Raw genomic sequence first — 142,223 nt, 5'->3', positions numbered from 1 at the left:
TGGATGTGTCCACGTTGCGCTTTGGGGCGTTTCCTGTCGCGGGCGCTAGGCCTACCCACACAAGTGAGGTATCTTTTTTATCGGGAGACTTGGGGGAATGCTGGGTGGAAGGAAATTTGTGGCTCCTCTCAGATTCCAGCACTTTCTGCCACAGAAATGTGAGGAACATGTGTTTTTTTAGCCAAATTTTGAGATTTGAAAAGGATTCTGGTTAACAGAACCTGGTCCGAGCCCCACAAGTCACCCCATCTTGGATTCCCCTAGGTCTCTAGTTTTCAGAAATGCACATGTTTGGTAGGTTTCCCTAGGTGCCGGCGGAGCTAGAGGCCAAAATCTACAGGTAGGCACTTCGCAAAAATCACCTCTATTTTCTTTCAAAAAATTGGATGTGTCCACGTTGTGCTTTGGGGCGTTTCCTGTCGCGGGCGCTAGGCCTACCCACACAAGTGAGGTATCATTTTTATCGGGAGACTTGGGGGAACGCTGGGTGGGAGGAAATTTGTGGCTCCTCTCAGATTCCAGAACTTTCTGCCACAGAAATGTGAGGAACATGTGTTTTTTTTAGCCAAATTTTGAGGTTTGCAAAGGATTCTGGGTAACAGAACCTGGTCCGAGCCCCAGAAGTCACCCCATCTTGGATTCCCCTAGGTCTCTAGTTTTCAGAAATGCACAGGTTTGGCAGGTTTCTCTAGGTGCCGGCTGAGCTAGAGGCCAAAATCTACAGGTAGGCACTTCGCAAAATTCACCTTTATTTTCTTTCAAAAAATTGGATGTGTCCACGTTGCGCTTTGGGGCGTTTCCTGTCGCGGGCGCTAGGCCTACCCACACAAGTGAGGTATCATTTTTATCGGGAGACTTGGGGGAACGCTGGGTGGAAGGAAATTTGTGGCTCCTCTCAGATTCCAGAACTTTCTGCCACAGAAATGTGAGGAACATGTGTTTTTTTAGCCAAATTTTGAGGTTTGCAAAGGATTCTGGGTAACAGAACCTGGTCCGAGCCCCACAAGTCACCCCATCTTGGATTCCCCTAGGTCTCTAGTTTTCAGAAATGCACAGGTTTGGTAGGTTTCCCTAGGTGCCGGCTGAGCTAGAGGCCAAAATCTACAGGTAGGCACTTCGCAAAATTCTCCTTTATTTTCTTTCAAAAAATTGGATGTGTCCACGTTGCGCTTTGGGGCATTTCCTGTCGCGGGCGCTAGGCCTACCCACACATGTGAGGTATCATTTTTATCGGGAGACTTGGGGGAATGCTGGGTGGAAGGAAATTTGTGGCTCCTCTCAGATTCCAGAACTTTCTGCCACAGAAATGTGAGGAACATGTGTTTTTATAGCCAAATTTTGAGGTTTGCAAAGGATTCTGGGTAACAGAACCTGGTCCGAGCCCCACAGGTCCCCCCATCTTGGATTCCCCTAGGTCTCTAGTTTTCAGAAATGCACAGGTTTGGTAGGTTTCCCTAGGTGCCGGCTGAGCTAGACGCCAAAATCTACAGGTAGGCACTTTGCAAAAAACACCTCTGTTTTCTTTAAAAAAATTGGATGTGTCCACGTTGCGCTTTGGGGCGTTTCCTGTCGCGGGCGCTAGGCCTACCCACACAAGTGAGGTATCATTTTTATCGGGAGACTTGGGGGAACGCTGGGTGGAAGGAAATTTGTGGCTCCTCTCAGATTCCAGAACTTTCTGCCACAGAAATGTGAGGAACATGTGTTTTTTTAGCCAAATTTTGAGGTTTGCAAAGGATTCTGGGTAACAGAACCTGGTCCGAGCCCCACAAGTCACCCCATCTTGGATTCCCCTAGGTCTCTAGTTTTCAGAAATGCACAGGTTTGGTAGGTTTCCCTAGGTGCCGGCTGAGCTAGAGGCCAAAATCTACAGGTAGGCACTTCGCAAAATTCACATTTATTTTCTTTCAAAAAATTGGATGTGTCCACGTTGCGCTTTGGGGCGTTTCCTGTCGCGGGCGCTAGGCCTACCCACACAAGTGAGGTATCATTTTTATCGGGAGACTTGGGGGAACGCTGGGTGGAAGGAAATTTGTGGCTCCTCTCAGATTCCAGAACTTTCTGCCACAGAAATGTGAGGAACATGTGTTTTTTTAGCCAAATTTTGAGGTTTGCAAAGGATTCTGGGTAACAGAACCTAGTCCGAGCCCCACAAGTCACCCCATCTTGGATTCCCCTAGGTCTCTAGTTTTCAGAAATGCACAGGTTTGGTAGGTTTCCCTAGGTGCCAGCTGAGCTAGAGGCCAAAATCTACAGGTAGGCACTTCGCAAAAATCACCTCTATTTTCTTTCAAAAAATTGGATGTGTCCACGTTGCGCTTTGGGGCGTTTCCTGTCGCGGGCGCTAGGCCTACCCACACAAGTGAGGTATCATTTTTATCGGGAGACTTGGGGGAATGCTGGGTGGAAGGAAATTTGTGGCTCCTCTCAGATTCCAGCACTTTCTGCCACAGAAATGTGAGGAACATGTGTTTTTTTAGCCAAATTATGAGATTTGAAAAGGATTCTGGTTAACAGAACCTGGTCCGAGCCCCACAAGTCACCCCATCTTGGATTCCACTAGGTCTCTAGTTTTCAGAAATGCACAGGTTTGGTAGGTTTCCCTAGGTGCCGGCGGAGCTAGAGGCCAAAATCTACAGGTAGGCACTTCGCAAAAATCACCTCTATTTTCTTTCAAAAAATTGGATGTGTCCACGTTGTGCTTTGGGGCGTTTCCTGTCGCGGGCGCTAGGCCTACCCACACAAGTGAGGTATCATTTTTATCGGGAGACTTGGGGGAACGCTGGGTGGGAGGAAATTTGTGGCTCCTCTCAGATTCCAGAACTTTCTGCCACAGAAATGTGAGGAACATGTGTTTTTTTTAGCCAAATTTTGAGGTTTGCAAAGGATTCTGGGTAACAGAACCTGGTCCGAGCCCCAGAAGTCACCCCATCTTGGATTCCCCTAGGTCTCTAGTTTTCAGAAATGCACAGGTTTGGCAGGTTTCTCTAGGTGCCGGCTGAGCTAGAGGCCAAAATCTACAGGTAGGCACTTCGCAAAATTCACCTTTATTTTCTTTAAAAAAATTGGATGTGTCCACGTTGCGCTTTGGGGCGTTTCCTGTCGCGGGCGCTAGGCCTACCCACACAAGTGAGGTATCATTTTTATCGGGAGACTTGGGGGAATGCTGGGTGGAATGAAATTTGTGGCTCCTCTCAGATTCCAGAACTTTCTGCCACAGAAATGTGAGGAACATGTGTTTTTTTAGCCAAATTTTGAGATTTGAAAAGGATTCTGGGTAACAGAACCTGGTCCGAGCCCCACAAGTCACCCCATCATGGATTCCCCTAGGTCTCTAGTTTTCAGAAATGCACAGGTTTGGTGGGTTTCCCTAAGTGCCGGCTGAGCTAGAGGCTAAAATCTACAGGTAGGCACTTTGCAAAAAACACCTCTGTTTTCTTTCAAAAAATTGGATGTGTCCACGTTGCGCTTTGGGGCGTTTCCTGTCGCGGGCGTTAGGCCTACCCACACAAGTGAGGTGTCATTTTTATCGGGAGACTTGGGGGAACGCTGGGTGGAAGGAAATTTGTGGCTCCTCTCAGATTCCAGAACTTTCTGCCACAGAAATATGAGGAACATGTGTTTTTTTAGCCAAATTTTGAGGTTTGCAAAGGATTCTGGTTAACAGAACCTGGTCCGAGCCCCACAAGTCACCCCATCTTGGATTCCCCTAGGTCTCTAGTTTTCAGAAATGCACAGGTTTGGTAGGTTTCCCTAGGTGCCGGCTGAGCTAGAAGCCAAAATCTACAGGTAGGCACTTTGCAAAAAACACCTCTGTTTTCTTTCAAAAAATTGGATGTGTCCACGTTGCGCTTTGGGGCGTTTCCTGTCACGGGCGCTAGGCCTACCCACACAAGTGAGGTATCATTTTTATCGGGAGACTTGGGGGAACGCTGGGTAGAAGGAAATTTGTGGCTCCTCTCAGATTCCAGAACTTTCTGCCACAGAAATGTGAGGAACATGTGTTTTGTTAGCCAAATTTTGAGGTTTGCAAAGGATTCTGGGTAACAGAACCTGGTCCGAGCCCCACAAGTCACCCCATCTTGGATTCCCCTAGGTCTCTAGTTTTCAGAAATGCACAGGTTTGGTAGGTTTCCCTAGGTGCCGGCTGAGCTAGAGGCCAAAATCTACAGGTAGGTACTTCGCAAAATTCACCTTTATTTTCTTTCAAAAAATTGGATGTGTCCACGTTGCGCTTTGGGGCATTTCCTGTCGCGGGCGCTAGGCCTACCCACACATGTGAGGTATCATTTTTATCGGGAGACTTGGGGGAATGCTGGGTGGAAGGAAATTTGTGGCTCCTCTCAGATTCCAGAACTTTCTGCCACAGAAATGTGAGGAACATGTGTTTTTTTAGCCAAATTTTGAGATTTGAAAAGGATTCTGGGTAACAGAACCTGGTCCGAGCCCCACAAGTCACCCCATCATGGATTCCCCTAGGTCTCTAGTTTTCAGAAATGCACAGGTTTGGTAGGTTTCCCTAGGTGCCGGCTGAGCTAGAGGCCAAAATCTACAGGTAGGCACTTTGCAAAAATCACCTCTATTTTCTTTCAAAAAATTGGATGTGTCCACGTTGTGCTTTGGGGCGTTTCCTGTCGCGGGCGCTAGGCCTACCCACACAAGTGAGGTATCATTTTTATCGGGAGACTTGGGGGAACGCTGGGTGGGAGGAAATTTGTGGCTCCTCTCAGATTCCAGAACTTTCAGCCACAGAAATGTGAGGAACATGTGTTTTTTTAGCCAAATTTTGAGGTTTGCAAAGGATTCTGGGTAACAGAACCTGGTCCGAGCCCCACAGGTCCCCCCATCTTGGATTCCCCTAGGTCTCTAGTTTTCAGAAATGCACAGGTTTGGTAGGTTTCCCTAGGTGCCGGCTGAGCTAGACGCCAAAATCTACAGGTAGGCACTTTGCAAAAAACACCTCTGTTTTCTTTCAAAAAATTGGATGTGTCCACGTTGCGCTTTGGGGCGTTTCCTGTCGCGGGCGCTAGGCCTACCCACACAAGTGAGGTATCATTTTTATCGGGAGACTTGGGGGAATGCTGGGTGGAAGGAAATTTGTGGCTCCTCTCAGATTCCAGCACTTTCTGCCACAGAAATGTGAGGAACATGTGTTTTTTTAGCCAAATTTTGAGATTTGAAAAGGCTTCTGTGTAACAGAACCTGGTCCGAGCCCCACAAGTCACCCCATCATGGATTCCCCTAGGTCTCTAGTTTTCAGAAATGCACAGGTTTGGTAGGTTTCCCTAGGTGCCGGCTGAGCTAGATGCCAAAATCTACAGGTAGGCACTTTGCAAAAAACACTTCTGTTTTCTTTCAAAAAATTGGATGTGTCCACGTTGCGCTTTGGGGCGTTTCCTGTCGCGGGCGCTAGGCCTACCCACACAAGTGAGGTATCATTTTTATCGGGAGACTTGGGGGAACGCTGGGTGGAAGGAAATTTGTGGCTCCTCTCAGATTCCAGAACTTTCTGCCACAGAAATGTGAGGAACATGTGTTTTTTTAGCCAAATTTTGAGGTTTGCAAAGGATTCTGGTTAACAGAACCTGGTCCGAGCCCCACAAGTCACCCCATCTTGGATTCCCCTAGGTCTCTAGTTTTCAGAAATGCACAGGTTTGGTAGGTTTCCCTAGGTGCCGGCGGAGCTAGAGGCCAAAATCTACAGGTAGGCACTTCGCAAAAATCACCTCTATTTTCTTTCAAAAAATTGGATGTGTCCACGTTGTGCTTTGGGGCGTTTCCTGTCGCGGGCGCTAGGCCTACCCACACAAGTGAGGTATCATTTTTATCGGGAGACTTGGGGGAACGCTGGGTGGAAGGAAATTTGTGGCTTCTCTCAGATTCCAGAACTTTCTGCCACAGAAATGTGAGGAACATGTGTTTTTTTAGCCAAATTTTGAGATTTGAAAAGGATTCTGGGTAACAGAACCTGGTCCGAGCCCCACAAGTCACCCCATCATAGATTCCCCTAGGTCTCTAGTTTTCAGAAATGCACAGGTTTGGTAGGTTTCCCTAAGTGCCGGCTGAGCTAGAGGCCAAAATCTACAGGTAGGCACTTTGCAAAAAACACCTCTGTTTTCTTTCAAAAAATTGGATGTGTCCACGTTGCGCTTTGGGGCGTTTCCTGTCGCGGGCGCTAGGCCTACCCACACAAATGAGGTATCATTTTTATCGGGAGACTTGGGGGAACGCTGGGTGGAAGGAAATTTGTGGCTCCTCTCAGATTCCAGAACTTTCTGCCACAGAAATATGAGGAACATGTGTTTTTTTAGCCAAATTTTGAGGTTTGCAAAGGATTCTGGTTAACAGGACCTGGTCAGAGCCCCACAAGTCACCCCATCTTGGATTCCCCTAGGTCTCTAGTTTTCAGAAATGCACAGGTTTGGTAGGTTTCCCTAGGTGCCGGCTGAGCTAGAGGCCAAAATCTACAGGTAGGCACTTCGCAAAAATCACCTCTATTTTCTTTCAAAAAATTGGATGTGTCCACGTTGTGCTTTGGGGCGTTTCCTGTCGCGGGCGCTAGGCCTCCCCACACAAGTGAGGTATCATTTTTATCGGGAGACTTGGGGGAACGCTGGGTGGGAGGAAATTTGTGGCTCCTCTCAGATTCCAGAACTTTCTGCCACAGAAATGTGAGGAACATGTGTTTTTTTAGCCAAATTTTGAGGTTTGCAAAGGATTCTGGGTAACAGAACCTGGTCCGAGCCCCACAGGTCCCCCCATCTTGGATTCCCCTAGGTCCCTAATTTTCAGAAATGCACAGGTTTGGTAGGTTTCCCTAGGTGCCGGCTGAGCTAGACGCCAAAATCTACAGGTAGGCACTTTGCAAAAAACACCTCTGTTTTATTTGAAAAAATTGGATGTGTCCACGTTGCGCTTTGGGGCGTTTCCTGTCGCGGGCGCTAGGCCTACCCACACAAATGAGGTATCATTTTTATCGGGAGACTTGGGGGAACGCTGGGTGGAAGGAAATTTGTGGCTCCTCTCAGATTCCAGAACTTTCTGCCACAGAAATATGAGGAACATGTGTTTTTTTAGCCAAATTTTGAGGTTTGCAAAGGATTCTGGTTAACAGGACCTGGTCAGAGCCCCACAAGTCACCCCATCTTGGATTCCCCTAGGTCTCTAGTTTTCAGAAATGCACAGGTTTGGTAGGTTTCCCTAGGTGCCGGCTGAGCTAGAGGCCAAAATCTACAGGTAGGCACTTCGCAAAAATCACCTCTATTTTCTTTCAAAAAATTGGATGTGTCCACGTTGTGCTTTGGGGCGTTTCCTGTCACGGGCGCTAGGCCTACCCACACAAGTGAGGTATCATTTTTATCGGGAGACTTGGGGGAACGCTGGGTGGGAGGAAATTTGTGGCTCCTCTCAGATTCCAGAACTTTCTGCCACAGAAATGTGAGGAACATGTGTTTTTTTAGCCAAATTTTGAGGTTTGCAAAGGATTCTGGGTAACAGAACCTGGTCCGAGCCCCACAGGTCCCCCCATCTTGGATTCCCCTAGGTCCCTAGTTTTCAGAAATGCACAGGTTTGGTAGGTTTCCCTAGGTGCCGGCTGAGCTAGACGCCAAAATCTACAGGTAGGCACTTTGCAAAAAACACCTCTGTTTTATTTCAAAAAATTGGATGTGTCCACGTTGCGCTTTGGGGCGTTTCCTGTCGCGGGCGCTAGGCCTACCCACACAAGTGAGGTATCATTTTTATCGGGAGACTTGGGGGAACGCTGGGTGGAAGGAAATTTGTGGCTCCTCTCAGATTCCAGAACTTTCTGCCACAGAAATGTGAGGAACATGTGTTTTTTTAGCCAAATTTTGAGGTTTGCAAAGGATTCTGGGTAACAGAACCTGGTCCGAGCCCCACAAGTCACCCCATCTTGGATTCCCCTAGGTCTCTAGTTTTCAGAAATGCACAGGTTTGGTAGGTTTCCCTAGGTGCCGGCTGAGCTAGAGGCCAAAATCTACAGGTAGGCACTTCGCAAAATTCACCTTTATTTTCTTTCAAAAAATTGGATGTGTCCACGTTGCGCTTTGGGGCGTTTCCTGTCGCGGGCGCTAGGCCTACCCACACAAGTGAGGTATCATTTTTATCGGGAGACTTGGGGGAACGCTGGGTGGAAGGAAATTTGTGGCTCCTCTCAGATTCCAGAACTTTCTGCCACAGAAATGTGAGGAACATGTGTTTTTTTAGCCAAATTTTGAGGTTTGCAAAGGATTCTGGGTAACAGAACCTAGTCCGAGCCCCACAAGTCACCCCATCTTGGATTCCCCTAGGTCTCTAGTTTTCAGAAATGCACAGGTTTGGTAGGTTTCCCTAGGTGCCAGCTGAGCTAGAGGCCAAAATCTACAGGTAGGCACTTCGCAAAAATCACCTCTATTTTCTTTCAAAAAATTGGATGTGTCCACGTTGCGCTTTGGGGCGTTTCCTGTCGCGGGCGCTAGGCCTACCCACACAAGTGAGGTATCATTTTTATCGGGAGACTTGGGGGAATGCTGGGTGGAAGGAAATTTGTGGCTCCTCTCAGATTCCAGCACTTTCTGCCACAGAAATGTGAGGAACATGTGTTTTTTTAGCCAAATTTTGAGATTTGAAAAGGATTCTGGTTAACAGAACCTGGTCCGAGCCCCACAAGTCACCCCATCTTGGATTCCCCTAGGTCTCTAGTTTTCAGAAATGCACAGGTTTGGTAGGTTTCCCTAGGTGCCGGCGGAGCTAGAGGCCAAAATCTACAGGTAGGCACTTCGCAAAAATCACCTCTATTTTCTTTCAAAAAATTGGATGTGTCCACGTTGTGCTTTGGGGCATTTCCTGTCGCGGGCGCTAGGCCTACCCACACAAGTGAGGTATCATTTTTATCGGGAGACTTGGGGGAACGCTGGGTGGGAGGAAATTTGTGTCTCCTCTCAGATTCCAGAACTTTCTGCCACAGAAATGTGAGGAACATGTGTTTTTTTTAGCCAAATTTTGAGGTTTGCAAAGGATTCTGGGTAACAGAACCTGGTCCGAGCCCCAGAAGTCACCCCATCTTGGATTCCCCTAGGTCTCTAGTTTTCAGAAATGCACAGGTTTGGCAGGTTTCTCTAGGTGCCGGCTGAGCTAGAGGCCAAAATCTACAGGTAGGCACTTCGCAAAATTCACCTTTATTTTCTTTCAAAAAATTGGATGTGTCCACGTTGCGCTTTGGGGCGTTTCCTGTCGCGGGCGCTAGGCCTACCCACACAAGTGAGGTATCATTTTTATCGGGAGACTTGGGGGAATGCTGGGTGGAAGGAAATTTGTGGCTCCTCTCAGATTCCAGAACTTTCTGCCACAGAAATGTGAGGAACATGTGTTTTTTTAGCCAAATTTTGAGATTTGAAAAGGATTCTGGGTAACAGAACCTGGTCCGAGCCCCACAAGTCACCCCATCATGGATTCCCCTAGGTCTCTAGTTTTCAGAAATGCACAGGTTTGGTGGGTTTCCCTAAGTGCCGGCTGAGCTAGAGGCCAAAATCTACAGGTAGGCACTTTGCAAAAAACACCTCTGTTTTCTTTCAAAAAATTGGATGTGTCCACGTTGCGCTTTGGGGCGTTTCCTGTCGCGGGCGCTAGGCCTACCCACACAAGTGAGGTGTCATTTTTATCGGGAGACTTGGGGGAACGCTGGGTGGAAGGAAATTTGTGGCTCCTCTCAGATTCCAGAACTTTCTGCCACAGAAATATGAGGAACATGTGTTTTTTTAGCCAAATTTTGAGGTTTGCAAAGGATTCTGGTTAACAGAACCTGGTCCGAGCCCCACAAGTCACCCCATCTTGGATTCCCCTAGGTCTCTAGTTTTCAGAAATGCACAGGTTTGGTAGGTTTCCCTAGGTGCCGGCTGAGCTAGAAGCCAAAATCTACAGGTAGGCACTTTGCAAAAAACACCTCTGTTTTCTTTCAAAAAATTGGATGTGTCCACGTTGCGCTTTGGGGCGTTTCCTGTCGCGGGCGCTAGGCCTACCCACACAAGTGAGGTATCATTTTTATCGGGAGACTTGGGGGAACGCTGGGTGGAAGGAAATTTGTGGCTCCTCTCAGATTCCAGAACTTTCTGCCACAGAAATGTGAGGAACATGTGTTTTTTTAGCCAAATTTTGAGGTTTGCAAAGGATTCTGGGTAACAGAACCTGGTCCGAGCCCCACAAGTCACCCCATCTTGGATTCCCCTAGGTCTCTAGTTTTCAGAAATGCACAGGTTTGGTAGGTTTCCCTAGGTGCCGGCTGAGCTAGAGGCCAAAATCTACAGGTAGGCACTTCGCAAAATTCACCTTTATTTTCTTTCAAAAAATTGGATGTGTCCACGTTGCGCTTTGGGGCATTTCCTGTCGCGGGCGCTAGGCCTACCCACACATGTGAGGTATCATTTTTATCGGGAGACTTGGGGGAATGCTGGGTGGAAGGAAATTTGTGGCTCCTCTCAGATTCCAGAACTTTCTGCCACAGAAATGTGAGGAACATGTGTTTTTTTAGCCAAATTTTGAGATTTGAAAAGGATTCTGGGTAACAGAACCTGGTCCGAGCCCCACAAGTCACCCCATCATGGATTCCCCTAGGTCTCTAGTTTTCAGAAATGCACAGGTTTGGTAGGTTTCCCTAGGTGCCGGCTGAGCTAGAGGCCAAAATCTACAGGTAGGCACTTTGCAAAAATCCCCTCTATTTTCTTTCAAAAAATTGGATGTGTCCACGTTGTGCTTTGGGGCGTTTCCTGTCGCGGGCGCTAGGCCTACCCACACAAGTGAGGTATCATTTTTATCGGGAGACTTGGGGGAACGCTGGGTGGGAGGAAATTTGTGGCTCCTCTCAGATTCCAGAACTTTCAGCCACAGAAATGTGAGGAACGTGTGTTTTTTTAGCCAAATTTTGAGGTTTGCAAAGGATTCTGGGTAACAGAACCTGGTCCGAGCCCCACAGGTCCCCCCATCTTGGATTCCCCTAGGTCTCTAGTTTTCAGAAATGCACAGGTTTGGTAGGTTTCCCTAGGTGCCGGCTGAGCTAGACGCCAAAATCTACAGGTAGGCACTTTGCAAAAAACACCTCTGTTTTCTTTCAAAAAATTGGATGTGTCCACGTTGCGCTTTGGGGCGTTTCCTGTCGCGGGCGCTAGGCCTACCCACACAAGTGAGGTATCATTTTTATCGGGAGACTTGGGGGAATGCTGGGTGGAAGGAAATTTGTGGCTCCTCTCAGATTCCAGCACTTTCTGCCACAGAAATGTGAGGAACATGTGTTTTTTTAGCCAAATTTTGAGATTTGAAAAGGCTTCTGTGTAACAGAACCTGGTCCGAGCCCCACAAGTCACCCCATCATGGATTCCCCTAGGTCTCTAGTTTTCAGAAATGCACAGGTTTGGTAGGTTTCCCTAGGTGCCGGCTGAGCTAGATGCCAAAATCTACAGGTAGGCACTTTGCAAAAAACACTTCTGTTTTCTTTCAAAAAATTGGATGTGTCCACGTTGCGCTTTGGGGCGTTTCCTGTCGCGGGCGCTAGGCCTACCCACACAAGTGAGGTATCATTTTTATCGGGAGACTTGGGGGAACGCTGGGTGGGAGGAAATTTGTGGCTCCTCTCAGATTCCAGAACTTTCTGCCACAGAAATGTGAGGAACATGTGTTTTTACAGCCAAATTTTGAGGTTTGCAAAGGATTCTGGGTAACAGAACCTGGTCCGAGCCCCACAGGTCCCCCCATCTTGGATTCCCCTAGGTCTCTAGTTTTCAGAAATGCACAGGTTTGGTAGGTTTCCCTAGGTGCCGGCTGAGCTAGACGCCAAAATCTACAGGTAGGCACTTTGCAAAAAACACTTCTGTTTTCTTTCAAAAAATTGGATGTGTCCACGTTGCGCTTTGGGGCGTTTCCTGTCGCGGGCGCTAGGCCTACCCACACAAGTGAGGTATCATTTTTATCGGGAGACTTGGGGGAACGCTGGGTGGAAGGAAATTTGTGGCTCCTCTCAGATTCCAGAACTTTCTGCCACAGAAATGTGAGGAACATGTGTTTTTTTAGCCAAATTTTGAGGTTTGCAAAGGATTCTGGGTAACAGAACCTGGTCCGAGCCCCACAAGTCACCCCATCTTGGATTCACCTAGGTCTCTAGTTTTCAGAAATGCACAGGTTTGGTAGGTTTCCCTAGGTGCCGGCTGAGCTAGAGGCCAAAATCTACAGGTAGGCACTTCGCAAAATTCACCTTTATTTTCTTTCAAAAAATTGGATGTGTCCACGTTGCGCTTTGGGGCGTTTCCTGTCGCGGGCGCTAGGCCTACCCACACAAGTGAGGTATCATTTTTATCGGGAGACTTGGGGGAACGCTGGGTGGAAGGAAATTTGTGGCTCCTCTCAGATTCCAGAACTTTCTGCCACAGAAATGTGAGGAACATGTGTTTTTTTAGCCAAATTTTGAGGTTTGCAAAGGATTCTGGGTAACAGAACCTAGCCCGAGCCCCACAAGTCACCCCATCTTGGATTCCCCTAGGTCTCTAGTTTTCAGAAATGCACAGGTTTGGTAGGTTTCCCTAGGTGCCAGCTGAGCTAGAGGCCAAAATCTACAGGTAGGCACTTCGCAAAAATCACCTCTATTTTCTTTACAAAAATTGGATGTGTCCACGTTGCGCTTTGGGGCGTTTCCTGTCGCGGGCGCTAGGCCTACCCACACAAGTGAGGTATCATTTTTATCGGGAGACTTGGGGGAATGCTGGGTGGAAGGAAATTTGTGGCTCCTCTCAGATTCCAGCACTTTCTGCCACAGAAATGTGAGGAACATGTGTTTTTTTAGCCAAATTTTGAGATTTGAAAAGGATTCTGGTTAACAGAACCTGGTCCGAGCCCCACAAGTCACCCCATCTTGGATTCCCCTAGGTCTCTAGTTTTCAGAAATGCACAGGTTTGGTAGGTTTCCCTAGGTGCCGGCGGAGCTAGAGGCCAAAATCTACAGGTAGGCACTTTGCAAAAATCACCTCTATTTTCTTTCAAAAAATTGGATGTGTCCACGTTGTGCTTTGGGGCGTTTCCTGTCGCGGGCGCTAGGCCTACCCACACAAGTGAGGTATCATTTTTATCGGGAGACTTGGGGGAACGCTGGGTGGGAGGAAATTTGTGGCTCCTCTCAGATTCCAGAACTTTCTGCCACAGAAATGTGAGGAACATGTGTTTTTTTTAGCCAAATTTTGAGGTTTGCAAAGGATTCTGGGTAACAGAACCTGGTCGGAGCCCCACAAGTCACCCCATCATGGATTCCCCTAGGTCTCTAGTTTTCAGAAATGCACAGGTTTGGTGGGTTTCCCTAAGTGCCGGCTGAGCTAGAGGCCAAAATCTACAGGTAGGCACTTTGCAAAAAACACCTCTGTTTTCTTTCAAAAAATTGGATGTGTCCACGTTGCGCTTTGGGGCGTTTCCTGTCGCGGGCGTTAGGCCTACCCACACAAGTGAGGTGTCATTTTTATCGGGAGACTTGGGGGAACGCTGGGTGGAAGGAAATTTGTGGCTCCTCTCAGATTCCAGAACTTTCTGCCACAGAAATATGAGGAACATGTGTTTTTTTAGCCAAATTTTGAGGTTTGCAAAGGATTCTGGTTAACAGAACCTGGTCCGAGCCCCACAAGTCACCCCATCTTGGATTCCCCTAGGTCTCTAGTTTTCAGAAATGCACAGGTTTGGTAGGTTTCCCTAGGTGCCGGCTGAGCTAGAAGCCAAAATCTACAGGTAGGCACTTTGCAAAAAACACCTCTGTTTTCTTTCAAAAAATTGGATGTGTCCACGTTGCGCTTTGGGGCGTTTCCTGTCGCGGGCGCTAGGCCTACCCACACAAGTGAGGTATCATTTTTATCGGGAGACTTGGGGGAACGCTGGGTAGAAGGAAATTTGTGGCTCCTCTCAGATTCCAGAACTTTCTGCCACAGAAATGTGAGGAACATGTGTTTTGTTAGCCAAATTTTGAGGTTTGCAAAGGATTCTGGGTAACAGAACCTGGTCCGAGCCCCACAAGTCACCCCATCTTGGATTCCCCTAGGTCTCTAGTTTTCAGAAATGCACAGGTTTGGTAGGTTTCCCTAGGTGCCGGCTGAGCTAGAGGCCAAAATCTACAGGTAGGCACTTCGCAATATTCACCTTTATTTTCTTTCAAAAAATTGGATGTGTCCACGTTGCGCTTTGGGGCATTTCCTGTCGCGGGCGCTAGGCCTACCCACACATGTGAGGTATCATTTTTATCGGGAGACTTGGGGGAATGCTGGGTGGAAGGAAATTTGTGGCTCCTCTCAGATTCCAGAACTTTCTGCCACAGAAATGTGAGGAACATGTGTTTTTTTAGCCAAATTTTGAGATTTGAAAAGGATTCTGGGTAACAGAACCTGGTCGGAGCCCCACAAGTCACCCCATCATGGATTCCCCTAGGTCTCTAGTTTTCAGAAATGCACAGGTTTGGTAGGTTTCCCTAGGTGCCGGCTGAGCTAGAGGCCAAAATCTACAGGTAGGCACTTTGCAAAAATCACCTCTATTTTCTTTCAAAAAATTGGATGTGTCCACGTTGTGCTTTGGGGCGTTTCCTGTCGCGGGCGCTAGGCCTACCCACACAAGTGAGGTATCATTTTTATCGGGAGACTTGGGGGAACGCTGGGTGGGAGGAAATTTGTGGCTCCTCTCAGATTCCAGAACTTTCAGCCACAGAAATGTGAGGAACATGTGTTTTTTTAGCCAAATTTTGAGGTTTGCAAAGGATTCTGGGTAACAGAACCTGGTCCGAGCCCCACAGGTCCCCCCATCTTGGATTCCCCTAGGTCTCTAGTTTTCAGAAATGCACAGGTTTGGTAGGTTTCCCTAGGTGCCGGCTGAGCTAGACGCCAAAATCTACAGGTAGGCACTTTGCAAAAAACACCTCTGTTTTCTTTCAAAAAATTGGATGTGTCCACGTTGCGCTTTGGGGCGTTTCCTGTCGCGGGCGCTAGGCCTACCCACACAAGTGAGGTATCATTTTTATCGGGAGACTTGGGGGAATGCTGGGTGGAAGGAAATTTGTGGCTCCTCTCAGATTCCAGCACTTTCTGCCACAGAAATGTGAGGAACATGTGTTTTTTTAGCCAAATTTTGAGATTTGAAAAGGCTTCTGTGTAACAGAACCTGGTCCGAGCCCCACAAGTCACCCCATCATGGATTCCCCTAGGTCTCTAGTTTTCAGAAATGCACAGGTTTGGTAGGTTTCCCTAGGTGCCGGCTGAGCTAGATGCCAAAATCTACAGGTAGGCACTTTGCAAAAAACACTTCTGTTTTCTTTCAAAAAATTGGATGTGTCCACGTTGCGCTTTGGGGCGTTTCCTGTCACGGGCGCTAGGCCTACCCACACAAGTGAGGTATCATTTTTATCGGGAGACTTGGGGGAACGCTGGGCGGAAGGAAATTTGTGGCTCCTCTCAGATTCCAGAACTTTCTGCCACAGAAATGTGAGGAACATGTGTTTTTTTAGCCAAATTTTGAGGTTTGCAAAGGATTCTGGTTAACAGAACCTGGTCCGAGCCCCACTAGTCACCCCATCTTGGATTCCCCTAGGTCTCTAGTTTTCAGAAATGCACAGGTTTGGTAGGTTTCCCTAGGTGCCGGCTGAGCTAGAGGCCAAAATCTACAGGTAGGCACTTCGCAAAAATCACCTCTATTTTCTTTCAAAAAATTGGATGTGTCCACGTTGTGCTTTGGGGCGTTTCCTGTCGCGGGCGCTAGGCCTACCCACACAAGTGAGGTATCATTTTTATCGGGAGACTTGGGGGAACGCTGGGTGGAAGGAAATTTGTGGCTTCTCTCAGATTCCAGAACTTTCTGCCACAGAAATGTGAGGAACATGTGTTTTTTTAGCCAAATTTTGAGATTTGAAAAGGATTCTGGGTAACAGAACCTGGTCCGAGCCCCACAAGTCACCCCATCATAGATTCCCCTAGGTCTCTAGTTTTCAGAAATGCACAGGTTTGGTAGGTTTCCCTAAGTGCCGGCTGAGCTAGAGGCCAAAATCTACAGGTAGGCACTTTGCAAAAAACACCTCTGTTTTCTTTCAAAAAATTGGATGTGTCCACGTTGCGCTTTGGGGCGTTTCCTGTCGCGGGCGCTAGGCCTACCCACACAAATGAGGTATCATTTTTATCGGGAGACTTGGGGGAACGCTGGGTGGAAGGAAATTTGTGGCTCCTCTCAGATTCCAGAACTTTCTGCCACAGAAATATGAGGAACATGTGTTTTTTAAGCCAAATTTTGAGGTTTGCAAAGGATTCTGGTTAACAGGACCTGGTCAGAGCCCCACAAGTCACCCCATCTTGGATTCCCCTAGGTCTCTAGTTTTCAGAAATGCACAGGTTTGGTAGGTTTCCCTAGGTGCCGGCTGAGCTAGAGGCCAAAATCTACAGGTAGGCACTTCGCAAAAATCACCTCTATTTTCTTTCAAAAAATTGGATGTGTCCACGTTGTGCTTTGGGGCGTTTCCTGTCGCGGGCGCCAGGCCTACCCACACAAGTGAGGTATCATTTTTATCGGGAGACTTGGGGGAACGCTGGGTGGGAGGAAATTTGTGGCTCCTCTCAGATTCCAGAACTTTCTGCCACAGAAATGTGAGGAACATGTGTTTTTTTAGCCAAATTTTGAGGTTTGCAAAGGATTCTGGGTAACAGAACCTGGTCCGAGCCCCACAGGTCCCCCCATCTTGGATTCCCCTAGGTCTCTAGTTTTCAGAAATGCACAGGTTTGGTAGGTTTCCCTAGGTGCCGGCTGAGCTAGACGCCAAAATCTACAGGTAGGCACTTTGCAAAAAACACCTCTGTTTTCTTTCAAAAAATTGGATGTGTCCACGTTGCGCTTTGGGGCGTTTCCTGTCGCGGGCGCTAGGCCTACCCACACAAGTGAGGTATCATTTTTATCGGGAGACTTGGGGGAACGCTGGGTGGAAGGAAATTTGTGGCTCCTCTCAGATTCCAGAACTTTCTGCCACAGAAATGTGAGGAACATGTGTTTTTTTAGCCAAATTTTGAGGTTTGCAAAGGATTCTGGGTAACAGAACCTGGTCCGAGCCCCACAAGTCACCCCATCTTGGATTCCCCTAGGTCTCTAGTTTTCAGAAATGCACAGGTTTGGTAGGTTTCCCTAGGTGCCGGCTGAGCTAGAGGCCAAAATCTACAGGTAGGCACTTCGCAAAATTCACCTTTATTTTCTTTCAAAAAATTGGATGTGTCCACGTTGCGCTTTGGGGCGTTTCCTGTCGCGGGCGCTAGGCCTACCCACACAAGTGAGGTATCATTTTTATCGGGAGACTTGGGGGAACGCTGGGTGGAAGGAAATTTGTGGCTCCTCTCAGATTCCAGAACTTTCTGCCACAGAAATGTGAGGAACATGTGTTTTTTTAGCCAAATTTTGAGGTTTGCAAAGGATTCTGGTTAACAGAACCTGGTCCGAGCCCCACAAGTCACCCCATCTTGGATTCCCCTAGGTCTCTAGTTTTCAGAAATGCACAGGTTTGGTAGGTTTCCCTAGGTGCCGGCGGAGCTAGAGGCCAAAATCTACAGGTAGGCACTTCGCAAAAATCACCTCTATTTTCTTTCAAAAAATTGGATGTGTCCACGTTGTGCTTTGGGGCGTTTCCTGTCGCGGGCGCTAGGCCTACCCACACAAGTGAGGTATCATTTTTATCGGGAGACTTGGGGGAACGCTGGGTGGAAGGAAATTTGTGGCTTCTCTCAGATTCCAGAACTTTCTGCCACAGAAATGTGAGGAACATGTGTTTTTTTAGCCAAATTTTGAGATTTGAAAAGGATTCTGGGTAACAGAACCTGGTCCGAGCCCCACAAGTCACCCCATCATAGATTCCCCTAGGTCTCTAGTTTTCAGAAATGCACAGGTTTGGTAGGTTTCCCTAAGTGCCGGCTGAGCTAGAGGCCAAAATCTACAGGTAGGCACTTTGCAAAAAACACCTCTGTTTTCTTTCAAAAAATTGGATGTGTCCACGTTGCGCTTTGGGGCGTTTCCTGTCGCGGGCGCTAGGCCTACCCACACAAATGAGGTATCATTTTTATCGGGAGACTTGGGGGAACGCTGGGTGGAAGGAAATTTGTGGCTCCTCTCAGATTCCAGAACTTTCTGCCACAGAAATATGAGGAACATGTGTTTTTTTAGCCAAATTTTGAGGTTTGCAAAGGATTCTGGTTAACAGGACCTGGTCAGAGCCCCACAAGTCACCCCATCTTGGATTCCCCTAGGTCTCTAGTTTTCAGAAATGCACAGGTTTGGTAGGTTTCCCTAGGTGCCGGCTGAGCTAGAGGCCAAAATCTACAGGTAGGCACTTCGCAAAAATCACCTCTATTTTCTTTCAAAAAATTGGATGTGTCCACGTTGTGCTTTGGGGCGTTTCCTGTCGCGGGCGCTAGGCCTACCCACACAAGTGAGGTATCATTTTTATCGGGAGACTTGGGGGAACGCTGGGTGGGAGGAAATTTGTGGCTCCTCTCAGATTCCAGAACTTTCTGCCACAGAAATGTGAGGAACATGTGTTTTTTTAGCCAAATTTTGAGGTTTGCAAAGGATTCTGGGTAACAGAACCTGGTCCGAGCCCCACAGGTCCCCCCATCTTGGATTCCCCTAGGTCCCTAATTTTCAGAAATGCACAGGTTTGGTAGGTTTCCCTAGGTGCCGGCTGAGCTAGACGCCAAAATCTACAGGTAGGCACTTTGCAAAAAACACCTCTGTTTTATTTGAAAAAATTGGATGTGTCCACGTTGCGCTTTGGGGCGTTTCCTGTCGCGGGCGCTAGGCCTACCCACACAAATGAGGTATCATTTTTATCGGGAGACTTGGGGGAACGCTGGGTGGAAGGAAATTTGTGGCTCCTCTCAGATTCCAGAACTTTCTGCCACAGAAATATGAGGAACATGTGTTTTTTTAGCCAAATTTTGAGGTTTGCAAAGGATTCTGGTTAACAGGACCTGGTCAGAGCCCCACAAGTCACCCCATCTTGGATTCCCCTAGGTCTCTAGTTTTCAGAAATGCACAGGTTTGGTAGGTTTCCCTAGGTGCCGGCTGAGCTAGAGGCCAAAATCTACAGGTAGGCACTTCGCAAAAATCACCTCTATTTTCTTTCAAAAAATTGGATGTGTCCACGTTGTGCTTTGGGGCGTTTCCTGTCACGGGCGCTAGGCCTACCCACACAAGTGAGGTATCATTTTTATCGGGAGACTTGGGGGAACGCTGGGTGGGAGGAAATTTGTGGCTCCTCTCAGATTCCAGAACTTTCTGCCACAGAAATGTGAGGAACATGTGTTTTTTTAGCCAAATTTTGAGGTTTGCAAAGGATTCTGGGTAACAGAACCTGGTCCGAGCCCCACAGGTCCCCCCATCTTGGATTCCCCTAGGTCCCTAGTTTTCAGAAATGCACAGGTTTGGTAGGTTTCCCTAGGTGCCGGCTGAGCTAGACGCCAAAATCTACAGGTAGGCACTTTGCAAAAAACACCTCTGTTTTATTTCAAAAAATTGGATGTGTCCACGTTGCGCTTTGGGGCGTTTCCTGTCGCGGGCGCTAGGCCTACCCACACAAGTGAGGTATCATTTTTATCGGGAGACTTGGGGGAACGCTGGGTGGAAGGAAATTTGTGGCTCCTCTCAGATTCCAGAACTTTCTGCCACAGAAATGTGAGGAACATGTGTTTTTTTAGCCAAATTTTGAGGTTTGCAAAGGATTCTGGGTAACAGAACCTGGTCCGAGCCCCACAAGTCACCCCATCTTGGATTCCCCTAGGTCTCTAGTTTTCAGAAATGCACAGGTTTGGTAGGTTTCCCTAGGTGCCGGCTGAGCTAGAGGCCAAAATCTACAGGTAGGCACTTCGCAAAATTCACCTTTATTTTCTTTCAAAAAATTGGATGTGTCCACGTTGCGCTTTGGGGCGTTTCCTGTCGCGGGCGCTAGGCCTACCCACACAAGTGAGGTATCATTTTTATCGGGAGACTTGGGGGAACGCTGGGTGGAAGGAAATTTGTGGCTCCTCTCAGATTCCAGAACTTTCTGCCACAGAAATGTGAGGAACATGTGTTTTTTTAGCCAAATTTTGAGGTTTGCAAAGGATTCTGGGTAACAGAACCTAGTCCGAGCCCCACAAGTCACCCCATCTTGGATTCCCCTAGGTCTCTAGTTTTCAGAAATGCACAGGTTTGGTAGGTTTCCCTAGGTGCCAGCTGAGCTAGAGGCCAAAATCTACAGGTAGGCACTTCGCAAAAATCACCTCTATTTTCTTTCAAAAAATTGGATGTGTCCACGTTGCGCTTTGGGGCGTTTCCTGTCGCGGGCGCTAGGCCTACCCACACAAGTGAGGTATCATTTTTATCGGGAGACTTGGGGGAATGCTGGGTGGAAGGAAATTTGTGGCTCCTCTCAGATTCCAGCACTTTCTGCCACAGAAATGTGAGGAACATGTGTTTTTTTAGCCAAATTTTGAGATTTGAAAAGGATTCTGGTTAACAGAACCTGGTCCGAGCCCCACAAGTCACCCCATCTTGGATTCCCCTAGGTCTCTAGTTTTCAGAAATGCACAGGTTTGGTAGGTTTCCCTAGGTGCCGGCGGAGCTAGAGGCCAAAATCTACAGGTAGGCACTTCGCAAAAATCACCTCTATTTTCTTTCAAAAAATTGGATGTGTCCACGTTGTGCTTTGGGGCATTTCCTGTCGCGGGCGCTAGGCCTACCCACACAAGTGAGGTATCATTTTTATCGGGAGACTTGGGGGAACGCTGGGTGGGAGGAAATTTGTGTCTCCTCTCAGATTCCAGAACTTTCTGCCACAGAAATGTGAGGAACATGTGTTTTTTTTAGCCAAATTTTGAGGTTTGCAAAGGATTCTGGGTAACAGAACCTGGTCCGAGCCCCAGAAGTCACCCCATCTTGGATTCCCCTAGGTCTCTAGTTTTCAGAAATGCACAGGTTTGGCAGGTTTCTCTAGGTGCCGGCTGAGCTAGAGGCCAAAATCTACAGGTAGGCACTTCGCAAAATTCACCTTTATTTTCTTTCAAAAAATTGGATGTGTCCACGTTGCGCTTTGGGGCGTTTCCTGTCGCGGGCGCTAGGCCTACCCACACAAGTGAGGTATCATTTTTATCGGGAGACTTGGGGGAATGCTGGGTGGAAGGAAATTTGTGGCTCCTCTCAGATTCCAGAACTTTCTGCCACAGAAATGTGAGGAACATGTGTTTTTTTAGCCAAATTTTGAGATTTGAAAAGGATTCTGGGTAACAGAACCTGGTCCGAGCCCCACAAGTCACCCCATCATGGATTCCCCTAGGTCTCTAGTTTTCAGAAATGCACAGGTTTGGTGGGTTTCCCTAAGTGCCGGCTGAGCTAGAGGCCAAAATCTACAGGTAGGCACTTTGCAAAAAACACCTCTGTTTTCTTTCAAAAAATTGGATGTGTCCACGTTGCGCTTTGGGGCGTTTCCTGTCGCGGGCGCTAGGCCTACCCACACAAGTGAGGTGTCATTTTTATCGGGAGACTTGGGGGAACGCTGGGTGGAAGGAAATTTGTGGCTCCTCTCAGATTCCAGAACTTTCTGCCACAGAAATATGAGGAACATGTGTTTTTTTAGCCAAATTTTGAGGTTTGCAAAGGATTCTGGTTAACAGAACCTGGTCCGAGCCCCACAAGTCACCCCATCTTGGATTCCCCTAGGTCTCTAGTTTTCAGAAATGCACAGGTTTGGTAGGTTTCCCTAGGTGCCGGCTGAGCTAGAAGCCAAAATCTACAGGTAGGCACTTTGCAAAAAACACCTCTGTTTTCTTTCAAAAAATTGGATGTGTCCACGTTGCGCTTTGGGGCGTTTCCTGTCGCGGGCGCTAGGCCTACCCACACAAGTGAGGTATCATTTTTATCGGGAGACTTGGGGGAACGCTGGGTGGAAGGAAATTTGTGGCTCCTCTCAGATTCCAGAACTTTCTGCCACAGAAATGTGAGGAACATGTGTTTTTTTAGCCAAATTTTGAGGTTTGCAAAGGATTCTGGGTAACAGAACCTGGTCCGAGCCCCACAAGTCACCCCATCTTGGATTCCCCTAGGTCTCTAGTTTTCAGAAATGCACAGGTTTGGTAGGTTTCCCTAGGTGCCGGCTGAGCTAGAGGCCAAAATCTACAGGTAGGCACTTCGCAAAATTCACCTTTATTTTCTTTCAAAAAATTGGATGTGTCCACGTTGCGCTTTGGGGCATTTCCTGTCGCGGGCGCTAGGCCTACCCACACATGTGAGGTATCATTTTTATCGGGAGACTTGGGGGAATGCTGGGTGGAAGGAAATTTGTGGCTCCTCTCAGATTCCAGAACTTTCTGCCACAGAAATGTGAGGAACATGTGTTTTTTTAGCCAAATTTTGAGATTTGAAAAGGATTCTGGGTAACAGAACCTGGTCCGAGCCCCACAAGTCACCCCATCATGGATTCCCCTAGGTCTCTAGTTTTCAGAAATGCACAGGTTTGGTAGGTTTCCCTAGGTGCCGGCTGAGCTAGAGGCCAAAATCTACAGGTAGGCACTTTGCAAAAATCCCCTCTATTTTCTTTCAAAAAATTGGATGTGTCCACGTTGTGCTTTGGGGCGTTTCCTGTCGCGGGCGCTAGGCCTACCCACACAAGTGAGGTATCATTTTTATCGGGAGACTTGGGGGAACGCTGGGTGGGAGGAAATTTGTGGCTCCTCTCAGATTCCAGAACTTTCAGCCACAGAAATGTGAGGAACGTGTGTTTTTTTAGCCAAATTTTGAGGTTTGCAAAGGATTCTGGGTAACAGAACCTGGTCCGAGCCCCACAGGTCCCCCCATCTTGGATTCCCCTAGGTCTCTAGTTTTCAGAAATGCACAGGTTTGGTAGGTTTCCCTAGGTGCCGGCTGAGCTAGACGCCAAAATCTACAGGTAGGCACTTTGCAAAAAACACCTCTGTTTTCTTTCAAAAAATTGGATGTGTCCACGTTGCGCTTTGGGGCGTTTCCTGTCGCGGGCGCTAGGCCTACCCACACAAGTGAGGTATCATTTTTATCGGGAGACTTGGGGGAATGCTGGGTGGAAGGAAATTTGTGGCTCCTCTCAGATTCCAGCACTTTCTGCCACAGAAATGTGAGGAACATGTGTTTTTTTAGCCAAATTTTGAGATTTGAAAAGGCTTCTGTGTAACAGAACCTGGTCCGAGCCCCACAAGTCACCCCATCATGGATTCCCCTAGGTCTCTAGTTTTCAGAAATGCACAGGTTTGGTAGGTTTCCCTAGGTGCCGGCTGAGCTAGATGCCAAAATCTACAGGTAGGCACTTTGCAAAAAACACTTCTGTTTTCTTTCAAAAAATTGGATGTGTCCACGTTGCGCTTTGGGGCGTTTCCTGTCGCGGGCGCTAGGCCTACCCACACAAGTGAGGTATCATTTTTATCGGGAGACTTGGGGGAACGCTGGGTGGGAGGAAATTTGTGGCTCCTCTCAGATTCCAGAACTTTCTGCCACAGAAATGTGAGGAACATGTGTTTTTATAGCCAAATTTTGAGGTTTGCAAAGGATTCTGGGTAACAGAACCTGGTCCGAGCCCCACAGGTCCCCCCATCTTGGATTCCCCTAGGTCTCTAGTTTTCAGAAATGCACAGGTTTGGTAGGTTTCCCTAGGTGCCGGCTGAGCTAGACGCCAAAATCTACAGGTAGGCACTTTGCAAAAAACACTTCTGTTTTCTTTCAAAAAATTGGATGTGTCCACGTTGCGCTTTGGGGCGTTTCCTGTCGCGGGCGCTAGGCCTACCCACACAAGTGAGGTATCATTTTTATCGGGAGACTTGGGGGAACGCTGGGTGGAAGGAAATTTGTGGCTCCTCTCAGATTCCAGAACTTTCTGCCACAGAAATGTGAGGAACATGTGTTTTTTTAGCCAAATTTTGAGGTTTGCAAAGGATTCTGGGTAACAGAACCTGGTCCGAGCCCCACAAGTCACCCCATCTTGGATTCACCTAGGTCTCTAGTTTTCAGAAATGCACAGGTTTGGTAGGTTTCCCTAGGTGCCGGCTGAGCTAGAGGCCAAAATCTACAGGTAGGCACTTCGCAAAATTCACCTTTATTTTCTTTCAAAAAATTGGATGTGTCCACGTTGCGCTTTGGGGCGTTTCCTGTCGCGGGCGCTAGGCCTACCCACACAAGTGAGGTATCATTTTTATCGGGAGACTTGGGGGAACGCTGGGTGGAAGGAAATTTGTGGCTCCTCTCAGATTCCAGAACTTTCTGCCACAGAAATGTGAGGAACATGTGTTTTTTTAGCCAAATTTTGAGGTTTGCAAAGGATTCTGGGTAACAGAACCTAGCCCGAGCCCCACAAGTCACCCCATCTTGGATTCCCCTAGGTCTCTAGTTTTCAGAAATGCACAGGTTTGGTAGGTTTCCCTAGGTGCCAGCTGAGCTAGAGGCCAAAATCTACAGGTAGGCACTTCGCAAAAATCACCTCTATTTTCTTTACAAAAATTGGATGTGTCCACGTTGCGCTTTGGGGCGTTTCCTGTCGCGGGCGCTAGGCCTACCCACACAAGTGAGGTATCATTTTTATCGGGAGACTTGGGGGAATGCTGGGTGGAAGGAAATTTGTGGCTCCTCTCAGATTCCAGCACTTTCTGCCACAGAAATGTGAGGAACATGTGTTTTTTTAGCCAAATTTTGAGATTTGAAAAGGATTCTGGTTAACAGAACCTGGTCCGAGCCCCACAAGTCACCCCATCTTGGATTCCCCTAGGTCTCTAGTTTTCAGAAATGCACAGGTTTGGTAGGTTTCCCTAGGTGCCGGCGGAGCTAGAGGCCAAAATCTACAGGTAGGCACTTTGCAAAAATCACCTCTATTTTCTTTCAAAAAATTGGATGTGTCCACGTTGTGCTTTGGGGCGTTTCCTGTCGCGGGCGCTAGGCCTACCCACACAAGTGAGGTATCATTTTTATCGGGAGACTTGGGGGAACGCTGGGTGGGAGGAAATTTGTGGCTCCTCTCAGATTCCAGAACTTTCTGCCACAGAAATGTGAGGAACATGTGTTTTTTTTAGCCAAATTTTGAGGTTTGCAAAGGATTCTGGGTAACAGAACCTGGTCGGAGCCCCACAAGTCACCCCATCATGGATTCCCCTAGGTCTCTAGTTTTCAGAAATGCACAGGTTTGGTGGGTTTCCCTAAGTGCCGGCTGAGCTAGAGGCCAAAATCTACAGGTAGGCACTTTGCAAAAAACACCTCTGTTTTCTTTCAAAAAATTGGATGTGTCCACGTTGCGCTTTGGGGCGTTTCCTGTCGCGGGCGTTAGGCCTACCCACACAAGTGAGGTGTCATTTTTATCGGGAGACTTGGGGGAACGCTGGGTGGAAGGAAATTTGTGGCTCCTCTCAGATTCCAGAACTTTCTGCCACAGAAATATGAGGAACATGTGTTTTTTTAGCCAAATTTTGAGGTTTGCAAAGGATTCTGGTTAACAGAACCTGGTCCGAGCCCCACAAGTCACCCCATCTTGGATTCCCCTAGGTCTCTAGTTTTCAGAAATGCACAGGTTTGGTAGGTTTCCCTAGGTGCCGGCTGAGCTAGAAGCCAAAATCTACAGGTAGGCACTTTGCAAAAAACACCTCTGTTTTCTTTCAAAAAATTGGATGTGTCCACGTTGCGCTTTGGGGCGTTTCCTGTCGCGGGCGCTAGGCCTACCCACACAAGTGAGGTATCATTTTTATCGGGAGACTTGGGGGAACGCTGGGTAGAAGGAAATTTGTGGCTCCTCTCAGATTCCAGAACTTTCTGCCACAGAAATGTGAGGAACATGTGTTTTGTTAGCCAAATTTTGAGGTTTGCAAAGGATTCTGGGTAACAGAACCTGGTCCGAGCCCCACAAGTCACCCCATCTTGGATTCCCCTAGGTCTCTAGTTTTCAGAAATGCACAGGTTTGGTAGGTTTCCCTAGGTGCCGGCTGAGCTAGAGGCCAAAATCTACAGGTAGGCACTTCGCAATATTCACCTTTATTTTCTTTCAAAAAATTGGATGTGTCCACGTTGCGCTTTGGGGCATTTCCTGTCGCGGGCGCTAGGCCTACCCACACATGTGAGGTATCATTTTTATCGGGAGACTTGGGGGAATGCTGGGTGGAAGGAAATTTGTGGCTCCTCTCAGATTCCAGAACTTTCTGCCACAGAAATGTGAGGAACATGTGTTTTTTTAGCCAAATTTTGAGATTTGAAAAGGATTCTGGGTAACAGAACCTGGTCGGAGCCCCACAAGTCACCCCATCATGGATTCCCCTAGGTCTCTAGTTTTCAGAAATGCACAGGTTTGGTAGGTTTCCCTAGGTGCCGGCTGAGCTAGAGGCCAAAATCTACAGGTAGGCACTTTGCAAAAATCACCTCTATTTTCTTTCAAAAAATTGGATGTGTCCACGTTGTGCTTTGGGGCGTTTCCTGTCGCGGGCGCTAGGCCTACCCACACAAGTGAGGTATCATTTTTATCGGGAGACTTGGGGGAACGCTGGGTGGGAGGAAATTTGTGGCTCCTCTCAGATTCCAGAACTTTCAGCCACAGAAATGTGAGGAACATGTGTTTTTTTAGCCAAATTTTGAGGTTTGCAAAGGATTCTGGGTAACAGAACCTGGTCCGAGCCCCACAGGTCCCCCCATCTTGGATTCCCCTAGGTCTCTAGTTTTCAGAAATGCACAGGTTTGGTAGGTTTCCCTAGGTGCCGGCTGAGCTAGACGCCAAAATCTACAGGTAGGCACTTTGCAAAAAACACCTCTGTTTTCTTTCAAAAAATTGGATGTGTCCACGTTGCGCTTTGGGGCGTTTCCTGTCGCGGGCGCTAGGCCTACCCACACAAGTGAGGTATCATTTTTATCGGGAGACTTGGGGGAATGCTGGGTGGAAGGAAATTTGTGGCTCCTCTCAGATTCCAGCACTTTCTGCCACAGAAATGTGAGGAACATGTGTTTTTTTAGCCAAATTTTGAGATTTGAAAAGGCTTCTGTGTAACAGAACCTGGTCCGAGCCCCACAAGTCACCCCATCATGGATTCCCCTAGGTCTCTAGTTTTCAGAAATGCACAGGTTTGGTAGGTTTCCCTAGGTGCCGGCTGAGCTAGATGCCAAAATCTACAGGTAGGCACTTTGCAAAAAACACTTCTGTTTTCTTTCAAAAAATTGGATGTGTCCACGTTGCGCTTTGGGGCGTTTCCTGTCACGGGCGCTAGGCCTACCCACACAAGTGAGGTATCATTTTTATCGGGAGACTTGGGGGAACGCTGGGCGGAAGGAAATTTGTGGCTCCTCTCAGATTCCAGAACTTTCTGCCACAGAAATGTGAGGAACATGTGTTTTTTTAGCCAAATTTTGAGGTTTGCAAAGGATTCTGGTTAACAGAACCTGGTCCGAGCCCCACTAGTCACCCCATCTTGGATTCCCCTAGGTCTCTAGTTTTCAGAAATGCACAGGTTTGGTAGGTTTCCCTAGGTGCCGGCGGAGCTAGAGGCCAAAATCTACAGGTAGGCACTTCGCAAAAATCACCTCTATTTTCTTTCAAAAAATTGGATGTGTCCACGTTGTGCTTTGGGGCGTTTCCTGTCGCGGGCGCTAGGCCTACCCACACAAGTGAGGTATCATTTTTATCGGGAGACTTGGGGGAACGCTGGGTGGAAGGAAATTTGTGGCTTCTCTCAGATTCCAGAACTTTCTGCCACAGAAATGTGAGGAACATGTGTTTTTTTAGCCAAATTTTGAGATTTGAAAAGGATTCTGGGTAACAGAACCTGGTCCGAGCCCCACAAGTCACCCCATCATAGATTCCCCTAGGTCTCTAGTTTTCAGAAATGCACAGGTTTGGTAGGTTTCCCTAAGTGCCGGCTGAGCTAGAGGCCAAAATCTACAGGTAGGCACTTTGCAAAAAACACCTCTGTTTTCTTTCAAAAAATTGGATGTGTCCACGTTGCGCTTTGGGGCGTTTCCTGTCGCGGGCGCTAGGCCTACCCACACAAATGAGGTATCATTTTTATCGGGAGACTTGGGGGAACGCTGGGTGGAAGGAAATTTGTGGCTCCTCTCAGATTCCAGAACTTTCTGCCACAGAAATATGAGGAACATGTGTTTTTTAAGCCAAATTTTGAGGTTTGCAAAGGATTCTGGTTAACAGGACCTGGTCAGAGCCCCACAAGTCACCCCATCTTGGATTCCCCTAGGTCTCTAGTTTTCAGAAATGCACAGGTTTGGTAGGTTTCCCTAGGTGCCGGCTGAGCTAGAGGCCAAAATCTACAGGTAGGCACTTCGCAAAAATCACCTCTATTTTCTTTCAAAAAATTGGATGTGTCCACGTTGTGCTTTGGGGCGTTTCCTGTCGCGGGCGCCAGGCCTACCCACACAAGTGAGGTATCATTTTTATCGGGAGACTTGGGGGAACGCTGGGTGGGAGGAAATTTGTGGCTCCTCTCAGATTCCAGAACTTTCTGCCACAGAAATGTGAGGAACATGTGTTTTTTTAGCCAAATTTTGAGGTTTGCAAAGGATTCTGGGTAACAGAACCTGGTCCGAGCCCCACAGGTCCCCCCATCTTGGATTCCCCTAGGTCTCTAGTTTTCAGAAATGCACAGGTTTGGTAGGTTTCCCTAGGTGCCGGCTGAGCTAGACGCCAAAATCTACAGGTAGGCACTTTGCAAAAAACACCTCTGTTTTCTTTCAAAAAATTGGATGTGTCCACGTTGCGCTTTGGGGCGTTTCCTGTCGCGGGCGCTAGGCCTACCCACACAAGTGAGGTATCATTTTTATCGGGAGACTTGGGGGAACGCTGGGTGGAAGGAAATTTGTGGCTCCTCTCAGATTCCAGAACTTTGTGCCACAGAAATGTGAGGAACGTGTTTTTTTAGCCAAATTTTGAGGTTTGCAAAGGATTCTGGGTAACAGAACCTGGTCCGAGCCCCACAAGTCACCCCATCTTGGATTCCCCTAGGTCTCTAGTTTTCAGAAATGCACAGGTTTGGTAGGTTTCCCTAGGTGCCGGCTGAGCTAGAGGCCAAAATCTACAGGTAGGCACTTCGCAAAATTCACCTTTATTTTCTTTAAAAAAATTGGATGTGTCCACGTTGCGCTTTGGGGCGTTTCCTGTCGCGGGCGCTAGGCCTACCCACACAAGTGAGGTATCATTTTTATCGGGAGACTTGGGGGAACGCTGGGTGGAAGGAAATTTGTGGCTCCTCTCAGATTCCAGAACTTTCAGCCACAGAAATGTGAGGAACATGTGTTTTTTTAGCCAAATTTTGAGGTTTGCAAAGGATTCTGGGTAACACAACCTAGTCCGAGCCCCACAAGTCACCCCATCTTGGATTCCCCTAGGTCTCTAGTTTTCAGAAATGCACAGGTTTGGTAGGTTTCCCTAGGTGCCAGCTGAGCTAGAGGCCAAAATCTACAGGTAGGCACTTCGCAAAAATCACCTCTATTTTCTTTCAAAAAATTGGATGTGTCCACGTTGCGCTTTGGGGCGTTTCCTGTCGCGGGCGCTAGGCCTACCCACACAAGTGAGGTATCATTTTTATCGAGAGACTTGGGGGAATGCTGGGTGGAAGGAAATTTGTGGCTCCTCTCAGATTCCAGCACTTTCTGCCACAGAAATGTGAGGAACATGTGTTTTTTTAGCCAAATTTTGAGATTTGGAAAGGATTCTGGTTAACAGAACCTGGTCCGAGCCCCACAAGTCACCCCATCTTGGATTCCCCTAGGTCTCTAGTTTTCAGAAATGCACAGGTTTGGTAGGTTTCCCTAGGTGCCGGCGGAGCTAGAGGCCAAAATCTACAGGTAGGCACTTCGCAAAAATCACCTCTATTTTCTTTCAAAAAATTGGATGTGTCCACGTTGTGCTTTGGGGCGTTTCCTGTCGCGGGCGCTAGGCCTACCCACACAAGTGAGGTATCATTTTTATCGGGAGACTTGGGGGAACGCTGGGTGGGAGGAAATTTGTGGCTCCTCTCAGATTCCAGAACTTTCTGCCACAGAAATGTGAGGAACATGTGTTTTTTTTAGCCAAATTTTGAGGTTTGCAAAGGATTCTGGGTAACAGAACCTGGTCCGAGCCCCAGAAGTCACCCCATCTTGGATTCCCCTAGGTCTCTAGTTTTCAGAAATGCACAGGTTTGGCAGGTTTCTCTAGGTGCCGGCTGAGCTAGAGGCCAAAATCTACAGGTAGGCACTTCGCAAAATTCACCTTTATTTTCTTTCAAAAAATTGGATGTGTCCACGTTGCGCTTTGGGGCGTTTCCTGTCGCGGGCGCTAGGCCTACCCACACAAGTGAGGTATCATTTTTATCGGGAGACTTGGGGGAATGCTGGGTGGAAGGAAATTTGTGGCTCCTCTCAGATTCCAGAACTTTCTGCCACAGAAATGTGAGGAACATGTGTTTTTTTAGCCAAATTTTGAGATTTGAAAAGGATTCTGGGTAACAGAACCTGGTCCGAGCCCCACAAGTCACCCCATCATGGATTCCCCTAGGTCTCTAGTTTTCAGAAATGCACAGGTTTGGTGGGTTTCCCTAAGTGCCGGCTGAGCTAGAGGCCAAAATCTACAGGTAGGCACTTTGCAAAAAACACCTCTGTTTTCTTTCAAAAAATTGGATGTGTCCACGTTGCGCTTTGGGGCGTTTCCTGTCGCGGGCGTTAGGCCTACCCACACAAGTGAGGTGTCATTTTTATCGGGAGACTTGGGGGAACGCTGGGTGGAAGGAAATTTGTGGCTCCTCTCAGATTCCAGAACTTTCTGCCACAGAAATATGATGAACATGTGTTTTTTTAGCCAAATTTTGAGGTTTGCAAAGGATTCTGGTTAACAGAACCTGGTCCGAGCCCCACAAGTCACCCCATCTTGGATTCCCCTAGGTCTCTAGTTTTCAGAAATGCACAGGTTTGGTAGGTTTCCCTAGGTGCCGGCTGAGCTAGAAGCCAAAATCTACAGGTAGGCACTTTGCAAAAAACACCTCTGTTTTCTTTAAAAAAATTGGATGTGTCCACGTTGCGCTTTGGGGCGTTTCCTGTCGCGGGCGCTAGGCCTACCCACACAAGTGAGGTATCATTTTTATCGGGAGACTTGGGGGAACGCTGGGTAGAAGGAAATTTGTGGCTCCTCTCAGATTCCAGAACTTTCTGCCACAGAAATGTGAGGAACATGTGTTTTGTTAGCCAAATTTTGAGGTTTGCAAAGGATTCTGGGTAACAGAACCTGGTCCGAGCCCCACAAGACACCCCATCTTGGATTCCCCTAGGTCTCTAGTTTTCAGAAATGCACAGGTTTGGTAGGTTTCCCTAGGTGCCGGCTGAGCTAGAGGCCAAAATCTACAGGTAGGCACTTCGCAAAATTCACCTCTATTTTCTTTCAAAAAATTGGATGTGTCCACGTTGCGCTTTGGGGCATTTCCTGTCGCGGGCGCTAGGCCTACCCACACAAGTGAGGTATCATTTTTATCGGGAGACTTGGGGGAACGCTGGGTGGGAGGAAATTTGTGGCTCCTCTCAGATTCCAGAACTTTCAGCCACAGAAATGTGAGGAACATGTGTTTTTTTAGCCAAATTTTGAGGTTTGCAAAGGATTCTGGGTAACAGAACCTGGTCCGAGCCCCACAGGTCCCCCCATCTTGGATTCCCCTAGGTCTCTAGTTTTCAGAAATGCACAGGTTTGGTAGGTTTCCCTAGGTGCCGGCTGAGCTAGACGCCAAAATCTACAGGTAGGCACTTTGCAAAAAACACCTCTGTTTTCTTTCAAAAAATTGGATGTGTCCACGTTGCGCTTTGGGGCGTTTCCTGTCGCGGGCGCTAGGCCTACCCACACAAGTGAGGTATCATTTTTATCGGGAGACTTGGGGGAATGCTGGGTGGAAGGAAATTTGTGGCTCCTCTCAGATTCCAGCACTTTCTGCCACAGAAATGTGAGGAACATGTGTTTTTTTAGCCAAATTTTGAGATTTGAAAAGGCTTCTGTGTAACAGAACCTGGTCCGAGCCCCACAAGTCACCCCATCATGGATTCCCCTAGGTCTCTAGTTTTCAGAAATGCACAGGTTTGGTAGGTTTCCCTAGGTGCCGGCTGAGCTAGATGCCAAAATCTACAGGTAGGCACTTTGCAAAAAACACTTCTGTTTTCTTTCAAAAAATTGGATGTGTCCACGTTGCGCTTTGGGGCGTTTCCTGTCGCGGGCGCTAGGCCTACCCACACAAGTGAGGTATCATTTTTATCGGGAGACTTGGGGGAACGCTGGGTGGAAGGAAATTTGTGGCTCCTCTCAGATTCCAGAACTTTCTGCCACAGAAATGTGAGGAACATGTGTTTTTTTAGCCAAATTTTGAGGTTTGCAAAGGATTCTGGGTAACAGAACCTGGTCCGAGCCCCACAGGTCCCCCCATCTTGGATTCCCCTAGGTCTCTAGTTTTCAGAAATGCACAGGTTTGGTAGGTTTCCCTAGGTGCCGGCTGAGCTAGACGCCAAAATCTACAGGTAGGCACTTTGCAAAAAACACCTCTGTTTTCTTTAAAAAAATTGGATGTGTCCACGTTGCGCTTTGGGGCGTTTCCTGTCGCGGGCGCTAGGCCTACCCACACAAGTGAGGTATCATTTTTATCGGGAGACTTGGGGGAATGCTGGGTGGAAGGAAATTTGTGGCTCCTCTCAGATTCCAGCACTTTCTGCCACAGAAATGTGAGGAACATGTGTTTTTTTAGCCAAATTTTGAGATTTGAAAAGGCTTCTGTGTAACAGAACCTGGTCCGAGCCCCACAAGTCACCCCATCATGGATTCCCCTAGGTCTCTAGTTTTCAGAAATGCACAGGTTTGGTAGGTTTCCCTAGGTGCCGGCTGAGCTAGATGCCAAAATCTACAGGTAGGCACTTTGCAAAAAACACTTCTGCTTTCTTTCAAAAAATGGGATGTGTCCACGTTGCGCTTTGGGGCGTTTCCTGTCGCGGGCGCTAGGCCTACCCACACAAGTGAGGTATCATTTTTATCGGGAGACTTGGGGGAACGCTGGGTGGAAGGAAATTTGTGGCTCCTCTCAGATTCCAGAACTTTCTGCCACAGAAATATGAGGAACATGTGTTTTTTTAGCCAAATTTTGAGGTTTGCAAAGGATTCTGGTTAACAGGACCTGGTCAGAGCCCCACAAGTCACCCCATCTTGGATTCCCCTAGGTCTCTAGTTTTCAGAAATGCACAGGTTTGGTAGGTTTCCCTAGGTGCCGGCTGAGCTAGAGGCCAAAATCTACAGGTAGGCACTTCGCAAAAATCACCTCTATTTTCTTTCAAAAAATTGGATGTGTCCACGTTGTGCTTTGGGGCGTTTCCTGTCGCGGCGCCAGGCCTACCCACACAAGTGAGGTATCATTTTTATCGGGAGACTTGGGGGAACGCTGGGTGGGAGGAAATTTGTGGCTCCTCTCAGATTCCAGAACTTTCTGCCACAGAAATGTGAGGAACATGTGTTTTTTTAGCCAAATTTTGAGGTTTGCAAAGGATTCTGGGTAACAGAACCTGGTCCGAGCCCCACAGGTCCCCCCATCTTGGATTCCCCTAGGTCTCTAGTTTTCAGAAATGCACAGGTTTGGTAGGTTTCCCTAGGTGCCGGCTGAGCTAGACGCCAAAATCTACAGGTAGGCACTTTGCAAAAAACACCTCTGTTTTCTTTCAAAAAATTGGATGTGTCCACGTTGCGCTTTGGGGCGTTTCCTGTCGCGGGCGCTAGGCCTACCCACACAAGTGAGGTATCATTTTTATCGGGAGACTTGGGGGAACGCTGGGTGGAAGGAAATTTGTGGCTCCTCTCAGATTCCAGAACTTTGTGCCACAGAAATGTGAGGAACGTGTTTTTTTAGCCAAATTTTGAGGTTTGCAAAGGATTCTGGGTAACAGAACCTGGTCCGAGCCCCACAAGTCACCCCATCTTGGATTCCCCTAGGTCTCTAGTTTTCAGAAATGCACAGGTTTGGTAGGTTTCCCTAGGTGCCGGCTGAGCTAGAGGCCAAAATCTACAGGTAGACACTTCGCAAAATTCACCTTTATTTTCTTTAAAAAAATTGGATGTGTCCACGTTGCGCTTTGGGGCGTTTTCTGTCGCGGGCGCTAGGCCTACCCACACAAGTGAGGTATCATTTTTATCGGGAGACTTGGGGGAACGCTGGGTGGAAGGAAATTTGTGGCTCCTCTCAGATTCCAGAACTTTCTGCCACAGAAATGTGAGGAACATGTGTTTTTTTAGCCAAATTTTGAGGTTTGCAAAGGATTCTGGGTAACACAACCTAGTCCGAGCCCCACAAGTCACCCCATCTTGGATTCCCCTAGGTCTCTAGTTTTCAGAAATGCACAGGTTTGGTAGGTTTCCCTAGGTGCCAGCTGAGCTAGAGGCCAAAATCTACAGGTAGGCACTTCGCAAAAATCACCTCTATTTTCTTTCAAAAAATTGCATGTGTCCACGTTGCGCTTTGGGGCGTTTCCTGTCGCGGGCGCTAGGCCTACCCACACAAGTGAGGTATCATTTTTATCGAGAGACTTGGGGGAATGCTGGGTGGAAGGAAATTTGTGGCTCCTCTCAGATTCCAGCACTTTCTGCCACAGAAATGTGAGGAACATGTGTTTTTTTAGCCAAATTTTGAGATTTGGAAAGGATTCTGGTTAACAGAACCTGGTCCGAGCCCCACAAGTCACCCCATCTTGGATTCCCCTAGGTCTCTAGTTTTCAGAAATGCACAGGTTTGGTAGGTTTCCCTAGGTGCCGGCGGAGCTAGAGGCCAAAATCTACAGGTAGGCACTTCGCAAAAATCACCTCTATTTTCTTTCAAAAAATTGGATGTGTCCACGTTGTGCTTTGGGGCGTTTCCTGTCGCGGGCGCTAGGCCTACCCACACAAGTGAGGTATCATTTTTATCGGGAGACTTGGGGGAACGCTGGGTGGGAGGAAATTTGTGGCTCCTCTCAGATTCCAGAACTTTCTGCCACAGAAATGTGAGGAACATGTGTTATTTTTAGCCAAATTTTGAGGTTTGCAAAGGATTCTGGGTAACAGAACCTGGTCCGAGCCCCAGAAGTCACCCCATCTTGGATTCCCCTAGGTCTCTAGTTTTCAGAAATGCACAGGTTTGGCAGGTTTCTCTAGGTGCCGGCTGAGCTAGAGGCCAAAATCTACAGGTAGGCACTTCACAAAATTCATCTTTATTTTCTTTCAAAAAATTGGATGTGTCCACGTTGCGCTTTGGGGCGTTTCCTGTCGCGGGCGCTAGGCCTACCCACACAAGTGAGGTATCATTTTTATCGGGAGACTTGGGGGAATGCTGGGTGGAAGGAAATTTGTGGCTCCTCTCAGATTCCAGAACTTTCTGCCACAGAAATGTGAGGAACATGTGTTTTTTTAGCCAAATTTTGAGATTTGAAAAGGATTCTGGGTAACAGAACCTGGTCCGAGCCCCACAAGTCACCCCATCATGGATTCCCCTAGGTCTCTAGTTTTCAGAAATGCACAGGTTTGGTGGGTTTCCCTAAGTGCCGGCTGAGCTAGAGGCCAAAATCTACAGGTAGGCACTTTGCAAAAAACACCTCTGTTTTCTTTCAAAAAATTGGATGTGTCCACGTTGCGCTTTGGGGCGTTTCCTGTCGCGGGCGTTAGGCCTACCCACACAAGTGAGGTGTCATTTTTATCGGGAGACTTGGGGGAACGCTGGGTGGAAGGAAATTTGTGGCTCCTCTCAGATTCCAGAACTTTCTGCCACAGAAATATGAGGAACATGTGTTTTTTTAGCCAAATTTTGAGGTTTGCAAAGGATTCTGGTTAACAGAACCTGGTCCGAGCCCCACAAGTCACCCCATCTTGGATTCCCCTAGGTCTCTAGTTTTCAGAAATGCACAGGTTTGGTAGGTTTCCCTAGGTGCCGGCTGAGCTAGAAGCCAAAATCTACAGGTAGGCACTTTGCAAAAAACACCTCTGTTTTCTTTCAAAAAATTGGATGTGTCCACGTTGCGCTTTGGGGCGTTTCCTGTCGCGGGCGCTAGGCCTACCCACACAAGTGAGGTATCATTTTTATCGGGAGACTTGGGGGAACGCTGGGTAGAAGGAAATTTGTGGCTCCTCTCAGATTCCAGAACTTTCTGCCACAGAAATGTGAGGAACATGTGTTTTGTTAGCCAAATTTTGAGGTTTGCAAAGGATTCTGGGTAACAGAACCTGGTCCGAGCCCCACAAGTCACCCCATCTTGGATTCCCCTAGGTCTCTAGTTTTCAGAAATGCACAGGTTTGGTAGGTTTCCCTAGGTGCCGGCTGAGCTAGAGGCCAAAATCTACAGGTAGGCACTTCGCAAAATTCACCTCTATTTTCTTTCAAAAAATTGGATGTGTCCACGTTGCGCTTTGGGGTTTTTCCTGTCGCGGGCGCTAGGCCTACCCACACAAGTGAGGTATCATTTTTATCGGGAGACTTGGGGGAACGCTGGGTGGGAGGAAATTTGTGGCTCCTCTCAGATTCCAGAACTTTCAGCCACAGAAATGTGAGGAACATGTGTTTTTTTAGCCAAATTTTGAGGTTTGCAAAGGATTCTGGGTAACAGAACCTGGTCCGAGCCCCACAGGTCCCCCCATCTTGGATTCCCCTAGGTCTCTAGTTTTCAGAAATGCACAGGTTTGGTAGGTTTCCCTAGGTGCCGGCTGAGCTAGACGCCAAAATCTACAGGTAGGCACTTTGCAAAAAACACCTCTGTTTTCTTTCAAAAAATTGGATGTGTCCACGTTGCGCTTTGGGGCGTTTCCTGTCGCGGGCGCTAGGCCTACCCACACAAGTGAGGTATCATTTTTATCGGGAGACTTGGGGGAATGCTGGGTGGAAGGAAATTTGTGGCTCCTCTCAGATTCCAGCACTTTCTGCCACAGAAATGTGAGGAACATGTGTTTTTTTAGCCAAATTTTGAGATTTGAAAAGGCTTCTGTGTAACAGAACCTGGTCCGAGCCCCACAAGTCACCCCATCATGGATTCCCCTAGGTCTCTAGTTTTCAGAAATGCACAGGTTTGGTAGGTTTCCCTAGGTGCCGGCTGAGCTAGATGCCAAAATCTACAGGTAGGCACTTTGCAAAAAACACTTCTGTTTTCTTTCAAAAAATTGGATGTGTCCACGTTGCGCTTTGGGGCGTTTCCTGTCGCGGGCGCTAGGCCTACCCACACAAGTGAGGTATCATTTTTATCGGGAGACTTGGGGGAACGCTGGGTGGAAGGAAATTTGTGGCTCCTCTCAGATTCCAGAACTTTCTGCCACAGAAATGTGAGGAACATGTGTTTTTTTAGCCAAATTTTGAGGATTGCAAAGGATTCTGGGTAACAGAACCTGGTCCGAGCCCCACAGGTCCCCCCATCTTGGATTCCCCTAGGTCTCTAGTTTTCAGAAATGCACAGGTTTGGTAGGTTTCCCTTGGTGCCGGCTGAGCTAGACGCCAAAATCTACAGGTAGGCACTTTGCAAAAAACACCTCTGTTTTCTTTCAAAAAATTGGATGTGTCCACGTTGCGCTTTGGGGCGTTTCCTGTCGCGGGCGCTAGGCCTACCCACACAAGTGAGGTATCATTTTTATCGGGAGACTTGGGGGAATGCTGGGTGGAAGGAAATTTGTGGCTCCTCTCAGATTCCAGCACTTTCTGCCACAGAAATGTGAGGAACATGTGTTTTTTTAGCCAAATTTTGAGATTTGAAAAGGCTTCTGTGTAACAGAACCTGGTCCGAGCCCCACAAGTCACCCCATCATGGATTCCCCTAGGTCTCTAGTTTTCAGAAATGCACAGGTTTGGTAGGTTTCCCTAGGTGCCGGCTGAGCTAGATGCCAAAATCTACAGGTAGGCACTTTGCAAAAAACACTTCTGTTTTCTTTCAAAAAATTGGATGTGTCCACGTTGCGCTTTGGGGCGTTTCCTGTCGCGGGCGCTAGGCCTACCCACACAAGTGAGGTATCATTTTTATCGGGAGACTTGGGGGAACGCTGGGTGGAAGGAAATTTGTGGCTCCTCTCAGATTCCAGAACTTTCTGCCACAGAAATGTGAGGAACATGTGTTTTTTTAGCCAAATTTTGAGGTTTGCAAAGGATTCTGGTTAACAGAACCTGGTCCGAGCCCCACAAGTCACCCCATCTTGGATTCCCCTAGGTCTCTAGTTTTCAGAAATGCACAGGTTTGGTAGGTTTCCCTAGGTGCCGGCGGAGCTAGAGGCCAAAATCTACAGGTAGGCACTTCGCAAAAATCACCTCTATTTTCTTTCAAAAAATTGGATGTGTCCACGTTGTGCTTTGGGGCGTTTCCTGTCGCGGGCGCTAGGCCTACCCACACAAGTGAGGTATCATTTTTATCGGGAGACTTGGGGGAACGCTGGGTGGAAGGAAATTTGTGGCTTCTCTCAGATTCCAGAACTTTCTGCCACAGAAATGTGAGGAACATGTGTTTTTTTAGCCAAATTTTGAGATTTGAAAAGGATTCTGGGTAACAGAACCTGGTCCGAGCCCCACAAGTCACCCCATCATAGATTCCCCTAGGTCTCTAGTTTTCAGAAAAGCATAGGTTTGGTAGGTTTTCCTAAGTGCCGGCTGAGCTAGAGGCCAAAATCTACAGGTAGGCACTTTGCAAAAAACACCTCTGTTTTCTTTCAAAAAATTGGATGTGTCCACGTTGCGCTTTGGGGCGTTTCCTGTCGCGGGCGCTAGGCCTACCCACACAAATGAGGTATCATTTTTATCGGGAGACTTGGGGGAACGCTGGGTGGAAGGAAATTTGTGGCTCCTCTCAGATTCCAGAACTTTCTGCCACAGAAATATGAGGAACATGTGTTTTTTTAGCCAAATTTTGAGGTTTGCAAAGGATTCTGGTTAACAGGACCTGGTCAGAGCCCCACAAGTCACCCCATCTTGGATTCCCCTAGGTCTCTAGTTTTCAGAAATGCACAGGTTTGGTAGGTTTCCCTAGGTGCCGGCTGAGCTAGAGGCCAAAATCTACAGGTAGGCACTTCGCAAAAATCACCTCTATTTTCTTTCAAAAAATTGGATGTGTCCACGTTGTGCTTTGGGGCGTTTCCTGTCGCGGGCGCTAGGCCTACCCACACAAGTGAGGTATCATTTTTATCGGGAGACTTGGGGGAACGCTGGGTGGGAGGAAATTTGTGGCTCCTCTCAGATTCCAGAACTTTCTGCCACAGAAATGTGAGGAACATGTGTTTTTTTAGCCAAATTTTGAGGTTTGCAAAGGATTCTGGGTAACAGAACCTGGTCCGAGCCCCACAGGTCCCCCCATCTTGGATTCCCCTAGGTCTCTAGTTTTCAGAAATGCACAGGTTTGGTAGGTTTCCCTAGGTGCCGGCTGAGCTAGACGCCAAAATCTACAGGTAGGCACTTTGCAAAAAACACCTCTGTTTTCTTTCAAAAAATTGGATGTGTCCACGTTGCGCTTTGGGGCGTTTCCTGTCGCGGGCGCTAGGCCTACCCACACAAGTGAGGTATCATTTTTATCGGGAGACTTGGGGGAACGCTGGGTGGAAGGAAATTTGTGGCTCCTCTCAGATTCCAGAACTTTGTGCCACAGAAATGTGAGGAACGTGTTTTTTTAGCCAAATTTTGAGGTTTGCAAAGGATTCTGGGTAACAGAACCTGGTCCGAGCCCCACAAGTCACCCCATCTTGGATTCCCCTAGGTCTCTAGTTTTCAGAAATGCACAGGTTTGGTAGGTTTCCCTAGGTGCCGGCTGAGCTAGAGGCCAAAATCTACAGGTAGGCACTTCGCAAAATTCACCTTTATTTTCTTTAAAAAAATTGGATGTGTCCACGTTGCGCTTTGGGGCGTTTCCTGTCGCGGGCGCTAGGCCTACCCACACAAGTGAGGTATCATTTTTATCGGGAGACTTGGGGGAACGCTGGGTGGAAGGAAATTTGTGGCTCCTCTCAGATTCCAGAACTTTCTGCCACAGAAATGTGAGGAACATGTGTTTTTTTAGCCAAATTTTGAGGTTTGCAAAGGATTCTGGGTAACAGAACCTAGTCCGAGCCCCACAAGTCACCCCATCTTGGATTCCCCTAGGTCTCTAGTTTTCAGAAATGCACAGGTTTGGTAGGTTTCCCTAGGTGCCAGCTGAGCTAGAGGCCAAAATCTACAGGTAGGCACTTAGCAAAAATCACCTCTATTTTCTTTCAAAAAATTGGATGTGTCCACGTTGCGCTTTGGGGCGTTTCCTGTCGCGGGCGCTAGGCCTACCCACACAAGTGAGGTATCATTTTTATCGAGAGACTTGGGGGAATGCTGGGTGGAAGGAAATTTGTGGCTCCTCTCAGATTCCAGCACTTTCTGCCACAGAAATGTGAGGAACATGTGTTTTTTTAGCCAAATTTTGAGATTTGAAAAGGATTCTGGTTAACAGAACCTGGTCCGAGCCCCACAAGTCACCCCATCTTGGATTCCCCTAGGTCTCTAGTTTTCAGAAATGCACAGGTTTGGTAGGTTTCCCTAGGTGCCGGCGGAGCTAGAGGCCAAAATCTACAGGTAGGCACTTCGCAAAAATCACCTCTATTTTCTTTCAAAAAATTGGATGTGTCCACGTTGCGCTTTGGGGCGTTTCCTGTCGCGGGCGCTAGGCCTACCCACACAAGTGAGGTATCATTTTTATCGGGAGACTTGGGGGAATGCTGGGTGGAAGGAAATTTGTGGCTCCTCTCAGATTCCAGAACTTTCTGCCACAGAAATGTGAGGAACATGTGTTTTTTTAGCCAAATTTTGAGATTTGAAAAGGATTCTGGGTAACAGAACCTGGTCCGAGCCCCACAAGTCACCCCATCATGGATTCCCCTAGGTCTCTAGTTTTCAGAAATGCACAGGTTTGGTGGGTTTCCCTTAGTGCCGGCTGAGCTAGAGGCCAAAATCTACAGGTAGGCACTTTGCAAAAAACACCTCTGTTTTCTTTCAAAAAATTGGATGTGTCCACGTTGCGCTTTGGGGCGTTTCCTGTCGCGGGCGCTAGGCCTACCCACACAAGTGAGGTGTCATTTTTATCGGGAGACTTGGGGGAACGCTGGGTGGAAGGAAATTTGTGGCTCCTCTCAGATTCCAGAACTTTCTGCCACAGAAATATGAGGAACATGTGTTTTTTTAGCCAAATTTTGAGGTTTGCAAAGGATTCTGGTTAACAGAACCTGGTCCGAGCCCCACAAGTCACCCCATCTTGGATTCCCCTAGGTCTCTAGTTTTCAGAAATGCACAGGTTTAGTAGGTTTCCCTAGGTGCCGGCTGAGCTAGAAGCCAAAATCTACAGGTAGGCACTTTGCAAAAAACACCTCTGTTTTCTTTCAAAAAATTGGATGTGTCCACGTTGCGCTTTGGGGCGTTTCCTGTCGCGGGCGCTAGGCCTACCCACACAAGTGAGGTATCATTTTTATCGGGAGACTTGGGGGAACGCTGGGTGGAAGGAAATTTGTGGCTCCTCTCAGATTCCAGAACTTTCTGCCACAGAAATGTGAGGAACATGTGTTTTTTTAGCCAAATTTTGAGGTTTGCAAAGGATTCTGGGTAACAGAACCTGGTCCGAGCCCACAAGTCACCCCATCTTGGATTCCCCTAGGTCTCTAGTTTTCAGAAATGCACAGGTTTGGTAGGTTTCCCTAGGTGCCGGCTGAGCTAGAGGCCAAAATCTACAGGTAGGCACTTCGCAAAATTCACCTTTATTTTCTTTCAAAAAATTGGATGTGTCCACGTTGCGCTTTGGGGCATTTCCTGTCGCGGGCGCTAGGCCTACCCACACATGTGAGGTATCATTTTTATCGGGAGACTTGGGGGAATGCTGGGTGGAAGGAAATTTGTGGCTCCTCTCAGATTCCAGAACTTTCTGCCACAGAAATGTGAGGAACATGTGTTTTTTTAGCCAAATTTTGAGATTTGAAAAGGATTCTGGGTAACAGAACCTGGTCCGAGCCCCACAAGTCACCCCATCATGGATTCCCCTAGGTCTCTAGTTTTCAGAAATGCACAGGTTTGGTAGGTTTCCCTAGGTGCCGGCTAAGCTAGAGGCCAAAATCTACAGGTAGGCACTTTGCAAAAATCACCTCTATTTTCTTTCAAAAAATTGGATGTGTCCACGTTGTGCTTTGGGGCGTTTCCTGTCGCGGGCGCTAGGCCTACCCACACAAGTGAGGTATCATTTTTATCGGGAGACTTGGGGGAACGCTGGGTGGGAGGAAATTTGTGGCTCCTCTCAGATTCCAGAACTTTCAGCCACAGAAATGTGAGGAACATGTGTTTTTTTAGCCAAATTTTGAGGTTTGCAAAGGATTCTGGGTAACAGAACCTGGTCCGAGCCCCACAGGTCCCCCCATCTTGGATTCCCCTAGGTCTCTAGTTTTCAGAAATGCACAGGTTTGGTAGGTTTCCCTAGGTGCCGGCTGAGCTAGACGCCAAAATCTACAGGTAGGCACTTTGCAAAAAACACCTCTGTTTTCTTTAAAAAAATTGGATGTGTCCACGTTGCGCTTTGGGGCGTTTCCTGTTGCGGGCGCTAGGCCTACCCACACAAGTGAGGTATCATTTTTATCGGGAGACTTGGGGGAACGCTGGGTGGAAGGAAATTTGTGGCTCCTCTCAGATTCCAGAACTTTCTGCCACAGAAATGTGAGGAACATGTGTTTTTTTAGCCAAATTTTGAGGTTTGCAAAGGATTCTGGGTAACAGAACCTGGTCCGAGCCCCACAAGTCACCCCATCTTGGATTCCCCTAGGTCTCTAGTTTTCAGAAATGCACAGGTTTGGTAGGTTTCCCTAGGTGCCGGCTGAGCTAGAGGCCAAAATCTACAAGTAGGCACTTCGCAAAATTCACCTTTATTTTCTTTCAAAAAATTGGATGTGTCCACGTTGCGCTTTCGGGCGTTTCCTGTCGCGGGCGCTAGGCCTACCCACACAAGTGAGGTATCATTTTTATCGGGAGACTTGGGGGAACGCTGGGTGGAAGGAAATTTGTGGCTCCTCTCAGATTCCAGAACTTTCTGCCACAGAAATGTGAGGAACATGTGTTTTTTTAGCCAAATTTTGAGGTTTGCAAAGGATTCTGGGTAACAGAACCTGGTCCGAGCCCCACAAGTCACCCCATCTTGGATTCCCCTAGGTCTCTAGTTTTCAGAAATGCACAGGTTTGGTAGGTTTCCCTAGGTGCCGGCTGAGCTAGAGGCCAAAATCTACAGGTAGGCACTTCGCAAAAATCACCTCTATTTTCTTTCAAAAAATTGGATGTGTCCACGTTGCGCTTTGGGGCGTTTCCTGTCGCGGGCGCTAGGCCTACCCACACAAGTGAGGTATCATTTTTATCGGGAGACTTGGGGGAATGCTGGGTGGAAGGAAATTTGTGGCTCCTCTCAGATTCCAGCACTTTCTGCCACAGAAATGTGAGGAACATGTGTTTTTTTAGCCAAATTTTGAGATTTGAAAAGGCTTCTGTGTAACAGAACCTGGTCCGAGCCCCACAAGTCACCCCATCATGGATTCCCCTAGGTCTCTAGTTTTCAGAAATGCACAGGTTTGGTAGGTTTCCCTAGGTGCCGGCTGAGCTAGAGGCCAAAATCTACAGGTAGGCACTTTGCAAAAATCACCTCTATTTTCTTTCAAAAAATTGGATGTGTCCACGTTGTGCTTTGGGGCGTTTCCTGTCGCGGGCGCTAGGCCTACCCACACAAGTGAGGTATCATTTTTATCGGGAGCCTTGGGGGAACGCTGGGTGGGAGGAAATTTGTGGCTCCTCTCAGATTCCAGAACTTTCAGCCACAGAAATGTGAGGAACATGTGTTTTTTTAGCCAAATTTTGAGGTTTGCAAAGGATTCTGGGTAACAGAACCTGGTCCGAGCCCCACAGGTCCCCCCATCTTGGATTCCCCTAGGTCTCTAGTTTTCAGAAATGCACAGGTTTGGTAGGTTTCCCTAGGTGCCGGCTGAGCTAGACGCCAAAATCTACAGGTAGGCACTTTGCAAAAAACACCTCTGTTTTCTTTCAAAAAATTGGATGTGTCCACGTTGCGCTTTGTGGTGTTTCCTGACGCGGGCGCTAGGCCTACCCACACAAGTGAGGTATCATTTTTATCGGGAGACTTGGGGGAACGCTGGGTGGAAGGAAATTTGTGGCTCCTCTCAGATTCCAGAACTTTCTGCCACAGAAATGTGAGGAACATGTGTTTTTTTAGCCAAATTTTGAGGATTGCAAAGGATTCTGGGTAACAGAACCTGGTCCGAGCCCCACAAGTCACCCCATCTTGGATTCCCCTAGGTCTCTAGTTTTCAGAAATGCACAGGTTTGGTAGGTTTCCCTAGGTGCCGGCTGAGCTAGAGGCCAAAATCTACAGGTAGGCACTCCGCAAAATTCACCTTTATTTTCTTTCAAAAAATTGGATGTGTCCACGTTGCGCTTTCGAGCGTTTCCTGTCGCGGGCGCTAGGCCTACCCACACAAGTGAGGTATCATTTTTATCGGGAGACTTGGGGGAACGCTGGGTGGAAGGAAATTTGTGGCTCCTCTCAGATTCCAGAACTTTCTGCCACAGAAATGTGAGGAACATGTGTTTTTTTAGCCAAATTTTGAGGTTTGCAAAGGATTCTGGGTAACAGAACCTGGTCCGAGCCCCACAAGTCACCCCATCTTGGATTCCCCTAGGTCTCTAGTTTTCAGAAATGCACAGGTTTGGTAGGTTTCCCTAGGTGCCGGCTGAGCTAGAGGCCAAAATCTACAGGTAGGCACTTCGCAAAAATCACCTCTATTTTCTTTCAAAAAATTGGATGTGTCCACGTTGCGCTTTGGGGCGTTTCCTGTTGCGGGCGCTAGGCCTACCCACACAAGTGAGGTATCATTTTTATCGGGAGACTTGGGGGAATGCTGGGTGGAAGGAAATTTGTGGCTCCTCTCAGATTCCAGCACTTTCTGCCACAGAAATGTGAGGAACATGTGTTTTTTTAGCCAAATTTTGAGATTTGAAAAGGCTTCTGTGTAAGAGAACCTGGTCCGAGCCCCACAAGTCACCCCATCATGGATTCCCCTAGGTCTCTAGTTTTCAGAAATGCACAGGTTTGGTAGGTTTCCCTAGGTGCCGGCTGAGCTAGATGCCAAAATCTACAGGTAGGCACTTTGCAAAAAACACTTCTGTTTTCTTTCAAAAAATTGGATGTGTCCACGTTGCGCTTTGGGGCGTTTCCTGTCGCGGGCGCTAGGCCTACCCACACAAGTGAGGTATCATTTTTATCGGGAGACTTGGGGGAACGCTGGGTGGAAGGAAATTTGTGGCTCCTCTCAGATTCCAGAACTTTCTGCCACAGAAATGTGAGGAACATGTGTTTTTTTAGCCAAATTTTGAGGTTTGCAAAGGATTCTGGTTAACAGAACCTGGTCCGAGCCCCACAAGTCACCCCATCTTGGATTCCCCTAGGTCTCTAGTTTTCAGAAATGCACAGGTTTGGTAGGTTTCCCTAGGGCCGGCGGAGCTAGAGGCCAAAATCTACAGGTAGGCACTTCGCAAAAATCACCTCTATTTTCTTTCAAAAAATTGGATGTGTCCACGTTGTGCTTTGGGGCGTTTCCTGTCGCGGGCGCTAGCCCTACCCACACAAGTGAGGTATCATTTTTATCGGGAGACTTGGGGGAACGCTGGGTGGAAGGAAATTTGTGGCTCCTCTCAGATTCCAGAACTTTCTGCCACAGAAATGTGAGGAACATGTGTTTTTTTAGCCAAATTTTGAGGTTTGCAAAGGATTCTGGGTAACAGAACCTGGTCCGAGCCCCACAAGTCACCCCATCTTGGATTCCCCTAGGTCTCTAGTTTTCAGAAATGCACAGGTTTGGTAGGTTTCCCTAGGTGCCGGCTGAGCTAGAGGCCAAAATCTACAGGTAGGCACTTCGCAAAAATCACCTCTATTTTCTTTAAAAAAATTGGATGTGTCCACGTTGCGCTTTGGGGCGTTTCCTGTTGCGGGCGCTAGGCCTACCCACACAAGTGAGGTATCATTTTTATCGGGAGACTTGGGGGAATGCTGGGTGGAAGGAAATTTGTGGCTCCTCTCAGATTCCAGCACTTTCTGCCACAGAAATGTGAGGAACATGTGTTTTTTTAGCCAAATTTTGAGATTTGAAAAGGCTTCTGTGTAAGAGAACCTGGTCCGAGCCCCACAAGTCACCCCATCATGGATTCCCCTAGGTCTCTAGTTTTCAGAAATGCACAGGTTTGGTAGGTTTCCCTAGGTGCCGGCTGAGCTAGATGCCAAAATCTACAGGTAGGCACTTTGCAAAAAACACTTCTGTTTTCTTTCAAAAAATTGGATGTGTCCACGTTGCGCTTTGGGGCGTTTCCTGTCGCGGGCGCTAGGCCTACCCACACAAGTGAGGTATCATTTTTATCGGGAGACTTGGGGGAACGCTGGGTGGAAGGAAATTTGTGGCTCCTCTCAGATTCCAGAACTTTCTGCCACAGAAATGTGAGGAACATGTGTTTTTTTAGCCAAATTTTGAGGTTTGCAAAGGATTCTGGTTAACAGAACCTGGTCCGAGCCCCACAAGTCACCCCATCTTGGATTCCCCTAGGTCTCTAGTTTTCAGAAATGCACAGGTTTGGTAGGTTTCCCTAGGGCCGGCGGAGCTAGAGGCCAAAATCTACAGGTAGGCACTTCGCAAAAATCACCTCTATTTTCTTTCAAAAAATTGGATGTGTCCACGTTGTGCTTTGGGGCGTTTCCTGTCGCGGGCGCTAGCCCTACCCACACAAGTGAGGTATCATTTTTATCGGGAGACTTGGGGGAACGCTGGGTGGGAGCAAATTTGTGGCTCCTCTCAGATTCCAGAACTTTCTGCCACAGAAATGTGAGGAACATGTGTTTTTTTAGCCAAATTTTGAGGTTTGCAAAGGATTCTGGGTAACAGAACCTGGTCCGAGCCCCACAAGTCACCCCATCTTGGATTCCCCTAGGTCTCTAGTTTTCAGAAATGCACAGGTTTGGCAGGTTTCCCTAGGTGCCGGCTGAGCTAGAGACCAAAATCTACAGGTAGGCACTTCGCAAAATTCACCTTTATTTTCTTTCAAAAAATTGGATGTGTCCACGTTGCGCTTTGGGGCGTTTCCTGTCGCGGGCGCTAGGCCTACCCACACAAGTGAGGTATCATTTTTATCGGGAGACTTGGGGGAATGCTGGGTGGAAGGAAATTTGTGGCTCCTCTCAGATTCCAGAACTTTCTGCCACAGAAATGTGAGGAACATGTGTTTTTTTAGCCAAATTTTGAGGTTTGCAAAGGATTCTGGGTAACAGAACCTGGTCCGAGCCCCACAGGTCCCCCCATCTTGGATTCCCCTAGGTCTCTAGTTTTCAGAAATGCACAGGTTTGGTAGGTTTCCCTAGGTGCCGGCGGAGCTAGAGGCCAAAATCTACAGGTAGGCACTTCGCAAAAATCACCTCTATTTTCTTTCAAAAAATTGGATGTGTCCACGTTGTGCTTTGGGGCGTTTCCTGTCGCGGGCGCTAGGCCTACCCACACAAGTGAGGTATCATTTTTATCGGGAGACTTGGGGGAACGCTGGGTGGGAGGAAATTTGTGGCTCCTCTCAGATTCCAGAACTTTCTGCCACAGAAATGTGAGGAACATGTGTTTTTTTAGCCAAATTTTGAGGTTTGCAAAGGATTCTGGGTAACAGAACCTGGTCCGAGCCCCACAAGTCACCCCATCTTGGATTCCCCTAGGTCTCTAGTTTTCAGAAATGCACAGGTTTGGCAAGTTTCCTAGGTGCCGGCTGAGCTAGAGGCCAAATCTACAGGTAGGCACTTCGCAAAATTCACCTTTATTTTCTTTCAAAAAATTGGATGTGTCCACGTTGTGCTTTGGGGCGTTTCCTGTCGCGGGCGCTAGGCCTACCCACACAAGTGAGGTATCATTTTTATCGGGAGACTTGGGGGAACGCTGGGTGGCAGGTAATTTGTGGCTCCTCTCAGATTCCAGAACTTTCTGCCACAGAAATGTGAGGAACATGTGTTTTTTTAGCCAAATTTTGAGATTTGAAAAGGATTCTGGGTAACAGAACCTGGTCGGAGCCCCACAAGTCACCCCATCATGGATTCCCCTAGGTCTCTAGTTTTCAGAAATGCACAGGTTTGGTGTGTTTCCCTAAGTGCCGGCTGAGCTAGAGGCCAAAATCTACAGGTAGGCACTTTGCAAAAAACACCTCTGTTTTCTTTCAAAAAATTGGATGTGTCCACGTTGCGCTTTGGGGCGTTTCCTGTCGCGGGCGCTAGGCCTACCCACACAAATGAGGTGTCATTTTTATCGGGAGACTTGGGGGAACGCTGGGTGGAAGGAAATTTGTGGCTCCTCTCAGATTCCAGAACTTTCTGCCATAGAAATATGAGGAACATGTGTTTTTTTAGCCAAATTTTGAGGTTTGCAAAGGATTCTGGTTAACAGAACCTGGTCCGAGCCCCACAAGTCACCCCATCTTGGATTCCCCTAGGTCTCTAGTTTTCAGAAATGCACATGTTTGGTAGGTTTCCCTAGGTGCCGGCTGAGCTAGAGGCCAAAATCTACAGGTAGGCACTTTGCAAAAATCACCTCTATTTTCTTTCAAAAAATTGGATGTGTCCACGTTGCGCTTTGGGGCGTTTCCTGTCGCGGGCGCTAGGCCTACCCACACAAGTGAGGTATCATTTTTATCGGGAGACTTGGGGGAATGCTGGGTGGAAGGTAATTTGTGGCTCCTCTCAGATTCCAGAACTTTCTGCCACAGAAATGTGAGGAACATGTGTTTTTTTTTGCCAAATTTTGAGATTTGAAAAGGCTTCTGTGCAACAGAACCTGGTCCGAGCCCCACAAGTCACCCCATCATGGATTCCCCTAGGTCTCTAGTTTTCAGAAATGCACAGGTTTGGTAGGTTTCCCTAGGTGCCGGCTGAGCTAGATGCCAAAATCTACAGTTAGGCACTTCGCAAAAATCACCTCTATTTTCTTTCAAAAAATTGGATGTGTCCACGTTGTGCATTGGGGCGTTTCCTGTCGCGGGGTCTAGGCCTACCCACACAAGTGAGGTATCATTTTTATCGGGAGACTTGGGGGAACGCTGGGTGGGAGGAAATTTGTGGCTCCTCTCAGTTTCCAGAACTTTCTGCCACAGAAATGTGAGGAACATGTGTTTTTTAAGCCAAATTTTGAGGTTTGCAAAGGATTCTGGGTAACAGAACCTGGTCCGAGCCCCACAGGTCACCCCATCATGGATTCCCCTAGGTCTCTAGTTTTCAGAAATGCACAGGTTTGGTAGGTTTCCCTAGGTGCCGGCTGAGCTAGATGCCAAAATCTACAGGTAGACACTTTGCAAAAAACACCTCTGTTTTCTTTCAAAAAATTGGATGTGTCCACGTTGCGCTTTGGGGCGTTTCCTGTCGTGGGCGCTAGGCCTACCCACACAAGTGAGGTATCATTTTTATCGGGAGACTTGGGGGAATGCTGGGTGGAAGGAAATTTGTGGCTCCTCTCAGATTCCAGAACTTTCTGCCACAGAAATGTGAGGAACATGTGTTTTTTTAGCCAAATTTTGAGGTTTGCAAAGGATTATGGGTAACAGAACCTGGTCCGAGCCCCACATGTCACCCCATCTTGGATTCCCCTAGGTCTCTAGTTTTCAGAAATGCACAGGTTTGGTAGGTTTCCCTAGGTGCCGGCTGAGCTAGAGGCCAAAATCTACAGGTATGCACTTTGCAAAAAACACCTCTGTTTTCTTTAAAAAAATTGGATGTGTCCACGTTGCGCTTTGGGGCGTTTCCTGTCGGGGGCGCTAGGCCTACCCACACAAGTGAGGTATCATTTTTATCGGGAGACTTGGGGGAACGCTGGGTGGAAGGAAATTTGTGGCTCCTCTCAGATTCCAGAACTTTCTGCCACAGAAATATGAGGAACATGTGTTTTTTTAGCCAAATTTTGAGGTTTGCAAAGGATTCTGGTTAACAGAAACTGGTCCGAGCCCCACAGGTCACCCCATCTTGGATTACCCTAGGTCTCTAGTTTTCAGAAATGCACAGGTTTGGTAGGTTTCCCTAGGTGCCGGCTGAGCTAGACGCCAAAATCTACAGGTAGGCACTTTGCAAAAAACACCTCTGTTTTCTTTCAAAAAATTGGATGTGTCCACGTTGCGCTTTGGGGCGTTTCCTGTCGCGGGCGCTAGGCCTACCCACACAAGTGAGGTATCATTTTTATCGGGAGACTTGGGGGAACGCTGGGTGGAAGGAAATTTGTGGCTCCTCTCAGATTCCAGAACTTTCTGCCACAGAAATGTGAGGAACATGTGTTTTTTTAGCCACATTTTGAGGTTTGCAAAGGATTCTGGGTAACAGAACCTGGTCCGAGCCCCACAAGTCACCCCATCATGGATTCCCCTAGGTCTCTAGTTTTCAGAAATGCACAGGTTTGGTAGGTTTCCCTAGGTGCCGGCTGAGCTAGAGGCCAAAATCTACAGGTAGGCACTTTGCAAAAAACACCTCTGTTTTCTTTCAAAAAATTGGATGTGTCCACGTTGCGCTTTGGGGCGTTTCCTGTCGCGGGCGCTAGGCCTACCCACACAAGTGAGGTGTCATTTTTATCGGGAGACTTGGGGGAATGCTGGGTGGCAGGTAATTTGTGGCACCTCTCAGATTCCAGAACTTTCTGCCACAGAAATGTGAGGAACATGTGTTTTTTTTAGCCAAATTTTGAGATTTGAAAAGGATTCTGGGTAACAGAACCTGGTCCGAGCCCCACAAGTCACCCCATCATGGATTCCCCTAGGTCTCTAGTTTTCAGAAATGCATAGGTTTGGTGTGTTTCCCTAAGTGCCGGCTGAGCTAGAGGCCAAAATCTACAGGTAGGCACTTTGCAAAAAACACCTCTGTTTTCTTTCAAAAAATTGGATGTGTCCACGTTGCACTTTGGGGCGTTTCCTGTCGCGGGCGCTAGGCCTACCCACACAAATGAGGTGTCATTTTTATCGGGAGACTTGGGGGAACGCTGGGTGGAAGGAAATTTGTGGCTCCTCTCAGATTCCAGAACTTTCTGTCATAGAAATATGAGGAACATGTGTTTTTTTAGCCAAATTTTGAGGTTTGCAAAGGATTCTGGTTAAGAGAACCTGGTCCGAGCCCCACAAGTCACCCCATCTTGGATTCCCCTAGGTCTCTAGTTTTCAGAAATGCACATGTTTTGTAGGTTTCCCTAGGTGCCGGCTGAGCTAGAGGCCAAAATCTACAGGTAGGCACTTTGCAAAAATCACCTCTATTTTCTTTCAAAAAATTGGATGTGTCCACGTTGCGCTTTGGGGCGTTTCCTGTCGCGGGCGCTAGGCCTACCCACACAAGTGAGGTATCATTTTTATCGGGAGACTTGGGGGAATGCTGGGTGGAAGGAAATTTGTGGCTCCTCTCAGATTCCAGAACTTTCTGCCACAGAAATGTGAGGAACATGTGTTTTTTTTTGCCAAATTTTGAGATTTGAAAAGGCTTCTGTGCAACAGAACCTGGTCCGAGCCCCACAAGTCACCCCATCATGGATTCCCCTAGGTCTCTAGTTTTCAGAAATGCACAGGTTTGGTAGGTTTCCCTAGGTGCCGGCTGAGCTAGATGCCAAAATCTACAGTTAGGCACTTCGCAAAAATCACCTCTATTTTCTTTCAAAAAATTGGATGTGTCCACGTTGTGCATTGGGGCGTTTCCTGTCGCGGGGTCTAGGCCTACCCACACAAGTGAGGTATCATTTTTATCGGGAGACTTGGGGGAACGCTGGGTGGGAGGAAATTTGTGGCTCCTCTCAGTTTCCAGAACTTTCTGCCACAGAAATGTGAGGAACATGTGTTTTTTAAGCCAAATTTTGAGGTTTGCAAAGGATTCTGGGTAACAGAACCTGGTCCGAGCCCCACAGGTCACCCCATCATGGATTCCCCTAGGTCTCTAGTTTTCAGAAATGCACAGGTTTGGTAGGTTTCCCTAGGTGCCGGCTGAGCTAGATGCCAAAATCTACAGGTAGACACTTTGCAAAAAACACCTCTGTTTTCTTTCAAAAAATTGGATGTGTCCACGTTGCGCTTTGGGGCGTTTCCAGTCGTGGGCGCTAGGCCTACCCACAGAAGTGAGGTATCATTTTTATCGGGAGACTTGGGGGAACGCTGGGTGGAAGGAAAGTTGTGGCTCCTCTCAGATTCCAGAACTTTCTGCCACAGAAATGTGAGGAACATGTGTTTTTTTAGCCAAATTTTGAGGTTTGCAAAGGATTCTGGGTAACAGAACCTGGTCCGAGCCCCACAAGTCACCCCATCTTGGATTCCCCTAGGTCTCTAGTTTTCAGAAATGCACAGGTTTGGTAGGTTTCCCTAGGTGCCGGCTGAGCTAGAGGCCAAAATCTACAGGTAGGCACTTCGCAAAAATCACCTCTATTTTCTTTCAAAAAATTGGATGTGTCCACGTTGCGCTTTGGGGCGTTTCCTGTCGCGGGCGCTAGGCCTACCCACACAAGTGAGGTATCATTTTTATCGGGAGACTTGGGGGAATGCTGGGTGGAAGGAAATTTGTGGCTCCTCTCAGATTCCAGCACTTTCTGCCACAGAAATGTGAGGAACATGTGTTTTTTTAGCCAAATTTTGAGATTTGAAAAGGCTTCTGTGTAACAGAACCTGGTCCGAGCCCCACAAGTCACCCCATCATGGATTCCCCTAGGTCTCTAGTTTTCAGAAATGCACAGGTTTGGTAGGTTTCCCTAGGTGCCGGCTGAGCTAGAGGCCAAAATCTACAGGTAGGCACTTTGCAAAAATCACCTCTATTTTCTTTCAAAAAATTGGATGTGTCCACGTTGTGCTTTGGGGCGTTTCCTGTCGCGGGCGCTAGGCCTACCCACACAAGTGAGGTATCATTTTTATCGGGAGCCTTGGGGGAACGCTGGGTGGGAGGAAATTTGTGGCTCCTCTCAGATTCCAGAACTTTCAGCCACAGAAATGTGAGGAACATGTGTTTTTTTAGCCAAATTTTGAGGTTTGCAAAGGATTCTGGGTAACAGAACCTGGTCCGAGCCCCACAGGTCCCCCCATCTTGGATTCCCCTAGGTCTCTAGTTTTCAGAAATGCACAGGTTTGGTAGGTTTCCCTAGGTGCCGGCTGAGCTAGACGCCAAAATCTACAGGTAGGCACTTTGCAAAAAACACCTCTGTTTTCTTTCAAAAAATTGGATGTGTCCACGTTGCGCTTTGTGGTGTTTCCTGACGCGGGCGCTAGGCCTACCCACACAAGTGAGGTATCATTTTTATCGGGAGACTTGGGGGAACGCTGGGTGGAAGGAAATTTGTGGCTCCTCTCAGATTCCAGAACTTTCTGCCACAGAAATGTGAGGAACATGTGTTTTTTTAGCCAAATTTTGAGGTTTGCAAAGGATTCTGGGTAACAGAACCTGGTCCGAGCCCCACAAGTCACCCCATCTTGGATTCCCCTAGGTCTCTAGTTTTCAGAAATGCACAGGTTTGGTAGGTTTCCCTAGGTGCCGGCTGAGCTAGAGGCCAAAATCTACAGGTAGGCACTCCGCAAAATTCACCTTTATTTTCTTTCAAAAAATTGGATGTGTCCACGTTGCGCTTTCGGGCGTTTCCTGTCGCGGGCGCTAGGCCTACCCACACAAGTGAGGTATCATTTTTATCGGGAGACTTGGGGGAACGCTGGGTGGAAGGAAATTTGTGGCTCCTCTCAGATTCCAGAACTTTCTGCCACAGAAATGTGAGGAACATGTGTTTTTTTAGCCAAATTTTGAGGTTTGCAAAGGATTCTGGGTAACAGAACCTGGTCCGAGCCCCACAAGTCACCCCATCTTGGATTCCCCTAGGTCTCTAGTTTTCAGAAATGCACAGGTTTGGTAGGTTTCCCTAGGTGCCGGCTGAGCTAGAGGCCAAAATCTACAGGTAGGCACTTCGCAAAAATCACCTCTATTTTCTTTCAAAAAATTGGATGTGTCCACGTTGCGCTTTGGGGCGTTTCCTGTCGCGGGCGCTAGTCCTACCCACACAAGTGAGGTATCATTTTTATCGGGAGACTTGGGGGAATGCTGGGTGGAAGGAAATTTGTGGCTCCTCTCAGATTCCAGCACTTTCTGCCACAGAAATGTGAGGAACATGTGTTTTTTTAGCCAAATTTTGAGATTTGAAAAGGCTTCTGTGTAAGAGAACCTGGTCCGAGCCCCACAAGTCACCCCATCATGGATTCCCCTAGGTCTCTAGTTTTCAGAAATGCACAGGTTTGGTAGGTTTCCCTAGGTGCCGGCTGAGCTAGATGCCAAAATCTACAGGTAGGCACTTTGCAAAAAACACTTCTGTTTTCTTTCAAAAAATTGGATGTGTCCACGTTGCGCTTTGGGGCGTTTCCTGTCGCGGGCGCTAGGCCTACCCACACAAGTGAGGTACCATTTTTATCGGGAGACTTGGGGGAACGCTGGGTGGAAGGAAATTTGTGGCTCCTCTCAGATTCCAGAACTTTCTGCCACAGAAATGTGAGGAACATGTGTTTTTTTAGCCAAATTTTGAGGTTTGCAAAGGATTCTGGTTAACAGAACCTGGTCCGAGCCCCACAAGTCACCCCATCTTGGATTCCCCTAGGTCTCTAGTTTTCAGAAATGCACAGGTTTGGTAGGTTTCCCTAGGGCCGGCGGAGCTAGAGGCCAAAATCTACAGGTAGGCACTTCGCAAAAATCACCTCTATTTTCTTTCAAAAAATTTGGTGTGTCCACGTTGTGCTTTGGGGCGTTTCCTGTCGCGGGCGCTAGCCCTACCCACACAAGTGAGGTATCATTTTTATCGGGAGACTTGGGGGAACGCTGGGTGGGAGCAAATTTGTGGCTCCTCTCAGATTCCAGAACTTTCTGCCACAGAAATGTGAGGAACATGTGTTTTTTTAGCCAAATTTTGAGGTTTGCAAAGGATTCTGGGTAACAGAACCTGGTCCGAGCCCCACAAGTCACCCCATCTTGGATTCCCCTAGGTCTCTAGTTTTCAGAAATGCACAGGTTTGGCAGGTTTCCCTAGGTGCCGGCTGAGCTAGAGACCAAAATCTACAGGTAGGCACTTCGCAAAATTCACCTTTATTTTCTTTCAAAAAATTGGATGTGTCCACGTTGCGCTTTGGGGCGTTTCCTGTCGGGGGCGCTAGGCCTACCCACACAAGTGAGGTATCATTTTTATCGGGAGACTTGGGGGAATGCTGGGTGGAAGGAAATTTGTGGCTCCTCTCAGATTCCAGAACTTTCTGCCACAGAAATGTGAGGAACATGTGTTTTTTTAGCCAAATTTTGAGGTTTGCAAAGGATTCTGGGTAACAGAACCTGGTCCGAGCCCCACAGGTCCCCCCATCTTGGATTCCCCTAGGTCTCTAGTTTTCAGAAATGCACAGGTTTGGTAGGTTTCCCTAGGTGCCGGCGGAGCTAGAGGCCAAAATCTACATGTAGGCACTTCGCAAAAATCACCTCTATTTTCTTTCAAAAAATTGGATGTGTCCACGTTGTGCTTTGGGGCGTTTCCTGTCGCGGGCGCTAGGCCTACCCACACAAGTGAGGTATCATTTTTATCGGGAGACTTGGGGGAACGCTGGGTGGGAGGAAATTTGTGGCTCCTCTCAGATTCCAGAACTTTCTGCCACAGAAATGTGAGGAACATGTGTTTTTTTAGCCAAATTTTGAGGTTTGCAAAGGATTCTGGGTAACAGAACCTGGTCCGAGCCCCACAAGTCACCCCATCTTGGATTCCCCTAGGTCTCTAGTGTTCAGAAATGCACAGGTTTGGCAAGTTTCCCTAGGTGCCGGCTGAGCTAGAGGCCAAATCTACAGGTAGGCACTTCGCAAAATTCACCTTTATTTTCTTTCAAAAAATTGGATGTGTCCACGTTGTGCTTTGGGGCGTTTCCTGTCGCGGGCGCTAGGCCTACCCACACAAGTGAGGTATCATTTTTATCGGGAGACTTGGGGGAACGCTGGGTGGCAGGTAATTTGTGGCTCCTCTCAGATTCCAGAACTTTCTGCCACAGAAATGTGAGGAACATGTGTTTTTTTAGCCAAATTTTGAGATTTGAAAAGGATTCTGGGTAACAGAACCTGGTCCGAGCCCCACAAGTCACCCCATCATGGATTCCCCTAGGTCTCTAGTTTTCAGAAATGCACAGGTTTGGTGTGTTTCCCTAAGTGCCGGCTGAGCTAGAGGCCAAAATCTACAGGTAGGCACTTTGCAAAAAAAACCTCTGTTTTCTTTCAAAAAATTGGATGTGTCCACGTTGCGCTTTGGGGCGTTTCCTGTCGCGGGCGCTAGGCCTACCCACACAAATGAGGTGTCATTTTTATCGGGAGACTTGGGGGAACGCTGGGTGGAAGGAAATTTGTGGCTCCTCTCAGATTCCAGAACTTTCTGCCATAGAAATATGAGGAACATGTGTTTTTTTAGCCAAATTTTGAGGTTTGCAAAGGATTCTGGTTAACAGAACCTGGTCCGAGCCCCACAAGTCACCCCATCTTGGATTCCCCTAGGTCTCTAGTTTTCAGAAATGCACATGTTTGGTAGGTTTCCCTAGGTGCCGGCTGAGCTAGAGGCCAAAATCTACAGGTAGGCACTTTGCAAAAATCACCTCTATTTTCTTTCAAAAAATTGGATGTGTCCACGTTGCGCTTTGGGGCGTTTCCTGTCGCGGGCGCTAGGCCTACCCACACAAGTGAGGTATCATTTTTATCGGGAGACTTGGGGGAACGCTGGGTGGGAGGAAATTTGTGGCTCCTCTCAGTTTCCAGAACTTTCTGCCACAGAAATGTGAGGAACATGTGTTTTTTAAGCCAAATTTTGAGGTTTGCAAAGGATTCTGGGTAACAGAACCTGGTCCGAGCCCCACAGGTCACCCCATCATGGATTCCCCTAGGTCTCTAGTTTTCAGAAATGCACAGGTTTGGTAGGTTTCCCTAGGTGCCGGCTGAGCTAGATGCCAAAATCTACAGTTAGGCACTTCGCAAAAATCACCTCTATTTTCTTTCAAAAAATTGGATGTGTCCACGTTGTGCATTGGGGCGTTTCCTGTCGCGGGGTCTAGGCCTACCCACACAAGTGAGGTATCATTTTTATCGGGAGACTTGGGGGAACGCTGGGTGGGAGGAAATTTGTGGCTCCTCTCAGTTTCCAGAACTTTCTGCCACAGAAATGTGAGGAACATGTGTTTTTTAAGCCAAATTTTGAGGTTTGCAAAGGATTCTGGGTAACAGAACCTGGTCCGAGCCCCACAGGTCACCCCATCATGGATTCCCCTAGGTCTCTAGTTTTCAGAAATGCACAGGTTTGGTAGGTTTCCCTAGGTGCCGGCTGAGCTAGATGCCAAAATCTACAGGTAGACACTTTGCAAAAAACACCTCTGTTTTCTTTCAAAAAATTGGATGTGTCCACGTTGCGCTTTGGGGCGTTTCCTGTCGTGGGCGCTAGGCCTACCCACACAAGTGAGGTATCATTTTTATCGGGAGACTTGGGGGAATGCTGGGTGGAAGGAAATTTGTGGCTCCTCTCAGATTCCAGAACTTTCTGCCACAGAAATGTGAGGAACATGTGTTTTTTTAGCCAAATTTTGAGGTTTGCAAAGGATTATGGGTAACAGAACCTGGTCCGAGCCCCACAAGTCACCCCATCTTGGATTCCCCTAGGTCTCTAGTTTTCAGAAATGCACAGGTTTGGTAGGTTTCCCTAGGTGCCGGCTGAGCTAGAGGCCAAAATCTACAGGTAGGCACTTTGCAAAAAACACCTCTGTTTTCTTTAAAAAAATTGGATGTGTCCACGTTGCGCTTTGGGGCGTTTCCTGTCGGGGGCGCTAGGCCTACCCACACAAGTGAGGTATCATTTTTATCGGGAGACTTGGGGGAACGCTGGGTGGAAGGAAATTTGTGGCTCCTCTCAGATTCCAGAACTTTCTGCCACAGAAATATGAGGAACATGTGTTTTTTTAGCCAAATTTTGAGGTTTGCAAAGGATTCTGGTTAACAGAAACTGGTCCGAGCCCCACAGGTCACCCCATCTTGGATTACCCTAGGTCTCTAGTTTTCAGAAATGCACAGGTTTGGTAGGTTTCCCTAGGTGCCGGCTGAGCTAGATGCCAAAATCTACAGGTAGGCACTTTGCAAAAAACACCTCTGTTTTCTTTCAAAAAATTGGATGTGTCCACGTTGCGCTTTGGGGCGTTTCCTGTCGCGGGCGCTAGGCCTACCCACACAAGTGAGGTATCATTTTTATCGGGAGACTTGGGGGAACGCTGGGTGGAAGGAAATTTGTGGCTCCTCTCAGATTCCAGAACTTTCTGCCACAGAAATGTGAGGAACATGTGTTTTTTTAGCCACATTTTGAGGTTTGCAAAGGATTCTGGGTAACAGAACCTGGTCCGAGCCCCACAAGTCACCCCATCATGGATTCCCCTAGGTCTCTAGTTTTCAGAAATGCACAGGTTTGGTAGGTTTCCCTAGGTGCCGGCTGAGCTAGAGGCCAAAATCTACAGGTAGGCACTTTGCAAAAAACACCTCTGTTTTCTTTCAAAAAATTGGATGTGTCCACGTTGCGCTTTGGGGCGTTTCCTGTCGTGGGCGCTAGGCCTACCCACACAAGTGAGGTATCATTTTTATCGGGAGACTTGGGGGAATGCTGGGTGGCAGGTAATTTGTGGCTCCTCTCATATTCCAGAACTTTCTGCCACAGAAATGTGAGGAACATGTGTTTTTTTAGCCAAATTTTGAGATTTGAAAAGGATTCTGGGTAACAGAACCTGGTCCGAGCCCCACAAGTCACCCCATCATGGATTCCCCTAGGTCTCTAGTTTTCAGAAATGCACAGGTTTGGTGTGTTTCCCTAAGTGCCGGCTGAGCTAGAGGCCAAAATTTACAGGTAGGCACTTTGCAAAAAACACCTCTGTTTTCTTTCAAAAAATTGGATGTGTCCACGTTGCGCTTTGGGGCGTTTCCTGTCGCGGGCGCTAGGCCTACCCACACAAATGAGGTGTCATTTTTATCGGGAGACTTGGGGGAACGCTGGGTGGAAGGAAATTTGTGGCTCCTCTCAGATTCCAGAACTTTCTGCCATAGAAATATGAGGAACATGTGTTTTTTTAGCCAAATTTTGAGGTTTGCAAAGGATTCTGGTTAACAGAACCTGGTCCGAGCCCCACAAGTCACCCCATCTTGGATTCCCCTAGGTCTCTAGTTTTCAGAAATGCACATGTTTGGTAGGTTTCCCTAGGTGCCGGCTGAGCTAGAGGCCAAAATCTACAGGTAGGCACTTTGCAAAAATCACCTCTATTTTCTTTCAAAAAATTGGATGTGTCCACGTTGCGCTTTGGGGCGTTTCCTGTCGCGGGCGCTAGGCCTACCCACACAAGTGAGGTATCATTTTTATCGGGAGACTTGGGGGAATGCTGGGTGGAAGGAAATTTGTGGCTCCTCTCAGATTCCAGAACTTTCTGCCACAGAAATGTGAGGAACATGTGTTTTTTTTTGCCAAATTTTGAGATTTGAAAAGGCTTCTGTGCAATAGAACCTGGTCCGAGCCCCACAAGTCACCCCATCATGGATTCCCCTAGGTCTCTAGTTTTCAGAAATGCACAGGTTTGGTAGGTTTCCCTAGGTGCCGGCTGAGCTAGATGCCAAAATCTACAGTTAGGCACTTCGCAAAAATCACCTCTATTTTCTTTCAAAAAATTGGATGTGTCCACGTTGTGCATTGGGGCGTTTCCTGTCGCGGGGTCTAGGCCTACCCACACAAGTGAGGTATCATTTTTATCGGGAGACTTGGGGGAACGCTGGGTGGGAGGAAATTTGTGGCTCCTCTCAGTTTCCAGAACTTTCTGCCACAGAAATGTGAGGAACATGTGTTTTTTAAGCCAAATTTTGAGGTTTGCAAAGGATTCTGGGTAACAGAACCTGGTCCGAGCCCCACAGGTCACCCCATCATGGATTCCCCTAGGTCTCTAGTTTTCAGAAATGCACAGGTTTGGTAGGTTTCCCTAGGTGCCGGCTGAGCTAGATGCCAAAATCTACAGGTAGACACTTTGCAAAAAACACCTCTGTTTTCTTTCAAAAAATTGGATGTGTCCACGTTGCGCTTTGGGGCGTTTCCTGTCGCGGGCGCTAGGCCTACCCACACAAGTGAGGTATCATTTTTATCGGGAGACTTGGGGGAACGCTGGGTGGGAGGAAATTTGTGGCTCCTCTCAGATTCCAGAACTTTCTGCCACAGAAATGTGAGGAACATGTGTTTTTTTAGCCAAATTTTGAGGTTTGCAAAGGATTATGGGTAACAGAACCTGGTCCGAGCCCCACAAGTCACCCCATCTTGGATTCCCCTAGGTCTCTAGTTTTCAGAAATGCACAGGTTTGGTAGGTTTCCCTAGGTGCCGGCTGAGCTAGAGGCCAAAATCTACAGGTAGGCACTTTGCAAAAAACACCTCTGTTTTCTTTCAAAAAATTGGATGTGTCCACGTTGCGCTTTGGGGCGTTTCCTGTCGGGGGCGCTAGGCCTACCCACACAAGTGAGGTATCATTTTTATCGGGAGACTTGGGGGAACGCTGGGTGGAAGGAAATTTGTGGCTCCTCTCAGATTCCAGAACTTTCTGCCACAGAAATATGAGGAACATGTGTTTTTTTAGCCAAATTTTGAGGTTTGCAAAGGATTCTGGTTAACAGAGACTGGTCCGAGCCCCACAGGTCACCCCATCTTGGATTACCCTAGGTCTCTAGTTTTCAGAAATGCACAGGTTTGGTAGGTTTCCCTAGGTGCCGGCTGAGCTAGACGCCAAAATCTACAGGTAGGCACTTTGCAAAAAACACCTCTGTTTTCTTTCAAAAAATTGGATGTGTCCACGTTGCGCTTTGGGGCGTTTCCTGTCGCGGGCGCTAGGCCTACCCACACAAGTGAGGTATCATTTTTATCGGGAGACTTGGGGGAACGCTGGGTGGAAGGAAATTTGTGGCTCCTCTCAGATTCCAGAACTTTCTGACACAGAAATGTGAGGTTTAGCCACATTTTGAGGTTTGCAAAGGATTCTGGGTAACAGAACCTGGTCCGAGCCCCACAAGTCACCCCATCATGGATTCCCCTAGGTCTCTAGTTTTCAGAAATGCACAGGTTTGGTAGGTTTCCCTAGGTGCCGGCTGAGCTAGAGGCCAAAATCTACAGGTAGGCACTTTGCAAAAAACACCTCTGTTTTCTTTCAAAAAATTGGATGTGTCCACGTTGCGCTTTGGGGCGTCTCCTGTCGCGGGCGCTAGGCCTACCCACACAAGTGAGGTGTCATTTTTATCGGGAGACTTGGGGGAACGCTGGTTGGAAGGAAATTTGTGGCTCCTCTCAGATTCCAGAACTTTCTGCCATAGAAATATGAGGAACATGTGTTTTTTTAGCCAAATTTTGAGGTTTGCAAAGGATTCTGGTTAACAGAACCTGGTCCGAGCCCCACAAGTCACCCCATCTTGGATTCCCCTAGGTCTCTAGTTTTCAGAAATGCACATGTTTGGTAGGTTTCCCTAGGTGCAGGCTGAGCTAGAGGCCAAAATCTACAGGTAGGCACTTTGCAAAAATCACCTCTATTTTCTTTCAAAAAATTGGATGTGTCCACGTTGCGCTTTGGGGCGTTTCCTGTCGCGGGCGCTAGGCCTACCCACACAAGTGAGGTATCATTTTTATCGGGAGACTTGGGGGAATGCTGGGTGGAAGGAAATTTGTGGCTCCTCTCAGATTCCAGAACTTTCTGCCACAGAAATGTGAGGAACATGTGTTTTTTTTTGCCAAATTTTGAGATTTGAAAAGGCTTCTGTGCAACAGAACCTGGTCCGAGCCCCACAAGTCACCCCATCATGGATTCCCCTAGGTCTCTAGTTTTCAGAAATGCACAGGTTTGGTAGGTTTCCCTAGGTGCCGGCTGAGCTAGATGCCAAAATCTACAGTTAGGCACTTCGCAAAAATCACCTCTATTTTCTTTCAAAAAATTGGATGTGTCCACGTTGTGCTTTGGGGCGTTTCTTGTCGCGGGGTCTAGGCCTACCCACACAAGTGAGGTATCATTTTTATCGGGAGACTTGGGGGAACGCTGGGTGGGAGGAAATTTGTGGCTCATCTCAGTTTCCAGAACTTTCTGCCACAGAAATGTGAGGAACATGTGTTTTTTAAGCCAAATTTTGAGGTTTGCAAAGGATTCTGGGTAACAGAACCTGGTCCGAGCCCCACAGGTCACCCCATCATGGATTCCCCTAGGTCTCTAGTTTTCAGAAATGCACAGGTTTGGTAGGTTTCCCTAGGTGCCGGCTGAGCTAGATGCCAAAATCTACAGGTAGACACTTTGCAAAAAACACCTCTGTTTTCTTTCAAAAAATTGGATGTGTCCACGTTGCGCTTTGGGGCGTTTCCTGTCGTGGGCGCTAGGCCTACCCACACAAGTGAGGTATCATTTTTATCGGGAGACTTGGGGGAATGCTGGGTGGAAGGAAATTTGTGGCTCCTCTCAGATTCCAGAACTTTCTGCCACAGAAATGTGAGGAACATGTGTTTTTTTAGCCAAATTTTGAGGTTTGCAAAGGATTATGGGTAACAGAACCTGGTCCGAGCCCCACAAGTCACCCCATCTTGGATTCCCCTAGGTCTCTAGTTTTCAGAAATGCACAGGTTTGGTAGGTTTCCCTAGGTGCCGGCTGAGCTAGAGGCCAAAATCTACAGGTAGGCACTTTGCAAAAAACACCTCTGTTTTCTTTCAAAAAATTGGATGTGTCCACGTTGCGCTTTGGGGCGTTTCCTGTCGGGGGCGCTAGGCCTACCCACACAAGTGAGGTATCATTTTTATCGGGAGACTTGGGGGAACGCTGGGTGGAAGGAAATTTGTGGCTCCTCTCAGATTCCAGAACTTTCTGCCACAGAAATGTGAGGAACATGTGTTTTTTTAGCCAAATTTTGAGGTTTGCAAAGGATTCTGGGTAACAGAACCTGGTCCGAGTCCCACAAGTCACCCCATCTTGGATTCCCCTAGGTCTCTAGTTTTCAGAAATGCACAGATTTGGTAGGTTTCCCTAGGTGCCGGCTGAGCTAGAGGCCAAAATCTACAGGTAGGCACTTCGCAAAATTCACCTTTATTTTCTTTAAAAAAATTGGATGTGTCCACGTTGCGCTTTGGGCATTTCCTGTCGCGGGCGCTAGGCCTACCCACACATGTGAGGTATCATTTTTATCGGGAGACTTGGGAGAATGCTGGGTGGAAGGAAATTTGTGGCTCCTCTCAGATTCCAGAACTTTCAGCCACAGAAATGTGAGGAACATGTGTTTTTTTAGCCAAATTTTGAGATTTGAAAAGGATTCTGGGTAACAGAACCTAGTCCGAGCCCCACAAGTCACCCCATCATGGATTCACCTAGGTCTCTAGTTTTCAGAAATGCACAGGTTTGGTGGGTTTCCCTAAGTGCCGGCTGAGCTAGAGGCCAAAATCTACAGGTAGGCACTTTGCAAAAAACACCTCTGTTTTCTTTCAAAAAATTGGATGTGTCCACGTTGCGCTTTGGGGCGTTTCCTGTCGCGGGCGCTAGGCCTACCCACACAAGTGAGGTATCATTTTTATCGGGAGACTTGGGGGAACGCTGGGTGGAAGGAAATTTGTGGCTCCTCTCAGATTCCAGAACTTTCTGCCACAGAAATATGAGGAACATGTGTTTTTTTAGCCAAATTTTGAGGTTTGCAAAGGATTCTGGTTAACAGAACCTGGTCCGAGCCCCACAAGTCACCCCATCTTGGATTCCCCTAGGTCTCTAGTTTTCAGAAATGCACAGGTTTGGTAGGTTTCCCTAGGTGCCGGCTGAGCTAGAGGCCAAAATCTACAGGTAGGCACTCCGCAAAATTCACCTTTATTTTCTTTCAAAAAATTGGATGTGTCCACGTTGCGCTTTCGGGCGTTTCCTGTCGCGGGCGCTAGGCCTACCCACACAAGTGAGGTATCATTTTTATCGGGAGACTTGGGGGAACGCTGGGTGGAAGGAAATTTGTGGCTCCTCTCAGATTCCAGAACTTTCTGCCACAGAAATGTGAGGAACATGTGTTTTTTTAGCCAAATTTTGAGGTTTGCAAAGGATTCTGGGTAACAGAACCTGGTCCGAGCCCCACAAGTCACCCCATCTTGGATTCCCCTAGGTCTCTAGTTGTCAGAAATGCACAGGTTTGGTAGGTTTCCCTAGGTGCCGGCTGAGCTAGAGGCCAAAATCTACAGGTAGGCACTTTGCAAAAAACACCTCTGTTTTCTTTCAAAAAATTGGATGTGTCCACGTTGCGCTTTGGGGCGTTTCCTGTCGCGGGCGCTAGGCCTACCCACACAAGTGAGGTGTCATTTTTATCGGGAGTCTTGGGGGAACGCTGGTTGGAAGGAAATTTGTGGCTCCTCTCAGATTCCAGAACTTTCTGCCATAGAAATATGAGGAACATGTGTTTTTTTAGCCAAATTTTGAGGTTTGCAAAGGATTCTGGTTAACAGAACCTGGTCCGAGCCCCACAAGTCACCCCATCTTGGATTCCCCTAGGTCTCTAGTTTTCAGAAATGCACATGTTTGGTAGGTTTCCCTAGGTGCCGGCTGAGCTAGAGGCCAAAATCTACAGGTAGGCACTTTGCAAAAATCACCTCTATTTTCTTTCAAAAAATTGGATGTGTCCACGTTGCGCTTTGGGGCGTTTCCTGTCGCGGGCGCTAGGCCTACCCACACAAGTGAGGTATCATTTTTATCGGGAGACTTGGGGGAATGCTGGGTGGAAGGAAATTTGTGGCTCCTCTCAGATTCCAGCACTTTCTGCCACAGAAATGTGAGGAACATGTGTTTTTTTAGCCAAATTTTGAGATTTGAAAAGGCTTCTGTGTAAGAGAACCTGGTCCGAGCCCCACAAGTCACCCCATCATGGATTCCCCTAGGTCTCTAGTTTTCAGAAATGCACAGGTTTGGTAGGTTTCCCTAGGTGCCGGCTGAGCTAGATGCCAAAATCTACAGGTAGGCACTTTGCAAAAAACACTTCTGTTTTCTTTCAAAAAATTGGATGTGTCCACGTTGCGCTTTGGGGCGTTTCCTGTCGCGGGCGCTAGGCCTACCCACACAAGTGAGGTATCATTTTTATCGGGAGACTTGGGGGAACGCTGGGTGGAAGGAAATTTGTGGCTCCTCTCAGATTCCAGAACTTTCTGCCACAGAAATGTGAGGAACATGTGTTTTTTTAGCCAAATTTTGAGGTTTGCAAAGGATTCTGGTTAACAGAACCTGGTCCGAGCCCACAAGTCACCCCATCTTGGATTCCCCTAGGTCTCTAGTTTTCAGAAATGCACAGGTTTGGTAGGTTTCCCTAGGGCCAGCGGAGCTAGAGGCCAAAATCTACAGGTAGGCACTTCGCAAAAATCACCTCTATTTTCTTTCAAAAAATTGGATGTGTCCACGTTGTGCTTTGGGGCGTTTCCTGTCGCGGGCGCTAGCCCTACCCACACAAGTGAGGTATCATTTTTATCGGGAGACTTGGGGGAACGCTGGGTGGGAGCAAATTTGTGGCTCCTCTCAGATTCCAGAACTTTCTGCCACAGAAATGTGAGGAACATGTGTTTTTTTAGCCAAATTTTGAGGTTTGCAAAGGATTCTGGGTAACAGAACCTGGTCCGAGCCCCACAAGTCACCCCATCTTGGATTCCCCTAGGTCTCTAGTTTTCAGAAATGCACAGGTTTGGCAGGTTTCCCTAGGTGCCGGCTGAGCTAGAGACCAAAATCTACAGGTAGGCACTTCGCAAAATTCACCTTTATTTTCTTTCAAAAAATTGGATGTGTCCACGTTGCGCTTTGGGGCGTTTCCTGTCGCGGGCGCTAGGCCTACCCACACAAGTGAGGTATCATTTTTATCGGGAGACTTGGGGGAATGCTGGGTGGAAGGAAATTTGTGGCTCCTCTCAGATTCCAGAACTTTCTGCCACAGAAATCTGAGGAACATGTGTTTTTTTAGCCAAATTTTGAGGTTTGCAAAGGATTCTGGTTAACAGAACCTGGTCCGAGCCCCACAGGTCCCCCCATCTTGGATTCCCCTAGGTCTCTAGTTTTCAGAAATGCACAGGTTTGGTAGGTTTCCCTAGGTGCCAGCGGAGCTAGAGGCCAAAATCTACAGGTAGGCACTTCGCAAAAATCACCTCTATTTTCTTTCAAAAAATTGGATGTGTCCACGTTGTGCTTTGGGGCGTTTCCTGTCGCGGGCGCTAGGCCTACCCACACAAGTGAGGTATCATTTTTATCGGGAGACTTGGGGGAACGCTGGGTGGGAGGAAATTTGTGGCTCCTCTCAGATTCCAGAACTTTCTGCCACAGAAATGTGAGGAACATGTGTTTTTTTAGCCAAATTTTGAGGTTTGCAAAGGATTCTGGGTAACAGAACCTGGTCCGAGCCCCACAAGTCACCCCATCTTGGATTCCCCTAGGTCTCTAGTTTTCAGAAATGCACAGGTTTGGCAAGTTTCCCTAGGTGCCGGCTGAGCTAGAGGCCAAATCTACAGGTAGGCACTTCGCAAAATTCACCTTTATTTTCTTTCAAAAAATTGGATGTGTCCACGTTGTGCTTTGGGGCGTTTCCTGTCGCGGGCGCTAGGCCTAACCACACAAGTGAGGTATCATTTTTATCGGGAGACTTGGGGGAACGCTGGGTGGCAGGTAATATGTGGCTCCTCTCAGATTCCAGAACTTTCTGCCACAGAAATGTGAGGAACATGTGTTTTTTTAGCCAAATTTTGAGATTTGAAAAGGATTCTGGGTAACAGAACCTGGTCCGAGCCCCACAAGTCACCCCATCATGGATTCCCCTAGGTCTCTAGTTTTCAGAAATGCACAGGTTTGGTGTGTTTCCCTAAGTGCCGGCTGAGCTAGAGGCCAAAATCTACAGGTAGGCACTTTGCAAAAAACACCTCTGTTTTCTTTCAAAAAATTGGATGTGTCCACGTTGCGCTTTGGGGCGTTTCCTGTCGCGGGCGCTAGGCCTACCCACACAAATGAGGTGTCATTTTTATCGGGAGACTTGGGGGAACGCTGGGTGGAAGGAAATTTGTGGCTCCTCTCAGATTCCAGAACTTTCTGCCATAGAAATATGAGGAACATGTGTTTTTTTAGCCAAATTTTGAGGTTTGCAAAGGATTCTGGTTAACAGAACCTGGTCCGAGCCCCACAAGTCACCCCATCTTGGATTCCCCTAGGTCTCTAGTTTTCAGAAATGCACATGTTTGGTAGGTTTCCCTAGGTGCCGGCTGAGCTAGAGGCCAAAATCTACAGGTAGGCACTTTGCAAAAATCACCTCTATTTTCTTTCAAAAAATTGGATGTGTCCACGTTGCGCTTTGGGGCGTTTCCTGTCGCGGGCGCTAGGCCTACCCACACAAGTGAGGTATCATTTTTATCGGGAGACTTGGGGGAATGCTGGGTGGAAGGAAATTTGTGGCTCCTCTCAGATTCCAGAACTTTCTGCCACAGAAATGTGAGGAACATGTGTTTTTTTTTGCCAAATTTTGAGATTTGAAAAGGCTTCTGTGCAACAGAACCTGGTCCGAGCCCCACAAGTCACCCCATCATGGATTCCCCTAGGTCTCTAGTTTTCAGAAATGCACAGGTTTGGTAGGTTTCCCTAGGTGCCGGCTGAGCTAGATGCCAAAATCTACAGTTAGGCACTTCGCAAAAATCACCTCTATTTTCTTTCAAAAAATTGGATGTGTCCACGTTGTGCATTGGGGCGTTTCCTGTCGCGGGGTCTAGGCCTACCCACACAAGTGAGGTATCATTTTTATCGGGAGACTTGGGGGAACGCTGGGTGGGAGGAAATTTGTGGCTCCTCTCAGTTTCCAGAACTTTCTGCCACAGAAATGTGAGGAACATGTGTTTTTTAAGCCAAATTTTGAGGTTTGCAAAGGATTCTGGGTAACAGAACCTGGTCCGAGCCCCACAGGTCACCCCATCATGGATTCCCCTAGGTCTCTAGTTTTCAGAAATGCACAGGTTTGGTAGGTTTCCCTAGGTGCCGGCTGAGCTAGATGCCAAAATCTACAGGTAGACACTTTGCAAAAAACACCTCTGTTTTCTTTCAAAAAATTGGATGTGTCCACGTTGCGCTTTGGGGCGTTTCCTGTCGTGGGCGCTAGGCCTACCCACACAAGTGAGGTATCATTTTTATCGGGAGACTTGGGGGAATGCTGGGTGGAAGGAAATTTGTGGCTCCTCTCAGATTCCAGAACTTTCTGCCACAGAAATGTGATGAACATGTGTTTTTTTAGCCAAATTTTGAGGTTTGCAAAGGATTATGGGTAACAGAACCTGGTCCGAGCCCCACAAGTCACCCCATCTTGGATTCCCCTAGGTCTCTAGTTTTCAGAAATGCACAGGTTTGGTAGGTTTCCCTAGGTGCCGGCTGAGCTAGAGGCCAAAATCTACAGGTAGGCACTTTGCAAAAAACACCTCTGTTTTCTTTCAAAAAATTGGATGTGTCCACGTTGCGCTTTGGGGCGTTTCCTGTCGGGGGCGCTAGGCCTACCCACACAAGTGAGGTATCATTTTTATCGGGAGACTTGGGGGAACGCTGGGTGGAAGGAAATTTGTGGCTCCTCTCAGATTCCAGAACTTTCTGCCACAGAAATATGAGGAACATGTGTTTTTTTAGCCAAATTTTGAGGTTTGCAAAGGATTCTGGTTAACAGAAACTGGTCCGAGCCCCACAGGTCACCCCATCTTGGATTACCCTAGGTCTCTAGTTTTCAGAAATGCACAGGTTTGGTAGGTTTCCCTAGGTGCCGGCTGAGCTAGACGCCAAAATCTACAGGTAGGCACTTTGCAAAAAACACCTCTGTTTTCTTTCAAAAAATTGGATGTGTCCACGTTGCGCTTTGGGGCGTTTCCTGTCGCGGGCGCTAGGCCTACCCACACAAGTGAGGTATCATTTTTATCGGGAGACTTGGGGGAACGCTGGGTGGAAGGAAATTTGTGGCTCCTCTCAGATTCCAGAACTTTCTGCCACAGAAATGTGAGGAACATGTGTTTTTTTAGCCAAATTTTGAGGTTTGCAAAGGATTCTGGGTAACAGAATCTGGTCCGAGCCCCACAAGTCACCCCATCATGGATTCCCCTAGGTCTCTAGTTTTCAGAAATGCACAGGTTTGGTAGGTTTCCCTAGGTGCCGGCTGAGCTAGAGGCCAAAATCTACAGGTAGGCACTTTGCAAAAAACACCTCTGTTTTCTTTCAAAAAATTGGATGTGTCCACGTTGCGCTTTGGGGCGTTTCCTGTCGCGGGCGCTAGGCCTACCCACACAAGTGAGGTGTCATTTTTATCGGGAGACTTGGGGGAACGCTGGTTGGAAGGAAATTTGTGGCTCCTCTCAGATTCCAGAACTTTCTGCCATAGAAATATGAGGAACATGTGTTTTTTTAGCCAAATTTTGAGGTTTGCAAAGGATTCTGGTTAACAGAACCTGGTCCGAGCCCCACAAGTCACCCCATCTTGGATTCCCCTAGGTCTCTAGTTTTCAGAAATGCACATGTTTGGTAGGTTTCCCTAGGTGCCGGCTGAGCTAGAGGCCAAAATCTACAAGTAGGCACTTTGCAAAAATCACCTCTATTTTCTTTCAAAAAATTGGATGTGTCCACGTTGCGCTTTGGGGCGTTTCCTGTCGCGGGCGCTAGGCCTACCCACACAAGTGAGGTATCATTTTTATCGGGAGACTTGGGGGAATGCTGGGTGGAAGGAAATTTGTGGCTCCTCTCAGATTCCAGAACTTTCTGCCACAGAAATGTGAGGAACATGTGTTTTTTTTTGCCAAATTTTTGAGATTTGAAAAGGCTACTGTGCAACAGAACCTGGTCCGAGCCCCACAAGTCACCCCATCATGGATTCCCCTAGGTCTCTAGTTTTCAGAAATGCACAGGTTTGGTAGGTTTCCCTAGGTGCCGGCTGAGCTAGATGCCAAAATCTACAGTTAGGCACTTCGCAAAAATCACCTCTATTTTCTTTCAAAAAATTGGATGTGTCCACGTTGTGCTTTGGGGCGTTTCCTGTCGCGGGGTCTAGGCCTACCCACACAAGTGAGGTATCATTTTTATCGGGAGACTAGGGGGAACGCTGGGTGGGAGGAAATTTGTGGCTCATCTTAGTTTCCAGAACTTTCTGCCACAGAAATGTGAGGAACATGTGTTTTTTAAGCCAAATTTTGAGGTTTGCAAAGGATTCTGGGTAACAGAACCTGGTCCGAGCCCCACAGGTCACCCCATCATGGATTCCCCTAGGTCTCTAGTTTTCAGAAATGCACAGGTTTGGTAGGTTTCCCTAGGTGCCGGCTGAGCTAGATGCCAAAATCTACAGGTAGACACTTTGCAAAAAACACCTCTGTTTTCTTTCAAAAAATTGGATGTGTCCACGTTGCGCTTTGGGGCGTTTCCTGTCGTGGGCGCTAGGCCTACCCACACAAGTGAGGTATCATTTTTATCGGGAGACTTGGGGGAATGCTGGGTGGAAGGAAATTTGTGGCTCCTCTCAGATTCCAGAACTTTCAGCCACAGAAATGTGAGGAACATGTGTTTTTTTAGCCAAATTTTGAGATTTGAAAAGGATTCTGGGTAACAGAACCTAGTCCGAGCCCCACAAGTCACCCCATCATGGATTCCCCTAGGTCTCTAGTTTTCAGAAATGCACAGGTTTGGTGGGTTTCCCTAAGTGCCGGCTGAGCTAGAGGCCAAAATCTACAGGTAGGCACTTTGCAAAAAACACCTCTGTTTTCTTTCAAAAAATTGGATGTGTCCACGTTGCGCTTTGGGGCGTTTCCTGTCGCGGGCGCTAGGCCTACCCACACAAGTTAGGTATCATTTTTATCGGGAGACTTGGGGGAACGCTGGGTGGAAGGAAATTTGTGGCTCCTCTCAGATTCCAGAACTTTCTGCCACAGAAATATGAGGAACATGTGTTTTTTTAGCCAAATTTTGAGGTTTGCAAAGGATTCTAGTTAACAGAACCTGGTCCGAGCCCCACAAGTCACCCCATCTTGGATTCCCCTAGGTCTCTAGTTTTCAGAAATGCACAGGTTTGGTAGGTTTCCCTAGGTGCCGGCTGAGCTAGAGGCCAAAATCTACAGGTAGGCACTTCGCAAAAATCACCTCTATTTTCTTTCAAAAAATTGGATGTGTCCACGTTGCGCTTTGGGGCGTTTCCTGTCGCGGGCGCTAGGCCTACCCACACAAGTGAGGTATCATTTTTATCGGGAGACTTGGGGGAATGCTGGGTAGAAGGAAATTTGTGGCTCCTCTCAGATTCCAGAACTTTCTGCCACAGAAATATGAGGAACATGTGTTTTTTTAGCCAAATTTTGAGGTTTGCAAAGGATTCTGGTTAACAGAACCTGGTCCGAGCCCCACAAGTCACCCCATCTTGGATTCCCCTAGGTCTCTTGTTTTCAGAAATGCACAGGTTTTGTAGGTTTCCCTAGGTGCCGCCTGTGCTAGAGGCCAAAATCTACAGGTAGGCACTTCGCAAAAATCACCTCTATTTTCTTTCAAAAAATTGGATGTGTCCACGTTGCGCTTTGGGGCGTTTCCTGTCGCGGGCGCTAGGCCTACCCACACAAGTGAGGTATCATTTTTATCGGGAGACTTGGAGGAATGCTGGGTGGAAGGACATTTGTGGCTTCTCTCAGATTCCAGAACTTTCTGCCACAGAAATGTGAGGAACATGTGTTTTTTTAGCCAAATTTTGAGATTTGAAAAGGCTTCTGTGTAACAGAACCTGGTCCGAGCCCCACAAGTCACCCCATCATGGATTCCCCTAGGTCTCTAGTTTTCAGAAATGCACAGGTTTGGTAGGTTTCACTAGGTGCCGGCTGAGCTAGATGCCAAAATCTACAGGTAGGCACTTTGCAAAAAACACTTCTGTTTTCTTTCAAAAAATTGGATGTGTCCACGTTGCGCTTTGGGGCGTTTCCTGTCGCGGGCGCTAGGCCTACCCACACAAGTGAGGTATCATTTTTATCGGGAGACTTGGGGGAACGCTGGGTAGAAGGAAATTTGTGGCTCCTCTCAGATTCCAGAACTTTCTGCCACAGAAATGTGAAGAACATGTGTTTTTTTAGCCAAATTTTGAGATTTGAAAAGGATTCTGGGTAACAGAACCTGGTCCGAGCCCCACAAGTCACCCCATCATGGATTCCCCTAGGTCTCTAGTTTTCAGAAATGCACAGGTTCGGTAGGTTTCCCTAAGTGCCGGCTGAGCTAGAGGCCAAAATCTACAGGTAGGCACTTTGCAAAAAACACCTCTGTTTTCTTTCAAAAAATTGGATGTGTCCACGTTGCGCTTTGGGGCGTTTCCTGTCGCGGGCGCTAGGCCTACCCACACAAGTGAGGTATCATTTTTATCGGGAGACTTGGGGGAACGCTGGGTGGAAGGAAATTTGTGGCTCCTCTCAGATTCCAGAACTTTCTGCCACAGAAATATGAGGAACATGTGTTTTTTTAGCCAAATTTTGAGGTTTGCAAAGGATTCTGGTTAACAGAACCTGGTCCGAGCACCACCAGTCACCCCATCTTGGATTCCCCTAGGTCTCTAGTTTTCAGAAATGCACAGGTTTGGTAGGTTTCCCTAGGTGCCGGCTGAGCTATAGGCCAAAATCTACAGGTAGGCACTTCGCAAAAATCACCTCTATTTTCTTTCAAAAAATTGGATGTGTTCACGTTGTGCTTTGGGGCGTTTCCTGTCGCGGGCGCTAGCCCTACCCACACAAGTGAGGTATCATTTTTATCGGGAGACTTGGGGGAACGCTGGGTAGAACGAAATTTGTGGCTCCTCTCAGATTCCAGAACTATCTGCCACAGAAATGTGAGGAACATGTGTTTTTTTAGCCAAATTTTGAGATTTGAAAAGGATTCTGGGTAACAGAACCTGGTCCGAGCCCCACAAGTCACCCCATCATGGATTCCCCTAGGTCTCTAGTTTTCAGAAATGCACAGGTTTGGTAGGTTTCCCTAAGTGCCGGCTGAGCTAGAGGCCAAAATCTACAGGTAGGCACTTTGCAAAAAACACCTCTGTTTTCTTTCAAAAAATTGGATGTGTCCACGTTGCGCTTTGGGGCGTTTCCTGTCGCGGGCGCTAGGCCTACCCACACAAGTGAGGTATCATTTTTATCGGGAGACTTGGGGGAACGCTGGGTGGAAGGAAATTTGTGGCTCCTCTCAGATTCCAGAACTTTCTGCCACAGAAATATGAGGAACATGTGTTTTTTTAGCCAAATTTTGAGGTTTGCAAAGGATTCTGGTTAACAGAACCTGGTCCGAGCACCGCAAGTCACCCCATCTTGGATTCCCCTAGGTCTCTAGTTTTCAGAAATGCACAGGTTTGGTAGGTTTCCCTAGGTGCCGGCTGAGCTATAGGCCAAAATCTACAGGTAGGCACTTCGCAAAAATCACCTCTATTTTCTTTCAAAAAATTGGATGTGTTCACGTTGTGCTTTGGGGCGATTCCTGTCGCGGGCGCTAGCCCTACCCACACAAGTGAGGTATCATTTTTATCGGGAGACTTGGGGGAACGCTGGGTGGGAGGAAATTTGTGGCTCCTCTCAGATTCCAGAACTTTCTGCCACAGAAATGTGAGGAACATGTGTTTTTTTAGCCAAATTTTGAGGTTTGCAAAGGATTCTGGGTAACAGAACGTGGTCCGAGCCCCACAGGTCACCCCATCTTGGATTCCCCTAGGTCTCTAGTTTTCAGAAATGCACAGGTTTGGTAGGTTTCCCTAGGTGCCGGCTGAGCTAGACGCCAAAATCTACAGGTAGGCACTTTGCAAAAAACACCTCTGTTTTCTTTCAAAAAATTGGATGTGTCCACGTTGCGCTTTGGGGCGTTTCCTGTCGCGGGCGCTAGGCCTACCCACACAAGTGAGATATAATTTTTATCGGGAGACTTGGGGGAACGCTGGGTGGAAGGAAATTTGTGGCTCCTCTCAGATTCCAGAACTTTCTGCCACAGAAATATGAGGAACATGTGTTTTTTTAGCCAAATTTTGAGGTTTGCAAAGGATTCTGGTTAACAGAACCTGGTCCGAGCCCCACAAGTCACCCCATCTTGGATTCCCCTAGGTCTCTAGTTTTCAGAAATGCACAGGTTTGGTAGGTTTCCCTAGGTGCCGGCTGAGCTAGAGGCCAAAATCTACAGGTAGGCACTTCGCAAAAATCACCTCTATTTTCTTTCAAAAAATTGGATGTGTCCACGTTGCGCTTTGGGGCGTTTCCTGTCGCGGGCGCTAGGCCTACCCACACAAGTGAGGTATCATTTTTATCGGGAGACTTGGGGGAATGCTGGGTGGAAGGAAATTTGTGGCTTCTCTCAGATTCCAGAACTTTCTGCCACAGAAATGTGAGGAACATGTGTTTTTTTAGCCAAATTTTGAGATTTGAAAAGGCTTCTGTGTAACAGAACCTGGTCCGAGCCCCACAAGTCACCCCATCATGGATTCCCCTAGGTCTCTAGTTTTCAGAAATGCACAGGTTTGGTAGGTTTCCCTAGGTGCCGGCTGAGCTAGATGCCAAAATCTACAGGTAGGCACTTTGCAAAAAACACTTCTGTTTTCTTTCAAAAAATTGGATGTGTCCACGTTGCGCTTTGGGGCGTTTCCTGTCGCGGGCGCTAGGCCTACCCACACAAGTGAGGTATCATTTTTATCGGGAGACTTGGGGGAACGCTGGGTAGAAGGAAATTTGTGGCTCCTCTCAGATTCCAGAACTTTCTGCCACAGAAATGTGAGGAACATGTGTTTTTTTAGCCAAATTTTGAGATTTGAAAAGGATTCTGGGTAACAGAACCTGGTCCGAGCCCCACAAGTCACCCCATCATGGATTCCCCTAGGTCTCTAGTTTTCAGAAATGCACAGGTTTGGTAGGTTTCCCTAAGTGCCCGCTGAGCTAGAGGCCAAAATCTACAGGTAGGCACTTTGCAAAAAACACCTCTGTTTTCTTTCAAAAAATTGGATGTGTCCACGTTGCGCTTTGGGGCGTTTCCTGTCGCGGGCGCTAGGCCTACCCACACAAGTGAGGTATCATTTTTATCGGGAGACTTGGGGGAACGCTGGGTGGAAGGAAATTTGTGGCTCCTCTCAGATTCCAGAACTTTCTGCCACAGAAATATGAGGAACATGTGTTTTTTTAGCCAAATTTTGAGGTTTGCAAAGGATTCTGGTTAACAGAACCTGGTCCGAGCACCACAAGTCACCCCATCTTGGATTCCCCTAGGTCTCTAGTTTTCAGAAATGCACAGGTTTGGTAGGTTTCCCTAGGTGCCGGCTGAGCTAGACGCCAAAATCTACAGGTAGGCACTTTGCAAAAAACACCTCTGTTTTCTTTAAAAAAATTGGATGTGTCAACGTTGCGCTTTGGGGCGTTTCCTGTCGCGGGCGCTAGGCCTACCCACACAAGTGAGGTATCATTTTTATCGGGAGACTTGGGGGAACGCTGGGTGGAAGGAAATTTGTGGCTCCTCTCAGATTCCAGAACTTTCTGCCACAGAAATGTGAGGAACATGTGTTTTTTTAGCCAAATTTTGAGGTTTGCAAAGGATTCTGGGTAACAGAACCTGCTCCGAGCCCCACAAGTCACCCCATCTTGGATTCCCATAGGTCTCTAGTTTTCAGAAATACACAGGTTTGGTAGGTTTCCCTAAGTGCCGGCTGAGTTAGAGGCCAAAATCTACAGGTAGGCACTTCGCAAAATTCACCTTTATTTTCTTTCAAGAAATTGGATGTGTCCACGTTGCGGTTTGGGGCGTTTCCTGTCGCGGGCGCTAGGCCTACCCACACAAGTGAGGTATCATTTTTATCGGGAGACTTGGGGGAATGCTGGGTGGAAGGAAATTTGTGGCTCCTCTCAGATTCCAGAACTTTCTGCCACAGAAATTTGAGCAACATGTGTTTTTTTAGCCAAATTTTGAGATTTGAAAAGGATTCTGGGTAACAGAACCTGGTCCAAGCCCCACAAGTCACCCCATCATGGATTCCCCTAGGTCTCTAGTTTTCAGAAATGCACAGGTTTGGTGGGTTTCCCTAAGTGCCGGCTGAGCTAGAGGCCAAAATCTACAGGTAGGCACTTTGCAAAAAACACCTCTGTTTTCCTTCAAAAAATTGGATGTGTCCACGTTGCGCTTTGGGGCGTTTCCTGTCGCGGGCGCTAGGCCTACCCACACAAGTGAGGTGTAATTTTTATCGGGAGACTTGGGGGAACGCTGGGTGGAAGGAAATCTGTGGCTCCTCTCAGATTCCAGAACTTTCTGCCACAGAAATATGAGGAACATTTGTTTTTTTAGCCAAATTTTGAGGTTTGCAAAGGATTCTGGTTAACAGAACCTGGTCCGAGCCCCACAAGTCACCCCATCTTGGATTCCCCTAGGTCTCTAGTTTTCAGAAATGCACATGTTTGGTAGGTTTCCCTAGGTGCCGGCTGAGCTAGAGGCCAAAATCTACAGGTAGGCACTTTGCAAAAATCACCTCTATTTTCTTTAAAAAAATTGGATGTGTCCACATTGCGCTTTGGGGCGTTTCCTGTCGCGGGCGCTAGGCCTACCCACACAAGTGAGGTATCATTTTTATCGGGAGACTTGGGGGAATGCTGGGTGGAAGGAGATTTGTGGCTCCTCTCAGATTCCAGAACTTTCTGCCACAGAAATGTGAGGAACATGTGTTTTTTTAGCCAAATTTTGAGATTTGAAAAGGCTTCTTTGTAACAGAACCTGGTCCGAGCCCCACAAGTCACCCCATCATGGATTCCCCTAGGTCTCTAGTTTTCAGAAATGCACAGGTTTGGTAGGTTTCCCTAGGTGCCGGCTGAGCTAAATGGCAAAATCTACAGTTAGGCACTTCGCAAAAATCACCTCTATTTTCTTTCAAAAAATTGGATGTGTCCACGTTGTGCTTTGGGGCGTTTCCTGTCGCGGGGTCTAGGCCTACCCACACAAGTGAGGTATCATTTTTATCGGGAGACTTGGGGGAACGCTGGGTGGGAGGAAATTTGTGGCTCCTCTCAGTTTCCAGAACTTTCTGCCACAGAAATGTGAGGAACATGTGTTTTTTTAGCCAAATTTTGAGATTTGAAAAGGCTTCTGTGTAACAGAACCTGGTCCGAGCCCCACAAGTCACCCCATCATGGATTCCCCTAGGTCTCTAGTTTTCAGAAATGCACAGGTTTGGTAGGTTTCCCTAGGTGCCGGCTGAGCTAGATGCCAAAATCTACAGGTAGACACTTTGCAAAAAACACCTCTGTTTTCTTTAAAAAAAATTGATGTGTCCACGTTGCGCTTTGGGGCGTTTCCTGTCGTGGGCGCTAGGCCTACCCACACAAGTGAGGTATCATTTTTATCGGGAGACTTGGGGGAACGCTGGGTGGAAGGAAATTTGTGGCTCCTCTCAGATTCCAGAACTTTCTGCCACAGAAATGTGAGGAACATGTGTTTTTTTAGCCAAATTTTGAGGTTTGCAAAGGATTATGGGTAACAGAACCTGGTCCGAGCCCCACAAGTCACCCCATCTTGGATTCCCCTAGGTCTCTAGTTTTCAGAAATGCACAGGTTTGGTAGGTTTCCCTAGGTGCCGGCTGAGCTAGAGGCCAAAATCTACAGGTAGGCACTTCGCAAAAATCACCTCTATTTTCTTTCAAAAAATTGGATGTGTCCACGTTGCGCTTTGGGGCGTTTCCTGTCGCGGGCGCTAGGCCTACCCACACAAGTGAGGTATCATTTTTATCGGGAGACTTGGGGGAATGCTGGGTGGAAGGAAATTTGTGGCTCCTCTCAGATTCCAGAACTTTCTGCCACAGAAATGTGAGGAGCATGTGTTTTTTTAGCCAAATTTTGACATTTGAAAAGGCTTCTGTGTAACAGAACCTGGTCCGAGCCCCACAAGTCACCCCATCATGGATTCCCCTAGGTCTCTAGTTTTCAGAAATGCACAGGTTTGGTAGGTTTCCCTAGGTGCCGGCTGAGCTAGATGCCAAAATCTACAGGTAGGCACTTTGCAAAAAACACTTCTGTTTTCTTTCAAAAAATTGGATGTGTCCACGTTGCGCTTTGGGGCGTTTCCTGTCGCGGGCGCTAGGCCTACCCACACAAGTGAGGAATCATTTTTATTGGGAGACTTGGGGGAACGCTGGGTGGAAGGAAATTTGTGGCTCCTCTCAGATTCCAGAACTTTCTGCCACAGAAATGTGAGGAACATGTGTTTTTTTAGCCAAATTTTGAGATTTGAAAAGGATTCTAGGTAACAGAACCTGGTCCGAGCCCCACAAGTCACCCCATCATGGATTCCCCTAGGTCTCTAGTTTTGAGAAATGCACAGGTTTGGTAGGTTTCCCTAAGTGCCGGCTGAGCTAGAGGCCAAAATCTACAGGTAGGCACTTTGCAAAAAACACCTCTGTTTTCTTTCAAAAAATTGGATGTGTCCACGTTGCGCTTTGGGGCGTTTCCTGTCGGGGGCGCTAGGCCTACCCACACAAGTGAGGTATCATTTTTATCGGGAGACTTGGGGGAACGCTGGGTGGAAGGAAATTTGTGGCTCCTCTCAGATTCCAGAACTTTCTGCCACAGAAATATGAGGAACATGTGTCTTTTTAGCCAAATTTTGAGGTTTGCAAAGGATTCTGGTTAACAGAAACTGGTCCGAGCCCCACAAGTCACCCCATCTTGGATTCCCCTGGGTCTCTAGTTTTCAGAAATGCACAGATTTGGTAGGTTTCCCTAGGTGCCGGCTGAGCTAGAGGCCAAAATCTACAGGTAGGCACTTCGCAAAAATCACCTCTATTTTCTTTCAAAAAATTGGATGTGTCCACGTTGTGCTTTGGGGCGTTTCCTGTCGCGGGCGCTAGGCCTACCCACACAAGTGAGGTATCATTTTTATCGGGAGACTTGGGGGAACGCTGGGTGGGAGGAAATTTGTGGCTCCTCTCAGATTCCAGAACTTTCTGCCACAGAAATGTGAGGAAAATGAGTTTTTTTTAGCCAACTTTTGAGGTTTGCAAAGGATTCTGGGTAACAGAACCTGGTCCGAGCCCCACAGGTCACCCCATCTTGGATTCCCCTAGGTCTCTAGTTTTCAGAAATGCACAGGTTTGGTAGGTTTCCCTAGGTGCCGGCTGAGCTAGACGCCAAAATCTACAGGTAGGCACTTTGCAAAAAACACCTCTGTTTTCTTTCAAAAAATTGGATGTGTCCACGTTGCGCTTTGGGGCGTTTCCTGTCGCGGGCGCTAGGCCTACCCACACAAGTGAGGTATCATTTTTATCGGGAGACTTGGGGGAACGCTGGGTGGAAGGAAATTTGTGGCTCCTCTCAGATTCCAGAACTTTCTGCCACAGAAATGTGAGGAACATGTGTTTTTTTAGCCAAATTTTGAGGTTTGCAAAGGATTCTGGGTAACAGAACCTGGTCCGAGCCCCACAAGTCACCCCATCTTGGATTCCCCTAGGTCTCTAGTTTTCAGAAATGCACAGGTTTGGTAGGTTTCCCTAGGTGCCGGCTGAGCTAGAGGCCAAAATCTACAGGTAGGCACTTCGCAAAATTCACCTTTATTTTCTTTCAAAAAATTGGATGTGTCCACGTTGCGCTTTGGGGCATTTCCTGTCGCGGGCGCTAGGCCTACCCACACATGTGAGGTATCATTTTTATCGGGAGACTTGGGGGAATGCTGGGTGGAAGGGAATTTTCGGCTCCTCTCGGATTCCAGAACTTTCTGCCACAGAAATGTGAGGAACATGTGTTTTTTTAGCCAAATTTTGAGATTTGAAAAGGATTCTGGGTAACAGAACCTGGTCCGAGCCCCACAAGTCACCCCATCATGGATTCCCTTAGGTCTCTAGTTTTCAGAAATGCACAGGTTTGGTGGGTTTCCCTAAGTGCCGGCTGAGCTAGAGGCCAAAATCTACAGGTAGGCACTTTGCAAAAAACACTTCTGTTTTCTTTCAAAAAATTGGATGTGTCCACGTTGCGCTTTGGGGCGTTTCCTGTCGCGGGCGCTAGGCCTACCCACACAAGTGAGGTATCATTTTTATCGGGAGACTTGGGGGAACGCTGGGTGGAAGGAAATTTGTGGCTCCTCTCAGATTCCAGAACTTTCTGCCACAGAAATGTGAGGAACATGTGTTTTTTTAGCCAAATTTTGAGATTTGAAAAGGATTCTGGGTAACAGAACCTGGTCCGAGCCCCACAAGTCACCCCATCATGGATTCCCCTAGGTCTCTAGTTTTCAGAAATGCACAGGTTTGGTAGGTTTCCCTAGGTGCCGGCTGAGCTAGATGCCAAAATCTACAGGTAGGCACTTTGCAAAAAACACTTCTGTTTTCTTTCAAAAAATTGGATGTGTCCACGTTGCGCTTTGGGGCGTTTCCTGTCGCGGGCGCTATGACTACCCACACAAGTGAGGTATCATTTTTATCGGGAGACTTGGGGGAATGCTGGGTGGAAGGAAATTTGTGGCTCCTCTCAGATTCCAGAACTTTCTGCCACAGAAATGTGAGGAACATGTGTTTTTTTAGCCAAATTTTGAGATTTGAAAAGGCTTCTTTGTAACAGAACCTGGTCCGAGCCCCACAAGTCACCCCATCATGGATTCCCCTAGGTCTCTAGTTTTCAGAAATGCACAGGTTTGGTAGGTTTCCCTAGGTGCCGGCTGAGCTAAATGCCAAAATCTACAGTTAGGCACTTCGCAAAAATCACCTCTATTTTCTTTCAAAAAATTGGATGTGTCCACGTTGTGCTTTGGGGCGTTTCCTGTCGCGGGGTCTAGGCCTACCCACACAAGTGAGGTATCATTTTTATCGGGAGACTTGGGGGAACGCTGGGTGGGAGGAAATTTGTGGCTCCTCTCAGTTTCCAGAACTTTCTGCCACAGAAATGTGAGGAACATGTGTTTTTTAAGCCAAATTTTGAGGTTTGCAAAGGATTCTGGGTAACAGAACCTGGTCCGAGCCCCACAAGTCACCCCATCTTGGATTCCGCTAGGTCTCTAGTTTTCAGAAATGCACAGGTTTGGTAGGTTTCCCTAGGTGCCGGCTGAGCTAGATGCCAAAATCTACAGGTAGACACTTTGCAAAAAACACCTCTGTTTTCTTTAAAAAAAATTGATGTGTCCACGTTGCGCTTTGGGGCGTTTCCTGTCGTGGGCGCTAGGCCTACCCACACAAGTGAGGTATCATTTTTATCGGGAGACTTGGGGGAACGCTGGGTGGAAGGAAATTTGTGGCTCCTCTCAGATTCCAGAACTTTCTGCCACAGAAATGTGAGGAACATGTGTTTTTTTAGCCAAATTTTGAGGTTTGCAAAGGATTATGGGTAACAGAACCTGGTCCGAGCCCCACAAGTCACCCCATCTTGGATTCCCCTAGGTCTCTAGTTTTCAGAAATGCACTGGTTTGGTAGGTTTCCCTAGGTGCCGGCTGAGCTAGAGGCCAAAATCTACAGGTAGGCACTTCGCAAAAATCACCTCTATTTTCTTTCAAAAAATTGGATGTGTCCACGTTGCGCTTTGGGGCGTTTCCTGTCGCGGGCGCTAGGCCTACCCACACAAGTGAGGTATCATTTTTATCGGGAGACTTGGGGGAATGCTGGGTGGAAGGAAATTTGTGGCTCCTCTCAGATTCCAGAACTTTCTGCCACAGAAATGTGAGGAACATGTGTTTTTTTAGCCAACTTTTGAGATTTGAAAAGGCTTCTGTGTAACAGAACCTGGTCCGAGCCCCACAAGTCACCCCATCATGGATTCCCCTAGGTCTCTAGTTTTCAGAAATGCACAGGTTTGGTAGGTTTCCCTAGGTGCCGGCTGAGCTAGATGCCAAAATCTACAGGTAGGCACTTTGTAAAAAACACCTCTGTTTTCTTTCAAAAAATTGGATGTGTCCACATTGCGCTTTGGGGCGTTTCCTGTCGGGGGCGCTAGGCCTACCCACACAAGTGAGGTATCATTTTTATCGGGAGACTTGGGGGAACGCTGGGTGGAAGGAAATTTGTGGCTCCTCTCAGATTCCAGAACTTTCTGCCACAGAAATATGAGGAACATGTGTTTTTTTAGCCAAATTTTGAGGTTTGCAAAGGATTCTGGTTAACAGAAACTGGTCCGAGCACCACAAGTCACCCCATCTTGGATTCCCCTAGGTCTCTAGTTTTCAGAAATGCACAGGTTTGGTAGGTTTCCCTAGGTGCCGGCTGAGCTAGATGCCAAAATCTACAGGTAGGCACTTTGCAAAAAACACTTCTGTTTTCTTTCAAAAAATTGGATGTGTCCACGTTGCGCTTTGGGGCGTTTCCTGTCGCGGGCGCTATGACTACCCACACAAGTGAGGTATCATTTTTATCGGGAGACTTGGGGGAATGCTGGGTGGAAGGAAATTTGTGGCTCCTCTCAGATTCCAGAACTTTCTGCCACAGAAATGTGAGGAACATGTGTTTTTTTAGCCAAATTTTGAGATTTGAAAAGGCTTCTTTGTAACAGAACCTGGTCCGAGCCCCACAAGTCACCCCATCATGGATTCCCCTAGGTCTCTAGTTTTCAGAAATGCACAGGTTTGGTAGGTTTCCCTAGGTGCCGGCTGAGCTAAATGCCAAAATCTACAGTTAGGCACTTCGCAAAAATCACCTCTATTTTCTTTCAAAAAATTGGATGTGTCCACGTTGTGCTTTGGGGCGTTTCCTGTCGCGGGGTCTAGGCCTACCCACACAAGTGAGGTATCATTTTTATCGGGAGACTTGGGGGAACGCTGGGTGGGAGGAAATTTGTGGCTCCTCTCAGTTTCCAGAACTTTCTGCCACAGAAATGTGAGGAACATGTGTTTTTTAAGCCAAATTTTGAGGTTTGCAAAGGATTCTGGGTAACAGAACCTGGTCCGAGCCCCACAAGTCACCCCATCTTGGATTCCGCTAGGTCTCTAGTTTTCAGAAATGCACAGGTTTGGTAGGTTTCCCTAGGTGCCGGCTGAGCTAGATGCCAAAATCTACAGGTAGACACTTTGCAAAAAACACCTCTGTTTTCTTTAAAAAAAATTGATGTGTCCACGTTGCGCTTTGGGGCGTTTCCTGTCGTGGGCGCTAGGCCTACCCACACAAGTGAGGTATCATTTTTATCGGGAGACTTGGGGGAACGCTGGGTGGAAGGAAATTTGTGGCTCCTCTCAGATTCCAGAACTTTCTGCCACAGAAATGTGAGGAACATGTGTTTTTTTAGCCAAATTTTGAGGTTTGCAAAGGATTATGGGTAACAGAACCTGGTCCGAGCCCCACAAGTCACCCCATCTTGGATTCCCCTAGGTCTCTAGTTTTCAGAAATGCACTGGTTTGGTAGGTTTCCCTAGGTGCCGGCTGAGCTAGAGGCCAAAATCTACAGGTAGGCACTTCGCAAAAATCACCTCTATTTTCTTTCAAAAAATTGGATGTGTCCACGTTGCGCTTTGGGGCGTTTCCTGTCGCGGGCGCTAGGCCTACCCACACAAGTGAGGTATCATTTTTATCGGGAGACTTGGGGGAATGCTGGGTGGAAGGAAATTTGTGGCTCCTCTCAGATTCCAGAACTTTCTGCCACAGAAATGTGAGGAACATGTGTTTTTTTAGCCAACTTTTGAGATTTGAAAAGGCTTCTGTGTAACAGAACCTGGTCCGAGCCCCACAAGTCACCCCATCATGGATTCCCCTAGGTCTCTAGTTTTCAGAAATGCACAGGTTTGGTAGGTTTCCCTAGGTGCCGGCTGAGCTAGATGCCAAAATCTACAGGTAGGCACTTTGTAAAAAACACCTCTGTTTTCTTTCAAAAAATTGGATGTGTCCACATTGCGCTTTGGGGCGTTTCCTGTCGGGGGCGCTAGGCCTACCCACACAAGTGAGGTATCATTTTTATCGGGAGACTTGGGGGAACGCTGGGTGGAAGGAAATTTGTGGCTCCTCTCAGATTCCAGAACTTTCTGCCACAGAAATATGAGGAACATGTGTTTTTTTAGCCAAATTTTGAGGTTTGCAAAGGATTCTGGTTAACAGAAACTGGTCCGAGCCCCACAAGTCACCCCATCTTGGATTCCCCTGGGTCTCTAGTTTTCAGAAATGCACAGATTTGGTAGGTTTCCCTAAGTGCCGGCTGAGCTAGAGGCCAAAATCTACAGGTAGGCACTTCGCAAAAATCACCTCTATTTTCTTTCAAAAAATTGGATGTGTCCACGTTGTGCTTTGGGGCGTTTCCTGTCGCGGGCGCTAGGCCTACCCACACAAGTGAGGTATCATTTTTATCGGGAGACTTGGGGGAACGCTGGGTGGGAGGAAATTTGTGGCTCCTCTCAGATTCCAGAACTTTCTGCCACAGAAATGTGAGGAACATGTGTTTTTTTAGCCAACTTTTGAGGTTTGCAAAGGATTCTGGGTAACAGAACCTGGTCCGAGCCCCACAGGTCACCCCATCTTGGATTCCCCTAGGTCTCTAGTTTTCAGAAATGCACAGGTTTGGTAGGTTTCCCTAGGTGCCGGCTGAGCTAGACGCCAAAATCTACAGGTAGGCACTTTGCAAAAAACACCTCTGTTTTCTTTCAAAAAATTGGATGTGTCCACGTTGCGCTTTGGGGCGTTTCCTGTCGCGGGCGCTAGGCCTACCCACACAAGTGAGGTATCATTTTTATCGGGAGACTTGGGGGAACGCTGGGTGGAAGGAAATTTGTGGCTCCTCTCAGATTCCAGAACTTTCTGCCACAGAAATGTGAGGAACATGTGTTTTTTTAGCCAAATTTTGAGGTTTGCAAAGGATTCTGGGTAACAGAACCTGGTCCGAGCCCCACAAGTCACCCCATCTTGGATTCCCCTAGGTCTCTAGTTTTCAGAAATGCACAGGTTTGGTAGGTTTCCCTAGGTGCCGGCTGAGCTAGAGGCCAAAATCTACAGGTAGGCACTTCGCAAAATTCACCTTTATTTTCTTTCAAAAAATTGGATGTGTCCACGTTGCGCTTTGGGGCATTTCCTGTCGCGGGCGCTAGGCCTACCCACACATGTGAGGTATCATTTTTATCGGGAGACTTGGGGGAATGCTGGGTGGAAGGGAATTTTCGGCTCCTCTCAGATTCCAGAACTTTCTGCCACAGAAATGTGAGGAACATGTGTTTTTTTAGCCAAATTTTGAGATTTGAAAAGGATTCTGGGTAACAGAACCTGGTCCGAGCCCCACAAGTCACCCCATCATGGATTCCCTTAGGTCTCTAGTTTTCAGAAATGCACAGGTTTTGTGGGTTTCCCTAAGTGCCGGCTGAGCTAGAGGCCAAAATCTACAGGTAGGCACTTTGCAAAAAACACTTCTGTTTTCTTTCAAAAAATTGGATGTGTCCACGTTGTGCTTTGGGGCGTTTCCTGTCGCGGGCGCTAGGCCTACCCACACAAGTGAGGTATCATTTTTATCGGGAGACTTGGGGGAACGCTGGGTGGAAGGAAATTTGTGGCTCCTCTCAGATTCCAGAACTTTCTGCCACAGAAATGTGAGGAACATGTGTTTTTTTAGCCAAATTTTGAGATTTGAAAAGGATTCTGGGTAACAGAACCTGGTCCGAGCCCCACAAGTCACCCCATCATGGATTCCCCTAGGTCTCTAGTTTTCAGAAATGCACAGGTTTGGTAGGTTTCCCTAGGTGCCGGCTGAGCTAGATGCCAAAATCTACAGGTAGGCACTTTGCAAAAAACACTTCTGTTTTCTTTCAAAAAATTGGATGTGTCCACGTTGCGCTTTGGGGCGTTTCCTGTCGCGGGCGCTATGCCTACCCACACAAGTGAGGTATCATTTTTATCGGGAGACTTGGGGGAATGCTGGGTGGAAGGAAATTTGTGGCTCCTCTCAGATTCCAGAACTTTCTGCCACAGAAATGTGAGGAACATGTGTTTTTTTAGCCAAATTTTGAGATTTGAAAAGGCTTCTTTGTAACAGAACCTGGTCCGAGCCCCACAAGTCACCCCATCATGGATTCCCCTAGGTCTCTAGTTTTCAGAAATGCACAGGTTTGGTAGGTTTCCCTAGGTGCCGGCTGAGCTAAATGCCAAAATCTACAGTTAGGCACTTCGCAAAAATCACCTCTATTTTCTTTCAAAAAATTGGATGTGTCCACGTTGTGCTTTGGGGCGTTTCCTGTCGCGGGGTCTAGGCCTACCCACACAAGTGAGGTATCATTTTTATCGGGAGACTTGGGGGAACGCTGGGTGGGAGGAAATTTGTGGCTCCTCTCAGTTTCCAGAACTTTCTGCCACAGAAATGTGAGGAACATGTGGTTTTTAAGCCAAATTTTGAGGTTTGCAAAGGATTCTGGGTAACAGAACCTGGTCCGAGCCCCACAAGTCACCCCATCTTGGATTCCGCTAGGTCTTTAGTTTTCAGAAATGCACAGGTTTGGTAGGTTTCCCTAGGTGCCGGCTGAGCTAGATGCCAAAATCTACAGGTAGACACTTTGCAAAAAACACCTCTGTTTTCTTTAAAAAAAATTGATGTGTCCACGTTGCGCTTTGGGGCGTTTCCTGTCGTGGGCGCTAGGCCTACCCACACAAGTGAGGTATCATTTTTATCGGGAGACTTGGGGGAACGCTGGGTGGAAGGAAATTTGTGGCTCCTCTCAGATTCTAGAACTTTCTGCCACAGAAATGTGAGGAACATGTGTTTTTTTAGCCAAATTTTGAGGTTTGCAAAGGATTATGGGTAACAGAACCTGGTCCGAGCCCCACAAGTCACCCCATCTTGGATTCCCCTAGGTCTCTAGTTTTCAGAAATGCACTGGTTTGGTAGGTTTCCCTAGGTGCCGGCTGAGCTAGAGGCCAAAATCTACAGGTAGGCACTTCGCAAAAATCACCTCTATTTTCTTTCAAAAAATTGGATGTGTCCACGTTGCGCTTTGGGGCGTTTCCTGTCGCGGGCGCTAGGCCTACCCACACAAGTGAGGTATCATTTTTATCGGGAGACTTGGGGGAATGCTGGGTGGAAGGAAATTTGTGGCTCCTCTCAGATTCCAGAACTTTCTGCCACAGAAATGTGAGGAACATGTGTTTTTTTAGCCAACTTTTGAGATTTGAAAAGGCTTCTGTGTAACAGAACCTGGTCCGAGCCCCACAAGTCACCCCATCATGGATTCCCCTAGGTCTCTAGTTTTCAGAAATGCACAGGTTTGGTAGGTTTCCCTAGGTGCCGGCTGAGCTAGAGGCCAAAATCTACAGGTAGGCACTTCGCAAAAATCACCTCTATTTTCTTTCAAAAAATTGGATGTGTCCACGTTGTGCTTTGGGGCGTTTCCTGTCGCGGGCGCTAGGCCTAGGTTTCCCTGAGCTAGATGCCAAAATCTACAGGTAGGCACTTTGCAAAAAACACCTCTGTTTTCTTTCAAAAAATTGGATGTGTCCACATTGCGCTTTGGGGCGTTTCCTGTCGGGGGCGCTAGGCCTACCCACACAAGTGAGGTATCATTTTTATCGGGAGACTTGGGGGAACGCTGGGTGGAAGGAAATTTGTGGCTCCTCTCAGATTCCAGAACTTTCTGCCACAGAAATATGAGGAACATGTGTTTTTTTAGCCAAATTTTGAGGTTTGCAAAGGATTCTGGTTAACAGAAACTGGTCCGAGCCCCACAAGTCACCCCATCTTGGATTCCCCTGGGTCTCTAGTTTTCAGAAATGCACAGATTTGGTAGGTTTCCCTAGGTGCCGGCTGAGCTAGAGGCCAAAATCTACAGGTAGGCACTTCGCAAAAATCACCTCTATTTTCTTTCAAAAAATTGGATGTGTCCACGTTGTGCTTTGGGGCGTTTCCTGTCGCGGGCGCTAGGCCTACCCACACAAGTGAGGTATCATTTTTATCGGGAGACTTGGGGGAACGCTGGGTGGGAGGAAATTTGTGGCTCCTCTCAGATTCCAGAACTTTCTGCCACAGAAATGTGAGGAACATGTGTTTTTTTAGCCAACTTTTGAGGTTTGCAAAGGATTCTGGGTAACAGAACCTGGTCCGAGCCCCACAGGTCACCCCATCTTGGATTCCCCTAGGTCTCTAGTTTTCAGAAATGCACAGGTTTGGTAGGTTTCCCTAGGTGCCGGCTGAGCTAGACGCCAAAATCTACAGGTAGGCACTTTGCAAAAAACACCTCTGTTTTCTTTCAAAAAATTGGATGTGTCCACGTTGCGCTTTGGGGCGTTTCCTGTCGCGGGCGCTAGGCCTACCCACACAAGTGAGGTATCATTTTTATCGGGAGACTTGGGGGAACGCTGGGTGGAAGGAAATTTGTGGCTCCTCTCAGATTCCAGAACTTTCTGCCACAGAAATGTGAGGAACATGTGTTTTTTTAGCCAAATTTTGAGGTTTGCAAAGGATTCTGGGTAACAGAACCTGGTCCGAGCCCCACAAGTCACCCCATCTTGGATTCCCCTAGGTCTCTAGTTTTCAGAAATGCACAGGTTTGGTAGGTTTCCCCAGGTGCCGGCTGAGCTAGAGGCCAAAATCTACAGGTAGGCACTTCGCAAAATTCACCTTTATTTTCTTTCAAAAAATTGGATGTGTCCACGTTGCGCTTTGGGGCATTTCCTGTCGCGGGCGCTAGGCCTACCCACACATGTGAGGTATCATTTTTATCGGGAGACTTGGGGGAATGCTGGGTGGAAGGGAATTTTCGGCTCCTCTCAGATTCCAGAACTTTCTGCCACAGAAATGTGAGGAACATGTGTTTTTTTAGCCAAATTTTGAGATTTGAAAAGGATTCTGGGTAACAGAACCTGGTCCGAGCCCCACAAGTCACCCCATCATGGATTCCCTTAGGTCTCTAGTTTTCAGAAATGCACAGGTTTGGTGGGTTTCCCTAAGTGCCGGCTGAGCTAGAGGCCAAAATCTACAGGTAGGCACTTTGCAAAAAACACTTCTGTTTTCTTTCAAAAAATTGGATGTGTCCACGTTGCGCTTTGGGGCGTTTCCTGTCGCGGGCGCTAGGCCTACCCACACAAGTGAGGTATCATTTTTATCGGGAGACTTGGGGGAACGCTGGGTGGAAGGAAATTTGTGGCTCCTCTCAGATTCCAGAACTTTCTGCCACAGAAATGTGAGGAACATGTGTTTTTTTAGCCAAATTTTGAGATTTGAAAAGGATTCTGGGTAACAGAACCTGGTCCGAGCCCCACAAGTCACCCCATCATGGATTCCCCTAGGTCTCTAGTTTTCAGAAATGCACAGGTTTGGTAGGTTTCCCTAGGTGCCGGCTGAGCTAGATGCCAAAATCTACAGGTAGGCACTTTGCAAAAAACACTTCTGTTTTCTTTCAAAAAATTGGATGTGTCCACGTTGCGCTTTGGGGCGTTTCCTGTCGCGGGCGCTATGCCTACCCACACAAGTGAGGTATCATTTTTATCGGGAGACTTGGGGGAATGCTGGGTGGAAGGAAATTTGTGGCTCCTCTCAGATTCCAGAACTTTCTGCCACAGAAATGTGAGGAACATGTGTTTTTTTAGCCAAATTTTGAGATTTGAAAAGGCTTCTTTGTAACAGAACCTGGTCCGAGCCCCACAAGTCACCCCATCATGGATTCCCCTAGGTCTCTAGTTTTCAGAAATGCACAGGTTTGGTAGGTTTCCCTAGGTGCCGGCTGAGCTAAATGCCAAAATCTACAGTTAGGCACTTCGCAAAAATCACCTCTATTTTCTTTCAAAAAATTGGATGTGTCCACGTTGTGCTTTGGGGCGTTTCCTGTCGCGGGGTCTAGGCCTACCCACACAAGTGAGGTATCATTTTTATCGGGAGACTTGGGGGAACGCTGGGTGGGAGGAAATTTGTGGCTCCTCTCAGTTTCCAGAACTTTCTGCCACAGAAATGTGAGGAACATGTGTTTTTTAAGCCAAATTTTGAGGTTTGCAAAGGATTCTGGGTAACAGAACCTGGTCCGAGCCCCACAAGTCACCCCATCTTGGATTCCGCTAGGTCTCTAGTTTTCAGAAATGCACAGGTTTGGTAGGTTTCCCTAGGTGCCGGCTGAGCTAGATGCCAAAATCTACAGGTAGACACTTTGCAAAAAACACCTCTGTTTTCTTTAAAAAAAATTGATGTGTCCACGTTGCGCTTTGGGGCGTTTCCTGTCGTGGGCGCTAGGCCTACCCACACAAGTGAGGTATCATTTTTATCGGGAGACTTGGGGGAACGCTGGGTGGAAGGAAATTTGTGGCTCCTCTCAGATTCCAGAACTTTCTGCCACAGAAATGTGAGGAACATGTGTTTTTTTAGCCAAATTTTGAGGTTTGCAAAGGATTATGGGTAACAGAACCTGGTCCGAGCCCCACAAGTCACCCCATCTTGGATTCCCCTAGGTCTCTAGTTTTCAGAAATGCACAGGTTTGGTAGGTTTCCCTAGGTGCCGGCTGAGCTAGAGGCCGAAATCTACAGGTAGGCACTTCGCAAAAATCACCTCTATTTTCTTTCAAAAAATTGGATGTGTCCACGTTGCGCTTTGGGGCGTTTCCTGTCGCGGGCGCTAGGCCTACCCACACAAGTGAGGTATCATTTTTATCGGGAGACTTGGGGGAATGCTGGGTGGAAGGAAATTTGTGGCTCCTCTCAGATTCCAGAACTTTCTGCCACAGAAATGTGAGGAACATGTGTTTTTTTAGCCAAATTTTGAGATTTGAAAAGGCTTCTGTGTAACAGAACCTGGTCCGAGCCCCACAAGTCACCCCATCATGGATTCCCCTAGGTCTCTAGTTTTCAGAAATGCACAGGTTTGGTAGGTTTCCCTAGGTGCCGGCTGAGCTAGATGCCAAAATCTACAGGTAGGCACTTTGCAAAAAACACTTCTGTTTTCTTTCAAAAAATTGGATGTGTCCACGTTGCGCTTTGGGGCGTTTCCTGTCGCGGGCGCTAGGCCTACCCACACAAGTGAGGAATAATTTTTATTGGGAGACTTGGGGGAACGCTGGGTGGAAGGAAATTTGTGGCTCCTCTCAGATTCCAGAACTTTCTGCCACAGAAATGTGAGGAACATGTGTTTTTTTAGCCAAATTTTGAGATTTGAAAAGGATTCTAGGTAACAGAACCTGGTCCGAGCCCCACAAGTCACCCCATCATGGATTCCCCTAGGTCTCTAGTTTTCAGAAATGCACAGGTTTGGTAGGTTTCCCTAAGTGCCGGCTGAGCTAGAGGCCAAAATCTACAGGTAGGCACTTTGCAAAAAACACCTCTATTTTCTTTCAAAAAATTGGATGTGTCCACGTTGTGCTTTGGGGCGTTTCCTGTCGCGGGCGCTAGGCCTACCCACACAAGTGAGGTATCATTTTTATCGGGAGACTTGGGGGAACGCTGGGTGGGAGGAAATTTGTGGCTCCTCTCAGATTCCAGAACTTTCTGCCACAGAAATGTGAGGAACATGTGTTTTTTTAGCCAACTTTTGAGGTTTGCAAAGGATTCTGGGTAACAGAACCTGATCCGAGCCCCACAGGTCACCCCATCTTGGATTCCCCTAGGTCTCTAGTTTTCAGAAATGCACAGGTTTGGTAGGTTTCCCTAGGTGCCGGCTGAGCTAGACGCCAAAATCTACAGGTAGGCACTTTGCAAAAAACACCTCTGTTTTCTTTCAAAAAATTGGATGTGTCCACGTTGCGCTTTGGGGCGTTTCCTGTCGCGGGCGCTAGGCCTACCCACACAAGTGGTGTATCATTTTTATCGGGAGACTTGGGGGAACGCTGGGTGGAAGGAAATTTGTGGCTCCTCTCAGATTCCAGAACTTTCTGCCACAGAAATGTGAGGAACATGTGTTTTTTTAGCCAAATTTTGAGGTTTGCAAAGGATTCTGGGTAACAGAACCTGGTCCGAGCCCCACAAGTCACCCCATCTTGGATTCCCCTAGGTCTCTAGTTTTCAGAAATGCACAGGTTTGGTAGGTTTCCCTAGGTGCCGGCTGAGCTAGAGGCCAAAATCTACAGGTAGGCACTTCGCAAAATTCACCTTTATTTTCTTTCAAAAAATTGGATGTGTCCACGTTGCGCTTTGGGGCATTTCCTGTCGCGGGCGCTAGGCCTACCCACACATGTGAGGTATCATTTTTATCGGGAGACTTGGGGGAATGCTGGGTGGAAGGGAATTTTCGGCTCCTCTCAGATTCCAGAACTTTCTGCCACAGAAATGTGAGGAACATGTGTTTTTTTAGCCAAATTTTGAGATTTGAAAAGGATTCTGGGTAACAGAACCTGGTCCGAGCCCCACAAGTCACCCCATCATGGATTCCCTTAGGTCTCTAGTTTTCAGAAATGCACAGGTTTGGTGGGTTTCCCTAAGTGCCGGCTGAGCTAGAGGCCAAAATCTACAGGTAGGCACTTTGCAAAAAACACCTCAGTTTTCTTTCAAAAAATTGGATGTGTCCACGTTGCGCTTTGGGGCGTTTCCTGTCGCGGGCGCTAGGCCTACCCACACAAGTGAGGTATCATTTTTATCGGGAGACTTGGGGGAACGCTGGGTGGAAGGAAATTTGTGGCTCCTCTCAGATTCCAGAACTTTCTGCCACAGAAATGTGAGGAACATGTGTTTTTTTAGCCAGATTTTGAGATTTGAAAAGGATTCTGGGTAACAGAACCTGGTCCGAGCCCCACAAGTCACCCCATCATGGATTCCCCTAGGTCTCTAGTTTTCAGAAATGCACAGGTTTGGTAGGTTTCCCTAGGTGCCGGCTGAGCTAGATGCCAAAATCTACAGGTAGGCACTTTGCAAAAAACACTTCTGTTTTCTTTCAAAAAATTGGATGTGTCCACGTTGCACTTTGGGGCGTTTCCTGTCGCGGGCGCTATGCCTACCCACACAAGTGAGGTATCATTTTTATCGGGAGACTTGGGGGAACGCTGGGTAGAAGGAAATTTGTGGCTCCTCTCAGATTCCAGAACTTTCTGCCACAGAAATATGAGGAACATGTGTTTTTTTAGCCAAATTTTGAGGTTTGCAAAGGATTCTGGTTAACAGAACCTGGTCCGAGCACCACAAGTCACCCCATCTTGGATTCCCCAAGGTCTCTAGTTTTCAGAAATGCACAGGTTTGGTAGGTTTCCCTAGGTGCCGGCTGAGCTAGAGGCCAAAATCTACAGGTAGGCACTTCGCAAAAATCACCTCTATTTTCTTTCAAAAAATTGGATGTGTCCACGTTGTGCTTTGGGGCATTTGCTGTCGCGGGCGCTAGGCCTACCCACACAAGTGAGGTATCATTTTTATCGGGAGACTTGGGGGAACGCTGGGTGGGAGGAAATTTGTGGCTCCTCTCAGATTCCAGAACTTTCTGCCACAGAAATATGAGGAACATGTGTTTTTTTAGCCAAATTTTGAGGTTTGCAAAGGATTCTGGTTAACAGAACCTGGTTCGAGCCCCACAAGTCACCCCATCTTGGAATCCCCTAGGTCTCTAGTTTTCAGAAATGCACAGGTTTGGTAGGTTTCCCTAGGTGCCGGCTGAGCTAGAGGCCAAAATCTACAGGTAGGCACTTCGCAAAAATCACCTCTATTTTCTTTCAAAAAATTGGATGTGTCCACGTTGTGCTTTGGGGCGTTTCCTGTCGCGGGCGCTAGGCCTACCCACACAAGTGAGGTATCATTTTTATCGGGAGACTTGGGGGAACGCTGTGTGGGAGGAAATTTGTGGCTCCTCTCAGATTCCAGAACTTTCTGCCACAGAAATGTGAGGAACATGTGTTTTTTTAGCCAAATTTTGAGATTTGAAAAGGCTTCTGTGTAACAGAACCTGGTCCGAGCCCCACAAGTCACCCCATCATGGATTCTCCTAGGTCTCTAGTTTTCAGAAATGCACAGGTTTGGTAGGTTTCCCTAGGTGCCGGCTGAGCTAGATGGCAAAATCTACAAGTAGGCACTTTGCAAAAAACACTTCTGTTTTCTTTCAAAAAATTGGATGTGTCCACGTTGCGCTTTGGGGCGTTTCCTGTCGCGGGCGCTAGGCCTACCCACACAAGTGAGGTATCATTTTTAACGGGAGACTTGGGGGAACGCTGGGTGGAAGGAAATTTGTGGCTCCTCTCAGATTCCAGAACTTTCTGCCACAGAAATGTGAGGAACATGTGTTTTTTTAGCCAAATTTTGAGATTTGAAAAGGATTCTGGGTAACAGAACCTGGTCCGAGCCCCACAAGTCACCCCATCATAGATTCCCCTAGGTCTCTAGTTTTCAGAAATGCACAGGTTTGGTAGGTTTCCCTAAGTGCCGGCTGAGCTAGAGGCCAAAATCTACAGGTAGGCACTTTGCAAAAAACACCTCTGTTTTCTTTCAAAAAATTGGATGTGTCCACGTTGCGCTTTGGGGCGTTTCCTGTCGCGGGCGCTAGGCCTACCCACACAAATGAGGTATCATTTTTATCGGGAGACTTGGGGGAACGCTGGGTGGAAGGAAATTTGTGGCTCCTCTCAGATTCCAGAACTTTCTGCCACAGAAATATGAGGAACATGTGTTTTTTTAGCCAAATTTTGAGGTTTGCAAAGGATTCTGGTTAACAGGACCTGGTCCGAGCCCCACAAGTCACCCCATCTTGGATTCCCCTAGGTCTCTAGTTTTCAGAAATGCACAGGTTTGGTAGGTTTCCCTAGGTGCCGGCTGAGCTAGAGGCCAAAATCTACAGGTAGGCACTTCGCAAAAATCACCTCTATTTTCTTTCAAAAAATTGGATGTGTCCACGTTGTGCTTTGGGGCGTTTCGTGTCGCGGGCGCTAGGCCTACCCACACAAGTGAGGTATCATTTTTATCGGGAGACTTGGGGGAACGCTGGTTGGGAGGAAATTTGTGGCTCCTCTCAGATTCCAGAACTTTCTGCCACAGAAATGTGAGGAACATGTGTTTTTTTAGCCAAATTTTGAGGTTTGCAAAGGATTCTGGGTAACAGAACCTGGTCCGAGCCCCACAGGTCCCCCCATCTTGGATTCCCCTAGGTCTCTAGTTTTCAGAAATGCACAGGTTTGGTAGGTTTCCCTAGGTGCCGGCTGAGCTAGACGCCAAAATCTACAGGTAGGCACTTTGCAAAAAACACCTCTGTTTTCTTTCAAAAAATTGGATGTGTCCACGTTGCGCTTTGGGGCGTTTCCTGTCGCGGGCGCTAGGCCTACCCACACAAGTGAGGTATCATTTTTATCGGGAGACTTGGGGGAACGCTGGGTGGAAGGAAATTTGTGGCTCCTCTCAGATTCCAGAACTTTCTGCCACAGAAATGTGAGGAACATGTGTTTTTTTAGCCAAATTTTGAGGTTTGCAAAGGATTCTGGGTAACAGAACCTGGTCCGAGCCCCACAAGTCACCCCATCTTGGATTCCCCTAGGTCTCTAGTTTTCAGAAATGCACAGGTTTGGTAGGTTTCCCTAGGTGCCGGCTGAGCTAGAGGCCAAAATCTACAGGTAGGCACTTCGCAAAATTCACCTTTATTTTCTTTCAAAAAATTGGATGTGTCCACGTTGCGCTTTCGGGCGTTTCCTGTCGCGGGCGCTAGGCCTACCCACACAAGTGAGGTATCATTTTTATCGGGAGACTTGGGGGAACGCTGGGTGGGAGGAAATTTGTGGCTCCTCTCAGATTCCAAAACTTTCTGCCACAGAAATGTGAGGAACATGTGTTTTTTTTGCCAAATTTTGAGGTTTGCAAAGGATTCTGGGTAACAGAACCTGGTCCGAGCCCCACAAGTCACCCCATCTTGGATTCCCCTAGGTCTCTAGTTTTCAGAAATGCACAGGTTTGGTAGGTTTCCCTACGTGCCGGCTGAGCTAGAGGCCAAAATCTACAGGTAGGCACTTCGCAAAAATCACCTCTATTTTCTTTCAAAAAATTGGATTTGTCCACGTTGCGCTTTGGGGCGTTTCCTGTCGCGGGCGCTAGGCCTACCCACACAAGTGAGGTATCATTTTTATCGGGAGACTTGGGGGAATGCTGGGTGGAAGGAAATTTGTGGCTCCTCTCAGATTCCAGCACTTTCTGCCACAGAAATGTGAGGAACATGTGTTTTTTTAGCCAAATTTTGAGATTTGAAAAGGCTTCTGTGTAACAGAACCTGGTCCGAGCCCCACAAGTCACCCCATCATGGATTCCCCTAGGTCTCTAGTTTTCAGAAATGCACAGGTTTGGTAGGTTTCCCTAGGTTCCGGCTGAGCTAGATGCCAAAATCTACAGGTAGGCACTTTGCAAAAAACACTTCTGTTTTCTTTCAAAAAATTGGATGTGTCCACGTTGCGCTTTGGGGCGCTTCCTGTCGCGGGCGCTAGGCCTACCCACACAAGTGAGGTATCATTTTTATCGGGAGACTTGGGGGAACGCTGGGTGGAAGGAAATTTGTGGCTCCTCTCAGATTCCAGAACTTTCTGCCACAGAAATGTGAGGAACATGTGTTTTTTTAGCCAAATTTTGAGGTTTGCAAAGGATTCTGGTTAACAGAACCTGGTCCGAGCCCCACAAGTCACCCCATCTTGGATTCCCCTAGGTCTCTAGTTTTCAGAAATGCACAGGTTTGGTAGGTTTCCCTAGGTGCCGGCTGAGCTAGAGGCCAAAATCTACAGGTAGGCACTTCGCAAAAATCACCTCTATTTTCTTTCAAAAAATTGGATGTGTCCACGTTGTGCTTTGGGGCGTTTCGTGTCGCGGGCGCTAGGCCTACCCACACAAGTGAGGTATCATTTTTATCGGGAGACTTGGGGGAACGCTGGTTGGGAGGAAATTTGTGGCTCCTCTCAGATTCCAGAACTTTCTGCCACAGAAATGTGAGGAACATGTGTTTTTTTAGCCAAATTTTGAGGTTTGCAAAGGATTCTGGGTAACAGAACCTGGTCCGAGCCCCACAGGTCCCCCCATCTTGGATTCCCCTAGGTCTCTAGTTTTCAGAAATGCACAGGTTTGGTAGGTTTCCCTAGGTGCCGGCTGAGCTAGACGCCAAAATCTACAGGTAGGCACTTTGCAAAAAACACCTCTGTTTTCTTTCAAAAAATTGGATGTGTCCACGTTGCGCTTTGGGGCGTTTCCTGTCGCGGGCGCTAGGCCTACCCACACAAGTGAGGTATCATTTTTATCGGGAGACTTGGGGGAACGCTGGGTGGAAGGAAATTTGTGGCTCCTCTCAGATTCCAGAACTTTCTGCCACAGAAATGTGAGGAACATGTGTTTTTTTAGCCAAATTTTGAGGTTTGCAAAGGATTCTGGGTAACAGAACCTGGTCCGAGCCCCACAAGTCACCCCATCTTGGATTCCCCTAGGTCTCTAGTTTTCAGAAATGCACAGGTTTGGTAGGTTTCCCTAGGTGCCGGCTGAGCTAGAGGCCAAAATCTACAGGTAGGCACTTCGCAAAATTCACCTTTATTTTCTTTCAAAAAATTGGATGTGTCCACGTTGCGCTTTCGGGCGTTTCCTGTCGCGGGCGCTAGGCCTACCCACACAAGTGAGGTATCATTTTTATCGGGAGACTTGGGGGAACGCTGGGTGGGAGGAAATTTGTGGCTCCTCTCAGATTCCAAAACTTTCTGCCACAGAAATGTGAGGAACATGTGTTTTTTTTGCCAAATTTTGAGGTTTGCAAAGGATTCTGGGTAACAGAACCTGGTCCGAGCCCCACAAGTCACCCCATCTTGGATTCCCCTAGGTCTCTAGTTTTCAGAAATGCACAGGTTTGGTAGGTTTCCCTACGTGCCGGCTGAGCTAGAGGCCAAAATCTACAGGTAGGCACTTCGCAAAAATCACCTCTATTTTCTTTCAAAAAATTGGATTTGTCCACGTTGCGCTTTGGGGCGTTTCCTGTCGCGGGCGCTAGGCCTACCCACACAAGTGAGGTATCATTTTTATCGGGAGACTTGGGGGAATGCTGGGTGGAAGGAAATTTGTGGCTCCTCTCAGATTCCAGCACTTTCTGCCACAGAAATGTGAGGAACATGTGTTTTTTTAGCCAAATTTTGAGATTTGAAAAGGCTTCTGTGTAACAGAACCTGGTCCGAGCCCCACAAGTCACCCCATCATGGATTCCCCTAGGTCTCTAGTTTTCAGAAATGCACAGGTTTGGTAGGTTTCCCTAGGTTCCGGCTGAGCTAGATGCCAAAATCTACAGGTAGGCACTTTGCAAAAAACACTTCTGTTTTCTTTCAAAAAATTGGATGTGTCCACGTTGCGCTTTGGGGCGCTTCCTGTCGCGGGCGCTAGGCCTACCCACACAAGTGAGGTATCATTTTTATCGGGAGACTTGGGGGAACGCTGGGTGGAAGGAAATTTGTGGCTCCTCTCAGATTCCAGAACTTTCTGCCACAGAAATGTGAGGAACATGTGTTTTTTTAGCCAAATTTTGAGGTTTGCAAAGGATTCTGGTTAACAGAACCTGGTCCGAGCCCCACAAGTCACCCCATCTTGGATTCCCCTAGGTCTCTAGTTTTCAGAAATGCACAGGTTTGGTAGGTTTCCCTAGGTGCCGGCGGAGTTAGAGGCAAAAATCTACAGGTAGGCACTTCGCAAAAATCACCTCTATTTTCTTTCAAAAAATTGGATGTGTCCACGTTGTGCTTTGGGGCGTTTCCTGTCGCGGGCGCTAGGCCTACCCACACAAGTGAGGTATCATTTTTATCGGGAGACTTGGGGGAACGCTGGGTGGGAGGAAATTTGTGGCTCCTCTCAGATTCCAGAACTTTCTGCCACAGAAATGTGAGGAACATGTGTTTTTTTAGCCAAATTTTGAGGTTTGCAAAGGATTCTGGGTAACAGAACCTGGTCCGAGCCCCACAAGTCACCCCATCTTGGATTCCCCTAGGTCTCTAGTTTTCAGAAATGCACAGGTTTGGTAGGTTTCCCTAGGTGCCGGCTGAGCTAGAGGCCAAAATCTACAGGTAGGCACTTCGCAAAATTCACCTCTGTTTTCTTTAAAAAAATTGGATGTGTCCACGTTGCGCTTTGGGGCGTTTCCTGTCGTGGGCGCTAGGCCTACCCACACAAGTGAGGTATCATTTTTATCGGGAGACTTGGGGGAACGCTGGGTGGAAGGAAATTTGTGGCTCCTCTCAGATTCCAGAACTTTCTGCCACAGAAATGTGAGGAACATGTGTTTTTTTAGCCAAATTTTGAGGTTTGCAAAGGATTATGGGTAACAGAACCTGGTCCGAGCCCCACAAGTCACCCCATCTTGGATTCCCCTAGGTCTCTAGTTTTCAGAAATGCACAGGTTTGGTAGGTTTCCCTAGGTGCCGGCTGAGCTAGAGGCCAAAATCTACAGGTAGGCACTTCGCAAAAATCACCTCTATTTTCTTACAAAAAATTGGATGTGTCCACGTTGCGCTTTGGGGCGTTTCCTGTCGCGGGCGCTAGGCCTACCCACACAAGTGAGGTATCATTTTTATTGGGAGACTTGGGGGAATGCTGGGTGGAAGGAAATTTGTGGCTCCTCTCAGATTCCAGAACTTTCTGCTACAGAAATGTGAGGAACATGTGTTTTTTTAGCCAAATTTTGAGATTTGAAAAGGCTTCTGTGTAACAGAACCTGGTCCGAGCCCCACAAGTCACCCCATCATGGATTCCCCTAGGTCTCTAGTTTTCAGAAATGCACAGGTTTGGTAGGTTTCCCTAGGTGCCGGCTGAGCTAGACGCCAAAATCTACAGGTAGGCACTTTGCAAAAAACACCTCTGTTTTCTTTCAAAAAATTGGATGTGTCCACGTTGCGCTTTGGGGCGTTTCCTGTCGCGGGCGCTAGGCCTACCCACACAAGTGAGGTATCATTTTTATTGGGAGACTTGGGGGAACGCTGGGTGGAAGGAAATTTGTGGCTCCTCTCAGATTCCAGAACTTTCTGCCACAGAAATGTGAGGAACATGTGTTTTTTTAGCCAACTTTTGAGGTTTGCAAAGGATTCTGGGTAACAGAACCTGGTCCGAGCCCCACAAGTCACCCCATCTTGGATTCCCCTAGGTCTCTAGTTTTCAGAAATGCACAGGTTTGGTAGGTTTCCCTAGGTGCCGGCTGAGCTAAAGGCCAAAATCTACAGGTAGGCACTTCGCAAAATTCACCTTTATTTTCTTTCAAAAAATTGGATGTGTCCACGTTGCGCTTTGGGGCATTTTCTGTCGCGGGCGCTAGGCCTACCCACACATGTGAGGTATCATTTTTATCGGGAGACTTGGGGGAATGCTGGGTGGAAGGAAATTTGTGGCTCCTCTCCGATTCCAGAACTTTCTGCCACAGAAATGTGAGGAACATGTGTTTTTTTAGCCAAATTTTGAGATTTGAAAAGGATTCTGGGTAACAGAACCTGGTCCGAGCCCCACAAGTCACCCCATCATGGATTCCCCTAGGACTCAAGTTTTCAGAAATGCACAGGTTTGGTGGGTTTCCCTAAGTGCCGGCTGAGCTAAAGGCCAAAATCTACAGGTAGGCACTTCGCAAAATTCACCTTTATTTTCTTTCAAAAAATTGGATGTGTCCACGTTGCGCTGTGGGGCATTTTCTGTCGCGGGCGCTAGGCCTACCCACACATGTGAGGTATCATTTTTATCGGGAGACTTGGGGGAACGCTGGGTGGGAGGAAATTTGTGGCTCCTCTCAGATTCCAGAACTTTCTGCCACAGAAATGTGAGGAACATGTGTTTTTTTAGCCAAATTTTGAGGTTTGCAAAGGATTCTGGGTAACAGAACCTGGTCCGAGCCCCACAAGTCACCCCATCTTGGATTCCCCTAGGTCTCTAGTTTTCAGAAATGCACAGGTTTGGTAGGTTTCCCTAGGTGCCGGCTGAGCTAGATGCCAAAATCTACAGGTAGGCACTTTGCAAAAAACACTTCTGTTTTCTTTCAAAAAATTGGATGTGTCCACGTTGCGCTTTGGGGCGCTTCCTGTCGCGGGCGCTAGACCTACCCACACAAGTGAGGTATCATTTTTATCGGGAGACTTGGGGGAACGCTGGGTGGAAGGAAATTTGTGGCTCCTCTCAGATTCCAGAACTTTCTGCCACAGAAATGTGAGGAACATGTGTTTTTTTGGCCAAATTTTGAGGTTTGCAAAGGATTCTGGTTAACAGAACCTGGTCCGAGCCCCACAAGTCACCCCATCTTGGATTCCCCTAGGTCTCTAGTTTTCAGAAATGCACAGGTTTGGTAGGTTTCCCTAGGTGCCGGCTGAGCTAAAGGCCAAAATCTACAGGTAGGCACTTTGCAAAATTCACCTTTATTTTCTTTCAAAAAATTGGATGTGTCCACGTTGCGCTTTGGGGCATTTTCTGTCGCGGGCGCTAGGCCTACCCACACATGTGAGGTATCATTTTTATCGGGAGACTTGGGGGAACGCTGGGTGGAAGGAAATTTGTGGCTCCTCTCAGATTCCAGAACTTTCTGCCACAGAAATGTGAGGAACATGTGTTTTTTTAGCCAAATTTTGAGGTTTGCAAAGGATTCTGGGTAACAGAACCTGGTCCGAGCCCCACAAGTCACCCCATCTTGGATTCCCCTAGGTCTCTAGTTTTCAGAAATGCACAGGTTTGGTAGGTTTCCCTAGGTGCCGGCGGAGCTATAGGCCAAAATCTACAGGTAGGCACTTTGCAAAAATCACCTCTATTTTCTTTCAAAAAATTGGATGTGTCCACGTTGCGCTTTGGGGCGTTTCCTGTCGCGGGCGCTAGGCCTACCCACACAAGTGAGGTATCATTTTTATCGGGAGACTTGGGGGAATGCTGGGTGGAAGGAAATTTGTGGCTCCTCTCAGATTCCAGAACTTTCTGCCACAGAAATGTGAGGAGCATGTGTTTTTTAAGCCACATTTTGAGGTTTGCAAAGGATTCTGGGTAGCAGAACCTGGTCCGAGCCCCACAGGTCACCCCATCATGGATTCCCCTAGGTCTCTAGTTTTCAGAAATGCACAGGTTTGGTAGGTTTCCCTAGGTGCCGGCTGAGCTAGATGCCAAAATCTACAGGTAGACACTTTGCAAAAAACACCTCTGTTTTCTTTAAAAAAATTGGATGTGTCCACGTTGCGCTTTGGGGCGTTTCCTGTCGTGGGCGCTAGGCCTACCCACACAAGTGAGGTATCATTTTTATCGGGAGACTTGGGGGAACGCTGGGTGGAAGGAAATTTGTGGCTCCTCTCAGATTCCAGAACTTTCTGCCACAGAAATGTGAGGAACATGTGTTTTTTTAGCCAAATTTTGAGGTTTGCAAAGGATTATGGGTAACAGAACCTGGTCCGAGCCCCACAAGTCACCCCATCTTGGATTCCCCTAGGTCTCTAGTTTTCAGAAATGCACAGGTTTGGTAGGTTTCCCTAGGTGCCGGCTGAGCTAGAGGCCAAAATCTACAGGTAGGCACTTCGCAAAAATCACCTCTATTTTCTTTCAAAAAATTGGATGTGTCCACGTTGCGCTTTGGGGCGTTTCCTGTCGCGGGCGCTAGGCCTACCCACACAAGTGAGGTATCATTTTTATTGGGAGACTTGGGGGAATGCTGGGTGGAAGGAAATTTGTGGCTCCTCTCAGATTCCAGAACTTTCTGCTACAGAAATGTGAGGAACATGTGTTTTTTTAGCCAAATTTTGAGATTTGAAAAGGCTTCTGTGTAACAGAACCTGGTCCGAGCCCTACAAGTCACCCCATCATGGATTCCCCTAGGTCTCTAGTTTTCAGAAATGCACAGGTTTGGTAGGTTTCCCTAGGTGCCGGCTGAGCTAGACGCCAAAATCTACAGGTAGGCACTTTGCAAAAAACACCTCTGTTTTCTTTCAAAAAATTAGATGTGTCCACGTTGCGCTTTGGGGCGTTTCCTGTCGCGGGCGCTAGGCCTACCCACACAAGTGAGGTATCATTTTTATCGGGAGACTTGGGGGAACGCTGGGTGGAAGGAAATTTGTGGCTCCTCTCAGATTCCAGAACTTTCTGCCACAGAAATGTGAGGAACATGTGTTTTTTTAGCCAACTTTTGAGGTTTGCAAAGGATTCTGGGTAACAGAACCTGGTCCGAGCCCCACAAGTCACCCCATCTTGGATTCCCCTAGGTCTCTAGTTTTCAGAAATGCACAGGTTTGGTAGGTTTCCCTAGGTGCCGGCTGAGCTAAAGGCCAAAATCTACAGGTAGGCACTTCGCAAAATTCACCTTTATTTTCTTTCAAAAAATTGGATGTGTCCACGTTGCGCTTTGGGGCATTTTCTGTCGCGGGCGCTAGGCCTACCCACACATGTGAGGTATCATTTTTATCGGGAGACTTGGGGGAATGCTGGGTGGAAGGAAATTTGTGGCTCCTCTCCGATTCCAGAACTTTCTGCCACAGAAATGTGAGGAACATGTGTTTTTTTAGCCAAATTTTGAGATTTGAAAAGGATTCTGGGTAACAGAACCTGGTCCGAGCCCCACAAGTCACCCCATCATGGATTCCCCTAGGTCTCAAGTTTTCAGAAATGCACAGGTTTGGTGGGTTTCCCTAAGTGCCGGCTGAGCTAAAGGCCAAAATCTACAGGTAGGCACTTCGCAAAATTCACCTTTATTTTCTTTCAAAAAATTGGATGTGTCCACGTTGCGCTTTGGGGCATTTTCTGTCGCGGGCGCTATGCCTACCCACACATGTGAGGTATCATTTTTATCGGGAGACTTGGGGGAACGCTGGGTGGGAGGAAATTTGTGGCTCCTCTCAGATTCCAGAACTTTCTGCCACAGAAATGTGAGGAACATGTGTTTTTTTAGCCAAATTTTGAGGTTTGCAAAGGATTCTGGGTAACAGAACCTGGTCCGAGCCCCACAAGTCACCCCATCTTGGATTCCCCTAGGTCTCTAGTTTTCAGAAATGCACAGGTTTGGTAGGTTTCCCTAGGTGCCGGCTGAGCTAGATGCCAAAATCTACAGGTAGGCACTTTGCAAAAAACACTTCTGTTTTCTTTCAAAAAATTGGATGTGTCCACGTTGCGCTTTGGGGCGCTTCCTGTCGCGGGCGCTAGGCCTACCCACACAAGTGAGGTATCATTTTTATCGGGAGACTTGGGGGAACGCTGGGTGGAAGGAAATTTGTGGCTCCTCTCAGATTCCAGAACTTTCTGCCACAGAAATGTGAGGAACATGTGTTTTTTTAGCCAAATTTTGAGGTTTGCAAAGGATTCTGGTTAACAGAACCTGGTCCGAGCCCCACAAGTCACCCCATCTTGGATTCCCCTAGGTCTCTAGTTTTCAGAAATGCACAGGTTTGGTAGGTTTCCCTAGGTGCCGGCGGAGCTAGAGGCCAAAATCTACAGGTAGGCACTTTGCAAAAATCACCTCTATTTTCTTTCAAAAAATTGGATGTGTCCACGTTGCGCTTTGGGGCGTTTCCTGTCGCGGGCGCTAGGCCTACCCACACAAGTGAGGTATCATTTTTATCGGGAGACTTGGGGGAATGCTGGGTGGAAGGAAATTTGTGGCTCCTCTCAGATTCCAGAACTTTCTGCCACAGAAATGTGAGGAGCATGTGTTTTTTAAGCCACATTTTGAGGTTTGCAAAGGATTCTGGGTAGCAGAACCTGGTCCGAGCCCCACAGGTCACCCCATCATGGATTCCCCTAGGTCTCTAGTTTTCAGAAATGCACAGGTTTGGTAGGTTTCCCTAGGTGCCGGCTGAGCTAGATGCCAAAATCTACAGGTAGACACTTTGCAAAAAACACCTCTGTTTTCTTTAAAAAAATTGGATGTGTCCACGTTGCGCTTTGGGGCGTTTCCTGTCGTGGGCGCTAGGCCTACCCACACAAGTGAGGTATCATTTTTATCGGGAGACTTGGGGGAACGCTGGGTGGAAGGAAATTTGTGGCTCCTCTCAGATTCCAGAACTTTCTGCCACAGAAATGTGAGGAACATGTGTTTTTTTAGCCAAATTTTGAGGTTTGCAAAGGATTATGGGTAACAGAACCTGGTCCGAGCCCCACAAGTCACCCCATCTTGGATTCCCCTAGGTCTCTAGTTTTCAGAAATGCACAGGTTTGGTAGGTTTCCCTAGGTGCCGGCTGAGCTAGAGGCCAAAATCTACAGGTAGGCACTTCGCAAAAATCACCTCTATTTTCTTTCAAAAAATTGGATGTGTCCACGTTGCGCTTTGGGGCGTTTCCTGTCGCGGGCGCTAGGCCTACCCACACAAGTGAGGTATCATTTTTATTGGGAGACTTGGGGGAATGCTGGGTGGAAGGAAATTTGTGGCTCCTCTCAGATTCCAGAACTTTCTGCTACAGAAATGTGAGGAACATGTGTTTTTTTAGCCAAATTTTGAGATTTGAAAAGGCTTCTGTGTAACAGAACCTGGTCCGAGCCCCACAAGTCACCCCATCATGGATTCCCCTAGGTCTCTAGTTTTCAGAAATGCACAGGTTTGGTAGGTTTCCCTAGGTGCCGGCTGAGCTAGACGCCAAAATCTACAGGTAGGCACTTTGCAAAAAACACCTCTGTTTTCTTTCAAAAAATTGGATGTGTCCACGTTGCGCTTTGGGGCGTTTCCTGTCGCGGGCGCTAGGCCTACCCACACAAGTGAGGTATCATTTTTATCGGGAGACTTGGGGGAACGCTGGGTGGAAGGAAATTTGTGGCTCCTCTCAGATTCCAGAACTTTCTGCCACAGAAATGTGAGGAACATGTGTTTTTTTAGCCAACTTTTGAGGTTTGCAAAGGATTCTGGGTAACAGAACCTGGTCCGAGCCCCACAAGTCACCCCATCTTGGATTCCCCTAGGTCTCTAGTTTTCAGAAATGCACAGGTTTGGTAGGTTTCCCTAGGTGCCGGCTGAGCTAAAGGCCAAAATCTACAGGTAGGCACTTCGCAAAATTCACCTTTATTTTCTTTCAAAAAATTGGATGTGTCCACGTTGCGCTTTGGGGCATTTTCTGTCGCGGGCGCTAGGCCTACCCACACATGTGAGGTATCATTTTTATCGGGAGACTTGGGGGAATGCTGGGTGGAAGGAAATTTGTGGCTCCTCTCCGATTCCAGAACTTTCTGCCACAGAAATGTGAGGAACATGTGTTTTTTTAGCCAAATTTTGAGGTTTGCAAAGGATTCTGGGTAACAGAACCTGGTCCGAGCCCCACAAGTCACCCCATCTTGGATTCCCCTAGGTCTCTAGTTTTCAGAAATGCACAGGTTTGGTAGGTTTCCCTAGGTGCCGGCTGAGCTAGATGCCAAAATCTACAGGTAGACACTTTGCAAAAAACACCTCTGTTTTCTTTAAAAAAATTGGATGTGTCCACGTTGCGCTTTGGGGCGTTTCCTGTCGTGGGCGCTAGGCCTACCCACACAAGTGAGGTATCATTTTTATCGGGAGACTTGGGGGAACGCTGGGTGGAAGGAAATTTGTGGCTCCTCTCAGATTCCAGAACTTTCTGCCACAGAAATGTGAGGAACATGTGTTTTTTTAGCGAAATTTTGAGGTTTGCAAAGGATTATGGGTAACAGAACCTGGTCCGAGCCCCACAAGTCACCCCATCTTGGATTCCCCTAGGTCTCTAGTTTTCAGAAATGCACAGGTTTGGTAGGTTTCCCTAGGTGCCGGCTGAGCTAGAGGCCAAAATCTACAGGTAGGCACTTCGCAAAAATCACCTCTATTTTCTATCAAAAAATTGGATGTGTCCACGTTGCGCTTTGGGGCGTTTCCTGTCGCGGGCGCTAGGCCTACCCACACAAGTGAGGTATCATTTTTATTGGGAGACTTGGGGGAATGCTGGGTGGAAGGAAATTTGTGGCTCCTCTCAGATTCCAGAACTTTCTGCTACAGAAATGTGAGGAACATGTGTTTTTTTAGCCAAATTTTGAGATTTGAAAAGGCTTCTGTGTAACAGAACCTGGTCCGAGCCCCACAAGTCACCCCATCATGGATTCCCCTAGGTCTCTAGTTTTCAGAAATGCACAGGTTTGGTAGGTTTCCCTAGGTGCCGGCTGAGCTAGACGCCAAAATCTACAGGTAGGCACTTTGCAAAAAACACCTCTGTTTTCTTTCAAAAAATTGGATGTGTCCACGTTGCGCTTTGGGGCGTTTCCTGTCGCGGGCGCTAGGCCTACCCACACAAGTGAGGTATCATTTTTATCGGGAGACTTGGGGGAACGCTGGGTGGAAGGAAATTTGTGGCTCCTCTCAGATTCCAGAACTTTCTGCCACAGAAATGTGAGGAACATGTGTTTTTTTAGCCAACTTTTGAGGTTTGCAAAGGATTCTGGGTAACAGAACCTGGTCCGAGCCCCACAAGTCACCCCATCTTGGATTCCCCTAGGTCTCTAGTTTTCAGAAATGCACAGGTTTGGTAGGTTTCCCTAGGTGCCGGCTGAGCTAAAGGCCAAAATCTACAGGTAGGCACTTCGCAAAATTCACCTTTATTTTCTTTCAAAAAATTGGATGTGTCCACGTTGCGCTTTGGGGCATTTTCTGTCGCGGGCGCTAGGCCTACCCACACATGTGAGGTATCATTTTTATCGGGAGACTTGGGGGAATGCTGGGTGGAAGGAAATTTGTGGCTCCTCTCCGATTCCAGAACTTTCTGCCACAGAAATGTGAGGAACATGTGTTTTTTTAGCCAAATTTTGAGATTTGAAAAGGATTCTGGGTAACAGAACCTGGTCCGAGCCCCACAAGTCACCCCATCATGGATTCCCCTAGGTCTCAAGTTTTCAGAAATGCACAGGTTTGGTGGGTTTCCCTAAGTGCCGGCTGAGCTAAAGGCCAAAATCTACAGGTAGGCACTTCGCAAAATTCACCTTTATTTTCTTTCAAAAAATTGGATGTGTCCACGTTGCGCTTTGGGGTATTTTCTGTCGCGGGCGCTAGGCCTACCCACACATGTGAGGTATCATTTTTATCGGGAGACTTGGGGGAACGCTGGGTGGGAGGAAATTTGTGGCTCCTCTCAGATTCCAGAACTTTCTGCCACAGAAATGTGAGGAACATGTGTTTTTTTAGCCAAATTTTGAGGTTTGCAAAGGATTCTGGGTAACAGAACCTGGTCCGAGCCCCACAAGTCACCCCATCTTGGATTCCCCTAGGTCTCTAGTTTTCAGAAATGCACAGGTTTGGTAGGTTTCCCTAGGTGCCGGCTGAGCTAGAGGCCAAAATCTACAGGTAGGCACTTCGCAAAATTCACCTTTATTTTCTTTCAAAAAATTGGATGTGTCCACGTTGCGCTTTCGGGCGTTTCCTGTCGCGGGCGCTAGGCCTACCCACACAAGTGAGGTATCATTTTTATCGGGAGACTTGGGGGAACGCTGGGTGGGAGGAAATTTGTGGCTCCTCTCAGATTCCAGAACTTTCTGCTACAGAAATGTGAGGAACATGTGTTTTTTTAGCCAAATTTTGAGGTTTGCAAAGGATTCTGGGTAACAGAACCTGGTCCGAGCCCCACAAGTCACCCCATCTTGGATTCCCCTAGGTCTCTAGTTTTCAGAAATGCACAGGTTTGGTAGGTTTCACTACGTGCCGGCTGAGCTAGAGGCCAAAATCTACAGGTAGGCACTTCGCAAAATTCACCTTTATTTTCTTTCAAAAAATTGGATGTGTCCACGTTGCGCTTTGGGGCGTTTCCTGTCGCGGGCGCTAGGCCTACCCACACAAGTGAGGTATCATTTTTATCGGGAGACTTGGGGGAATGCTGGGTGGAAGGAAATTTGTGGCTCCTCTCAGATTCCAGAACTTTCTGCCACAGAAATGTGAGGAACATGTGTTTTTTTAGCCAAATTTTGAGATTTGAAAAGGATTCTGGGTAACAGAACCTGGTCCGAGCCCCACAAGTCACCCCATCATGGATTCCCCTAGGTCTCTAGTTTTCAGAAATGCACAGGTTTGGTGGGTTTCCCTAAGTGCCGGCTGAGCTAGAGGCCAAAATCTACAGGTAGGCACTTTGCAAAAAACACCTCTGTTTTCTTTAAAAAAATTGGATGTGTCCACGTTGCACTTTGGGGCGTTTCCTGTCGCGGGCGCTAGGCCTACCCACACAAGTGAGGTGTCATTTTTATCGGGAGACTTGGGGGAACGCTGGGTGGAAGGAAATTTGTGGCTCCTCTCAGATTCCAGAACTTTCTGCCACAGAAATGTGAGGAACATGTGTTTTTTTAGCCAAATTTTGAGGTTTGCAAAGGATTCTGGTTAACAGAACCTGGTCCGAGCCCCACAAGTCACCCCATCTTGGATTCCCCTAGGTTTCTAGTTTTCAGAAATGCACATGTTTGGTAGGTTTCCCTAGGTGCCGGCTGAGCTAGAGGCCAAAATCTACAGGTAGGCACTTTGCAAAAATCACCTCTATTTTCTTTCAAAAAATTGGATGTGTCCACGTTGCGCTTTGGGGCGTTTCCTGTCGCGGGCGCTAGGCCTACCCACACAAGTGAGGTATCATTTTTATCGGGAGACTTGGGGGAATGCTGGGTGGAAGGAAATTTGTGGCTCCTCTCAGATTCCAGAACTTTCTGCCACAGAAATGTGAGGAACATGTGTTTTTTAAGCCACATTTTGAGGTTTGCAAAGGATTCTGGGTAGCAGAACCTGGTCCGAGCCCCACAGGTCACCCCATCATGGATTCCCCTAGGTCTCTAGTTTTCAGAAATGCACAGGTTTGGTAGGTTTCCCTAGGTGCCGGCTGAGCTAGATGCCAAAATCTACAGGTAGACACTTTGCAAAAAACACCTCTGTTTTCTTTAAAAAAATTGGATGTGTCCACGTTGCGCTTTGGGGCGTTTCCTGTCGTGGGCGCTAGGCCTACCCACACAAGTGAGGTATCATTTTTATCGGGAGACTTGGGGGAACGCTGGGTGGAAGGAAATTTGTGGCTCCTCTCAGATTCCAGAACTTTCTGCCACAGAAATGTGAGGAACATGTGTTTTTTTAGCCAAATTTTGAGGTTTGCAAAGGATTATGGGTAACAGAACCTGGTCCGAGCCCCACAAGTCACCCCATCTTGGATTCCCCTAGGTCTCTAGTTTTCAGAAATGCACAGGTTTGGTAGGTTTCCCTAGGTGCCGGCTGAGCTAGAGGCCAAAATCTACAGGTAGGCACTTCGCAAAAATCACCTCTATTTTCTTTCAAAAAATTGGATGTGTCCACGTTGCGCTTTGGGGCGTTTCCTGTCGCGGGCGCTAGGCCTACCCACACAAGTGAGGTATCATTTTTATTGGGAGACTTGGGGGAATGCTGGGTGGAAGGAAATTTGTGGCTCCTCTCAGATTCCAGAACTTTCTGCTACAGAAATGTGAGGAACATGTGTTTTTTTAGCCAAATTTTGAGATTTGAAAAGGCTTCTGTGTAACAGAACCTGGTCCGAGCCCCACAAGTCACCCCATCATGGATTCCCCTAGGTCTCTAGTTTTCAGAAATGCACAGGTTTGGTAGGTTTCCCTAGGTGCCGGCTGAGCTAGACGCCAAAATCTACAGGTAGGCACTTTGCAAAAAACACCTCTGTTTTCTTTCAAAAAATTGGATGTGTCCACGTTGCGCTTTGGGGCGTTTCCTGTCGCGGGCGCTAGGCCTACCCACACAAGTGAGGTATCATTTTTATCGGGAGACTTGGGGGAACGCTGGGTGGAAGGAAATTTGTGGCTCCTCTCAGATTCCAGAACTTTCTGCCACAGAAATGTGAGGAACATGTGTTTTTTTAGCCAACTTTTGAGGTTTGCAAAGGATTCTGGGTAACAGAACCTGGTCCGAGCCCCACAAGTCACCCCATCTTGGATTCCCCTAGGTCTCTAGTTTTCAGAAATGCACAGGTTTGGTAGGTTTCCCTAGGTGCCGGCTGAGCTAAAGGCCAAAATCTACAGGTAGGCACTTCGCAAAATTCACCTTTATTTTCTTTCAAAAAATTGGATGTGTCCACGTTGCGCTTTGGGGCATTTTCTGTCGCGGGCGCTAGGCCTACCCACACATGTGAGGTATCATTTTTATCGGGAGACTTGGGGGAATGCTGGGTGGAAGGAAATTTGTGGCTCCTCTCCGATTCCAGAACTTTCTGCCACAGAAATGTGAGGAACATGTGTTTTTTTAGCCAAATTTTGAGATTTGAAAAGGATTCTGGGTAACAGAACCTGGTCCGAGCCCCACAAGTCACCCCATCATGGATTCCCCTAGGTCTCACGTTTTCAGAAATGCACAGGTTTGGTGGGTTTCCCTAAGTGCCGGCTGAGCTAAAGGCCAAAATCTACAGGTAGGCACTTCGCAAAATTCACCTTTATTTTCTTTCAAAAAATTGGATGTGTCCACGTTGCGCTTTGGGGCATTTTCTGTCGCGGGCGCTATGCCTACCCACACATGTGAGGTATCATTTTTATCGGGAGACTTGGGGGAACGCTGGGTGGGAGGAAATTTGTGGCTCCTCTCAGATTCCAGAACTTTCTGCCACAGAAATGTGAGGAACATGTGTTTTTTTAGCCAAATTTTGAGGTTTGCAAAGGATTCTGGGTAACAGAACCTGGTCCGAGCCCCACAAGTCACCCCATCGTGGATTCCCCTAGGTCTCTAGTTTTCAGAAATGCACAGGTTTGGTAGGTTTCCCTAGGTGCCGGCTGAGCTAGAGGCCAAAATCTACAGGTAGGCACTTCGCAAAATTCACCTTTATTTTCTTTCAAAAAATTGGATGTGTCCACGTTGCGCTTTCGGGCGTTTCCTGTCGCGGGCGCTAGGCCTACCCACACAAGTGAGGTATCATTTTTATCGGGAGACTTGGGGGAACGCTGGGTGGGAGGAAATTTGTGGCTCCTCTCAGATTCCAGAACTTTCTGCCACAGAAATGTGAGGAACATGTGTTTTTTTAGCCAAATTTTGAGGTTTGCAAAGCATTCTGGGTAACAGAACCTGGTCCGAGCCCCACAAGTCACCCCATCTTGGATTCCCCTAGGTCTCTAGTTTTCAGAAATGCACAGGTTTGGTAGGTTTCCCTACGTGCCGGCTGAGCTAGATGCCAAAATCTACAGGTAGGCACTTCGCAAAAATCACCTCTATTTTCTTTCAAAAAATTGGATTTGTCCACGTTGCGCTTTGGGGCGTTTCCTGTCGCGGGCGCTAGGCCTACCCACACAAGTGAGGTATCATTTTTATCGGGAGACTTGGGGGAATGCTGGGTGGAAGGAAATTTGTGGCTCCTCTCAGATTCCAGCACTTTCTGCCACAGAAAAGTGAGGAACATGTGTTTTTTTAACCAAATTTTGAGATTTGAAAAGGCTTCTGTGTAACAGAACCTGGTCCGAGCCCCACAAGTCACCCCATCATGGATTCCCCTAGGTCTCTAGTTTTCAGAAATGCACAGGTTTGGTAGGTTTCCCTAGGTGCCGGCTGAGCTAGATGCCAAAATCTACAGGTAGGCACTTTGCAAAAAACACTTCTGTTTTCTTTCAAAAAATTGGATGTGTCCACGTTGCGCTTTGGGGCGCTTCCTTTCGCGGGCGCTAGGCCTACCCACACAAGTGAGGTATCATTTTTATCGGGAGACTTGGGGGAACGCTGGGTGGAAGGAAATTTGTGGCTCCTCTCAGATTCCAGAACTTTCTGCCACAGAAATGTGAGGAACATGTGTTTTTTTAGCCAAATTTTGAGGTTTGCAAAGGATTCTGGTTAACAGAACCTGGTCCGAGCCCCACAAGTCACCCCATCTTGGATTCCCCTAGGTCTCTAGTTTTCAGAAATGCACAGGTTTGGTAGGTATCCCTAGGTGCCGGCGGAGCTAGAGGGCAAAATCTACAGGTAGGCACTTCGCAAAAATCACCTCTATTTTCTTTCAAAAAATTGGATGTGTCCACGTTGTGCTTTGGGGCGTTTCCTGTCGCGGGCGCTAGGCCTACCCACACAAGTGAGGTATCATTTTTATCGGGAGACTTGGGGGAACGCTGGGTGGGAGGAAATTTGTGGCTCCTCTCAGATTCCAGAACTTTCTGCCACAGAAATGTGAGGAACATGTGTTTTTTTAGCCAAATTTTGAGGTTTGCAAAGGATTCTGGGTAACAGAACCTGGTCCGAGCCCCACAAGTCACCCCATCTTGGATTCCCCTAGGTCTCTAGTTTTCAGAAATGCACAGGTTTGGCAGGTTTCCCTAGGTGCCGGCTGAGCTAGAGGCCAAAATCTACAGGTAGGCACTTCGCAAAATTCACCTTTATTTTCTTTCAAAAAATTGGATGTGTCCACGTTGCGCTTTGGGGCGTTTCCTGTCGCGGGCGCTAGGCCTACCCACACAAGTGAGGTATCATTTTTATCGGGAGACTTGGGGGAATGCTGGGTGGAAGGAAATTTGTGGCTCCTCTCAGATTCCAGAACTTTCTGCCACAGAAATGTGAGGAACATGTGTTTTTTTAGCCAAATTTTGAGATTTGAAAAGGATTCTGGGTAACAGAACCTGGTCCGAGCCCCACAAGTCACCCCATCATGGATTCCCCTAGGTCTCTAGTTTTCAGAAATGCACAGGTTTGGTGGGTTTCCCTAAGTGCCGGCTGAGCTAGAGGCCAAAATCTACAGGTAGGCACTTTGCAAAAAACACCTCTGTTTTCTTTCAAAAAATTGGATTTGTCCACGTTGCACTTTGGGGCGTTTCCTGTCGCGGGCGCTAGGCCTACCCACACAAGTGAGGTGTCATTTTTATCGGGAGACTTGGGGGAACGCTGGGTGGAAGGAAATTTGTGGCTCCTCTCAGATTCCAGAACTTTCTGCCACAGAAATGTGAGGAACATGTGTTTTTTTAGCCAAATTTTGAGGTTTGCAAAGGATTCTGGTTAACAGAACCTGGTCCGAGCCCCACAAGTCACCCCATCTTGGATTCCCCTAGGTCTCTAGTTTTCAGAAATGCACAGGTTTGGTAGGTATCCCTAGGTGCCGGCGGAGCTAGAGGGCAAAATCTACAGGTAGGCACTTCGCAAAAATCACCTCTATTTTCTTTCAAAAAATTGGATGTGTCCACGTTGTGCTTTGGGGCGTTTCCTGTCGCGGGCGCTAGGCCTACCCACACAAGTGAGGTATCATTTTTATCGGGAGACTTGGGGGAACGCTGGGTGGGAGGAAATTTGTGGCTCCTCTCAGATTCCAGAACTTTCTGCCACAGAAATGTGAGGAACATGTGTTTTTTTAGCCAAATTTTGAGGTTTGCAAAGGATTCTGGGTAACAGAACCTGGTCCGAGCCCCACAAGTCACCCCATCTTGGATTCCCCTAGGTCTCTAGTTTTCAGAAATGCACAGGTTTGGCAGGTTTCCCTAGGTGCCGGCTGAGCTAGAGGCCAAAATCTACAGGTAGGCACTTCGCAAAATTCACCTTTATTTTCTTTCAAAAAATTGGATGTGTCCACGTTGCGCTTTGGGGCGTTTCCTGTCGCGGGCGCTAGGCCTACCCACACAAGTGAGGTATCATTTTTATCGGGAGACTTGGGGGAATGCTGGGTGGAAGGAAATTTGTGGCTCCTCTCAGATTCCAGAACTTTCTGCCACAGAAATGTGAGGAACATGTGTTTTTTTAGCCAAATTTTGAGATTTGAAAAGGATTCTGGGTAACAGAACCTGGTCCGAGCCCCACAAGTCACCCCATCATGGATTCCCCTAGGTCTCTAGTTTTCAGAAATGCACAGGTTTGGTGGGTTTCCCTAAGTGCCGGCTGAGCTAGAGGCCAAAATCTACAGGTAGGCACTTTGCAAAAAACACCTCTGTTTTCTTTCAAAAAATTGGATTTGTCCACGTTGCACTTTGGGGCGTTTCCTGTCGCGGGCGCTAGGCCTACCCACACAAGTGAGGTGTCATTTTTATCGGGAGACTTGGGGGAACGCTGGGTGGAAGGAAATTTGTGGCTCCTCTCAGATTCCAGAACTTTCTGCCACAGAAATGTGAGGAACATGTGTTTTTTTAGCCAAATTTTGAGGTTTGCAAAGGATTCTGGTTAACACAACCTGGTCCGAGCCCCACAAGTCACCCCATCTTGGATTCCCCTAGGTTTCTAGTTTTCAGAAATGCACATGTTTGGTAGGTTTCCCTAGGTGCCGGCTGAGCTAGAGGCCAAAATCTACAGGTAGGCACTTTGCAAAAATCACCTCTATTTTCTTTCAAAAAATTGGATGTGTCCACGTTGCGCTTTGGGGCGTTTCCTGTCGTGGGCGCTAGGCCTACCCACACAAGTGAGGTATCATTTTTATCGGGAGACTTGGGGGAACGCTGGGTGGAAGGAAATTTGTGGCTCCTCTCAGATTCCAGAACTTTCTGCCACAGAAATGTGAGGAACATGTGTTTTTTTTAGCCAAATTTTGAGGTTTGCAAAGGATTATGGGTAACAGAACCTGGTCCGAGCCCCACAAGTCACCCCATCTTGGATTCCCCTAGGTCTCTAGTTTTCAGAAATGCACAGGTTTGGTAGGTTTCCCTAGGTGCCGGCTGAGCTAGAGGCCAAAATCTACAGGTAGGCACTTCGCAAAAATCACCTCTATTTTCTTTAAAAAAATTGGATGTGTCCACGTTGCGCTTTGGGGCGTTTCCTGTCGCGGGCGCTAGGCCTACCCACACAAGTGAGGTATCATTTTTATTGGGAGACTTGGGGGAATGCTGGGTGGAAGGAAATTTGTGGCTCCTCTCAGATTCCAGAACTTTCTGCTACAGAAATGTGAGGAACATGTGTTTTTTTAGCCAAATTTTGAGATTTGAAATGGCTTCTGTGTAACAGAACCTGGTCCGAGCCCCACAAGTCACCCCATCATGGATTCCCCTAGGTCTCTAGTTTTCAGAAATGCACAGGTTTGGTAGGTTTCCCTAGGTGCCGGCTGAGCTAGACGCCAAAATCTACAGGTAGGCACTTTGCAAAAAACACCTCTGTTTTCTTTCAAAAAATTGGATGTGTCCACGTTGCGCTTTGGGGCGTTTCCTGTCGCGGGCGCTAGGCCTACCCACACAAGTGAGGTATCATTTTTATCGGGAGACTTGGGGGAACGCTGGGTGGAAGGAAATTTGTGGCTCCTCTCAGATTCCAGAACTTTCTGCCACAGAAATGTGAGGAACATGTGTTTTTTTAGCCAACTTTTGAGGTTTGCAAAGGATTCTGGGTAACAGAACCTGGTCCGAGCCCCACAAGTCACCCCATCTTGGATTCCCCTAGGTCTCTAGTTTTCAGAAATGCACAGGTTTGGTAGGTTTCCCTAGGTGCCGGCTGAGCTAAAGGCCAAAATCTACAGGTAGGCACTTCGCAAAATTCACCTTTATTTTCTTTCAAAAAATTGGATGTGTCCACGTTGCGCTTTGGGGCATTTTCTGTCGCGGGCGCTAGGCCTACCCACACATGTGAGGTATCATTTTTATCGGGAGACTTGGGGGAATGCTGGGTGGAAGGAAATTTGTGGCTCCTCTCCGATTCCAGAACTTTCTGCCACAGAAATGTGAGGAACATGTGTTTTTTTAGCCAAATTTTGAGATTTGAAAAGGATTCTGGGTAACAGAACCTGGTCCGAGCCCCACAAGTCACCCCATCATGGATTCCCCTAGGTCTCAAGTGTTCAGAAATGCACAGGTTTGGTGGGTTTCCCTAAGTGCCGGCTGAGCTAGAGGCCAAAATCTACAGGTAGGCACTTCGCAAAAAACACCTCTGTTTTCTTTCAAAAAATTGGATGTGTCCACGTTGCGCTTTGGGGCGTTTCCTGTCGCGGGCGCTAGGCCTACCCACACAAGTGAGGTATCATTTTTATCGGGAGACTTGGGGGAACGCTGGGTGGAAGGAAATTTGTGGCTCCTCTCAGATTCCAGAACTTTCTGCCACAGAAATGTGAGGAACATGTGTTTTTTTAGCCAAATTTTGAGATTTGAAAAGGATTCTGGGTAACAGAACCTGGTCCGAGCCCCACAAGTCACCCCATCATGGATTCCCCTAGGTCTCTAGTTTTCAGAAATGCACAGGTTTGGTATGTTTCCCTAGGTGCCGGCTGAGCTAGATGCTAAAATCTACAGGTAGGCACTTTGCAAAAAACACTTCTGTTTTCTTTCAAAAAATTGGATGTGTCCACGTTGCGCTTTGGGGCGTTTCCTGTCGCGGGCGCTATGCCTACCCACACAAGTGAGGTATCATTTTTATCGGGAGACTTGGGGGAACGCTGGGTAGAAGGAAATTTGTGGCTCCTCTCAGATTCCAGAACTTTCTGCCACAGAAATGTGAGGAACATGTGTTTTTTTAGCCAAATTTTGAGATTTGAAAAGGATTCTGGGTAACAGAACCTGGTCCGAGCCCCACAAGTCACCCCATCATGGATTCCCCTAGGTCTCTAGTTTTCAGAAATGCACAGGTTTGGTAGGTTTCCCTAAGTGCCGGCTGAGCTAGAGGCCAAAATCTACAGGTAGGCACTTTGCAAAAAACACCTCTGTTTTCTTTCAAAAAATTGGATGTGTCCACGTTGCGCTTTGTGGCGTTTCCTGTCGCGGGCGCTAGGCCTACCCACACAAGTGAGGTATCATTTTTATCGGGAGACTTGGGGGAATGCTGGGTGGAAGGAAATTTGTGGCTCCTCTCAGATTCCAGAACTTTCTGCCACAGAAATGTGAGGAACATGTGTTTTTTTAGCCAAATTTTGAGGTTTGCAAAGGATTCTGGGTAACAGAACCTGGTCCGAGCCCCACAAGTCACCCCATCTTGGATTCCCCTAGGTCTCTAGTTTTCAGAAATGCACAGGTTTGGTAGGTTTCCCTAGGTGCCGGCTGAGCTAGAGGCCAAAATCTACAGGTAGGCACTTCGCAAAATTCACCTTTATTTTCTTTCAAAAAATTGGATGTGTCCACGTTGCGCTTTGGGGCATTTCCTGTCGCGGGCGCTAGGCCTACCCACACATGTGAGGTATCATTTTTATCGGGAGACTTGGGGGAATGCTGGGTGGAAGGAAATTTGTGGCTCCTCTCCGATTCCAGAACTTTCTGCCACAGAAATGTGAGGAACATGTGTTTTTTTAGCCAAATTTTGAGATTTGAAAAGGATTCTGGGTAACAGAACCTGGTCCGAGCCCCACAAGTCACCCCATCATGGATTCCCCTAGGTCTCAAGTTTTCAGAAATGCACAGGTTTGGTGGGTTTCCCTAAGTGCCGGCTGAGCTAGAGGCCAAAATCTACAGGTAGGCACTTCGCAAAAAACACCTCTGTTTTCTTTCAAAAAATTGGATGTGTCCACGTTGCGCTTTGGGGCGTTTCCTGTCGCGGGCGCTAGGCCTACCCACACAAGTGAGGTATCATTTTTATCGGGAGACTTGGAGGAACGCTGGGTGGAAGGAAATTTGTGGCTCCTCTCAGATTCCAGATCTTTCTGCCACAGAAATGTGAGGAACATGTGTTTTTTTAGCCAAATTTTGAGATTTGAAAAGGATTCTGGGTAACAGAACCTGGTCCGAGCCCCACAAGTCACCCCATCATGGATTCCCCTAGGTCTCTAGTTTTCAGAAATGCACAGGTTTGGTAGGTTTCCCTAAGTGCCGGCTGAGCTAGAGGCCAAAATCTACAGGTAGGCACTTTGCAAAAAACACCTCTGTTTTCTTTCAAAAAATTGGATGTGTCCACGTTGCGCTTTGTGGCGTATCCTGTCGCGGGCGCTAGGCCTACCCACACAAGTGAGGTATCATTTTTATCGGGAGACTTGGGGGAACGCTGGGTGGAAGGAAATTTGTGGCTCCTCTCAGATTCCAGAACTTTCAGCCACAGAAATGTGAGGAACATGTGTTTTTTTAGCCAAATTTTGAGGTTTGCAAAGGATTCTGGGTAACAGAACCTGGTCCGAGCCCCACAAGTCACCCCATCTTGGATTCCCCTAGGTCTCTAGTTTTCAGAAATGCACAGGTTTGGTAGGTTTCCCTAGGTGCCGGCTGAGCTAGAGGCCAAAATCTACAGGTAGGCACTTCGCAAAATTCACCATTATTTTCTTTCAAAAAATTGGATGTGTCCACGTTGCGCTTTGGGGCATTTCCTGTCGCGGGCGCTAGGCCTACCCACACATGTGAGGTATCATTTTTATCGGGAGACTTGGGGGAATGCTGGGTGGAAGGAAATTTGTGGCTCCTCTCCGATTCCAGAACTTTCTGCCACAGAAATGTGAGGAACATGTGTTTTTTTAGCCAAATTTTGAGGTTTGCAAAGGATTCTGGTTAACAGAACCTGGTTTGAGCCCCACAAGTCACCCCATCTTGGAATCCCCTAGGTCTCTAGTTTTCAGAAATGCACAGGTTTGGTAGGTTTCCCTAGGGGCCGGCTGAGCTAGAGGCCAAAATATACAGGTAGGCACTTCGCAAAAATCACCTCTATTTTCTTTCAAAAAATTGGATGTGTCCACGTTGTGCTTTGGGGCGTTTCCTGTCGCGGGCGCTAGGCCTACCCACACAAGTGAGGTATCATTTTTATCGGGAGACTTGGGGGAACGCTGGGTGGGAGGAAATTTGTGGCTCCTCTCAGATTCCAGAACTTTCTGCCACAGAAATGTGAGGAACATGTGTTTTTTTAGCCAAATTTTGAGATTTGAAAAGGATTCTGGGTAACAGAACCTGGTCCGAGCCCCACAAGTCACCCCATCATGGATTCCCCTAGGTCTCTAGTTTTCAGAAATGCACAGGTTTGGTAGGTTTCCCTAGGTGCCGGCTGAGCTAGATGCCAAAATCTACAGGTAGGCACTTTGCAAAAAACACTTCTGTTTTCTTTCAAAAAATTGGATGTGTCCACGTTGCGCTTTGGGGCGTTTCCTGTCGCGGGCACTATGCCTACCCACACAAGTGAGGTATCATTTTTATCGGGAGACTTGGGGGAATGCTGGGTAGAAGGAAATTTGTGGCTCCTCTCAGATTCCAGAACTTTCTGCCACAGAAATGTGAGGAACATGTGTTTTTTTAGCCAAATTTTGAGATTTGAAAAGGCTTCTGTGTAACAGAACCTGGTCCGAGCCCCACAAGTCACCCCATCATGGATTCCCCTAGGTCTCTAGTTTTCAGAAATGCACAGGTTTGGTAGGTTTCCCTAGGTGCCGGCTGAGCTAGATGGCAAAATCTACAGGTAGGCACTTTGCAAAAAACACTTCTGTTTTCTTTCAAAAAATTGGATGTGTCCACGTTGCGCTTTGGGGCGTTTCCTGTCGCGGGCGCTAGGCCTACCCACACAAGTGAGGTATCATTTTTATCGGGAGACTTGGGGGAACGCTGGGTGGAAGGAAATTTGTGGCTCCTCTCAGATTCCAGAACTTTCTGCCACAGAAATATGAGGAACATGTGTTTTTTTAGCCAAATTTTGAGGTTTGCAAAGGATTCTGGTTAACAGGACCTGGTCCGAGCCCCACAAGTCACCCCATCTTGGATTCCCCTAGGTCTCTAGTTTTCAGAAATGCACAGGTTTGGTAGGTTTCCCTAGGTGCCGGCTGAGCTAGAGGCCAAAATCTACAGGTAGGCACTTTGCAAAAATCACCTCTATTTTCTTTCAAAAAATTGGATGTGTCCACGTTGTGCTTTGGGGCGTTTCCTGTTGCGGGCGCTAGGCCTACCCACACAAGTGAGGTATCATTTTTATCGGGAGACTTGGGGGAACGCTGGGTGGGAGGAAATTTGTGGCTCCTCTCAGATTCCAGAACTTTCAGCCACAGAAATGTGAGGAACATGTGTTTTTTTAGCCAAATTTTGAGATTTGAAAAGGATTCTGGGTAACAGAACCTGGTCCGAGCCCCACAAGTCACCCCATCATGGATTCCCCTAGGTCTCTAGTTTTCAGAAATGCACAGGTTTGGTAGGTTTCCCTAAGTGCCGGCTGAGCTAGAGGCCAAAATCTACAGGTAGGCACTTTGCAAAAAACACCTCTGTTTTCTTTCAAAAAATTGGATGTGTCCACGTTGCGCTTTGTGGCGTTTCCTGTCGCGGGCGCTAGGCCTACCCACACAAGTGAGGTATCATTTTTATCGGGAGACTTTGGGGAACGCTGGGTGGAAGGAAATTTGTGGCTCCTCTCAGATTCCAGAACTTTCAGCCACAGAAATGTGAGGAACATGTGTTTTTTTAGCCAAATTTTGAGGTTTGCAAAGGATTCTGGGTAACAGAACCTGGTCCGAGCCCCACAAGTCACCCCATCTTGGATTCCCCTAGGTCTCTAGTTTTCAGAAATGCACAGGTTTGGTAGGTTTCCCTAGGTGCCGGCTGAGCTAGAGGCCAAAATCTACAGGTAGGGACTTCGCAAAATTCACCTTTATTTTCTTTCAAAAAATTGGATGTGTCCACGTTGCGCTTTGGGGCATTTCCTGTCGCGGGCGCTAGGCCTACCCACACATGTGAGGTATCATTTTTATCGGGAGACTTGGGGGAATGCTGGGTGGAAGGAAATTTGTGGCTCCTCTCCGATTCCAGAACTTTCTGCCACAGAAATGTGAGGAACATGTGTTTTTTTAGCCAAATTTTGAGATTTGAAAAGGATTCTGGGTAACAGAACCTGGTCCGAGCCCCACAAGTCACCCCATCATGGATTCCCCTAGGTCTCAAGTTTTCAGAAATGCACAAGTTTGGTGGGTTTCCCTAAGTGCCGGCTGAGCTAGAGGCCAAAATCTACAGGTAGGCACTTCGCAAAAAACACCTCTGTTTTCTTTCAAAAAATTGGATGTGTCCACGTTGCGCTTTGGGGCGTTTCCTGTCGCGGGCGCTAGGCCTACCCACACAAGTGAGGTATCATTTTTATCGGGAGACTTGGGGGAACGCTGGGTGGAAGGAAATTTGTGGCTCCTCTCAGATTCCAGAACTTTCTGCCACAGAAATGTGAGGAACATGTGTTTTTTTAGCCAAATTTTGAGATTTGAAAAGGATTCTGGGTAACAGAACCTGGTCCGAGCCCCACAAGTCACCCCATCATGGATTCCCCTAGGTCTCTAGTTTTCAGAAATGCACAGGTTTGGTAGGTTTCCCTAAGTGCCGGCTGAGCTAGAGGCCAAAATCTACAGGTAGGCACTTTGCAAAAAACACCTCTGTTTTCTTTCAAAAAATTGGATGTGTCCACATTGCGCTTTGTGGCGTTTCCTGTCGCGGGCGCTAGGCCTACCCACACAAGTGAGGTATCATTTTTATCGGGAGACTTGGGGGAACGCTGGGTGGAAGGAAATTTGTGGCTCCTCTCAGATTCCAGAACTGTCTGCCACAGAAATATGAGGAACATGTGTTTTTTTAGCCAAATTTTGAGGTTTGCAAAGGATTCTGGTTAACAGAACCTGGTCCGAGCACCACAAGTCACCCCATCTTGGATTCCCCAAGGTCTCTAGTTTTCAGAAATGCACAGGTTTGGTAGGTTTCCCTAGGTGCCGGCTGAGCTAGAGGCCAAAATCTACAGGTAGGCACTTCGCAAAAATCACCTCTATTTTCTTTCAAAAAATTGGATGTGTCCACGTTGTGCTTTGGGGCATTTGCTGTCGCGGGCGCTAGGCCTACCCACACAAGTGAGGTATCATTTTTATCGGGAGACTTGGGGGAACGCTGGGTGGGAGGAAATTTGTGGCTCCTCTCAGATTCCAGAACTTTCTGCCACAGAAATATGAGGAACATGTGTTTTTTTAGCCAAATTTTGAGGTTTGCAAAGGATTCTGGTTAACAGAACCTGGTTTGAGCCCCACAAGTCACCCCATCTTGGAATCCCCTAGGTCTCTAGTTTTCAGAAATGCACCGGTTTGGTAGGTTTCCCTAGGTGCCGGCTGAGCTAGAGGCCAAAATATACAGGTAGGCACTTCGCAAAAATCACCTCTATTTTCTTTCAAAAAATTGGATGTGTCCACGTTGTGCTTTGGGGCGTTTCCTGTCGCGGGCGCTAGGCCTACCCACACAAGTGAGGTATCATTTTTATCGGGAGACTTGGGGGAACGCTGGGTGGGAGGAAATTTGTGGCTCCTCTCAGATTCCAGAACTTTCTGCCACAGAAATGTGAGGAACATGTGTTTTTTTAGCCAAATTTTGAGATTTGAAAAGGATTCTGGGTAACAGAACCTGGTCCGAGCCCCACAAGTCACCCCATCATGGATTCCCCTAGGTCTCTAGTTTTCAGAAATGCACAGGTTTGGTAGGTTTCCCTAGGTGCCGGCTGAGCTAGATGCCAAAATCTACAGGTAGGCACTGCAAAAAACACTTCTGTTTTCTTTCAAAAAATTGGATGTGTCCACGTTGCGCTTTGGGGCGTTTCCTGTCGCGGGCACTATGCCTACCCACACAAGTGAGGTATCATTTTTATCGGGAGACTTGGGGGAACGCTGGGTAGAAGGAAATTTGTGGCTCCTCTCAGATTCCAGAACTTTCTGTCACAGAAATGTGAGGAACATGTGTTTTTTTAGCCAAATTTTGAGATTTGAAAAGGCTTCTGTGTAACAGAACCTGGTCCGAGCCCCACAAGTCACCCCATCATGGATTCCCCTAGGTCTCTAGTTTTCAGAAATGCACAGGTTTGGTAGGTTTCCCTAGGTGCCGGCTGAGCTAGATGGCAAAATCTACAGGTAGGCACTTTGCAAAAAACACTTCTGTTTTCTTTCAAAAAATTGGATGTGTCCACGTTGCGCTTTGGGGCATTTTCTGTCGCGGGCGCTATGCCTACCCACACATGTGAGGTATCATTTTTATCGGGAGACTTGGGGGAACGCTGGGTGGGAGGAAATTTGTGGCTCCTCTCAGATTCCAGAACTTTCTGCCACAGAAATGTGAGGAACATGTGTTTTTTTAGCCAAATTTTGAGGTTTGCAAAGGATTCTGGGTAACAGAACCTGGTCCGAGCCCCACAAGTCACCCCATCTTGGATTCCCCTAGGTCTCTAGTTTTCAGAAATGCACAGGTTTGGTAGGTTTCCCTAGGTGCCGGCTGAGCTAGATGCCAAAATCTACAGGTAGACACTTTGCAAAAAACACCTCTGTTTTCTTTAAAAAAATTGGATGTGTCCACGTTGCGCTTTGGGGCGTTTCCTGTCGTGGGCGCTAGGCCTACCCACACAAGTGAGGTATCATTTTTATCGGGAGACTTGGGGGAACGCTGGGTGGAAGGAAATTTGTGGCTCCTCTCAGATTCCAGAACTTTCTGCCACAGAAATGTGAGGAACATGTGTTTTTTTAGCCAAATTTTGAGGTTTGCAAAGGATTATGGGTAACAGAACCTGGTCCGAGCCCCACAAGTCACCCCATCTTGGATTCCCCTAGGTCTCTAGTTTTCAGAAATGCACAGGTTTGGTAGGTTTCCCTAGGTGCCGGCTGAGCTAGAGGCCAAAATCTACAGGTAGGCACTTCGCAAAAATCACCTCTATTTTCTATCAAAAAATTGGATGTGTCCACGTTGCGCTTTGGGGCGTTTCCTGTCGCGGGCGCTAGGCCTACCCACACAAGTGAGGTATCATTTTTATTGGGAGACTTGGGGGAATGCTGGGTGGAAGGAAATTTGTGGCTCCTCTCAGATTCCAGAACTTTCTGCTACAGAAATGTGAGGAACATGTGTTTTTTTAGCCAAATTTTGAGATTTGAAAAGGCTTCTGTGTAACAGAACCTGGTCCGAGCCCCACAAGTCACCCCATCATGGATTCCCCTAGGTCTCTAGTTTTCAGAAATGCACAGGTTTGGTAGGTTTCCCTAGGTGCCGGCTGAGCTAGACGCCAAAATCTACAGGTAGGCACTTTGCAAAAAACACCTCTGTTTTCTTTCAAAAAATTGGATGTGTCCACGTTGCGCTTTGGGGCGTTTCCTGTCGCGGGCGCTAGGCCTACCCACACAAGTGAGGTATCATTTTTATCGGGAGACTTGGGGGAACGCTGGGTGGAAGGAAATTTGTGGCTCCTCTCAGATTCCAGAACTTTCTGCCACAGAAATGTGAGGAACATGTGTTTTTTTAGCCAACTTTTGAGGTTTGCAAAGGATTCTGGGTAACAGAACCTGGTCCGAGCCCCACAAGTCACCCCATCTTGGATTCCCCTAGGTCTCTAGTTTTCAGAAATGCACAGGTTTGGTAGGTTTCCCTAGGTGCCGGCTGAGCTAAAGGCCAAAATCTACAGGTAGGCACTTCGCAAAATTCACCTTTATTTTCTTTCAAAAAATTGGATGTGTCCACGTTGCGCTTTGGGGCATTTTCTGTCGCGGGCGCTAGGCCTACCCACACATGTGAGGTATCATTTTTATCGGGAGACTTGGGGGAATGCTGGGTGGAAGGAAATTTGTGGCTCCTCTCCGATTCCAGAACTTTCTGCCACAGAAATGTGAGGAACATGTGTTTTTTTAGCCAAATTTTGAGATTTGAAAAGGATTCTGGGTAACAGAACCTGGTCCGAGCCCCACAAGTCACCCCATCATGGATTCCCCTAGGTCTCAAGTTTTCAGAAATGCACAGGTTTGGTGGGTTTCCCTAAGTGCCGGCTGAGCTAAAGGCCAAAATCTACAGGTAGGCACTTCGCAAAATTCACCTTTATTTTCTTTCAAAAAATTGGATGTGTCCACGTTGCGCTTTGGGGTATTTTCTGTCGCGGGCGCTAGGCCTACCCACACATGTGAGGTATCATTTTTATCGGGAGACTTGGGGGAACGCTGGGTGGGAGGAAATTTGTGGCTCCTCTCAGATTCCAGAACTTTCTGCCACAGAAATGTGAGGAACATGTGTTTTTTTAGCCAAATTTTGAGGTTTGCAAAGGATTCTGGGTAACAGAACCTGGTCCGAGCCCCACAAGTCACCCCATCTTGGATTCCCCTAGGTCTCTAGTTTTCAGAAATGCACAGGTTTGGTAGGTTTCCCTAGGTGCCGGCTGAGCTAGAGGCCAAAATCTACAGGTAGGCACTTCGCAAAATTCACCTTTATTTTCTTTCAAAAAATTGGATGTGTCCACGTTGCGCTTTCGGGCGTTTCCTGTCGCGGGCGCTAGGCCTACCCACACAAGTGAGGTATCATTTTTATCGGGAGACTTGGGGGAACGCTGGGTGGGAGGAAATTTGTGGCTCCTCTCAGATTCCAGAACTTTCTGCTACAGAAATGTGAGGAACATGTGTTTTTTTAGCCAAATTTTGAGGTTTGCAAAGGATTCTGGGTAACAGAACCTGGTCCGAGCCCCACAAGTCACCCCATCTTGGATTCCCCTAGGTCTCTAGTTTTCAGAAATGCACAGGTTTGGTAGGTTTCACTACGTGCCGGCTGAGCTAGAGGCCAAAATCTACAGGTAGGCACTTCGCAAAATTCACCTTTATTTTCTTTCAAAAAATTGGATGTGTCCACGTTGCGCTTTGGGGCGTTTCCTGTCGCGGGCGCTAGGCCTACCCACACAAGTGAGGTATCATTTTTATCGGGAGACTTGGGGGAATGCTGGGTGGAAGGAAATTTGTGGCTCCTCTCAGATTCCAGAACTTTCTGCCACAGAAATGTGAGGAACATGTGTTTTTTTAGCCAAATTTTGAGATTTGAAAAGGATTCTGGGTAACAGAACCTGGTCCGAGCCCCACAAGTCACCCCATCATGGATTCCCCTAGGTCTCTAGTTTTCAGAAATGCACAGGTTTGGTGGGTTTCCCTAAGTGCCGGCTGAGCTAGAGGCCAAAATCTACAGGTAGGCACTTTGCAAAAAACACCTCTGTTTTCTTTAAAAAAATTGGATGTGTCCACGTTGCACTTTGGGGCGTTTCCTGTCGCGGGCGCTAGGCCTACCCACACAAGTGAGGTGTCATTTTTATCGGGAGACTTGGGGGAACGCTGGGTGGAAGGAAATTTGTGGCTCCTCTCAGATTCCAGAACTTTCTGCCACAGAAATGTGAGGAACATGTGTTTTTTTAGCCAAATTTTGAGGTTTGCAAAGGATTCTGGTTAACAGAACCTGGTCCGAGCCCCACAAGTCACCCCATCTTGGATTCCCCTAGGTTTCTAGTTTTCAGAAATGCACATGTTTGGTAGGTTTCCCTAGGTGCCGGCTGAGCTAGAGGCCAAAATCTACAGGTAGGCACTTTGCAAAAATCACCTCTATTTTCTTTCAAAAAATTGGATGTGTCCACGTTGCGCTTTGGGGCGTTTCCTGTCGCGGGCGCTAGGCCTACCCACACAAGTGAGGTATCATTTTTATCGGGAGACTTGGGGGAATGCTGGCTGGAAGGAAATTTGTGGCTCCTCTCAGATTCCAGAACTTTCTGCCACAGAAATGTGAGGAACATGTGTTTTTTAAGCCACATTTTGAGGTTTGCAAAGGATTCTGGGTAGCAGAACCTGGTCCGAGCCCCACAGGTCACCCCATCATGGATTCCCCTAGGTCTCTAGTTTTCAGAAATGCACAGGTTTGGTAGGTTTCCCTAGGTGCCGGCTGAGCTAGATGCCAAAATCTACAGGTAGACACTTTGCAAAAAACACCTCTGTTTTCTTTAAAAAAATTGGATGTGTCCACGTTGCGCTTTGGGGCGTTTCCTGTCGTGGGCGCTAGGCCTACCCACACAAGTGAGGTATCATTTTTATCGGGAGACTTGGGGGAACGCTGGGTGGAAGGAAATTTGTGGCTCCTCTCAGATTCCAGAACTTTCTGCCACAGAAATGTGAGGAACATGTGTTTTTTTAGCCAAATTTTGAGGTTTGCAAAGGATTATGGGTAACAGAACCTGGTCCGAGCCCCACAAGTCACCCCATCTTGGATTCCCCTAGGTCTCTAGTTTTCAGAAATGCACAGGTTTGGTAGGTTTCCCTAGGTGCCGGCTGAGCTAGAGGCCAAAATCTACAGGTAGGCACTTCGCAAAAATCACCTCTATTTTCTTTCAAAAAATTGGATGTGTCCACGTTGCGCTTTGGGGCGTTTCCTGTCGCGGGCGCTAGGCCTACCCACACAAGTGAGGTATCATTTTTATTGGGAGACTTGGGGGAATGCTGGGTGGAAGGAAATTTGTGGCTCCTCTCAGATTCCAGAACTTTCTGCTACAGAAATGTGAGGAACATGTGTTTTTTTAGCCAAATTTTGAGATTTGAAAAGGCTTCTGTGTAACAGAACCTGGTCCGAGCCCCACAAGTCACCCCATCATGGATTCCCCTAGGTCTCTAGTTTTCAGAAATGCACAGGTTTGGTAGGTTTCCCTAGGTGCCGGCTGAGCTAGACGCCAAAATCTACAGGTAGGCACTTTGCAAAAAACACCTCTGTTTTCTTTCAAAAAATTGGATGTGTCCACGTTGCGCTTTGGGGCGTTTCCTGTCGCGGGCGCTAGGCCTACCCACACAAGTGAGGTATCATTTTTATCGGGAGACTTGGGGGAACGCTGGGTGGAAGGAAATTTGTGGCTCCTCTCAGATTCCAGAACTTTCTGCCACAGAAATGTGAGGAACATGTGTTTTTTTAGCCAACTTTTGAGGTTTGCAAAGGATTCTGGGTAACAGAACCTGGTCCGAGCCCCACAAGTCACCCCATCTTGGATTCCCCTAGGTCTCTAGTTTTCAGAAATGCACAGGTTTGGTAGGTTTCCCTAGGTGCCGGCTGAGCTAAAGGCCAAAATCTACAGGTAGGCACTTCGCAAAATTCACCTTTATTTTCTTTCAAAAAATTGGATGTGTCCACGTTGCGCTTTGGGGCATTTTCTGTCGCGGGCGCTAGGCCTACCCACACATGTGAGGTATCATTTTTATCGGGAGACTTGGGGGAATGCTGGGTGGAAGGAAATTTGTGGCTCCTCTCCGATTCCAGAACTTTCTGCCACAGAAATGTGAGGAACATGTGTTTTTTTAGCCAAATTTTGAGATTTGAAAAGGATTCTGGGTAACAGAACCTGGTCCGAGCCCCACAAGTCACCCCATCATGGATTCCCCTAGGTCTCACGTTTTCAGAAATGCACAGGTTTGGTGGGTTTCCCTAAGTGCCGGCTGAGCTAAAGGCCAAAATCTACAGGTAGGCACTTCGCAAAATTCACCTTTATTTTCTTTCAAAAAATTGGATGTGTCCACGTTGCGCTTTGGGGCATTTTCTGTTGCGGGCGCTATGCCTACCCACACATGTGAGGTATCATTTTTATCGGGAGACTTGGGGGAACGCTGGGTGGGAGGAAATTTGTGGCTCCTCTCAGATTCCAGAACTTTCTGCCACAGAAATGTGAGGAACATGTGTTTTTTTAGCCAAATTTTGAGGTTTGCAAAGGATTCTGGGTAACAGAACCTGGTCCGAGCCCCACAAGTCACCCCATCGTGGATTCCCCTAGGTCTCTAGTTTTCAGAAATGCACAGGTTTGGTAGGTTTCCCTAGGTGCCGGCTGAGCTAGAGGCCAAAATCTACAGGTAGGCACTTCGCAAAATTCACCTTTATTTTCTTTCAAAAAATTGGATGTGTCCACGTTGCGCTTTCGGGCGTTTCCTGTCGCGGGCGCTAGGCCTACCCACACAAGTGAGGTATCATTTTTATCGGGAGACTTGGGGGAACGCTGGGTGGGAGGAAATTTGTGGCTCCTCTCAGATTCCAGAACTTTCTGCCACAGAAATGTGAGGAACATGTGTTTTTTTAGCCAAATTTTGAGGTTTGCAAAGCATTCTGGGTAACAGAACCTGGTCCGAGCCCCACAAGTCACCCCATCTTGGATTCCCCTAGGTCTCTAGTTTTCAGAAATGCACAGGTTTGGTAGGTTTCCCTACGTGCCGGCTGAGCTAGAGGCCAAAATCTACAGGTAGGCACTTCGCAAAAATCACCTCTATTTTCTTTCAAAAAATTGGATTTGTCCACGTTGCGCTTTGGGGCGTTTCCTGTCGCGGGCGCTAGGCCTACCCACACAAGTGAGGTATCATTTTTATCGGGAGACTTGGGGGAATGCTGGGTGGAAGGAAATTTGTGGCTCCTCTCAGATTCCAGCACTTTCTGCCACAGAAAAGTGAGGAACATGTGTTTTTTTAACCAAATTTTGAGATTTGAAAAGGCTTCTGTGTAACAGAACCTGGTCCGAGCCCCACAAGTCACCCCATCATGGATTCCCCTAGGTCTCTAGTTTTCAGAAATGCACAGGTTTGGTAGGTTTCCCTAGGTGCCGGCTGAGCTAGATGCCAAAATCTACAGGTAGGCACTTTGCAAAAAACACTTCTGTTTTCTTTCAAAAAATTGGATGTGTCCACGTTGCGCTTTGGGGCGCTTCCTTTCGCGGGCGCTAGGCCTACCCACACAAGTGAGGTATCATTTTTATCGGGAGACTTGGGGGAACGCTGGGTGGAAGGAAATTTGTGGCTCCTCTCAGATTCCAGAACTTTCTGCCACAGAAATGTGAGGAACATGTGTTTTTTTAGCCAAATTTTGAGGTTTGCAAAGGATTCTGGTTAACAGAACCTGGTCCGAGCCCCACAAGTCACCCCATCTTGGATTCCCCTAGGTCTCTAGTTTTCAGAAATGCACAGGTTTGGTAGGTATCCCTAGGTGCCGGCGGAGCTAGAGGCCAAAATCTACAGGTAGGCACTTCGCAAAAATCACCTCTATTTTCTTTCAAAAAATTGGATGTGTCCACGTTGTGCTTTGGGGCGTTTCCTGTCGCGGGCGCTAGGCCTACCCACACAAGTGAGGTATCATTTTTATCGGGAGACTTGGGGGAACGCTGGGTGGGAGGAAATTTGTGGCTCCTCTCAGATTCCAGAACTTTCTGCCACAGAAATGTGAGGAACATGTGTTTTTTTAGCCAAATTTTGAGGTTTGCAAAGGATTCTGGGTAACAGAACCTGGTCCGAGCCCCACAAGTCACCCCATCTTGGATTCCCCTAGGTCTCTAGTTTTCAGAAATGCACAGGTTTGGCAGGTTTCCCTAGGTGCCGGCTGAGCTAGAGGCCAAAATCTACAGGTAGGCACTTCGCAAAATTCACCTTTATTTTCTTTCAAAAAATTGGATGTGTCCACGTTGCGCTTTGGGGCGTTTCCTGTCGCGGGCGCTAGGCCTACCCACACAAGTGAGGTATCATTTTTATCGGGAGACTTGGGGGAATGCTGGGTGGAAGGAAATTTGTGGCTCCTCTCAGATTCCAGAACTTTCTGCCACAGAAATGTGAGGAACATGTGTTTTTTTAGCCAAATTTTGAGATTTGAAAAGGATTCTGGGTAACAGAACCTGGTCCGAGCCCCACAAGTCACCCCATCATGGATTCCCCTAGGTCTCTAGTTTTCAGAAATGCACAGGTTTGGTGGGTTTCCCTAAGTGCCGGCTGAGCTAGAGGCCAAAATCTACAGGTAGGCACTTTGCAAAAAACACCTCTGTTTTCTTTCAAAAAATTGGATTTGTCCACGTTGCACTTTGGGGCGTTTCCTGTCGCGGGCGCTAGGCCTACCCACACAAGTGAGGTGTCATTTTTATCGGGAGACTTGGGGGAACGCTGGGTGGAAGGAAATTTGTGGCTCCTCTCAGATTCCAGAACTTTCTGCCACAGAAATGTGAGGAACATGTGTTTTTTTAGCCAACTTTTGAGGTTTGCAAAGGATTCTGGGTAACAGAACCTGGTCCGAGCCCCACAAGTCACCCCATCTTGGATTCCCCTAGGTCTCTAGTTTTCAGAAATGCACAGGTTTGGTAGGTTTCCCTAGGTGCCGGCTGAGCTAAAGGCCAAAATCTACAGGTAGGCACTTCGCAAAATTCACCTTTATTTTCTTTCAAAAAATTGGATGTGTCCAAGTTGCGCTTTGGGGCATTTTCTGTCGCGGGCGCTAGGCCTACCCACACATGTGAGGTATCATTTTTATCGGGAGACTTGGGGGAATGCTGGGTGGAAGGAAATTTGTGGCTCCTCTCCGATTCCAGAACTTTCTGCCACAGAAATGTGAGGAACATGTGTTTTTTTAGCCAAATTTTGAGATTTGAAAAGGATTCTGGGTAACAGAACCTGGTCCGAGCCCCACAAGTCACCCCATCATGGATTCCCCTAGGTCTCAAGTTTTCAGAAATGCACAGGTTTGGTGGGTTTCCCTAAGTGCCGGCTGAGCTAGAGGCCAAAATCTACAGGTAGGCACTTCGCAAAAAACACCTCTGTTTTCTTTCAAAAAATTGGATGTGTCCACGTTGCGCTTTGGGGCGTTTCCTGTCGCGGGCGCTAGGCCTACCCACACAAGTGAGGTATCATTTTTATCGGGAGACTTGGGGGAACGCTGGGTGGAAGGAAATTTGTGGCTCCTCTCAGATTCCAGAACTTTCTGCCACAGAAATGTGAGGAACATGTGTTTTTTTAGCCAAATTTTGAGATTTGAAAAGGATTCTGGGTAACAGAACCTGGTCCGAGCCCCACAAGTCACCCCATCATGGATTCCCCTAGGTCTCTAGTTTTCAGAAATGCACAGGTTTGGTATGTTTCCCTAGGTGCCGGCTGAGCTAGATGCTAAAATCTACAGGTAGGCACTTTGCAAAAAACACTTCTGTTTTCTTTCAAAAAATTGGATGTGTCCACGTTGCGCTTTGGGGCGTTTCCTGTCGCGGGCGCTATGCCTACCCACACAAGTGAGGTATCATTTTTATCGGGAGACTTGGGGGAACGCTGGGTAGAAGGAAATTTGTGGCTCCTCTCAGATTCCAGAACTTTCTGCCACAGAAATGTGAGGAACATGTGTTTTTTTAGCCAAATTTTGAGATTTGAAAAGGATTCTGGGTAACAGAACCTGGTCCGAGCCCCACAAGTCACCCCATCATGGATTCCCCTAGGTCTCTAGTTTTCAGAAATGCACAGGTTTGGTAGGTTTCCCTAAGTGCCGGCTGAGCTAGAGGCCAAAATCTACAGGTAGGCACTTTGCAAAAAACACCTCTGTTTTCTTTCAAAAAATTGGATGTGTCCACGTTGCGCTTTGTGGCGTTTCCTGTCGCGGGCGCTAGGCCTACCCACACAAGTGAGGTATCATTTTTATCGGGAGACTTGGGGGAATGCTGGGTGGAAGGAAATTTGTGGCTCCTCTCAGATTCCAGAACTTTCTGCCACAGAAATGTGAGGAACATGTGTTTTTTTAGCCAAATTTTGAGGTTTGCAAAGGATTCTGGGTAACAGAACCTGGTCCGAGCCCCACAAGTCACCCCATCTTGGATTCCCCTAGGTCTCTAGTTTTCAGAAATGCACAGGTTTGGTAGGTTTCCCTAGGTGCCGGCTGAGCTAGAGGCCAAAATCTACAGGTAGGCACTTCGCAAAATTCACCTTTATTTTCTTTCAAAAAATTGGATGTGTCCACGTTGCGCTTTGGGGCATTTCCTGTCGCGGGCGCTAGGCCTACCCACACATGTGAGGTATCATTTTTATCGGGAGACTTGGGGGAATGCTGGGTGGAAGGAAATTTGTGGCTCCTCTCCGATTCCAGAACTTTCTGCCACAGAAATGTGAGGAACATGTGTTTTTTTAGCCAAATTTTGAGATTTGAAAAGGATTCTGGGTAACAGAACCTGGTCCGAGCCCCACAAGTCACCCCATCATGGATTCCCCTAGGTCTCAAGTTTTCAGAAATGCACAGGTTTGGTGGGTTTCCCTAAGTGCCGGCTGAGCTAGAGGCCAAAATCTACAGGTAGGCACTTCGCAAAAAACACCTCTGTTTTCTTTCAAAAAATTGGATGTGTCCACGTTGCGCTTTGGGGCGTTTCCTGTCGCGGGCGCTAGGCCTACCCACACAAGTGAGGTATCATTTTTATCGGGAGACTTGGGGGAACGCTGGGTGGAAGGAAATTTGTGGCTCCTCTCAGATTCCAGATCTTTCTGCCACAGAAATGTGAGGAACATGTGTTTTTTTAGCCAAATTTTGAGATTTGAAAAGGATTCTGGGTAACAGAACCTGGTCCGAGCCCCACAAGTCACCCCATCATGGATTCCCCTAGGTCTCTAGTTTTCAGAAATGCACAGGTTTGGTAGGTTTCCCTAAGTGCCGGCTGAGCTAGAGGCCAAAATCTACAGGTAGGCACTTTGCAAAAAACACCTCTGTTTTCTTTCAAAAAATTGGATGTGTCCACGTTGCGCTTTGTGGCGTATCCTGTCGCGGGCGCTAGGCCTACCCACAGAAGTGAGGTATCATTTTTATCGGGAGACTTGGGGGAACGCTGGGTGGAAGGAAATTTGTGGCTCCTCTCAGATTCCAGAACTTTCAGCCACAGAAATGTGAGGAACATGTGTTTTTTTAGCCAAATTTTGAGGTTTGCAAAGGATTCTGGGTAACAGAACCTGGTCCGAGCCCCACAAGTCACCCCATCTTGGATTCCCCTAGGTCTCTAGTTTTCAGAAATGCACAGGTTTGGTAGGTTTCCCTAGGTGCCGGCTGAGCTAGAGGCCAAAATTTACAGGTAGGCACTTCGCAAAAATCACCTCTATTTTCTTTCAAAAAATTGGATGTGTCCACGTTGTGCTTTGGGGCATTTGCTGTCGCGGGCGCTAGGCCTACCCACACAAGTGAGGTATCATTTTTATCGGGAGACTTGGGGGAACGCTGGGTGGGAGGAAATTTGTGGCTCCTCTCAGATTCCAGAACTTTCTGCCACAGAAATATGAGGAACATGTGTTTTTTTAGCCAAATTTTGAGGTTTGCAAAGGATTCTGGTTAACAGAACCTGGTTTGAGCCCCACAAGTCACCCCATCTTGGAATCCCCTAGGTCTCTAGTTTTCAGAAATGCACCGGTTTGGTAGGTTTCCCTAGGTGCCGGCTGAGCTAGAGGCCAAAATATACAGGTAGGCACTTCGCAAAAATCACCTCTATTTTCTTTCAAAAAATTGGATGTGTCCACGTTGTGCTTTGGGGCGTTTCCTGTCGCGGGCGCTAGGCCTACCCACACAAGTGAGGTATCATTTTTATCGGGAGACTTGGGGGAACGCTGGGTGGGAGGAAATTTGTGGCTCCTCTCAGATTCCAGAACTTTCTGCCACAGAAATGTGAGGAACATGTGTTTTTTTAGCCAAATTTTGAGATTTGAAAAGGATTCTGGGTAACAGAACCTGGTCCGAGCCCCACAAGTCACCCCATCATGGATTCCCCTAGGTCTCTAGTTTTCAGAAATGCACAGGTTTGGTAGGTTTCCCTAGGTGCCGGCTGAGCTAGATGCCAAAATCTACAGGTAGGCACTGCAAAAAACACTTCTGTTTTCTTTCAAAAAATTGGATGTGTCCACGTTGCGCTTTGGGGCGTTTCCTGTCGCGGGCACTATGCCTACCCACACAAGTGAGGTATCATTTTTATCGGGAGACTTGGGGGAACGCTGGGTAGAAGGAAATTTGTGGCTCCTCTCAGATTCCAGAACTTTCTGTCACAGAAATGTGAGGAACATGTGTTTTTTTAGCCAAATTTTGAGATTTGAAAAGGCTTCTGTGTAACAGAACCTGGTCCGAGCCCCACAAGTCACCCCATCATGGATTCCCCTAGGTCTCTAGTTTTCAGAAATGCACAGGTTTGGTAGGTTTCCCTAGGTGCCGGCTGAGCTAGATGCCAAAATCTACAGGTAGGCACTGCAAAAAACACTTCTGTTTTCTTTCAAAAAATTGGATGTGTCCACGTTGCGCTTTGGGGCGTTTCCTGTCGCGGGCACTATGCCTACCCACACAAGTGAGGTATCATTTTTATCGGGAGACTTGGGGGAACGCTGGGTAGAAGGAAATTTGTGGCTCCTCTCAGATTCCAGAACTTTCTGCCACAGAAATATGAGGAACATGTGTTTTTTTAGCCAAATTTTGAGGTTTGCAAAGGATTCTGGTTAACAGAACCTGGTCCGAGCCCCACAAGTCACCCCATCTTGGATTCCCCTAGGTCTCTAGTTTTCAGAAATGCACAGGTTTGGTAGGTTTCCCTAGGTGCCGGCTGAGCTAGAGGCCAAAATCTACAGGTAGGCACTTCGCAAAAATCACTTCTGTTTTCTTTCAAAAAATTGGATGTGTCCACGTTGCGCTTTGGGGCGTTTCCTGTCGCGGGCGCTAGGCCTACCCACACAAGTGAGGTATCATTTTTATCGGCAGACTTGGGGGAATGCTGGGTGGAAGGAAATTTGTGGCTTCTCTCAGATTCCAGAACTTTCTGCCACAGAAATGTGAGGAACATGTGTTTTTTTAGCCAAATTTTGAGATTTGAAAAGGCTTCTGTGTAACAGAACCTGGTCCGAGCCCCACAAGTCACCCCATCATGGATTCCCCTAGGTCTCTAGTTTTCAGAAATGCACAGCTTTGGTGGGTTTCCCTAAGTGCCGGCTGAGCTAGAGGCCAAAATCTACAGGTAGGCACTTTGCAAAAAACACCTCTGTTTTCTTTCAAAAAATTGGATGTGTCCACGTTGCGCTTTGGGGCGTTTCCTGTCGCGGGCGCTAGGCCTACCCACACAAGTGAGGTATCATTTTTATCGGGAGACTTGGGGGAACGCTGGGTGGAAGGAAATTTGTGGCTCCTCTCAGATTCCAGAACTTTCTGCCACAGAAATATGAGGAACATGTGTTTTTTTAGCCAAATTTTGAGGTTTGCAAAGGATTCTGGTTAACAGAACCTGGTCCGAGCCCCACAAGTCACCCCATCTTGGATTCCCCTAGGTCTCTAGTTTTCAGAAATGCACAGGTTTGGTAGGTTTCCCTAGGTGCCGGCTGAGCTAGAGGCCAAAATCTACAGGTAGGCACTTCGCAAAAATCACCTCTATTTTCTTTCAAAAAATTGGATGTGTCCACGTTGCGCTTTGGGGTGTTTCCTGTCGCGGGCGCTAGGCCTACCCACACAAGTGAGGTATCATTTTTATCGGGAGACTTGGGGGAATGCTGGGTGGAAGGAAATTTGTGGCTTCTCTCAGATTCCAGAACTTTCTGCCACAGAAATGTGAGGAACATGTGTTTTTTTAGCCAAATTTTGAGATTTGAAAAGGCTTCTGTGTAACAGAACCTGGTCCGAGCCCCACAAGTCACCCCATCATGGATTCCCCTAGGTCTCTAGTTTTCAGAAATGCACAGGTTTGGTAGGTTTCCCTAGGTGCCGGCTGAGCTAGATGCCAAAATCTACAGGTAGGCACTTTGCAAAAAACACTTCTGTTTTCTTTCAAAAAATTGGATGTGTCCACGTTGCGCTTTGGGGCGTTTCCTGTCGCGGGCGCTAGGCCTACCCACACAAGTGAGGTATCATTTTTATCGGGAGACTTGGGGGAACGCAGGGTAGAAGGAAATTTGTGGCTCCTCTCAGATTCCAGAACTTTCTGCCACAGAAATGTGAGGAACATGTGTTTTTTTAGCCAAATTTTGAGATTTGAAAAGGATTCTGGGTAACAGAACCTGGTCCGAGCCCCACAAGTCACCCCATCATGGATTCCCCTAGGTCTCTAGTTTTCAGAAATGCACAGGTTTGGTAGGTTTCCCTAAGTGCCGGCTGAGCTAGAGGCCAAAATCTACAGGTAGGCACTATGCAAAAAACACCTCTGTTTTCTTTAAAAAAAATGGATGTGTCCACGTTGCGCTTTGGGGCGTTTCCTGTCGCGGGCGCTAGGCCTACCCACACAAGTGAGGTATCATTTTTATCGGGAGACTTGGGGGAACGCTGGGTGGAAGGAAATTTGTGGCTCCTCTCAGATTCCAGAATTTTCTGCCACAGAAATATGAGGAACATGTGTTTTTTTAGCCAAATTTTGAGGTTTGCAAAGGATTCTGGTTAACAGAACCTGGTCCGAGCACCACAAGTCACCCCATCTTGGATTCCCCTAGGTCTCTAGTTTTCAGAAATGCACAGGTTTGGTAGGTTTCCCTAGGTGCCGGCTGAGCTAGAGGCCAAAATCTACAGGTAGGCACTTCGCAAAAATCACCTCTATTTTCTTTCAAAAAATTGGATGTGTTCACGTTGTGCTTTGGGGCGTTTCCTGTAGCGGGCGCTAGCCCTACCCACACAAGTGAGGTATCATTTTTATCGGGAGACTTGGGGGAACGCTGGGTGGGAGGAAATTTGTGGCTCCTCTCAGATTCCAGAACTTTCTGCCACAGAAATGTGAGGAACATGTGTTTTTTTAGCCAAATTTTGAGGTTTGCAAAGGATTCTGGGTAACAGAACCTGGTCCGAGCCCCACAGGTCACCCCATCTTGGATTCCCCTAGGTCTCTAGTTTTCAGAAATGCACAGGTTTGGTAGGTTTCCCTAGGTGCCGGCTGAGCTAGACGCCAAAATCTACAGGTAGGCATTTTGCAAAAAACACCTCTGTTTTCTTTCAAAAAATTGGATGTGTCTACGTTGCGCTTTGGGGCGTTTCCTGTCGCGGGCGCTAGGCCTACCCACACAAGTGAGGTATCATTTTTATCGGGAGACTTGGGGGAACGCTGGGTAGAAGGAAATTTGTGGCTCCTCTCAGATTCCAGAACTTTCTGCCACAGAAATGTGAGGAACATGTGTTTTTTTAGCCAAATTTTGAGGTTTGCAAAGGATTCTGGGTAACAGAACCTGCTCCGAGCCCCACAAGTCACCCCATCTTAGATTCCCCTAGGTCTCTAGTTTTCAGAAATGCACAGGTTTGGTAGGTTTCCCTAGGTGCCGGCTGAGCTAGAGGCCAAAATCTACAGGTAGGCACTTCGCAAAATTCACCTTTATTTTCTTTCAAGAAATTGGATGTGTCCACGTTGCGCTTTGGGGCGTTTCCTGTCGCGGGCGCTAGGCCTACCCACACAAGTGAGGTATCATTTTTATCGGGAGACTTGGGGGAATGCTGGGTGGAAGGCAATTTGTGACTCCTCTCAGATTTTAGAACTTTCTGCCACAGAAATTTGAGGAACATGTGTTTTTTTAGCCAAATTTTGAGATTTGAAAAGGATTCTGGGTAACAGAACCTGGTCCGAGCCCCACAAGTCACCCCATCATGGATTCCCCTAGGTCTCTAGTTTTCAGAAATGCACAGGTTTGGTGGGTTTCCCTAAGTGCCGGCTGAGCTAGAGGCCAAAATCTACAGGTAGGCACTTTGCAAAAAACACCTCTGTTTTCTTTCAAAAAATTGGATGTGTCCACGTTGCGCTTTGGGGCGTTTCCAGTCGTGGGCGCTAGGCCTACCCACACAAGTGAGGTATCATTTTTATCGGGAGACTTGGGGGAACGCTGGGTGGAAGGAAATTTGTGGCTCCTCTCAGATTCCAGAACTTTCTGCCACAGAAATGTGAGGAACATGTGTTTTTTTAGCCAAATTTTGAGGTTTGCAAAGGATTATGGGTAACAGAACCTGGTCCGAGCCCCACAAGTCACCCCATCTTGGATTCCCCTAGGTCTCTAGTTTTCAGAAATGCACAGGTTTGGTAGGTTTCCCTAGGTGCCGGCTGAGCTAGAGGCCAAAATCTACAGGTAGGCACTTCGCAAAAATCACCTCTATTTTCTTTCAAAAAATTGGATGTGTCCACGTTGCGCTTTGGGGCGTTTCCTGTCGCGGGCGCTAGGCCTACCCCCACAAGTGAGGTATCATTTTTATCGGGAGACTTGGGGGAATGCTGGGTGGAAGGAAATTTGTGGCTCCTCTCAGATTCCAGAACTTTCTGCCACAGAAATGTGAGGAACATGTGTTTTTTTAGCCAAATGTTGAGATTTGAAAAGGATTCTGGGTAACAGAACCTGGTCCGAACCCCACAAGTCACCCCATCATGGATTCCCCTAGGTCTCTAGTTTTCAGAAATGCACAGGTTTGGTGGGTTTCCCTAAGTGCCGGCTGAGCTAGAGGCCAAAATCTACAGGTAGGCACTTTGCAAAAAACACCTCTGTTTTCTTTCAAAAAATTGGATGTGTCCATGTTGCGCTTTGGGGCGTTTCCTGTCGCGGGCGCTAGGCCTACCCACACAAGTGAGGTGTCATTTTTATCGGGAGACTTGGGGGAACGCTGGGTGGAAGGAAATTTGTGGCTCCTCTCAGATTCCAGAACTTTCTGCCACAGAAATATGAGGAACATGTGTTTTTTTAGCCAAATTTTGAGGTTTGCAAAGGATTCTGGTTAACAGAACCTGGTCCGAGCCCCACAAGTCACCCCATCTTGGATTCCCCTAGGTCTCTAGTTTTCAGAAATGCACATGTTTGGTAGGTTTCCCTAGGTGCCGGCTGAGCTAGAGGCCAAAATCTACAGGTAGGCACTTTGCAAAAATCACCTCTATTTTCTTTCAAAAAATTGGATGTGTCCACGTTGCGCTTTGGGGCGTTTCCTGTCGCGGGCGCTAGGCCTACCCACACAAGTGAGGTATCATTTTTATCGGGAGACTTGGGGGAATGCTGGGTGGAAGGAAATTTGTGGCTCCTCTCAGATTCCAGAACTTTCTGCCACAGAAATGTGAGGAACATGTGTTTTTTTTTGCCAAATTTTGAGATTTGAAAAGGCTTCTGTGTAACAGAACCTGGTCCGAGCCCCACAAGTCACCCCATCATGGATTCCCCTAGGTCTCTAGTTTTCAGAAATGCACATGTTTGGTAGGTTTCCCTAGGTGCCGGCTGAGCTAAAGGCCAAAATCTACAGGGAGGCACTTCGCAAAAATCACCTCTATTTTCTTTCAAAAAATTGGATGTGTCCACGTTGTGCTTTGGGGCGTTTCCTGTCGCGGGGTCTAGGCCTACCCACACAAGTGAGGTATCATTTTTATCGGGAGACTTGGGGGAACGCTGGGTGGGAGGAAATTTGTGGCTCCTCTCAGATTCCAGAACTTTCTGCCACAGAAATGTGAGGAACATGTGTTTTTTTTTGCCAAATTTTGAGATTTGAAAAGGCTTCTGTGTAACAGAACCTGGTCCGAGCCCCACAAGTCACCCCATCATGGATTCCCCTAGGTCTCTAGTTTTCAGAAATGCACATGTTTGGTAGGTTTCCCTAGGTGCCGGCTGAGCTAAAGGCCAAAATCTACAGGTAGGCACTTCGCAAAAATCACCTCTATTTTCTTTCAAAAAATTGGATGTGTCCACGTTGTGCTTTGGGGCGTTTCCTGTCGCGGGGTCTAGGCCTACCCACACAAGTGAGGTATCATTTTTATCGGAGACTTGGGGGAACGCTGGGTGGGAGGAAATTTGTGGCTCCTCTCAGTTTCCAGAACTTTCTGCCACAGAAATGTGAGGAACATGTGTTTTTTGAGCCAAATTTTGAGGTTTGCAAAGGATTATGGGTAACAGAACCTGGTCCGAGCCCCACAAGTCACGCCATCTTGGATTCCCCTAGGTCTCTAGTTTTCAGAAATGCACAGGTTTGGTAGGTTTCCCTAGGTGCCGGCTGAGCTAGAGGCCAAAATCTACAGGTAGGCACTGCGCAAAAATCACCTCTATTTTCTTTCAAAAAATTGGATGTGTCCACGTTGCGCTTTGGGGCGTTTCCTGTCGCGGGCGCTAGGCCTACCCACACAAGTGAGGTATCATTTTTATCGGGAGACTTGGGGGAATGCTGGGTGGAAGGAAATTTGTGGCTCCTCTCAGATTCCAGAACTTTCTGCCACAGAAATGTGAGGAACATGTGTTTTTTTAGCCAAATTTTGAGATTTGAAAAGGCTTCTGTGTAACAGAACCTGGTCCGAGCCCCACAAGTCACCCCATCATGGATTCCCCTAGGTCTCTAGTTTTCAGAAATGCACAGGTTTGGTAGGTTTCCCTAGGTGCCGGCTGAGCTAGATGCCAAAATCTACAGGTAGGCACTTTGCAAAAAACACTTCTGTTTTCTTTCAAAAAATTGGATGTGTCCACGTTGCGCTTTGGGGCATTTCCTGTCGCGGGCGCTAGGCCTACCCACACAAGTGAGGTATCATTTTTATCGGCAGACTTGGGGGAATGCTGGGTGGAAGGAAATTTGTGGCTTCTCTCAGATTCCAGAACTTTCTGCCACAGAAATGTGAGGAACATGTGTTTTTTTAGCCAAATTTTGAGATTTGAAAAGGCTTCTGTGTAACAGAACCTGGTCCGAGCCCCACAAGTCACCCCATCATGGATTCCCCTAGGTCTCTAGTTTTCAGAAATGCACAGCTTTGGTGGGTTTCCCTAAGTGCCGGCTGAGCTAGAGGCCAAAATCTACAGGTAGGCACTTTGCAAAAAACACCTCTGTTTTCTTTCAAAAAATTGGATGTGTCCACGTTGCGCTTTGGGGCGTTTCCTGTCGCGGGCGCTAGGCCTACCCACACAAGTGAGGTATCATTTTTATCGGGAGACTTGGGGGAACGCTGGGTGGAAGGAAATTTGTGGCTCCTCTCAGATTCCAGAACTTTCTGCCACAGAAATATGAGGAACATGTGTTTTTTTAGCCAAATTTTGAGGTTTGCAAAGGATTCTGGTTAACAGAACCTGGTCCGAGCCCCACAAGTCACCCCATCTTGGATTCCCCTAGGTCTCTAGTTTTCAGAAATGCACAGGTTTGGTAGGTTTCCCTAGGTGCCGGCTGAGCTAGAGGCCAAAATCTACAGGTAGGCACTTCGCAAAAATCACCTCTATTTTCTTTCAAAAAATTGGATGTGTCCACGTTGC

This window comes from Pleurodeles waltl, chromosome 1_2 (assembly GCF_031143425.1).
Source record: "Pleurodeles waltl isolate 20211129_DDA chromosome 1_2, aPleWal1.hap1.20221129, whole genome shotgun sequence".
In the NCBI taxonomy this organism is placed as follows: domain Eukaryota; kingdom Metazoa; phylum Chordata; class Amphibia; order Caudata; family Salamandridae; genus Pleurodeles; species Pleurodeles waltl.
The sequence above is the reverse complement of the archived record's forward strand: the minus strand, read 5'-3'. Positions refer to the sequence as shown.